Source organism: Amblyomma americanum, chromosome 6 (assembly GCF_052857255.1).
Source record: "Amblyomma americanum isolate KBUSLIRL-KWMA chromosome 6, ASM5285725v1, whole genome shotgun sequence".
In the NCBI taxonomy this organism is placed as follows: domain Eukaryota; kingdom Metazoa; phylum Arthropoda; class Arachnida; order Ixodida; family Ixodidae; genus Amblyomma; species Amblyomma americanum.
This window is the reverse complement of record NC_135502.1, coordinates 54,776,350-54,891,306: the sequence shown is the minus strand read 5'-3', so window position 1 is coordinate 54,891,306 and position 114,957 is coordinate 54,776,350. Positions and strand designations below refer to the sequence as shown.

The following is a 114,957-nucleotide window of genomic DNA, read 5'->3' as shown; positions in this document are numbered from 1 at the left end:
ATCTGCTTTGCGCGTCTTTACATTGAAAGGACCGATGAATAAGGTGCACAACAAAAAAATTCTGAGACAGGATGATCTTTTCCGAAAAGTGTACAAATTTCAATTCAGCTTTGCGGCTAGGCTGATGCTTCGCAGTATAGAACTTGCAAGCTTCTCGCTTTTGTCAAACTTCTCGTGCTTTTTTTTAATACTTGTACTTTTTGTGCTTCATTGTGCAGGGAAGTGCTCCCTCATATGAACAAATCTCCAGGCTGCCCTACCTAGACAGTATTGTAAACGAAGAGCTGCGATTGATGCCGTCAGGAACAAGGGAACATTAAATACATGTTCAACCACATCGTGATAGCAAGGAAAATTCTGACGGCACGAGCTGTAATTATAATTTTTATTTAATAATCCTTGCACCCTATCTTTTTGAACAGGTTAGAAAGGGCTCCGACCGAAGAATATGTTCTTGGAGACACGAGAATCAAGGTTCCTCGCGACTGCAGCATTGTGATACCAATCTATGCAATGCATCACGATCCGGATTTTTTCCCAGAGCCAGATGTTTTTAACCCTGACAGGTTAGTTGTGTCTGTCTCCCTCTGTACTTAAGTGTCCTCATGAATATCACCACGAAAGAGTCACACCGGAATATTAAAATATTCTGGGACACCGATTAGTTTATTGCTCTAGCGTCTAGAGGCAGCCGAAATTGTACTCTTTATGCGAACTCGACAGCCAACTGAAGCAAACTCCATTAAAATTCATCCCGACAGAAACTACCGTTTCTATGGGATTAGATTCCAGCTTACGGAGTTACAAAATTTACGTTTGATGGGTATTATTGGTCTGGTCGCAAAACGACTTGCGACATGTGCGCTGCCAGAGACTCACCTGACACAAAACACCAACGGACGATGCCGCGTGTTCGAAAACGTCTGTTCTGGCTGATATACATTCGTCTCCGCCTAGAAACGTATTTTAGCTTTGCATCAGACAGTATAGACCACAGACATAGGAAGTTGTGTGGTACGCACAGTTTTTCTCTACCTCATACGCTACTTCTTGCAACATATTCTTTTCGTGCTCCATGACACCCAGCACCAAATCTCTATTCTACTAGTTAAGCACTGTGCTAGTGAGTCAGGGTTTTTATACTGAACAGGAACTTCTCCTGCTAAGGCCATTAACATGCGCTTGCTTGCCCATGTCTCGCGCCCAACTGCATTTCTGAGCCCTTTAGTTGTCAACGGCCTTTTTCCCAAAGTGATATTGCTATTACTTCTTTGTACTGGACGAAACGAGGCTGTTCTTTCTGCATGCGAACCACTGAAGAAAATTAAGAAGTTTTAATTCTTAAATAGTGCCCATCACTTCATTGTTATCGGCTCCTTCACTAATTCTCGAGCGTCATTAGTTTCTTTTTTTAATCTGCGGCATACTGCTATACTGTTGAACCTGCAGCTGAGATGTTTCGCGACGGGCAAAAGATGAATTTCCTTAGAGGCAATACTCTTCTGGAGAGTCATTAAACATGACAGGGAAGTTATTCGTATCAGACGGCAAAAATGCTGAGAATTCTAGACCGAAAGCAATCTACAGAAAGAATTAGCTTCAACCAGAGGAGATTCCAAGCATATGTTTCGCAATAAAACACTTGCATTAAACACCATTCCATTACAATACGGGATTTATTAGCGTTTGGTGAACGAAATTTAGAAATACAGAGGCCAGCAGCTCGTGGAAGCCAGCACACTTTCCGTTGGAATGGTTCGAAACGGGTCGGCTTGATTACCGGCCGCGGTGGCTCAGCGGTTAAGGCGCTCGGCTAATGAGCCGGTGTACCCAGGGTCGAACCCGACCGCGGCGGTCGCGTTTCGATGGAGGCGAAACGCAAAAAGGCGCCCGTGTGCTGTGCGATGTCAGTGCAGGTTAAAGATCCCCAGGTGTTCGAAATTATTCCGGAGCCCTCCACTACGGCACCTCTTCCTTCCTTTCTTCCCTCCTTTATCCCTTCCCATACGGCGCGGTTCGGGTGTCCACCGAGATATGTGAGACAGTTACTGCATCATTTCCTTTCCTAAAAAAAACAATTTTCAGTTGTTCAGCTTGATTAGCCCTCCACGCCTCCCCCCACCAACGTCCTTCTCTTCTGCACGTAGAAGTGTTTACTCCGTTTTGGTTGAAGTACGGGAATGTCATCAGCTCTTCTATGTTGTAACACGTGTAGTCACCAAGCTTATAAAACCAAAATTTAGTAAATACTTATGAAGTGTAACAAAACAAAATTACAGTATTATTGAGGTTGAGCCAGCACTGCAGGCAAGCAGTCAGACAAAGGAACTTGCTTCCTAGAGGAACTACTTCTTAAAGCCCACTACAAAATTCTAGTCCTATCAAAAGCTTGACACCGACGAAAATGAAAATGATTAAAAGACATCATAAAAATTAATTACAAAAACTCAAGCGTCTAAAACAAAAAAGTTAAAAATTAACGTGCCAACTTCATCGACAAAATAACTTTGAAATTAGCGCAACGCAATGCAATGAACAGTGGCCTCTTCCAATAAAACCTCTTCACAGGCTAAGTGTGCTTTGATTTTGTGGGTGCTTCTGATATATCTGATATGCGCATATCACAGCTCTGAAATAAATCATACTCTTACCTTTTTTCCTTCTTCTGTGGTCCTACAAAGTTATGAAGCTGTATATATCCTTTGACCGATTTTTCTTTGTAACGCAGGATCAACAAGGAGAACGCTAGAGTCATTCGTCTCTATACTTACCTCCCATTCGGCGCCGAACCTTGGAATTGCATTGGAATGAGATTCGCCGTGCAGATAGTGAAGACGTGCCTCATTCACGCCGTCCACAACGTTCAATTCGCCCGTTGCCCCAAAACCAAGGTTAGCCTCTTTAAAAGCTCATTCAGTCGTGTGCATTGTCGTCGTGAAATCAGGACTTCATTTACAATACAGGGTACAAAAGTGAAGCGAACTTTGGCGGTAGTAATTGTAAGCAAGGATATATGAACGACTGAGAAGACACTGTGTGTTTCTAATCCGAGCATAAACACTGTCTTTATTTTCAACAGAAGTGGCTGTTCCAAGGAACGATTTCAACTAGAAAACGCTGTCCGCAGATAGACACTTCTTAAATACAGGACAGTATATGAATAAAGGCAATAATGTTCTATAGGAGTGACAAAAGGCACCGGTAGCTAGCGTTGTCGGAGTTAAAGTCGCTTGCATAAGGCGCTCTTTAGAAATTTAAAATTAAATGGGTTAGCTACTTTCATAGCTAACACCTAGCTGGTACTACCAATATGCTCATTGCAGGAGCATTAGCAAGAATCGAACGCTTGTTGAAACCTGCCGAACAGAGAGGAATTGAGGCATAGTCTCGATAAACCAGTGGTACAAGAGGTGCATTGTTCAGTGCTATGTTGTTGCGCGATGCGTTTTTTTTTTTTTTACAATGAGCTCCCATCGTAGCGGCGTGAGTGTTAGAGCTTGTGGATAAGCTATTTGGACATCCATAATGCCACTAACGTACTCGAACGAAGAACAGAATGAACATTACACGAGCGCTAGGTTTACGAAGCACACTGGCAACGCTCCTTGCAAAGATTCAGAGGATTCGGACATGGGGTAAAAAATTTTAAATGGCAGCTAGTACGAAAGCATGCACATATTTATCCTGTGGAATTAATATCAGGCGGCTGATCACGAGGCCGCGCTCCAACAGAGTTGTTCTTGTGCAGATATTTGTGCAAATATTTGCGGGTGGTTCTCCCTGAGGCTGTTTCGTGGTGTTCTAATAATAACAGAACAAGGATCGCCGGTTAGTTCATGCATAGCTGTACAGTCGCGAGTAAAAAATATTAGCACAGTGACGTCACAGTAGCGAAATTCGTACCGCGCGGCTGACCCGGCGCCGATCTTTACGAACACATCTGGCACTTTTGTTATCGAAGTGTTCTTAAGCGCAGCGCCGAGCGCTGATATCTGCCGCTCCTGTGGCACGTCACTAGTGCTAATCTTTTTGCTCGTGACTGTAGTTTTTCTGTTTGGGGGACGTAGACTCTGTCCTGCTTCTCGCGGCGTCCTGGCATTTTAGTGCGATAACACTACCTCACGGGGTGAAACCCAATGAAGAATCCAATTTCGGGCATGCGTACGCACGCCCCTGAAACCTGCTTTATGGCAGGCGGTCTACCTACCCAATGGGTTATGGGCAACCTGCCACGTGTGTACAACTGGCAGGCCGGTGAAGGGTACACCTGGATGAAGCTCTTCAAGGTAAATGCCTTCAGGGTAAAAGCCCCCGGGTCCAATGTCTTTGTGGTAAAGACCATTAGGTTTAATACATTTGTCAAAGGCCTTTCAGGCAAAGAGCTGTGACATTCCTTGTGTGTGCTACGAGGTTCCACGTTCGACGGCGAGGTGTAGACGGAGACCCAGATGACAGGCATCATCAATTACCCAGCCATGCTCGTTGAGAGTGACAACCAGAACGAAGGGGTTTAAGCCCAACCGGACCCAACCGGACCCTCCGCCGCCGCCGCGGGGAAACGGGCTTTATCCTCCCCAATTGGCGTGGCGGTTCCAGGGGCGGCCCTCCCGAGCACATTCCAGGACAAGGGAACTGTCAGCGGGCCAGAGCGCGCCTTACCTTGAGGAGCGAGTGTCAGTTGATGGATGGAGAATGGAGGCCGGTGACCCGCGGGAACTGTCAGCGGGCCAGAGCGCGCCTTACCACAGCCGACGCTATGCGCTACCTCGAAGACAACCTTCTTTCCCTCGGACTCAACACGTGAGGGGGGCGAGACCATAAGTACTGTGGTATGCTAGTGCGCCCAAGTGAAAGCCCTAGCCCCCCCTCCTTCCCCTCCGGCGTGGGCGTCCTCACCCTAGGGAGTGTGGAGAAGAGGATATAAAAATCGACAAGCAGTACGGAAGAGGACGCTCAGGACGACATCGTTCGCCAAGAGGGCCTTGAGCGCCGAAGCCCGACGGCGTGCAGCTTCTGCCAGCAACCGCTCGAGCCCAACTCCGGAGCCACTCCATCGCCACCATGAAGTCGTCGGCACGTAAGCTCGGACGCCCCAGCCTCTGAATCTTAATCATGTATAATTATTGAATATATCTGTTTGTTTAAACTGAGCCATACGGCGTCTCTTTGCCTCTCCGTCCCGTGTGGACCTGCGCATTATGGGGGTCATCACAGAGCTCTAGGTAGAAGGCCCTTGGGTCAAAGGCTTTTATGGTAAAGGCTTTTAGGTCAAATATCTTTAGCACGTAAGGACCTTAAGTGCCCACCGTAACTAGTGGTACTGAACGATTCCGCGCTTAGCATGCTAATCCGTCTGCTAATTTTTTGTCGTTGTACTTGCTGCGAAGCATTGCTATTTCTATCGCTTTCTCATCTCGCTGCCCAGCAAGCAACCTTTAAGGGTGTGTCGTACCCGTTTTATGAGCGACTTCATTATTTTGGGGTCAACAGCATGAACGCATGCACACCGCGAATTTATTCCAGACACCGCAGAAACACTCGTGGTCAGGAATATGTGCAAATACGCAACATACATACTCTCTTTTATACAACATGTACAACAAGCCCGCCTGAAAATTTTAAAGCGAGTGACGAGGAATTCAGTAGAAAGGGTACGTCCACTGGCAGGATATCCTGCCAGTAGTGCACGGGCTTTCGAGAATGATCCTAAAGCTGCACTCAACCACATGGCTCGAACTATGCAGGAGCTCTCGATCTCTTCCGTATGCCCACAGTAGCCCCAGAGATCCGCAGAGATCCAAGCCCTTGCTTTATCTCCAAAGGAACCTGGAAGACATTGAAGTGTTATTAGATCTGTGTACACTGTCATTGGATCTGCAGAGGATATTTTATCTCAGTGCGCAAAAATATTTTTTGTTCTTTCTTACGATATTGCTTCTAACACTTGAGTTTGGTCGCCTTCTCAAGTGAAAAAGATTTCACCGCGTTTCCCATATTCAGCTTTGGTCTCTGATACGAACAGTCACGTTTCGTAACATGTATAAGTCTACCTGTTGATGTAAATTTATTAGACACATAAGAACACAAAAACACATTATATTAGTTTCAATTATATTTAGCCAGCGCTAAGCAGCGTTTCACATTAATGTTCTTGCAGGTTTTCTCCTGCGGGTAGTTTATATATAACCTGTCTGTATTTCTGTACTCCAATTCATTGTATTGATCATTAATAAACCCTGGACTCGCTATACAAACGTATGGGCCTTTGAACCTCACATGCATTATTTCTGAAGACCTTGCTATTTTCTATTAAAAACGTACTAGCCTCTTCTCCGACCCTATGACATCTGTACGCGATAACAGTATGCAAGAACAAACACTGGGATGATCTATTGACACTTCTGTGGGCGTGACTATAACGAAAGTACCAAATGTAATGCCCTTACGGAGGACTTTTAATGTAATAAACTGAACTGAATTGAACTGAAAGGGCCTTTCAATTCACTCGCGTTTAGAACGAAAGGTTATTTACGATTACAAAAAAAAAACTTCCCTGAGGTGCGGTGATATCAGAGAAACGCCGATTTAATAATAATAATTGGTTTTGGGGGAAATGAAATGGCGCAGTATCTGTCTCGTATATCTTTGGACACCTGAACCGCGCCGTAAGGGAAGGGTAAAGGAGGGAGTGAAAGAAGAAAGGAAGAGAGAGGTGCGGTAGTGGAGGGCTCCGGAATAATTTCGACCACCTGGGGATCTTTAACGTGCACCGACATCGCACAGCACACGGGCGCCTTAGCGTTTCTCCTCCATAAAAACGCAGCCGCCGCGGTCGGGTTCGAACCCGGGAACTCCGGATCAGTAGTCGAGTGCCCTAACCACTGAGCCACCGCGGCGGGGCATTTTTCCAATCAGATTAATTGAATAGCGCTCCCAATTATCGCTTTTGTTCGTTTGAAAATGACATGAGGTCCGTACCTTCGTCTCCGCTGTGCGCACAAACTGGACCCTGTGTACAGAGTGAAGCAAACACAGCTTGACCGACTGCAGCGCCAGGCGCATCCCGATGCAGTTCCTCGGTCCGGCACCGAAAGGAATGTACGTGTAGGGCCGGATCGAATCGATGTTCTCGTCGCAGAACCTGCAAGTAAATGTCGCACTAAGTGTTCACTGAGTTGGGCATCCGGCAAGTCACTCAAACCGTACCAAGCACCTCTTTACTCGCGTGGCCCTTAGCGACAAACGCTGGTGCATATGAATCGCTGACATAGGTACTAAGTGCAAAGCCTTCTGTTACAGCGTCCCTTCACGGTCATGCATATGGTAGTCGCCACGTAGCAGCACTGTGTTGCAACATCTGAGTGCGTGATTCTGCTGCTAATGCAGCTCCAGCTACGGGTGCACTTTCACAGTGCCTGGGCTTTTTACAGTGTACGGCCATTCTATGTATGCGTAGTGCCCACAGATGATGCTAACGAGCAGCAAAACCACGGACTAATGCGCAACACAATCTTTGAAATATGATATACCAGCTTTCCTCAAATTCTTTAGGTCATAATGTTGATATCATTATTCTTGATATGACATCTGAAACAAGTTTTCCTTTCTCCGTGATAGACGACACTTGCCTACTCTACTTTTGTTTCAGTAACTGTTTCCGAAACATTACGGTAATGCATATGGTTGTCTATAATTTTTCGCTGTTCACATTCTCAAGGATGAACATCTTAAACGGCTTCGTGCTTTTGATAACCTGGTATGCTTGTCGTTTTATGTACATTTTTGCTACCCGCCGCGAAATATTATCCAGTTCATGCTCCTTATCGTAGTTCAGTTATCTTGCATGTGCAGACACCAGTGTATGTGCTCCTTTTTGTCTACTTCTTGGCTAGAGTGATACTTTGCTTTTTTAAATGTGTGCTTTTACATGCTTGAACAACTTATATTTCAAAGCTGATAGTTCATGTTTTTTTTACACTGTATTTCTATGTCAGCTGTTCCTGGTGAGTGTTCTGCGTGACTGCTGTTTGTATTTGGGGAGGGGTAAGGCTTGTCGGGGGACATCCGCTGGTATTTGTGGAGGTCAAGCTGATTTAGCAGTTTTTTGCTCTATTTTCTCCATCATTTTGATGGAGAAGGCCAATAGATGGCCCTGTTAAAATAAATGATTTTACCGGTTGGTTGCCTGTACTGTTATGCTCAGCATAAGGGCTCGTATTGATGGAGTTGGAAGGAATGCTAGTGCTGAGAGAAGTTCATCGACATATTCCTCGTGCAACTAAATTCTTAGTATGCTTCATTTTGCGAATAAAACGCGCCTGCAAATTTGCTAGAATACCACTCTGGAGCCGAGCGCTAAGTTTGTGAATTTGTAATCTTTAGCACTAATCACTCAAAATAAAATACTTAAATTATTTTCTGTTCTCGACTTCAGCACTCAATGCATTAAAGGAATTAAAAGGTATTGGGGCAGGTGACGGCTAAAATGCAGGCAAAACGTCTTCCTTGCACTAATTTAGCACCTCATATTAGTTTGACGATAAGGTGCGCGCTCATATGATTTTACATCAGCCGTTTCGCAAAACAATTTTTTTTTTTGCAATCAAACCAAATTTGCCCTCACGAATATTTTGGTGCTTGGCTCCTTGCATGAAGAGATATATTCTGCCGTTGCTTAAGAACACTGACCAGTAAAACTTAAAGGGCAGGGTGAAATCATCACAAGGGTGCATTCTTTTCCCAATATCAGTAGGAAATTACTTCTCCCGAGTATTCGTCGAATTTGTTTCATAACACGTAAGCCTATAGTTCTTGTTTTTGAGAACATGCCAGTTTGTAGTTTATGACGTCGGCGCAGCCTCTTACCTGTCTGGATCGAAGCGCTCGGGATCGTGAAATACTTCCGGATCGTGGTGCATCCCGTAGATTGGTATGACCACGGTCGACTTCTTAGGAAGCTTGATCCCTGTGTCACCTAAGACATATTCCTCGGCGGCGATCCGCTGAGTCCTAAAGCGGGGCACAAGGCGGAAAACGTGATGGTTTTGCACACCAATTCTCCGCAAGTAGTATTTAAATTCACACCACGGCACACAATAATGATCATTGAATTGTTGTTAGCATGCTGATAACGTCACCTTGGCACGGCGGGGAGCAGACGCAGCGTTTCGGACACTACGCAGTGCAGATACTTCAACTTGGAGACAACATCGAGGCTAGGTTCCGGGCCCTGTGGGGAAAAAGAATGCGAAATAATAATATCGAAATGAAGGTTGCAACTTCATGTCTATGGCGCCCACAACGCTAAAAAATGAAAAGGAGAACAATTCACTCCATCTGAAAGAGCCAGTTTTTCTTCTACTAAGAAAATTAAGACTTGAGAAACATTGCTTGTTGAGGTTTGCACATTTTGTATGTAGTCGTTATTTACATCAAAGTTATTTTCATACTGTGTAGACTTTCGGGACGTGTACAACCTTTAGCTTACTGTGGGACTGCTTAGCTCTCAAGCCTACAAGGATCCGGCACCTGAAAGTAGCGGATCTTTCACCGAGAAACCCTGCGTCATATATTGCCTGGATGCAGAGACCACACCATCGCTCGCTACTGGACTTCACAAAATCAGTTAACCTTTTCCCTTACTTTAATTATTACTCCATCCTTCATCACAACTTCGCCCATTGAGATGCCCTAAAGCAATAAATATCGTTCAAAAAAAAAACGGCCGTGGCTTAGCTTGGTTAAGAGTGGTGATTGCGAAGCTGTTTTCTTCGCTTTTCGTTTTCCTTCTCTCAAAACGCACGTTTCTTCTCGAGCCGCTGCTGCCGCTGTTCCGGGGTTTCTTGGACACGCCTCTGCCGTTTAGTCGCGTTCCAGCGTTCTGAACTAGTATAAGGAAACTCACTGTCGGGCAAACTCATAATTTCTTCCTTTGCTTCTGCTGTTTCCACAGAGGAGGTTGCACGTTGTCGCCGAGCTGCATACTGGGCACGCCGCTTAGAAAGTCGTCCTTCTTCCGTCTCCGTAGCTCGCTGATGCTTCCTCTTTGCATTCTGCCGAGCTGCCTTGTTCGTAGGCACCATCGTAACATCTGGCTGTATGACTGCCTTGGCGAGAGGAGCGGAGCTGTTTTATACAGCTGGTGTGACGTCACTCTGACCGTAGCGCCCCTGGTGAGAGGAGCGGGAGTCAGGCCGCCGTTGGTGGCTACCGCCTCGCCTCGCGACGGCGTGAGATGGGGCCCCGTTTTTACACAGCTGGTGTGACGTCAGACCGACCGTAGCGCCCCTGGTGAGAGGAGCGGGAGTTAGGCCGCCGTTGGTGGCTACCGCCTCGCCTCGCGACGGCGTGAGATGGGGCCCCGTTTTTACACAGCTAGTGTGACGTCACTCTAGGTCACGTGGTGTGGCGTCACGCAGCGAGGTCACGCTAAAGGTCAATGGTGCCTACCACCGCCTCGCCACGGAACGGGCTGAAGTGCGACCTAAAGTAGTATTGCTTCGCTATAAAATTTAGCCAAGTGGTGGAGCCATAAAAATGAAGGACGGTAGATAAGGGACGAAATGCATGCGGATATTGGAACGATGGACTCCAACCTCCTCAGGCGTTCTTGCACGTGAAAGCAAGGAACAATTCTGCACATATATGAATCATTACGACGACGACATAGTTACTAGCGAACGCAAATTTGAAGTTCAGTAATCACATCTCCGCAACTTCACTCTTTGCTTCGTTAAAAGAAAAACAAGCGAATATACGTGACAGAAAGAGCAAAATTAGTTGCAGTGGCCACTTCTCATGGACATTTTGGAATGCAGTTTGAACATAATATAAAAATAAAAAACCTGGAGGGGACACTTAAACCACGGTATGACGCGATAGCGTTAGTGCGTTACTGCCTATATATACCGAGTTGGCCATTCTTTAATTTACATTCATAGATCGCTGGGAGTACTTATCTGACCCGCATGATCTCTCATCTCAGACTATCTTCTGCTCCAAAAGGAATAAATCAGTCTGACTGATCAATTCTGCAATTTAGTATGTCAGCAAATTATTTGCCCAGTTGTATATTTAGTTTCTATTATTCGCTCGGGACTCTCATTTCCACGTCTTTCTGTGGCCACGAGGGAATATCACCACCTCCTACGCTGAAGTTCGGTGTTGCGAGTCCTCCAAGCATGCAGAACATGAGTGTTGGCGCATAGCGGTGCAGATTCACTCACAGTATAGGATCCCAGAAGGAATAGTTTTGAAAAACAAACATATTTTCTACGTTTGGCGCACAAAGAAGCTCACGTGAGTATTGAAGCATTCGTCAGCTTCCTCCCTGAGCCGCTCCTGGGCATCGGGGTTGAGTGCCAGGTAGTAGACGGCGCCGGCCAGCGTTGAAGAGCTCGTGTCTTGTCCGGCGAGAAAAAACACCAAGCACTGCGCCAGGGCTTCGTCCTCTGTGAGTGCTGCGCAGGTGTTGAGACGTACACTGTGTTATCCGCCTCTTCCTTCTGGTCGTGCTCCGCGATTAATGCATGCGTGCAGAGTTTGTCGACAGCATGTTACAAGAATCGCAAATTGAGAGGCCAACAGAAGCTCACGCATTCAATGAAAGGGCAATTTCGCAAATTATTATCGGCTAATTTTCGATGCAATGTTCAGACCCAAGAAAGAGCATCACGTTATATGTGTATTAAGTAAAGACCACTGATTCGAATTTAAAAGTGTCAGGTGCTAAAAAGCAGCAGGATAACCTTGTAAGTTAACAGAACATAAATAAATGGTCGTTACTAATAAAACTGAGACATGAAGACTGAGCGTCTACGAGTTTGGAAGGTAATTTTTTACGGCGGCAGCCGTTACTGGAGCCCGCTATGCGTGGTTATGTAATGAAGCTCGTTGTAGTGGTTACAGAAATTCACACTCCAAGCCAACAGGGACAAAAAAACTGCAAGCCAACGCAAGCCACGCCAAGAAAGAGAAGACGAAGAGAGAAGAGAGAGATGCCAAGCCAAAAGAGAGAAAAATCCGCAATCTATGGCAAGGCAAGCCAAAAGAAAGAAGAGCCGAAGAATATGACAGAAGTTAACCCAAGGAAAGAATAAATGAAGAAGAGAACGTGAGGAAGTGGACGGACATCATGGCCCTCGCCGAATGTTTTAACACTTTAGCTAAGTAGACGAACTTAACAAGTTAATTAAGAATGTTTTAAATAAACCTAGTTTAGCCAGACCTTTTCTTGGGAAAAATGCGTGGTATAAACTACTTACTTCTACCCGCTTCAGATACAGGGTAAAGAAAGCTTACATAATCATATTAACCATCCACGGTCTACTAAAAATTGAAAATTAAAAAAACTGAATGAGGACATACAGAAGTACGCCGCAAAATTCCTTAGCAATAATTCAGTCAAGGGTGTTATCAATTTAGATTTAAAAAATACAGGGGTTGAATGCTCTAGGTCCATGTTTATTAACTTAATGCTGCACTATTTTGAAACTTACCTTTCGACAGAGTCTTCGCTTCTGGCTTAGCTTCAGATCCCATGTCGAACAGCTTGCTTTCGGCGTCGGCGGAGTTCGTCGCGGGTGTTGCAAAGTGCCCTTCTTTAGCTTCTATCATGAGCTGCAGAAAGTCTTCTATGCGCTGGAAGAGGTTTATAGCAGTCGGTGTCACAGATGTGACCACGCAAACCAAGGCGCCCAGTGTTTTCTCCCCTGCAACCCAAACGTCTATCCAAAATGCAGGTATTCTGAGAGGTAACCGGATCAGGAAATCAAGGTAAATGAAGTGTACATGAGAAGTCTGTGCAGGAATACTGACATTCAATCACTCCTTGACAAGAATAAAACTTTACTTGACAGTGCACACATTTTGAGAGACCTAATGTTTTGATGCTTTGTTCCGTAGTGTTTGGTCTCGATGCAGCTGTAATGCTTTCGTTACATATTTGGACTAAAATTAGGTGCTCTGTCTGAGTTAAGGCTTTAAATGTTAAAAAAACTTTCTCTCATTTTGGCGGTTGAGTCTATTCGCTCAGGACAATATAACAAGATACATGAGGAGGAAGTAAGCTCAGTGCAAAATTTACATAGAGGATGGTTCTGCAGGGAACCATGCAATGTAAAGCGTCTGTGTGTCAGGCTATAGTTTGTGCTTGTCGTAACAGTGATCGTACAGGCCACCTTCAAGCGTAGGGTAAGCGTAGCAGGGGGCGTCGGAGGGTCAGGTTGGCAGATGAGAGTAGGAAGATTGCGGAGGTAAGGTGGCCGCAGCTAGCAAAGGAGAGGGTTAATTGAAAGGCTATGGGAGAGACCTTTGACCTGCAGTGAGCGTAGTTGGGCAGCTGATGATGATGGCGGTGATGAGGCAGTCTTCTCGAAGATTTGTTGAAGTACAACAGAATCCGCATAAAATTTTTGAAATACACTAGCGTTGTGCGGAATGTACTCTTCCCTATTTACATAAAATACCAAATCGCATCTGCCTTAAAGGGATCCCCAATGAGTGAAACCTAAAGCTGCATCTCCAAGATTTTAACCACCCAAGAGGGTAAGAGTCATTAATTAGACGGCAATATTTCAGCGCCACGCACAAGCCCCATCCTATATGGTTCGTATACTGCCTCGTGAGGTAAATTTAAAGTGGTATCTCTAAGACTCTGACACTAAAAGGTGAACGTGGTTGGTCCATGGCTTTTCCCACATGCAACCAAGCAAGCTTCAGCACGATTAGATGAAATTATTCATTTGTTCTAGTTATTCCATGTTGTAAGTCTAGTGAGTGCGGGAATTTGAAAAGAGTAACCTACTCAGCGTGCAGCTTCGTTGGCGTAAAAAGCACTTACCTCATTCTTCTCCTTTCTTTCGGTCATTATCCGCTGGAACAGCTCTCTGAAATACGTGTACTGGTAGGCAGTCTTCACTGTTATCCCTAGGGTCTTCGTTAGACCGGGGAACAGCACTGGAAGAAAGCATGCAGTCGTGAGAACTGACGCACTCAGGTGAAACTGACGCGTTAGTCAGTTAAGCTTCTCTTTCACTGCTGAGACAAGACCACTGCCGCAAAACTGTCAGTAACGACCACTTCATTATGTAATTGTTACCAGGGGAATCAACCACGCTTCAGCCAAAGTCTGGCACTTCCCGCATAATTAGGTCAAGTTCGCCCACTGGTCACCAAGTAATGAATAAAATAATATGAGGCCCTGGTTGACGCAGATGTCCAGCTGTCATTCTCTCATCGCCCAGAGCGGCGCTGTGTCGGTTAAACAAAGCACGTTAAAGTTATGATGATGATGATGGTGGTGGTGGTGGTGGCGGTAGACTTTTAAGGCGCCAGGGCATCTGTTGCCAAAGAACGCCATGACCCAAGGTTATTTTCGTGAACTCAAGGTGGGGTCAACGACCAATTTCCAAAGCATTTCCCCCTCAATTAGCAGAGCACCAGACCAGAGGAAAGCTTGTACCCATTGTATCACCAGTGGGTACCCAGCGACACTGGGGATCGAAACAAGCACCTCCCGCATGCGAGGCGGATGCTCAGACCACTAGGCCACTGCTGCGGTCGTGCATGTTGAAGTGGAAGAAAGAAAATTAAAATGTACAGACTTCACCGTCAGAATAAAGCCGATAATGAGAGCAATAAGCACGCAGTGGAGAGTGATTACAAGTCCATAACGCCTCACATCTACTTCACGTATCGCTCATCGCGTGTCACTTCAACGCTGCTCTGCAGCAACGGCATAATCTAGGCTGTTTTTCCATCTTCTTGAATGGCAGTCTTACGTGAGAGCAACTGCGAAGGGGTTAATTTCGATGCGAACGCCTTTTGCGATTCCTTCACAAATTGGTGTGTCGTGTCAGCTTGAGAGTCCAACCTGGTACCAAAGGCGCATCTGGCAATGACGTCCACTGTGTAGTGCGAGTAGAACCTGCAGAAAATACGAATGATCGCACAAAAAAAAAAAATCGCGAGGCCAGCGCCACTAATACGTGACAGCATCTGGGGCGTAGACGACCACCTCTGATTTCTAGAGGTGGACACCAACAGCAAGCCGTACTTCGCTCTAATACTATGACATTCATGCGCCACTAAGCGAATTCCCCTTTTTCAGGTAACTTGAGGGAACAAAATGTTGCGAAAAAAGAGTTTTTACGGAGTTCCATTGTATATAAAGAAGCGAAGTTCTCTCAATTTTCCAAATTGACGGAGCTTTCAAGCGGCTGCAAAAAAAAAAAAACGGTTCCAGATGACGGTTTTTTTTTTTACTAATTGACGGAGTCTTTGGTGACGGCGTGAAACACCAATCTCTTATGAGAAAATGCAGAAGCGTAACGCCACACTGGATGGTCCCCGAGTCCTTGCGGAGACTGCATCGAGATGCTGGCAAATGTATTCGAAGTGCCAGTGAGTAAATTACAAGCAGAAATAACAACATAAGGTTAGGTTAGCTTACGGTAGGTTAACAACATATTTTTACGTGCCAAATGTATGCCTTCCTCAGAGGCGCGTCATAGCAGAGCGCACTGTATTACTTCCTACAGGCCTCCATGCCGCGCAGCACATGAGTGGGTTTGCACTTCGCCTGGTCAAAATGCTGGCCCCGAAGCTGGATCGAACCCGTGACTTCGCGCTCCGTAAATCCTACACAGAAGTAAATTTCGGGGAATTATCTGTGGTGCAGCAATTAGGGTATTTTGCATCTAGACCGTCCCAAGAAAAACCTGTATTGGGCCAGTGCACGCAGCAGCGGTGACACGCGAGCACCCACTATTGTCGGCGGCGTCCCGCTAGAGCCTCCCACGCTGCGCAAGCGATGCCATGCACCGCCACCGATTACCAATAACAAGGGTGGGGATTGGTGATGCCACTTAGGTGCTTACGTTTTCATGTCCATGTTTTTCTCGTTGTCTGCAGCTGTGTCCAGATGGGCGCTGGTTATTCTTACACACTCTTGGATTAAATGGTGCATCTAGAAAAAATAAGTTTCGCGACCCGTGGTTAAGATTCCAGCCACCGCGATCACTGTACGCACCACACGAAGCCTCTCCGAGCTGACAAAATCCGTGCCGCTGAAACGCTCATCTGTTGAGTTGCTTAAACATGGAGTACGAAAAGAGGCGCATTAATACCAGGGTGATCCGAACCACTCAGATGTTATTGCCTACTGTTTTGATAGTTCAGTTCTCGTGCTCACTAATGATCGTATTGAGTATAAGTGAATCAATCGTCCAACTCCTGTGTATCACATTCATTATATACATAAAAGTGTACGAAAACATAGTGGTTATTCATTTTTCGCGTTGGGCACAGTAATTGAAGCTGTCGTAGTACGGCACTCAGCATAGCGTCAAATATGTAACCAAAAGCATTCGAGCCTTGCCAAGGCTTCTGTGACCGGTGTGCTCCAAAGGTAACGGCCTTACTCATCGCTATCGAGGAGAAAACTTTTTTCTTGCCTGCGATTACGTCACTTCGTCAAGATAGGTTGTCCTCTATTTCTACGAAGATTCACAGGAGACAGATGCCAGGAATCCCTCGCAGCTTACTTTGGCACCCTTTCAAGGAACACCATCCAGCTTGTTTTCACATTTTTGGCATTCCTCTCTTTCTGCTTTTCGTTCTTCTATTCCACTATCCCGTGCCCAGCGAGCTATAACGAGGAACGAAACGCACCTTTCGCAGCTTTCCAGTAGTAAACGATGGACTAGCTGCCGGCCGTATTTTCCTCCAGCGTTCTACGCGGGAAAATACCATCATATTGTTGACAATGGGGTCGCCGAAGTCCATTTCCTGCGAAAAGGCGCTCAGTGAGAACAAGTCTGCCGATTGCCAACCTGTTCCGCTGGCTAATATTTCTCGCTATCATGTCATCATCATTCTTGGCAGCATACTTTCGCCGGATCCATCAGTAAGGCGTCCGTTAAAGCTGATTTGTTTTTGAGCAACGCTACCAGTACTTGGCGAGGGAACACTTAGCGACAGGTAATAGCGCTCGTGCATTCTGTCCTCACCAGACAAGATTGTTTCACACCTAATATGGCACACCAGCGCAAGAGCCCGACCTCAGGTTTGGTGGGGCGTTAGGTGCGTGAGCTCGACTCTCTGGCAGAAAGGAGCTTCAGTTTTTAATGCGAAAGCATTATATGGCTCATCAGCAGCGAAGCCCGCCGTTGTCGTCATTGACCGCAAGAGTGGTCCCAAAAATCCCAGATGAGGTCATCGTGAGAAATAAAATTTCTTCCGAAGGTGCGGGGCATTGAACCCAGGACTTGTCAGGTTGCGAGGCGAGCACGCAACCCGTAGGCGGCCACAAAACCGTGTTGCTTCTTGGCAAACACAGGTGCACCTATAGTGTATGCGTTGCCTTAGGACTGTATACTAATGACTAGGTGTGTCATTATAAAGGAAGAGAAAAATAATTGAAAAATAAAGATATAAAAAACGGTGCTTTCGAATTCAAGGCACCTAAGCAGTCGAAGTGTCCTCCATAATTTTCGGTTGATGGTTGCCGCGTCTCTCGCTATCCGTTGCTAGCCCACATCTGGCCGAGGTCGACACGCCTATAGGAAACAGGGGTTTTTTTCGCTCGTATATTTTTCCAGTTGCATATTTGACCACGAAACGAATGTTCACCAGCCGTAGAAGACGCACCGTCTCAAACAGAACACTATGAATGACGCCTCGCAAGTGACTCTTCAGACGCGTTATCGAACGAACATTAATATTTGATATTTATTCAGGCAAACTCCGCTTATATGCTTGCGTTTAAAGGCAGTATTCCTTTATATTTCCGTTACGTACGGCGAAGTAATAGATGGAACGCAGAAGCGTGGGCGACATTATTTTGTACGTGACTGCACGTATAGGGGTGGTCTGTAAGGTACACATAGCGAGTACTTGGTGGCAGAGGATCGATGTCAGTTTGCTGCTAAACACACACACACACACACACACACACACACACACACACACACACACACACACACACACACACACACACACACACGCACACGCACACGCACACGCACACGCACACGCACACACACACACACACACACGCACACACGCACGCACGCACGCACGCGCGTATTGACAAAATAAAGTACTTAAATGTGCTCAACCTGTACACGAGTTCTCAGCCGCATGTTCTGCCGCTGCAACACTAAACAATCAATAAGCGTGGTTCAGCGAATATATAGCTTCCCAAAATGGGCATCACTCACCAGTCTGTTTGGCAGCAAGCTGAAGTCTTTGACAAGCACCTGCTTCACCAATTCCGGCTCCGCAACCATCAAAGCTGGCTTGGTTCCTTCGAAGAACCTAGATGAGAAAACTGCCTGAGTGCCGGTTCTCGTTATACCAGACGCCACCGCATTGGGCAGTGGCGACATGAAGTATTCGTTGTGCTCCCAGCATTACTAGTAGCTGCGCTATTGATTTTTTTTAATTGTTTTTTGGGGAACAGAAATGGCGCAGTATCTGTCTCATATATCATTGGACACCTGAACCACGCCGTAAGGGAAGGGATAAAGGAGGGAGTGAAAGAAGAGAGGAAGAAAGAGGGGCCGTATTGGAGGCCTCCGGAATAATTTCGACCACCTGGGGATCTTTAACGTGCACTGACATCGCACAGCACACGGGCGCCTTAGCGTTTTCCCTCCATAAAAACGCAGCCGCCGCGGTCGGGTTCGAACCCGGGAGCTCCGGATAAGCAGTCGAGCGCCCTAACCACTGAGCCACCACGGCGGGTCTGCGCTATTAAAAGAAAGGATATGGTTCCTTTCTGTATCCTGCAAAGGAATAGCGGCGACAGCCCAGATAACGCACGCTAAGTGTGCAGAGTCGCACTGTAACACAAACTCCCTCCAGGACTGTGCAAAACTTATTACCGCACTTAAGAAGTGTACCACTAAATTTAGACAGGCAACACTACATAGGTCGCTTCCAAATGTCTAACCAAACACTGAGCGATTGACTGCAGTTCGTTTTGTATCAGCGTTATGCATGTACACCGCAGGTTCGCTACCGCCCTAACAGCGTCTTCTAGGGCAATCAGTTGCCGAGGCCCAGGACGCGGGATGAAGCTCGGCTTTCCATCTTCTGCAGCGTTCGCGTGCTGACCGTTAAGATATCGTGTGCATTCGCAGCCGCGGTGGACACGTGTTTCGATGAAAGCGAAATGCAAAACACGCCCCTGTCAATGCAGAATAAAGGAATCCAGGTGGTCAAGGTCATTAGCAGCCCACCCTTTAACTCAGAGCCAGTTCTCTTCCCTCTTCAGGCCTCTCCTCTTCACAAATCATGAATGATGTAAAAAAAAAGATACGTCCGCTGGGTATCCAAGACAGTAAAGGACTCCACCTTGAGCGCCAACTCCAAGGGCCCTTCCTGGGCGTACGCGCTCAGCGTCGGCGCTCTTGGCGTACGCCAAAACCGGTCTGCGCATGAGCACTGCAGGAGACGCCAGCGAGCCTCGTTGAGGCACCGATATCTGTCCGTGCTAGATATCGGCGTCAGCGCACGGGCCCTCGTGTACGCGTCGGAAGAGGGGTCCGGTTTATAACAATGGGAAGATCGCCGGTCTCTCGGTGACTTTTCTTCGTGGCTTGAAGCGCTTCCAGGTTCCCCGAACTTTTCTTCGCGGTTTAAGTTGTCCTTTCATCGCCCCCCAACCCCTTCTCTTCACGGCTTGAAATTCTCTCCCTGGGCTCGAGAGGGGAAGCGAGCCAGCACCAGGAACATGGAGATGCATGCCCCTTTTCGACGCCCGTTCCGGCGTACGCCAAGAGCGCTGACGCTGAGCGCGTACGCGCAGGAAGAGCCCTTGGAGTTGGCGCTTTAAAGATAGCGCTCCAGTGCAGCGGAAGGCAAGGTATGGGAAGTAACAAGAAAAACGCTTCGCTAAAGCATGTTACTGCTCGCGTTCGTTCTGCGCCTGTGAACGTTCCATGCCGTTCTTCTGTCTCTATGGTGCTAATATTTTTCTAATTATGTAAAAAGAGAAAAGCCAAATAGAGAATTTACGTTAGCGACGGTTTCATGAGGTGGTGGTACTCTACTCTCTGCCTTTGGAACTAAAGAGAGCGGAACAGTATTTTTTTGTTGCCTGGGTAGCTAAATCTTGATCTAGCTAGAGATATCCCAAAACGTACAAACACAATCACTCCTGTCTTGAGCGCTGCTGCGGAGCTGCGTAGCAAATAAAGTGAAATCTTATCACAGCTACTTCGCTGTGGGTAAGGCACTGGTACCTGTGCGGTTCTCTTGTCTATCCGGCTGAGGACGAGTGCGAGTGTTATCAGTAGAACTCAATAACTAATTTAGAATTTCCCTTTATGTGCCCTGCATAGCACCACTCGAGCGCTCTAGAGACAAGTCTGATCGGGTCCGTGCATGCCCCGAAGTACATTGCTCTGCAGAACGGCGAGCTGCTTTCAAATATGAGATAAGAAAGCACTTACTTCGTTCTTGCTCCTTATCTGACACACATTTGACAGATACACTGGCTGTTTGTTCTTTTAGATGACACGACAATGCCCAACACTGTGAGACCGAAGCTTCGTGTTGAGCATAATCCGTTTTGTCACGACTGTGCGCCATAGTAATATTAACTTAAAAAAAAATTGAAATACGATCATACAGTGTGGCGCGCCAAACAAGCGGCTCCACTGAGTTTTAAATTCCAGTGTTCCATTTTGGCTTGGGCTTTCGGCGCAGCTGTGGCCGAAGCCGTTACTGTTCCGCTCGCTGAGCGCAGCGGCCGGGAGCTGCAGCGGTGTGTTCGCCAATGCGAAACGAGGTGGAAGGAACGGGAGTCGACATTACGCATGTCTGAACACATCGAAAGCAGGAGGAGAACTTACCTGACGTGACCCAAAAGGCGAATTCGTTTCTTGATATTCCGTTTTAACCGAAAAGGGTCAACCTCCTTGACGTGCACGACACAGCTGGCTGGCTCTTGAGTACGATTTACAATCAGTCACAAGAGAGAATTAACAGACATGAAAGTTAGAGACTCCGCAATCATTTGATTAGTATGATAATAATTGGTTTTTGGGGAAAGGAAATGGCGCAATATCTGTCTCATATATCGTTGGACACCTGAACCGCGTCGTAAGGGAAGGGATAAAGGAGGGAGTGAAAGAAGAAAGGAAGAAAGAGGTGCCGTAGTGGAGGGCTCCGGAATAATTTCGACCACCTGGGGACCTTTAACGTGCACTGACATCGCACAGCACACGGGTGCCTTAGCATTTTGCCTCCATAAAAACGCTGCCGCCGCGGTCGGGTTCGAACCAGGGAACTCCGGATCAGTAGTCGAGCGCCCTAACCACTGAGCCACCGCGGCGGGTTTTGATTAGTATGCAATTTTGCGTTTCCAGGCATTCCTCCGGTACACTTTAGACACAGAACGGCCGCAAACCGAAAGTGTGCACCAATTCATCAAGCTTAGTCTAATAGCATAGCGCCTTCTGCTAAAAGACTGTCGGCACCTTATTATACCCGCTATTTCATTAAGGTATGAATGTAATCTGAGACTTTGTTCGCGAGAAGCGTTTGCTGCCTTCAAAGTTCTTTTCACGAGTTAAGGAGTGAGCAGCGTGTCGTAAGTCTGAAAAACACTTGCACTCATCCTAACCAGGTAAAGTTATTCCGACATGAAGGCGACTAGAGAGAGGGGCGACTGTATTTGTCTGTTGTTCGCGGGCTGCTTGCGCTTGTTTATTTTTCTTGTTTATTCGGTTATTGAGCACCCTAATCATGTCGTGCGGCCTAATCACTTTAACCCTACATGCTGTTACTTTATCTTACGGCGAAAGGATTCCATTCTGAAAACATCGCTCTAAAACCGACCATCTCCGCGTTAGTTATTGGTACACCAACTACTCTTGTTGGCAAAGAAGCTAAGACAAATTACATGTTATTTTTACCGTACGGGTCCACCTATCATACCAAAAAACAAAGAATGACGATTTTCTCATGGGAAAGCGAATTAACCGAAAAAAAAAAACGAAAATGGCGTTCTCAAATAAACACCAATAAACTCCGCCGAATTTTGAAAAACAAAAACCGCAGAGCACAACCCTTGTCTATGACGCATGCGGTGAATGTGCTATCTTGGCGTGATCAGGAGAAGCTATAAGGGCGCAACACGCAAGCACCACGCGCTTTCCCGCGGTGACGTCACGGAGCGCGTCAGCCGGAGATAGCCAGAGCTTCTGCTTTGAGACTGCCGCACTTGCCGCTAGGTGCGCTGGGGAGCTTCTTTGGCGAAGGGAGGAAATAATGCTGCCGCATCAAATGAAAGTGCGGCATTTGTACGCTATGGCGTGATATGTGTCCTATGGGTATGTCACCTCAGAGTGGGCCTTGTTGAATGGTCGTGAAGTGAACGTGAGCTAAAACCGCAATCCTTCGGTGGGTACCACGGTGTAATGATTTGTGTTCTCATATTACGTGTTTTACTATTACTAATACTATTTGATCTGCAGACAGGTGTTCATTCATAATTACTTTGTGACTGTAGCCAATAGATGAGCTGAAATGTGTGTATCTCATGGTGTTTCTTTCCCCGTGTTGTTTTTTAGCTAGCGCAAGGCTTCAAGATTTGTGGCGTGCCCGTCAGATATCCAAACAATCCACCGTCGCCGGTGAAAGTGCCGACACGAGGGCAAGGGTGTCCTGACGTCACTTCGTCGGACACTCCAAGCTTAAGGTATCTCTTTAGTGCTGTCGCTAGAGAAGTGCGTTGTGATGTTAAGAGGTGGAACAGCTCTTTGCAAAAGGTTACTGCGCATGGGTTCGACGTCTCTTGACATATTATACACTCATTAACAGCACGCTTATTTCCTGAAATCGGAAATCTACCGTTAGCATCAAGTAGCACCACTCACCCGAATAGCCGCCCATACTTCTGGCACTTCTCTTGGTCCGCTATGCATATTGGCTGCGCATGGAAGGAAAGTAATTTTTTTACTTAATAAATTAACACATTGAATAAGCGATATCACAACAGCCTGAGCAGAATGAAAACAAAATGCTTGCTTCTGTAGGCTGTCCGTGGTTGCAGCTTCTCAAGTTGGAATCTTACGAACGCGCAAATCATTGCGAAAGTAAAATTATTGTGTAGTCATTCTTGTACATTTTTATTCCTTGTGAAAAACTAATTTTAAAGGTCGAAGTCTGCCCATCAATAAGATCGTTATTTTATTTTTAAAATTTGCGTTGACGGCAGTTAAAGACTTCAAAGCTGATGTTTCCTGATATCGCCAACACGGATGTCAGCACAAACACGAAGTTTGCTTTTCGTGACATACATACCTAGGGGCAGCGTTCATATCGGTGCGCAATCACAAATAGCCGTAATAAATACGAGATCCTCACAGATAGAGTAGATATTTGGGTTTGTTGGCACATGATATGAAGAAATGCGTAGTGCTACCAAGACACGGACAGATGGGCACACACACAAAACGCAAACTTCCAACAATGCTTTGCTGCGCAAAGATGGTTTTATGCTAAAGAATCCCAGTCTGACCAGCAGCGCAGGAAATTAGTAACAAATATCACTTAGATTCACCAGTTCATTTGATAGCAGTTCCACATAAGGGTTCCTTAGACATTATTTTCCCAAATTGCGATCCATTCGGCCTCGGTGATTTCACCTGTTAACCGGTTTTTGTGAGTTTTTACAATACTATTTTTAGCAGTGGTATAATGAACTTATTCTTCACGCCACGCTCATATTCTCGAAGCGTGTCATTCAGACACCTGCCTCGTATAAAAGGTACATACCGATACCTTAATGTAGAATTCCATACGTAGGTCAAACAGGCGGACGTCTGAACTATAGGCTTCGTGAACACCAGCGTAACGTGCAGCATAAGTTGCGGTAAAGGTTTGTCTGTCCACTGCTGAGAGTGTTAAACTACACCGCTGTAAAAAAAACGTTTTTAAAAAATTCGCCAAAACCAGCTGGCAAGTGAAATCATTTAGGCCGAATGGATCGCAGTTTTGGGAAAAGAATGTGTAAGCAACCCGACTGTGGCATGGCTATAAAAGGTACGTATCTAGGTAACATATCTTACTAGGTTGTCTTGTCCCGCGCTAATGGTCACTCTTTGATTATTTGGCATAAAACCCACATTTATTTTGCGCGATATATCACAGTTCGAAGTTAGCGCTGTCTGTTTGCGTCCTATCTGCCCGTGTCTTGCTCCCAGTTTTCAGAGTTTTCAAGAATAATAAACGATCACGGTTGACTACACCTTTAAAAAAATTAGGTGTGCGAACTTGGTGCAAGTTGCATGGATAGATCAGTGCGATCCAACTTTATCATCTGTACCTTGCACGAGCTAATAAAACAGTATTGCCTTTGAGCACATATATATTACCTGATGCCGACCACTCCAGGAAATGGTTTATAGGGTTTAACGTCCCAAAGCATCTCGGGCCATGAGTGACGCCGTGGTTAAGGGCTCCTATTAATTTCGACCGCATTCGGTTCGTTAACGCGGGCTGACACCGTACAGTACATGAGCCTCTAGCATTTCCATCGAGATGTGACCGCCACTGCAGGGACCGAGATCGCGTATTTCGGGTCAGCAGCCGAGCACCAAAACCACTGAGCCGCTGCGGTGGCGTACAAGAAACTGCCACAAAATCCTATTTTCTCATTCTGCAAATCGCCTGAAAACACTCCACAACACTTTAGTATTTTCGGGTATCCCTCATAGCCTGAGTCGCTCTGAAATGTCAGCAGTCCTACAACCAAACCTTTAGTAATTTTATTACAATTCGTTCAGTTTCGTCCTAACTACGCTCATTCACCTTCGTCAGTAGCCTGTACAAGGGACGAATGAGAGACAGCTTCTCGTACTTCACATTCTGTTTCTTCCAGTAGTTGCTGTTTTTTGTCGCGTATCTGTAAAGAATGGTGAAAAGCAGGAACTGAGAATGAGCTGCAGTAGTACGTTTTATTTTATGTATAACATGGATCAGCTTGTACTGCCTAATTGCAGTGCGCTCACTTATCTTGTACAGAGGGCAAAACGCATGTGCAGACAGATAAGAACAGAGGGGGAAAGACAGGGATGTTAACCAGCAAGGCTTTTGGTTGGCTACCCTGCACTGTGGAAGGGAATAAGGGGGAGTTCTGTGCAGAACGCACAAACTGCGTGCCGCGAACGGCTAAGGGCTACGCGCACAATATCTAGCGATAACGCCTGGTTCGAGGCGGACAGCGTGGGGGCATACGCTGATATACTGATAGCACTGCCCGCATTTCCGTGGCTTGTCGGCCGCCGTGGCTTCGCCGCCTCCTTTCAACGTCGTCATGTCTGCGGTGCCGGCTGCGAACGAAATCTGAGCTACCGGGAGCACGATGCTTGGCTTTTTTTTTTTTTTCATGTGCAGTAGCTCTGGTGCGCAATTCACAGAAGCGCGGCTCTTCCATTGCACTGCAAACAAATCTGAGGGTGGTGCACGACTTATCGGCCAGTATTGAAAATGGCCGGTTTCACTCTGGCCCTTTGTAGGACCGGTCTTTGCTAACACATTTCCAATATTGGGCCGATTAAGTCGGCTGCTGGGGGATAATCGTTTAGTGGGCTGACGGTACCATGACGCCATGAAACGTTGCGCGCTCAAGCTCCCGCGGACGAACAAAAAAAGGTCAAGCAGCATGCGCACAGTCTATTTCGTTTCGCAGCCGGCACCGCAGACAACGCTTGTGACAGCCAAAGGGAGGAGGCGAAGTTACGGTAGTAAGCGAGCTGCGAAAAGGCGGGCAATGCTACCATACCAGTCTGGCTACTCATGCTCACCTGCCTCCAGCCAGGCGTTATCGCTAGATGCCGCGCTTATATTAGGGAGCGGCTACGAGCACGCAGCTCGGGCGTTCTAGACAAGCGCTTTGTCCTCTTTACGCCCAGTAGTTCATTAGTTGTTTCTCTATAATCAGCCTGAAACCTTTTGCATACAAAGGTGTGTGTACCTTTTTGAGCATCTGGTGTAATATTTGTGGCTCAAAAATGCTCGCCATTTTCAAGCAGTGTTAAATTTCTTTTTTAAGCATGACTGAACATACTACGCTCTAATTGAGTTCTTTTATTTCTTGCAGTATCCGCCGAATTTTTCTGCGGACATCGATAGCAGCCACTACAAGGCAGTTCACGCACGCGTATCTTGTGAACTGACACGTGCTGCCCACAAACGTCAACGCGTACTTAGGAACGTGTACATCAGAGCGGGAGGCTTCAACACCGGGTGCAGTTCACCCTAGTGAAGCCTGTGGGTGCGCTGTTGGTTATCCAGAAGACAGCGCAGCTTAAATAATCTAAAGAAGCGTCACTTGAGATAAATTTACACGCGCTACTTACTGGCGATAAGTAGAATGCGGAGGAGATTGTCTTGCGAGTTTTCTTTCATGCTGTTACAGAGAGCCTCATGTTTAGAAAACAGCCCGGACACATGATTTAAGAAGGTGCTGACCACATGAACGCTGTGTTGCAGGCATGGGCAATATCGAAAGTACATCTCTCTTCGATACTACCTTTCGATACATTTTGTGCGTCGGTATTAGGTATCGCAGGCCAAAAATGAAAGTATCGGAGTATAGGTATCTAAAAAAAAACATTTTTATTGTGCCGGGTATGCTAACAATACTAGATATTCTAAAAAGTAAGATGTGCAACAAATTCTGAGCCTGCTGTGAGTCAGACATAGGACCGTCGGCATCAGCTCAATCGGTAGCGCACTGAGGAAAGGGATAAAGTTCAATTAGAATAAGACGACGCCAATGCTGTTGGCCCGGTCAGTCTTATTTCCTCCTTTGTATAGCATATAGACGACACATACTATGCGCTTCTGCACACTCGGTGACACAAGGTACAAGGTACAAGGAGACAGGCTAACCGTCGTGGCAGAAACCCCCCTTCACCCTAATGTCATGTTGCGGTGATTGCCGACAGAAATCGACGACTTCCTCCGTTCATGCTCAGGAGTTTACAGAACACTGTCTCTTTACTTTGTCAGCAGGATAAATGTCGCGCACTGTTCCACACGTGGGTGAATGGGGTCGACAGCGCAGGCAGCGTCAAATCCGTCAGCTGGTGCGTTCTTTTCGGTCGTAGAAGCAAGCAGTGCAACAAGCCGTAGTTTGGAATAGGCGCTAGTGAAACTTGAGTTAACTGTACTGCCACGATCCTCGAGTCGACGTGACCATACGATTCACTCATATCCATTGTTAAAATGCACCTTCGTAAAATAAAACATGACAGCGTGCTCTACTCCTATGCAGAGGCCTTTTTTTTTTCATTTGCTTCGTAAATAACATGGCAGCATCGCGGGCTGTTCCGGACCGGCGGATTTGAGCAGATGTCACTGAACTCCATAGCATCTAAATAATCCAGATTCGCAATATATATTCTGCTAAATAAAATTTCTGTCCTTATAGTTTTCATTCTTTTCCCTTCAGCTTTTAAGCAGAATGTTCATTCAAACATCTGTCAAACACAGTGCTGTAGAAATAACTGTTTTTCGGTTTTCCCAAGCACACCGGAGCTTGCTCCTTTTAGCACAGTGCAACGGCAGAAGAAAATAGTTAAATACTGCAGTACAAACGAAAAGCATGATAAAAAGCTTTTAGTTTATTCTATTGTAGTCAAGTGCTCAACAGAGCGGTTCGCATGAACAATGTCCTTAAAAAAAGATTTAGCTAGGCTGTTTACGGATGTGATCATTTCAACATCGTCATGACTTCAGTCCATAGTTCCTAAGAAACCAGCAGCATCAACAGTGGAGCTTAAACAAATCTGTGCTCATATACTGCTCATGCGCAGCTCAGTCCGACACGCACGCGCGGTCAACCTGTAAACAGTGAAAATGCATATAAAGGACAAAGTTCGCACTCACAGGTAGAGCAGCACAAACGCTGTCACAGCGAGGACGACCCAGTCCGCTACGAAGGGAAATAGCGCCATTCCGATGGACACAGTCTTCGTCTGATGCGAGGATCCACGGCGGCGAGGCAACGAGCAAATATCACGAAAACGACTCCCTCGATGGCGGCGTTCTTGGTGTAACGCTCAGGCAGTAGAGGCGCACGTGTTATCCATTCTGTTGTTGTCGTTCTGAGACCCACGTATCTAGTGAAGGATGCACTTCGTTTGCTCACGCGAACCGACTCCTATCCTGCCGCTTGGGGGGCTGGACGGCCGAGAAAATGCGGCGAGAGTGATCGCTCCCCCTTCCTTTTCCTGTAATGCGCAGCGGGGCGTACCATTCGCGCCAAGGTTGCGCCGCTACGAGCTGCGCTGTCGTCGGTTCCCGTCAACCGCGAGGTCGTGACGCAATCGAAAGACTCGTCACCACTGTTGCGCGCGCGTGCTGGCGTGCTGCCGCTGCTGGTTTCAGCGCTTGCCGATTGGCGTGTAGTTTCCACGCCTGCGCTAAACTCTGGCGATGGTTCGTGGTCTCTCTTTGGAACGCTTGTTACTTAGGCGACGTAACGTATGAAGTACAGAGACACGCAACATTTAAAACTCGTTCCACAAGTATCTTCGCAATTACTAAATAGTGGCAGGCAAGTGAGTAGGGATACGTAATGGATGAGAAGTCAATCTCTCATGCTAAATACAAGTCTCGGCGCCTAAGAGAACTGAAAATCTAATGGTGCATTACTAAATCGTATTGGATGTCAGTAAAGAAACTAAGACAAAAATGAAGATAAACTTACAAAGCAAAGGCTTAAGAGCATAATGCTTCTTTGTTGCTGATGTCAGTCCGACATAAAGCTGTAAAGCTACTTGAGACCACTGCCCAACGCCATTAAACCTGCGCTTTCAGTCCGCTATGATGACAATACTGTTACTGCGTCACTGATTGTAGTTCGCCAAGGCTGGGTCTGTCTTTACTGTAGATACCTAATTTGAGCTTTTAGCAGCCTTGACACTGTAGGTTCTCAGCTTGTCAGCTTGAGGGCAGTAAGCAGGAGAGCACAACCTGAACGTCATTCTCTCTGATTACGAAGACGTATTCGGGTCAGAGCTAGGGTTCTTCAAGGTTCCGCCCGCGCACATGTACGTGAAAAAGAGAGCGGTTCCAAAGTTGTTTCAAGTCTTGACCTCTTTCTTGTAAGCGATTAGAGACAATGTCGCAGATAAGTTGGATATGCTTGTGAAGACTATTGCGTTATTACCGGTAGCGCGTTCACATTGGGCAACTCCGATTGTCCCAGTTACGATTTGAGGCGATTACAAGCTAACGGTTCATTTTCGCTCTCAGCGCAACACGAACGGGACACAAGACCTAGGAATAGCACAAACAGGCGCTGACTATCAACTAACACGCGATGTAATGGAGGCTTCTTATATTCACCACAACGGCACAAAATGTATCAGCAGCCCTTCCATAACGTTATCCGAGAAGGAATTGAGCTATCTGACCTCCCACGTGCCTTCCAGATAACATTTGTTGATTGATAAGTAGTTCACTGTTTGTATTTATACGCTTTTCGTTCTTCATAAAAACCAGTTGATAGTCAGCGCCTGTTTGTGCTAGTCCTTCGTCTTGTGTCCTGTTCGTGTTGCGCTGAGAGCGAAAATGAACACTTACCAACTCGCCCAAATTTCCGCCTTGCTCAACAAGCTAACGGTCAACGGAGCGTGCGTAACGGAACAGCATCCGCTAGCTATTTATGATCGATGACCTTTTTTCTGCGCTGCACAGGGGAGAAGTGTCTGTCACTCTAGTCCTTCTTGGTGCATACAGCCAGATTCCCTTGGACGAAGAATCCCCCCAAAAAAACTGGCATTCGTTAGCATCTAACGGGCGCTGTTTCGCTGCAACTGTCTACTTTTCGGAGTTTCATCAGCAACAGCTTATCTTTGTCAGCTGTTTACTAGGCGTGCAGGCGTACCTGGACGATGTTCTTGTTGCAGAGAAGGAATATAGAGGCGACAACCTCAAGGCGCCGAGGGGTCACGGTAAGGAAGGACAGGTGCCGTTTCCTTACGCCAGTATTCTCTTACTAAGATCAGCCGTGACGAACCGCAACCACTTGAGAAAAGCACAGATGCTGCAATAAAAGCTCCGAGTCGTAATAAAATAAAGCAGTCACGTTTCTACGTGGGTCTTTTGACATGGTACAGCAAGTTCCTTCCAAACATGGCTACTTTGCTCGCTCTATTGCATGACCTTTTAGGTAAAGATCGACGAGGGGCATGGGGCCCGGAGCAGCTAAAGTCATTTGAAAGATCCCCCTCTCAGCGACTTCTGGGATACCACATTCGTTCCAGCGAGACACTTGTCTGCTACAACTTGCTCGTTTTCCATTCCGTTCGCAGAAGAAACAGACGGCAATCTCTGGTTTGGTGATTTCATTTGGGGAGCAAAATATCGGTGAGGGGGCGAGGTGACTTTCAGAAAACGTGAAAGAAACGAAGGGTTCACAGATGCTATAATTAAGACGCCAGCTCGAGGAATGCAACGACACGATGATCAACTTCAACTAGTGAAGCTCCTGGAATGCCGGCAAGAACACAAACAGGAAAAAAAATTGGAGGGAACGCACAAGTTCAACCTTAACGGTATGACGCGACAGCGTTAACGGGTTTATCCCCATATATGTGAAATTGGTTTTTCTCTACTTTACGTTGATAGATCCCTGGAAATCGTCATAATACTCCTGGCACACTTGCGGTGCGGCTAAGCAGTGCGCCACTGCTCTGCGATCCAGCGTAACCTGGTGTCCCAGGCAATAGAAACAGCCATGGTCATTGGAGTATTGAAATAGGGACACCACCCACAGCAGAAGAGTTCGTCTGCATTTTGAATCATCAATAAATGTTTGTAGTCTGGCATGTGCTCCCGCCGGTGGGGCTTGTGCGACCCAGGTGAGAAGAGCAACCTCTCGCGACCAATAATTAATTTGGTCAAATGTTTAGGGGAACCGCAAGGTGTAGTAGATTTGTAATAAGAGAGTAATTACTCATTGGCGTCCACCCAGGCGCAGCCATACAGCTTCCACAGAAACTTCGCAGGTAAAACAAAAACTGCGAAGCTGAGAAAGCTGTACAGGTTTCCTTTGTAGGCGTATGGCTGCGCCTGGGTGGATGCCAATGAGTAATTACTCCTCATTAAAAATCATTAATTTAACTGCCACCAGCAGGCATAGTTGGCAGCTTTCTCACTATTCGGTGGGGCAGGTTGTGATGACGCCACAAGGTCACATGACCTGGGTTACCCATCTGCAACCCGGGTGGACCTAGGTTGCTTAAGAATTTTTTTGTGTGGACTTTTCACTCACGGGAAACAACAGCGGCGTTTTTGCTACAGGGGTTTTTTTGCTTTTAACGCTGTCGCGTTAAAAGAACAGCTGACCCGCCACCTGAAAACAATGCTCGTGCGCAAAGCGTCCTGTTGCCAACACTGTTCCGGAACTTCTACGTCCGACTTAACCGCTGCAACGTTAATCCCCTTAAGGAGGGACGAATCTGGCGGCGTAAGCCAACTAGACGAGTGCGGCCTCAACGACGCAGAATGTGCACGTGGTGTTGTGCGCGCCGATGCGACATTCGATCCGTAGCGAGCGTACGCCACAGCGTGTTGTGTTTATGTGGAAGCGCCCGCTCCGACGCGAAAGGTCATGTGAAGTGCGCCGTTACCGTGTCACGACTTGCCGTCTTTTGTATAGGCGTCTTTGGGTACACGTTCTGTACACGCAGTCTTGTACGTTGCTTGAGAATAAACTTTATAGACTGTTTGCTGAGGGTCACCTGTGCCCGCCGCTAGTAGCGGCATAGCACATTCCAAGAAGCTTAACTTCTGCGGTTAATACTATGTTGGGACTAAGAAAAAGACTAAACAGTATAAGTGTCCTGGCCCTTGCCACTATGCATAACGGGCTTAATCCAACACCAAGTAGGGAAATAGCAAATAACAAAATAATTTTTCATAGGAGAAAAGAAAAAAAAAAGGAAAGACGTATTGGTGCTGTTGGAGCCAAAGCCATAGGAACCGGTGCTAACAAGGTGAGTTATTGTATGAGGAAGGTAAATAAAGACGTACTTGTTGGGAAGTCTTAGCTAATGAAAACTTAGCGGTATAATAAGCATGATCAGAATGCCGGACTTCGGTATGTTCGCTCCCGGTGGGCAGATGAGAAAGAATTTCAAAAAGATGGAGGGAAAATGATGGTAGATCTTCAGTGTTGTTTTCGTGTCTTGCGACTTTGTGGGGATGATTGCAGGTTGGTGCGAAAAAGTAAATCTAACAAGATAAAAAGTGCGTCCTCTTCTTCCTTTATGTAGTGATGAGCGCTATGAACAATAGATTTTGGCTGGAAACTATCTAGTTGTGAACTTCGGGTGAGTGTTGCTCGCCTTATTGTTTATATGCGTCCCCTGTAGTTTTGAGAATGGCTTGAACCTACGGTTGTAGTATAGATGAATTATCCCAAGGTGATCTGAGTTTGGACATAGTTTATTTTGGTAAATGTGGTAATGGTACAGTGTTGTGCGTGGTCCGAAAAGGAGTGTATTTAGTTGGTTTTATTGTGGACTACGGTGTCAGGTAGTTGTGCTGATTGTCATTTGTTCGACGGCATGAGATGTATGGTGTCTAAATTTAAGAATCAAAGTTGAGTCAGGACAAAAGTGCAATTCATAGTGGACTTAGAAACAATTCGACAGGTCAGGCTAGGTAATTAAATCAATGTGTTGGGAAATTCTTAGTTATAGGAGCTAATTCTGTTACTGCTGACATCAGGAATGGGCCTTGTTTATGGGTAGGCCGCTTTCAGGCACACACACACAGACACGCATTTTCAGGAGGATAGGGTGGGGATCAGCCACTGTTCCTCCGAAGCGCTTCGGAAGGTTACTCTTGAATGCCATTGGCGTCCATTAGTTTCTCTTGTCTTAAAAGACTAGTCAAAGAAGCACCATGAGATGACTGTTCTGGCCGAATGGTTTTATGGGGATGGTACCCCAAACGGTGGAGGTGAGCCATGATGGGCTCACCTCATGTACTGTTGAGGCTAGGTGATGATCCTATGGTCCGGGGTTAATCTTTTGACTGTGCCTCTCTGTTCTGTGCCAGTGTCCTCGGGGTTAATGCTGACTGGCAGCTCGACCGTGAGCCCAATGGATGGCACGCTAACGCATTTGCCATTCAAGGTTGCAGCTTCGCACTAACGAAACTACATAATACAATTGTTAGGTGAGGACAGTGAAAGCCGAACACAAAATTGGGTCAGCTGGTGCTGGATCTCCCAGACGAGTCTCTTTTAACGCACTATAACAAAGATATTTTTTTTTCCGAGCTGCAGTTGGGTGATGGAATGCGAACTGTTTGTTATTATCGTGTAAAATCGAAAACTGCCTCAAGGCGCTGGTTTAAGAGACTTTTATCTCAAATAAAAGAAGAGTGGCAGTGTCCAACCGACTGCCACAAATTTAAGCACAATATTGTTCGTGAATATTCTGAATTGCGCGCAATTTACTCCAGCAAAAGAAATAGGAAACATTATAAGACCCCGCGCAGAACAAGCAGCCCAAATTCGATACTCAAGCAGGTTGCTGTTGTCCTCAAGTGGGAAATGGCACATACACCCTATTGTGGTTTGCGGGGTCACGGTGGGCGCTGCTGGCAAAGGACAGGGTTAATTGGAGAGACATCGGAGACGCTTTTGCCCTACAGTGGGCGCAGTCAGGCTGATGATGACGACGACGTCGATGATGATGATGACCTACTTTGAGGGATTAGCCAAGACTCATTCGGCGTCGTCCTGATGCTGAAAATATTTTGCAATGAAGCAGTTATAAGCCCAAGATTAGCGTATTATATTAAACAACGAACGGAAATCCTCGACACAGGTAACTACGTGGACGATGTAACGGGTCTTCAAAAAAGGTTGCGGGGGGGGGGGGGGGGGGGGGGGGGGGGGCTTGCAATCATTTTCATTCTCTTTCTTGTAGCCAATCTTACACTTGCGAGCTTCCTACTTTCTTTTTAGTTTTTGTAGCTGACTGTTTTCGTGCCCTCAAAGTGCAGTGCATGACAAGCTGCTCAACTTTTATTTCAAACAAGACACTCCGCGCATCGCAAATTATGTCAGCTGCGTCAGAGAAATAGCTGTGCCTCCGCTGAATGCAATCATCGTCACTGTGGCCCTCGAGCAGCGTCCTACGCGAGCTCTGAAGAAAAAGTAGAAGAAGAAGAAGAACGACCCGCTGAGCACGTTCGCCATTTCGTAGGTGCGCTCTCACGTCGGCTGGCTCCTGCGCCCCCCCCCCCCCCAAGTCTCTTCGCCTTTTGCCTGCCTGGCTGCGAGCGTTCTACCGGACAGCTGTCCTGTTTTCTCGCGGCCAGACACCGAGTCCACCACCGACCATCTTTACTGCAGGTCCTTCGCGAGGCCTACCCTACACTTCGGCCGGACACAATGGAACAGTGTGAGACGCAACGCGCTCTTGATAGCACTTTTCGGTCCACTTTCAGCGCTTCCCATAATGCGGAACGATTTGCTGACTGTTGTGCTGATGGTCTTCTTTCTACGTTTGCAGCTGTCATGGAGTCCCAGATGTCGGTGATGGGTAAGGAATCGATTTTCTTCAATGCATGGCTGATACTGCCTGCAGGATAATGGTAACTCATGAAAGGTAGAAGGGCACATGAACAAATGTAATACGTAAAAGGCTCCTTCATTTTTCCCCTCTATTTTGAAAACCCTTCACCTAGAAAAGACGATCCTGAGGTTTAGATAATCAGAATAGACTGGCCCCAGGAACGCAGCGAGTTCAACAGCGAGAGGAAAAGCTAAGTCAACGTGAATTGCTGTCAGACTAACGGTCGTCTTGTTCGCCGCTAATTCCTGCTTATTAATACTATAATTTCACCGCAGTCTAAGTGATGCTAATGATTTCTAGAAACTTGCTGGTTCTGAAAATTCCAAATGCTCAGATGAAAATGTGCGCTTATACGCTGCAATGTTTCAAGCCCTAGAGTGCTGGCAGTAACTTATTTGATACCATATATCTCTGTAATGTGTGCTAGATATTCAAGCTACATGGTGAAATCTTGATTAAATTAACTGGGAGTGCTCAGCCATGTTTTTATTAAGCGCATCTTTTTCTTCAAGCATGCTCAGATACCAGTTCGTATCGGTGTCAAGCACTATTGCTCCGTTTCGTAAGATCAGATTATTCACAGATTAGATCTAGATTAAGTTATGGACACAGCCCAACTAAATGTTGCAGTCATGACGGTCAGTGGCCGAGAGCCAGATCTAAACACAGCGCGCGTAGCAGTGCCATCGCATCGAAGAGAACGCTGAGTGTTTGTCAGCATTAAAGGGGAGCATCTGGGGCATAATTATGCGCCTGATATCTATGATCTCGCTCCAGAGGCGTCGACGATGGAGCAGTCGTCAATGTCCACAATTCAGGGTAAGAACCAAGATTCTTATATTCGCTTGCACTGTTAAGGAAAGTCAGATATATGAAGTTATCGTTCTGGCTGCTACTGAGTTTTCAGTCACACTAAACAGTAATGCTTAAACGGTCTCTAACTTAAATCGGATACATCAATAGTATAATGGCAAGGCATGGCAAATATTATGAGAATCGAGCCTTTTGACGGAGGTTAAGAGCTTGTGAACAAAAAGAAGCGATAAACTTGTTACAGTACAGCTGCACCCTTCTCAACAAGAGCGGTTTCGGGACCTTTACCATAGCCTAAGGATCTGAAATAACATTCAGAGATCATATTAGTGTGGAAGTTAGGCAAGGATGCGACAGTGAATGTCCAACGTTCTAGGACAGAAATTTTGAAAATTTAAAAATTGTAAGACACTGTTATGGAAATATTGAACGTAACGGTTCATCCGCTGATATGTAGCACAATCTTTCTTTTAAAATGTTTTCATCGATAGCATCAAACAGTTAAGACTGCCATAGAAAACCAATGGAAACGCTTTTGACGATAGCAAAAACCTGAATAGCAAATAAATACAAAACTGACGTCGGGTGATCTACGGATATATTGATTGATATAGTGAAATCCTCCATTATATCAAATAATTGTGTTCATAAACGGTTTCTCTCTAAAAAATGCTTTTTCCAGAATTTTAGGGTATACAGTGCCTGTTCGGGCAAGTTTTTTCGTCATGACGAAAACTTGTAGCGCTTGAAGACACGCCCGTGTTGTCTGCTTCGTCTGTCTGTGTTTTAAACGCCACAAGTTTCTCGATAACCGAACGCGCCTACGTGCTATTCTTAGTTTATTTTTGCGTCTTGAACATGCTTCTGTCATCTACGCCTCGATAATTTTTATTTCGCATATTTTGAGGGTACTACTTCAAGCGTGCGCTTTGTTCGGGGCAAAAGACTGCCAGTTTTAGTTTTCCAGCACCTTGGACAGCCACGTGAATTAGCCATCTTTTTAATGGGTTCCGGAAAAAAAGTCCCCGGAAGAAACAACCCCATTTTCTAAGTAAGAGAAAATGCCTCCAAGCGAGCGGCACCGAATGTGTCGTAAACCGCTTAATTTGAGCGTACGCCTCGCATGCTGGGGGGGGGGGGGGGGGGGGGGGGGGGGGGGGGGCGGTTCGATTTCCAGTGCTGCTGGGTGCCCACCGGTTTTATGCAGTGCGCTTTAAACTGGATACTTGCTGGTACTGTGCTAAACGTAATGACTGCAGAGGCGCTTTAATTGTGGACCGTAGCCCGAGAGGCTAATGCTAAGAGCTACGTACCGAGAAATACTAGACTGCTTTCAGACACCGTATGTTTCCGGTACCTAGAGGCGAGAGCTAGAAGACAGTAACTATCTGGCAAACACGCCCCACGTATCCCCCTGTGATATTTAGGGTCCTCTCGGCCACTTTTGTTAGAGGATACAGGATCAAATCATGCAACATTGTACGCTACAGCGGTTTCAGGCATCGTCATTGAAGTGACTAAAACACGAACAGATTCCGGTTTTTCATCCGCCCGGTTGGTGCTGTGCAAAAGTAATGGCTGTCGTCGTGTACCGTGAGATTTCTCGAACTGAGCGGCGATCAGTGTCACAGTCACTAAACTGGACTTATGGAACAGGGTAGAGACACAATCGCTTAAGTCAGTGAGCCATTCGAAGTAACTCTCGATAGACCATTGTACGTCTAATCCTGCCTTTACATTCACTCCACCGCCACCCACCTACCACAGGGCGTCCATAAAAATAAATTTACGGTGGAAGAAAAGAAGTGACCGAGGGCAAGTGCAACCAAGGGTCGAAGGGATTTGTCATGTGGCTTTTCTTGGCGTGACCTGCAATAAATGATCAAAGTGCGATCTGGTGCTACAAAATACTTCACGCTTTCATCTATTCTCAAAATAAACGAAGAGTCCAATAAAGAGGGCATTTTTTTGTCTAGTTGGTTCCAGAATAATTTTTTCTTCCAGTGTGTGCTTCTTCAAGGAAATTTTTTTCGGTCGTTTTTCCCGGGGACATTTTTTCCGGGGACATTCTTGTCGGGGACATTTTTCCCGCGGACGTTTTTTTTTCCTACACCCCTTTTTAATATGTCTTGTCTAAAAGGGTGCGTAAGCATAGACGATGTGCCAGCGGCCAAAAATAATCCATTACCGTCATTATCAGTAGCTCTCTAGTTGTGATTCTAAGAATAGACACGGAATGCGTACAAACGAATAAAAAGGCAGGTGATGTCCTTCCCTTTAGTTGCATTGACTCGGTGCTGAGCCTTCTACCTGCCAGCGAGAACAACACTAACAAAAGCTTAACTTACTCTTTCCCATGATGCACTACGTACTCATTTGTCTTGGATCTTTCCTCAGGTGGAGGTGGAGAGTAAGTACTGGGGCTGCAAATGCCCGTCATCTGCATACGTTTCTGTATTACAATCCAGCCTCTGAACTAATTTCATGCTCTCAGTGGCTGCGTTTCAGTGATTGCTAGACGCAATGTACTGATAGCAACAGTAGCATCAAAAGGTGCCGTCCACCCTACGATTTTTTCTCGTTGTTACGCACGTTTGAAAGTGACCACGGTTTTCGCAGTAAAATATGAGCCGCCAGATCAGTCGTACTATAATTGAGCATCAGCAAAAAGAATCATACCGCGGCGATCAAAACAGGCCCCTTTAGCCGTACCAGCGTACAGTTAACTATTAAAAGCTACTTTTTCTACTCTTTACGCGAACCAGGGTTAGGCAAAGCACCGTTCGGGTGTGGTACTGATGGCCCGTTGCGAGCGCCCTTCTAAACACAGCGCCTACTGCCGCGATGGCAGTTGCGGCTATACAATGATAAGTGAAAAAGCGCGTTGCGATAAGTTTGGCGCGACCGGTAGCAGCACTATCCATACTGCGTGCTCCCGGCTGGCTGAAACACTTTCAAAAAGACCATGCGAGCTTACAGCAAACCTAGACAATGACGTCTGATATTCCAGCCCTAATAAAAAACTTTATGCGCTACTATGTGCTCGTGAAAGTGATTCTCATTATGTATTTAAATCACAGAATTCCATAGTCCGGCGGGAACGTTAGTAATCACAAACACGTTTTAATTTAATGGGCATCTTGAGTAGATGGCTCAGCTGAAGTGACCTCAATGTTCTTATCAGATTTAGATATTCTGAGCAAATCGATGAAAGATCTGAGGAGGTGACGTACAGCCTTCTCGCAATAAAAAGTTGGAAGGTCTTCCTCCCTTGACTGGCACAAGATTCGCGTATTACTTCTAATTGTCTATTTATCAGATCCTTATTTTCATATTTCTACAATTCTTGCCTCCAATTTCTTGCTGATAGACTAAATTTTTTTGTTGTGTTTTGATTTATTTGGAGAATGTAGTTAACGACGCCTGCTTTGTGCAAGCAAACTTCGACTTCTCATTCAAGTCTGCAAGCGTTGCGCTCACTTACTTCACCTAGGCTCTCAGCAATGAACATTAAACAAACCTTTAGCGTTGCACTAACCACCTCTTTAATTCAATTCCTTCCCACTGTTTGTTTAGTCTAAGTTAAAATGTGTGTTCTCAGTGATAGAGCCCGTAATAGAGATAGATGAAAAGCGTTGAAAAGCTATATTTTATTTACGACGTAACAAGTCTTCAGCACATTCCTAACACCTATGTGACAGCCAACGACAAAGTTTGTTCCGGTCATCGTGGAGGCTGCCAAAGGGGTTTTGTAATTTACACCCCTGGCAGAAAAGCCAGTAGCTACTTCTCTAATTCGTGTGACTGTGGCGAACTGTTTCTTTCTCAGAGAGGGCGACCGCAACTACCCGACCATATTCGGTGGCTTATGCTTCATGTGCCTGGCCCTCCTGCTGGTGCTGTTCGTCACCGGAGCTTTAAGTAAGCTACTAGTTGCGTGCAGTCAGCGTGCTAGTAGAAGTGCATCAGCAACGTGTCGTTATCGCTGTTAGAAAAGGAAAGGGAACTGCCGAGGTCATATATATATATATATATATATATATATATATATATATATATATATATATATATATATATATATATATATATATATATATATATATATATATATATATATATATATATATATATATATGCGGATCTGCTTGTGACAATTCTGGCATAAATAGTTCTTTCTTCACGAGGTGACGCTTGTGTAGCCTGGTATAAAAATAAAACCTGCGTCACCCATTAAAGGGGCTGTGAAACACCTTGCGAGGAAAGCACATCAACTCGCTTAATCGCTGCATTGTGTTGTCACGAAAACATGGGCCAAATAATACACTTCTACACGCAGCAGAAGACCCACAACCACGCGCGAAAGTTGATGAGCCCTTCCCGGCGACTTTTTTATGATCGCACCCTCCTCCGTCGCTCGCATCTACGTATACATGTTGAGAGGCGGCTACTGGTTCGATTCTTTCAGACGTCAGGCAGCTGCCAAGGCCGCGGCCAATTAGGCGCGTAGCTCCGGCGGGTCAGGAAGCTTCGCCCCCGGAGGCGGGGCCGGCGGAGGAGCGCCGACCTTCCAGCGTGCAAAAAGTGACGAGAGGAGAGGGAAAAGCGCGAAGACGCTGAAATTCAAATTTTGACTGCGGATAACTGAGCTTCTACAAAGCGAATTAGAAAATGTCTTGCTGGACAGTATTCGTGAAGAGAAGTGCTTTAACATCCCAGGCATACTGCAACTCTATTAGAGCCCCTTTCAGAGCCCCTTTAAAATCAGTTGTCACTTCGCGCTCTTTGTGTTGCGTCTTCGTTTCGTTTTGTGCGTGAGACGTTTAGCACGTTGCTACCATCACCAACGTGCTAGTAGTCTGCGGGTTACTGTCGCTAGACCGACATGTATACGGTTTTATCGAGGCTCTATAAAATACAGGCCTGATATCAAGATGGCGCTACGCTCATAACATGGCTGCCAGCTACACATTTCAGAATTACTAACGCTGGCGTATAAAGACTACTGTATATGCTGGAATTGCGCGGAATCATGCTAATCAGGTTATGCTAATTTGTTAATGGGTTAGCTATTGTAACGTGGACTCTATTTGTTTACACGTCCCCGCCATTGTGCAGTGGCCAAAGCGTTCGGCTGCTGAGCGCCAGGTTTCTGGATCTAACGTCGGCGGCATTTCGATAGTGGCTTAATACCGAAACGCTCGTGCGCTGTGCGGTCAGGCTTAAGTAACCCCAGGAGATCGAGACTGGTCCGCAGCCATCCAGTACGCCGTTTCTCACAGACTACAGTATTTTCCACTCAATATAATCCAAACGCCAGAATATTTAATCCGAGTGCCATTCAATTTAATCCAGGTGCCACAGAAATTAATCGAAGCGCCAAAGCATTTAATCCAAACACCAGCCTATTTAATCCACATGCATTCTTACACTAGCCCGCTCAAACTTAAAACGCGGTCTACAAATCCCAGACGGGGTTTCGATGAGTTGTCACTGACGAAGCATTAGACACCCAATGAGCAAGTAATAATAACTTTTTTAGTCATAACAAACAAGGGCCGGGTATTTATACCACCCACCACATCAACCGAAGTGCAGGGTGAGCGCGAAGCATTTATTTGTTATGTTGGCCCTTATTTGTTATGATTAAAAATGTTGTTCTTAATACTTCCTCATTGGGTGTCTAATGCTTCGTCACTAACAACTCATCGATAACGCGTCTGGAATTTGTAGACCGCGTTTTAAGTTTGTGCGGTCTAGTGTGCGAATGCATGAGGACTAAATGCGCTGGCGTTTGGATTAAATGCTTTGGCGCTTGGATTAATTTCTGCGGCACCTGGATTAAATTCAGTGACACTCGGATTAAATATTACGGCGTTTGGATTAAATTGAGCGGGAAATACTGTAGGTGTAATCTCGGGACGTTTCTGTTTGCAGACGGATGTCACTCACCGGCGGAAGGGCCTCATCGGCTTGAAAATACGTCTCTGACTGCGTTTGCGTATAAGCTTTTCAACTTTCAACAAAATATTACGAGATTCCTATTTAAAAGAGTTTTGGCACTCAGCTATACTTGGCAAGCCCAGTCGTAGGGCTGAAAACGAGCGGAGATGCGTTGCCTTTCACGACTGAGGCGCATAATAAAAACACGCGAAAAATCAATGCGATTCTTGCGGCTGAGTATGCTTAGAATTGGCGTTTCCCCGTTGACGGTGGTGTGTGGCGTGATTCAGCCCATCTATCACCGTGTGACCTGCCGCGTACCCCGTCTCCACTCGCATTCCAGCAAGCAATGTGCCACACCGTACCCCTCCGCTACTCACTCCCTCCCCTTGTACTCTGATTGGTGATCAGCCTTTTCTTCTCGCCACCTGTAGCCTCCCACCGACTTGTCCTGACTACCTCTCCCGACTTCCTCCTGCTCTCCCTCCCCGTCCCTCCTTTTTCCTACCGTCCCTATCTCTCTCCATTTCTCTTTTTCAATTTTCATCCTGCCTTCCAGGCTTCATACGCCGCTGCCAACGATGGACGCTTCTTCCGCTAATGGGGGGTTCTAATGCTAACGCATTACAAATAAAACGTAAATTACAGAGCAGACGCAGGACTACTAACTCAGAGTCGAATGTCCGCAAGCACCTATGTCTCAGAATATATATATGGTCAACATCGTTTCAGGGTCTCTTGAACCGTCTTACGTAGCGTAGCACAGTTTGCGTGGAAGTGAAGATCATGTCCGGTTCACTACTCGATATGTGAAGCCTTGCCGCATCGGTTTACTGAAACTGCCCATTTTGCTTTTATCTGCCCCGTTATCTCGAACTAGGACTGAACGAGAGAACGGATGGAAAAGATTGCTTCGCAAATGTGACTCTGCTCGACCTAGCGCGCATTTTATGCATGAGAAAACCCGCTGTTATAACAAAACAAGCGGCCGACATAAAGTCAGCTTCAGCACCCACAACAATACATCTGTGTTTCATGGGAGATACTGCCTTTTCTTTTTGTACGAAGTCTTTCCCTGTCTATACTGTGGTATTGTAGTTCACAGAACATGCCTATACCCACTTTTAACTGTCCTGAAGCTCTTCGATAAGCAAGCTTGATAACGGCCTATTCAATACACCTGGATTGTTAGGACGAGATATTCGATAAGTGGAAATCCGAGAACTTCGATTCGCTGGCATTTATGTTTCGCTTGTCTGTGTCCTTTCCTTTCAGGTGCCTCGGGTGACCCGCAGGGTAAGTGAAGCTTAAACGCATGGACATCGAAGCTATCGAAGCTTGCTGTGGGCGATTCGGTGTGACACTGCTTCAAAAATATAGCGCAACTCAGGAGGACGACAGTAGAGAAAGCCAGCAGAACACTATTTTTCAACGTTTTCCATTATCAACCGCGGAGCGCAATAAAAAAAAAGCATGCCATTCCCTATTGCTGAGAGTTGGAGCTCATGCGTCTCCTGTCTTTACCTGCTGACAATGTCTTTATTTGCGAGATCTGTTCGAAGTTATAGCCATGCAGCGTGCTCCGCAAATTTTCTTCAGGTGGGTGCTGCAATAAGACAGCAGCCCAAACGGGCGCTCTAGTCCCGAGTTGTTTCGTGGAGCACAGGTTATCGTGGTTCGCTGGAATATATTAGCTGTTACGAACTAGGAGCAGGGGGGGGGAGGGGGGGGGGGGGTGGCACACGAGCATTGACACACACTGTGCTCCCATCGGCAAAAGTTTACGGAATCCCATACTCATGAAAAAAAATGTTAGGCTATTCACCTCCTGAGCGCATCGCTTGAGGTTTAATGGCTCACTGTGCATTTGCTCACATATAAATAGGCTGCGTGAAAATACGGCGGTCAAGCAAAGGTTTCTCTCTGATATTTCTTTGCACAAGTAACCAGGCTACATGGTTTGTTTCTAATTCGAAAAACAGGCCCTTGCGGCTTCCCTAAAGATCAAAAAGTTCTCGGAAGGTGAGGACAAGGGTTCTCCTCACCATACAGAGAATTCGAGCTTGAGGGCTGGCATAATAGCTTCAATATACGACTGAGAAGCAAACCGTCTAGGCTGGTTACTTTTGGCAAAGACTGATACAATTGGTATACTAGTTTTGTCCTGGCTTGGTGCTTGTCTTCCTTGGGATGAATTGCTGGGAAAGTTAGTTTTTGACCCCACTTTTTGTAGACAAGAAGACCTTGGGCCATGGTGTTCTTTTTGCCAAAGCTGCCTTGCGCCAGTAAAATTCATTATCATCATCGTAAGAATCACCTTGTACTACTGGCGAGTGTATGTGCGGTGAAAAGGTGAGAGAAGGAAGGAAAAACAAGGCATACAGTGGACACCTCACCAACGTTTCGTCAAGCGAATGAAACACTTATTTTCTGATACAGCCCAAGCACGAAGCGGTTTTTCCCCGTCAAAGGACACCCTTCCAGCCAATGGCGTCGGCCAATTCTCATGACCCTGCTAATGTGACAAAGCAAGGAGTGGTAGATGAAAGGTTAGATAACACGTTTGCTCTATAGACGGGGATAGACCCCTCTCTCCACTGTGGCCCCACTCCCTGCATTGTTACGCTATCAGGGTCATGAGATTCGGCCGACGCCATTGGCTGGAAGAGGCCCTTTAACAGGGAAAAGCCGTTGCGCGCTCTTGAGTTGTATCCCATTATAGCTCCTGTTAGCAACACACCTCTTATTTAGCGCTAAGCCAGTTTCACTGCAGCATTTGGTGCCTCCATATAGATGGCAGAACAGGCAATTTTTTTATGTAGGTAATACACATCCAGTCCGTTATTTTATTTCTACGTATGTTGACATCGTCACCGTAAGACATACACCACACGCACATGCTAGGCGTTTTCACGCGCAATGCGTACTTCGTCTCTGTCCGACTAAGGTCAGACCTTTCCAACCAGGACGTCGCCACATTGCTCACTGGACTGCTTTTTGCTCCTGGCGCTACCCATCTGCCGCGCCTCCGGCATGTGCGCGCAGCCACTTCGTGAACAATAGGGCGACGCCCAGTGAGCGGTTGGCAGCACAAAGTGCAAAAAACAGTGCGGCGAACAATACGGCAATGATCACGTCAGGAAGGTTTCTAGGACGATGTGAACAGTAAAAAACGGTCTTGACAGTTCGGGACAAAGGTGTACGGCGCTCTAGTTGTATTCCCCACTGTTTACATTTTTCACGTCGTAATTAATTGGTTTTACAGAGATAGCTGTTAGGCGCCCATCCCTGGCTTGCGCGTCTCCGTCGGTGTTGTCGCCGTCGGCGTAACCGGTGGGTGCGTTAGCATGGTTACCATGGTTTCCATCCGTGGTTACCATGGTCACTCGGGTATGGTTGTCATCCCGTATGACACCACATAGGATGTTTTAAGGCCTTTATTAATGATGTGCATCTGTTTGCGTCTCGTCGCCTGATTTACCTTATGTCACGGCCAACCTGGGTCGCATAAGCGTACGGGTTTGGAACAGCCACCTGCCAAAAGTAAATGCCTACACAGCTATAGCTGAATCTCACGTTACATAGTCTTAACCGTCTTGTGAATTTTTTAAAGCACCATCGTAAACATAATCGAATGTGTCATTAAGTAACGTGCGAGCGTCAAACGGCAAGGGCTCCTCAAAGCGTTTTCGATTAGCGAATCGATAATGTCGGTGTGAGTACGTGCAAACGAAGACCACTTGGCCGAATTGAGCACTAGCAGCATATCCCCTAGGTGGAATCGACATTTGAGCTAGTTGGTATAGCATCATGGAAAAAATATAAAGCGCACTCAGGACAACGGCCAAGGAAGACCAAACACAAGCACTTGCTCGCAACTGTGTGTTTGTTGCTTGCTAAGCACTGTTCGAAATGCAGTGGTTGCGAGCCTTTGCTTGATCAAACCAAAATCTTGTTTCGACATCCTAATCGGCTAACTAGAGAGATTACTAGAGGGGCCAATCACATCCGTAAGAATGAACACACGTGTGTTGCCGACCCCATGGTGGTTCTGCATGAAAAGGAGTTTTCTTATCTTGACGCGCCTGCATGAATACTGATCCTCATGCGCCTGCGTGAAGGCCTTTATTTTCTTTGTGTTTTTTTCTTTTTGTGCGTTTTTTGGATAAATGCCCACTTACAAGTAAGCGCTTGTGTTGTTTCGTCCTCCTTGTCCGTTGTCCTGAGTGCGCTTTATATTTTTTCCATGGTATCCCCTAAGTACGCATAAGGACCAAATGGCACCCAAGTCACACATATCGGCATAAACGCAAAAACTGATACTGTCGAAATAAAAGAGATGACAACCGCCTCTACACCGTGGCTGGCAGAATACTACACTCAACGCGGGCTGGTCGTGGTTTCATTCCTATCAATTCCATTCTGTGAAAACTGACAGCTGATAGAGCTCCGCTCCGATTCAGTCGACAGTATTCTGTTGTGCACGGTTTTCATGAGAAGTGTTCACTTCAACCTAACGAGCGCAAGGCCTAATTGAACTTGCGAGGCAGACATCATTGAGGTACCGAACACGTATTGCAGACTCGAGAGTGCTGTCTTTCCGAGGTTCTTGGTGATAGTTTTATTGGTGCCATGTCGCCCAAAGGCACCTGCAGTATTCACATTTTCTGTGCCATGGACCCATGGGGCCCGAACGTGTCTTGATTAAGCCCACCCAAGTCGGGTTTGTCTTGTACGCTGCCTGTGCACGGCCGTGCTGGATGTTGTTTGGACTGTTTCCCTTCGGAGAAGTCAGTCTTGCTCACCTGCTTCCTCGACAGTTCGTGCCAGCCTTGTCGCTGGGGAGCGAAATTTTGGGCTGACATTTTCCTTTGTCATGCACACAAGGAGTGGCAGGCTAATGGAGATCCCGCACAGCTGTGGCGCGTTTCGGGTTGTGAAGCTGTTTACTGTGCATGGAGCATTAGCTTCTAACCAAACGGTACGCCAACTGCATCCACTGCAATATCAGCCCTGCCACTTTGGAGAGTGCTACAGTAGCCTAAAACACAGTAGCCCGAGTCAAGAACTGTGACTATGGTGTTGCACTATGGGGACTATGGCTCATGCGATCGTCTTGAGAGCTGCATGTATCGAAATAGTTACCATGAACTGGGCGAATATCATATGCCACTGACACTTGGCGCCAGTATACTTTGCGATTCCTGTGCACTGAATCCTTGATATCTTGTGCGGTTCTGTGCAGATAATAGTGACGACTCCAATGGTGATGGTGGCGGTTCGTCAGGCCCACCTGCGTACAAGTCTCCCGGTAAGGATACTTCATGAAGTGTTGGTTTGTAGAATCAGTTTAAATGTGTATCCACGCTTTTACACACTGTATTTGGTTTTCACTTATTCTGCCTAAAATCGTGAACTATCGCAATGCGAACAGAGGTGACCTGTTTCAAGAGAGCAATGCAGCTTTCCTGGTATTTTATTAAGATAAAGCAGAGAGTGGATTATAAAAAAGCAGAAGCTGTAAGGGTCCACATTGGGCACTTTTGCGCTGTTAGGGAGAGAATACTGGATGCAGGTTTGTAATCGTAACACGCTTGTGCTGACCACAAGTTTCTCTGCTTGAAGGAGCCTTCTTGCCCGAAAATATCCAGAAAAAATATAAACTATCCAGCATTATTCTGTGAATGTCTAGCCATTAAATTCTTCAAGTGTGAAGTATAGGTGGCGTGCGGGCACATGCTTTTGCAGTTTTCAATATGTGACTGTGTATGTAAGTACACGGAGGTGCCCACAGAAGGTTACTGGACACGGAAGTTACGAAAAAGAGTAGTTTCTCATTACCTGGAGGTGCAGCCTGATAATTAGCAGTGCATGACGCATGTCACGCCTGGAAGTCTAGAGCACAACAATTAGTTCATGGTTGTAGGCTGGGACTTCCCAGAAAAATGAGGTGTTATCAGCCGTCTTCGTGTTACCGTAACATACATATGCATGCATTCGCCCGAGATCCGTTACATTGGTTTGTGGTAGAGGACGTTCGGTCTAAAAACATTTCACTGCCTCGTTTTTCGGTATCCGCTTTCGTAAGGGAAGGCGGGAAGCGGTCCATTTTTGCGCCAATTATTAACGCTTGGCTGAGGAACACGTGTATTGTATCTATCGACAGAGTTAGAGCATGGAGAGGTGCTCGAGAGCGTAAAAGCAACGTACGCAAAATTGGTCGTGGCTTCAGATCCCACCGCCTGCATGTAGTTGCTTTCTCTTCTACGTTCTAATTCCTTACCTTACAATTCATAAAGTAATTATGCTTTTCGTTTACCATTGATCTACACCAAACGTTATAAAAAACAATGGACAGATTCCCGTTTGCTCTCCTTGTTTTCGGTGATTGTTGGCTTTGTTCATGCAGTCACGGTGAAACAGTGCGAACATCCGTGGCGATATCTTGAAAGGAGGGCTCTTGAAACTACTTACCCTACAAATTTAGAGCGGTGCCTGGTGCCCTGAACGACCACCCCCGTAAATCCACATATTTCCCTCACGCTACATCCGCGGTACTACTTCTTTTGTACTCATTTGAACCGCAGGACACACATTACAGGGTATTTCGTGTAGCACCTGGCAGATACATTCCTTGAGAGAAGCAACCCTTACACCGTAACGTTGCTGTTTTTATGTATAGCTTCTGAACGGTCACGCTTTGCATCCTCGGATATTTCATTACAGGCGAAATGGGTTCCCGCGGTGTGCGCCTAGTTAAGAAGCACACAGTGACTAGTTCCACTCCCGCATTGCCTGACGAAGGCAGGGCCTTTGCTCAAGCGTTGTTTCTGTTTGTGTATCCTCTTCCTCAAACATGAACTAGTATGGAATGAAAAGTTATGTCTGCCACATAAAAACATCAACTTTTCTTTCTTGAAGGAGGCTCACCACCCAGCAAGGCTGAGACCTCTACAACCGAACCACCACCTGATACGCCGAAGCCGACGGCAAAGGCGACTACAACGACGCAAGCGACAACATCAACAACGAAGAGCAAAACTATTATCCCGGTAACGAAGCCTTCGACGACTACTACGGCAAAGGATACTACAACGAAGACTACTACCAAGACTACAACCACGACGAAGAAGCCTACGACGACGACGACTAAAAAGACTACGACGACTAAAAAGACTACGACGACCAAAAAAACTACGACCACTAAAATGACTACTACGACGAAGCCCACGACGACGACCAAAACGACTACGACGACGAAGCCCACGACGACGACCAAAACGACTACGACGACGAAGACCACGACGACGACCAAAACGACTACTACAACGAAGCCCACGACGACGACCAAAACGACTACTACAACGAAGCCCACGACGACGACCAAAACGACTACGACGACGAAGACCACGACGACAACGAAGCCCACGACTACGACTAAGACGACTACGACGACCAAAAAGACCACGACGACGAAGAAGACTACGACGACGAAGAAGACTACGACTACGAAGAAGACTACGACCACGAAGAAACCTAGCGGCATACTGTTCTGCGCGGTCGGCATGAGGTTTTTCAGCCCGGCGGCCATTGAGACTGGTTTCTGCGACTACGCCGTCTTCCGCGACATCGTTATCAACAAAGCGGGATTAAGCAGCTTGTACGGCGCCAGACAGTGGAATGTTTTCATTGAAGTGAGTTTCTACCTTTGAATTTCAATATCCCGCTCTTTTCTTTTAACACTGGATGTTGGAAGCATGACACTGAAAAGACAAACTATTAGATGCCAATAACACTTCTGTTGCGCCTAGTTGGTGCATGATAATACTACAGATGGTCGAGCTAAAGGTCCAAAAACTGTAAACCAGACCAGTTTTTGGACCTTCAGCTTTAGACCTTCAACGCCATGTATGCTGGGAATATCACCCACGACCAAAGAAGGAGCTCTTGCCTTTTAAGTCGGCACATTCATAGTGAAAAGGGGCATAGGATTTTCATGCATGGAATCGGCCCTCAGAAAATCGCGCGTGCATAAATTGCAAGCTAGGTTTGACAATCAGGTGCACCTGCTTATGGCAGCAGGTTACCCTCTGTCGCTTTTGACAGCTGCAGCTGAGGCCTTGATTCAGAAGCAAAAACCAGAACGCCAAGCAAGAAGGTGGCAGCCGAATGTACAGGCAATGATGGTGCCTTACCTACATAAGGTCTCACACTACCTCAACAGAGTGACAAGCAGGCATGGTGGCCCTTCTGGCATTTTCTGCGCCTAAAAATCTTTGCAAGCTGTGCTCCCGCACGTGCGATGATGGAAGGAATGGATGCCAAATCAGGCATGGGACAACATTCGTCCCTTGCGCCACCGGAGTTGTGTATGCATTCCCATTCTCACGTGGAAACACATCGGGCAAACAGGGCGTTGCATAAATGAGCGACTCGGGCAGCGTGTGCTAAATGTAAGGACTAAAGTGGACAAAGGTGCACATCTTGTGTAGCACATTAGCGACAGCAGCAGTTGTGCACCACGATTCGAAGAGACGGCGTATCTGGGCAGAAGCAGAAATGAACACGCGCGGCTGGCTCTCGAAGCATTTCATATTAAGAAAAAAGCTGAAGGACGCATCAGCGATACTTTCCTATCTCTGTGCTAAGCCGATTTTAGGTTTCTGCGCTCGCGTCATAGCCACTAATCTCAGATGACTTGAGATTTTTTTTTCTTTCGCTCGCACAGGTCTGGCAAAATGTTATATGCGTTGGTTTAAGAAGGTTAAAGTAATTGTTAGTGTTGGCGCCTGTCCATGTGTTTCCCTCATGTACGTGTATTGTCTAATGTTTTGCGCACATCGATCACCTGTAGCATTATAAGATGCCAGTGCGACGAACTCCAAGGGATCTAGAGAAACGTTCCCTCAAGCGGCAGTCCACGCACATTAAATGAGCAAGTAGCAGCTTATTCTTACGAAATTAAGTAAATTGTAAGCATCCAAATGGTTTCTAAGAAATCTGTTTCACAATATTCAAAACTCTGGGAACGTATCGTGGGCTTCGTCCTTTCGATCAAATGCAGTAATATTCTGCTGAACCTTAGCACATAAATTCGCATTGAAAGAAACGGCTCATGGCTGCTGCAGAAAGAGACTGCTAACTAGCTGCAACTATGACTACTAATAAACCAAGTATGGCAACTTCTTAGGCTAGCAACCATTTGCGTAGCTGCAGCAAGCAAAAGCAGACGTTACCCCAAGTGGTCGAAATTACTCCGGAGTCCTCCGCTATAGGGCCTCTAATAACCAACGCGCAACTTCAGGACATTGTTCTTCGTTGCATTTGCTTTTCCTTGCCTTCGCGGTTGAAGGAGGAGAGACAACAGATGTAGCTTTTTAACAAAAAATTTGAAAGTTACGACATCGTTTTCTTGGTTCTAGAAAAAATCTCAAAACCAAATTTGTGACTGGTTAGGCAAGAGGAACACTGTGTGCTAAAAGAGAATGTGGCGCCCAAAGAAATACGCGTATGAGAACAAGGTATCGTGCATGCGCTGAAATGTAGAATGTTTCGTGCGTGCAAAAACGCTGCAAGGCTCTTCGGATTGCTTTGGAGGACGTACTGCCCCGGAGTTTGAGCTAATGGCTGGCACCTGACAATGCTACATGGCACGGTTTTGCATTGAACAAAAAAATTGAATGGTGATTACACAAATGGCAAAACGGAAAATCAGCGCTAGCTGGCATGCAATGGTAGGCTTCGAAAGCACCGCCGAGCGGCGCTAGTGCTTCGGACGGGGAGCGCCATCTTTTGCTGAAAAATAGAAACGTGGGATACCCACTATGCTGCTTTTTCCTTACACCTGCGCATCATCATCATCATCATCTGCACTTGTGTGTGTTTATGCTCTCCTGCTGTCCTGTCACTTGATCTGCGCCATTATTCCGTTAAGCACGTCTGACCAACTTGTTCAATCCTTTACGCTTCTTAATCACATTTCTAGTACATCGGGCTCTTTCAATCTTGAATGTTCAAACCCGTGTTTCCTCGTTTACTTGACTGCCAACGCTGAATGTTCGCGCTTGTGTGTGTTCGTGCTCTCCTGCTGTCCTGTCACTTGATCTGCGCCATTATTCCGTTAAGCATGTCTGACCAACTTGCCCAATCCTTTACGCATCATTACCAGTAACTTTACTTCTGCACTGCAGGTTTACACCTCTGCTGTAGACGGCAGCCAGGATCCCGTAGGCGCTGGCGGTTTCTTCGGTCAGTTGGATGATCTTTGCTCGAGTCTTCGGGTCGGAGCTGTGTAGCTAGGTCTCCCACTGGTCCTTGGACTTCATTGATAGTACCCCAGGTGGGGTCTGAGGACATTTCTATATTATATGGTCGAGCGAGGCCCTAGCGTTGCACCTTTTACAATTTTCTAAAAATTGTTCTGGGTATATGAAGCCCCAGATAGCCGGACTGGAGAATGTGTAGGCGACGCCAATTGAAGGCCTGGCTTTTACTGAGTGAATTGGGGACCGGCGGGTACCTGGCTCGGCCCAGTCTGTAGTGTTGGGGGATATCTCTGTACGACCGCAGGCAGTCACGCTCTGTGTAGGCTCACAACCAGCCAACCCGCTCGGAATGTGAGTCCCCCGAGCTACTTCGTGGGCCGCTTCGTTTCCGCATAGGGAGGCGCTTCCGGTTAGAGAACTTGAATATGCCTGCTTGCTCTCATTGTCTGCAGGATTCGTCTCGCTTCGAGAGAGATCCTCCCTCTGGCGGGGCTCGTCACTGCCGACACTGAGTCGCTAGCTATGGTCGTGGCGGTTGTGCTTGCTGAGATGGCAGTTGCTTCTGCAATCTCTGTGTTGTCTGTGAGGACAGCGGCACTCCATGGCAATTAATGTAGCTTCTGCGTCAACTGTGGCAAGTCATCCTGCCGTTGCCTCCGTCAGCAGCGCCAACGTGGACCACGTCCTTCGAATTTCGGAGACGCTTCTCTAGGGCCTGGGCTCTCTTTTCCCGGCATTCTTTATGATGCGCGGGGCGCATGTTCTTTGGCAATAGTGGGATCATTAGTTTATTCCACACTTCTCGCGGCATGTCGATTTTTCGTCCCCGCTGTCTGTCATATGAGATGGCTAGCCTGTCTAAGATATTTCTGCCGGATTTTTCATTGCGGGATCCTGACTCTTAATATTTCTCCTCTGGTGTTGTGAACTTCTAGATTCAAGAGTCTTTGTGTACGGGCTCTGCCGGGGAGTCTTGGCGCTCTGCGTATGATGGCCTCTATCTTTTGCTTCTGGTGGCATGTGAAATATATATAGTGGGCAACCTAAGTTATCCTACTTATGATGAAGGCCTGGACTAGCCTAATCAGACTTTCATTCCTTATGCCAGAGCGCCTATTGGCTATTCTGCGGATGAGTCTCATGGTCTTTACGGTGGCGCCCTCTATGCTCTTTGTCGCCTCGAGATTGGATCTGTTCGCTTGTATGAACAGACTTAGGACTCTGATTTTGTCAACTTTTGGAATCGGGAGTGCACCCGCCTCGAGTTAGATGTCCGGGGGGTTTTGCTGCACTTGGCGCGACAGAGGAGGACTTCTGACTTTCGCGGCGAGCATTTAAGGCCCGGGGCTCTACGTATTTCTCAACTATTTGCATGGCCCTTTGCAAGGTCTCCTCGATCTGGGCATCGCTGCCTTTACCTATCCACAGCGTGATATCGCCTGCATATAGGCTGTGATCATGGTCCCGTATAGCTGCAAGCTCCACGCGGAGCTTGATCATGGCGACGTGTAAGAGAAATGATGAGAGCACTGAGCTCTGTGGTGTACCCCTGCTACCCAGCTTAATTTCGTCGAATTTGCTTTCTCCGACTTTTATTTTGGCCTCTCTACCCGAACGTACGAGGTGGTCTTCGTTCCTAAATACCGTCTTGTTGCCTGATCACATCACCAGGTTGCTGCGTATACGGAGCGCGAATCTCTGATATCGGCGCCAGCGATGTGTCTTGCAGACTGTTCCATCCCAGCGCGTTCGCCTTCTTTTTGCAGGCATTTCAGAAGAAGGGGCCAACCCGGCCTGGTGTGAGCTTTGCAATAGATCAAGCAACGAGGGAAGGAAGCACCGTTCAGGAGATTCCCAAGCAAGAGAGCTTGATAAAAACACTCGTGGACCGAGCTCCGAACGCAATCGCTTTGGGATTTCTTGACCTATTCTTCGCCACAATTAGAATGAGCACGTACTACGCACCGATGAAGGTGAGTTTGGTTCTAAGCCCCTCGTTGGGAAAATGCAATACCGTGGCCGTATATTGCAACCATTCGTCTTTTTTGTTATTTTATTGACTTTTCTACCGTTGGTGGCTGATCCAGCTAAGATAGGCCGCGGGCACAGTCACGCTGGTCGTGGCCAGAAAACGCCTGTGATGCCACTTGCATAACGCGCACCGCGCTCATGCCGCCATATAGACGTACGAATATAGACTCAAGAACGAAGCGTTTTTTCCCCAATAAAGGGCCGTCATCAAGGATTGGATAGCCGTCGTGCGCACTCATTTACAGCGGCCCGTATCGGCCCTACTAGTTAAAAAACAATCTCAAATAATATCAATAAATACGGGATGCGAATTCGCTTAAAAACATTGATTCATTTCACCTCTCTATGAAGTCAACTGTTGTTTCTGCGGATAGTGCACACAAATTCCCTCATGCACCTATGCTTTTCATGTATCTGCTTTGCATGGCCGTGTTTTCCTTTTATCTCGAAACCAGTACCCGGTAATTTTTTTTTCATATCTGTGCGTATGTTTGGCCACGTGGGGGGGGGGGGGGGGGGGAATGGCAGCTGGCGTACGAGAGCTCAAAAAAGGTCGCATACCGCAGTGACGAGCCAATAGCTATAACGAACAAATCGCCAGGACCACTTTTCTCTCTTTTATAACGTTGTTTATTGCCTCGGGGCACAAAGGGGGTTGTAGAGGTAAAAAATAAAGGGTGGGGGAGGTGGGAGTGTTAAATGAATAAGGAAAGGCTGCCAGACTTGATGAAAGCGAGGAGGGAGCGGTGATGTGGCCCCTGCCTCAAAGCAATGTATGAGGACGGGTCGTCCGGTGGGAGACCCGCTGCTGCCAGGTGGCGAATTCTTGCCTTCAGCGCCGGACAGACCCACAAGTGGTGAATATCTGCCTCAGTATTTTGGGAGTTGCAGACAGGACACCCTGGTCGGGATATAAGTGTCGAAATTGAGGCCACGTCCGAGAGAAGGACCGAGTAGCGTTCGATAATTCGAACCACAATGCCGATTAAGAAAATCTAAAAACTAGGCTCACATTTGGTTTCGACGACCTTGAATTTCGCAATATCATCTTGTCCCCTGAAATAAAAAATAAAGAAATCGATCAGTTAAATTTAGTTAACTGATCGTTCAATTACAGAACTATATCAGGTACATGATGTCCGCCATTCTGTAGAATCCACCTGCATAAACTGTATTGTCGTATTTCTCGAGCCTTTCAAAAGAAAATCTGTATTTAATAATTTCAAACACCCGGTGCATCTCTGTTATCAAAGCGTACCCAAAAAACTTAGCGGTATATAAAGCATACGCATTCTTCAAATAACTGCCAACTGCGCATTGATCATGGCATTTCCTCACCACAAACAAAATTAACAGCGATGCTGTATTTCACTAAGTACAGTCAACATAAAAAACCAACATCCAGTCCCGCTGCAGGTGCCAGGAATTCACAACGGGAAGTGCGCTTTCATACAAACTACCATGCGATCATTCGAAAGTAACATCTGACACATCCCACGCAGACGTTCTGAGACACCTTTCTGGCTGGTATAGTCACTCAGTAAAAACTGCATACCACGGTACCAAAGCGACTGTAACACCCTACTATTGCAATGTGATGCCAGCGAAGTTCTCGCTTTGACTCTTTTCTAAGGAGCACCAGTTCTTTGCAGGCAATGCGCTCTTCGTCTCGAACCACACCTTCTTTCCGAAGGCAGCGCAGTCAGAACCGTACGACTGAAAATGTGCCTGCTATGACAAAAAAAACAGGCGCGCACGAGTAGCTGACAAGCACGTAGTAAGAGGAGAAAAATAACCAAGCACATAAAATTAACGCTAATAAAAGGCCTACAGCCACACACAACCAAGTCACGAGATGACTATATACGCCAGCCAAGGTCTCCAGTAGCCGGCAGCTAACGGAAAGCAAGCAGAATAGTCAAGTTTGATGACAAGAGCCGCTGCCGCTGCTCTGAGAGGACGCGGAAATAATTTTTTTATGAAAGAGGATCGTAATTTCCAACGAAATGTAAACAATTAAATTTTTTCAACCAGTAACTATAGCGGTGTCTTAAATTATAAAAAGGCCACAAATATAGAACCAATTATTTTTCTTTTATTTGCACCGTCCTCATCAGAAATTTTTGCGCTTCAGTTTCATTCCCAAATTGATATCGCTGGCACTTGTTTCCAGACAGCTGTCGAGCCCCGCCTTCGCATACAGCTTTCGAAGGAAACTGAACTAGTCCCTCGAATGAATTTGAACTGAAGAGAGCAGAAAATTTTCATATAAGAAGCGTCGAGCGTTGGCAGTCATCATTTCGAACCCCATGGAAACAGTTGCACACAGCTTCAATCGTTTCTGAGGAGTGCGGCTCCCTCTCTCCTGCCAGAGCGCAAAGGCCGCGCGCCGCCTGCGATTAAGAAAGAACATAACCAAAGAATAAAGAAAACTCCCCTTAGAAAGCAATATTCTTTTGAGGATACGTATCGCGGCTAACACATACCTCTTAACGTAGCGGCACATGCATTGTCACGCTCCGGGTCACGCCTCGTTAGCTGATGCTCGTTTGCAGGTCCTTCAAATATGAAAGGGAGCAAAGCTCAATTAGACTATCAATTAATGATTTCTCAGTGATCATGTGTCGGAAATTCGTAGGCGTGAAATCATGCATTTAGTCCACTTCATTCCTTAATCTGTTGATACTGACAACCTCGTCAGGATACTAGAGGAGAGCCATACAAGATATCAGCAACAGATACGTGCATTCACGGCATGGCACTATTAAGTTCGCGATATTGCAGCGAAAATTTGCAGTGTTTGTTCATTCTTCAAATCTGCCGCCACACAACTTTATCGCTTTGTTTGCGGCGCAAGACGCGACTAGATTTATCTCGATTGATCACAGCCTGGCAGCGCTGATTCTACGTTGTTCCGAAATGTTCTAGTAACTTTGCACGCTTTATCTCGAAAGTTCACTATCAGCTTTAAAATTGAGCACGGCCGACAGCGGCGGCCATTCTGTTCGACGACCGCCGAGCACGCTTGTCGCTTCGCCGTCGCCGAGTGATTCAGTCCATTTAGGGTGCAAATCAGCGCAATAAACAGTTTTCTTTAAAAGACGCTTTCGTCCGTCTTCATCGCTGCTTCGACTGCAGTCACCATTACGTGACAATATGTAACTGAGCAGAGATGGGTTTTCGGGCAGGATCTCCCCATAGGCCTTGAGGCCTAATCTGCAGAAGAACTTTGGAGATTTAAGTACCCATTGGTCTTTTTACGTGCATCGAAATTGAGTACACAGGAGTTCTTTCATTTTGTTTCTATCTGCATGAGCCCTACGCGGTCGAGATTTTTTTCTGAGTAACTGAACGTCATAGCCACCACATCCCTTCGGCGGGTGACCTGCAACCATTTTTAACAATAAGCGAAGAAAGTGTTCACAGTGGTCTTAATTCCTCTCGCAGACTTTGAACAAGGTCCTGTCTGGCAAGCCCGAAGGTGTGCTCTTCATCGGTGGAATGGTAACCACCACACGCACATCCGGCAGGATCGCCGGGGACATGCAAAACATCACGTAAGTTTTGAGGCTGAGGCTTAAGCGGTATACGCACGGGTCATGCGGACGATGAGAGATGCGCATGACGTCATTGATTGGCGGAAGTCCCCCGAGAGCGGAGGTGAACATATCTCGGCAGAAAAACAGCTGCCTAAAACAGAGGAAGCCGCCGTGAGCATTCCGAAGAGCCAGAGCTGTGAGCTTGCCACACACGCGAAGAACAAAAATCGCCGCGAAAACTCCCCCTCTTAAAAAGGGTGGGCAGAGAGTATCGATTATGTGAGCGATTCACCGCTCTCCGCCACCGAAGTTCACGTCACCGCACCGCCTCTAGAAGGTGCCGAGCTTCCAAGGTTCCCGGAATCATTCTTCTTTCGTTATTTCCAATATTTCGTTATAAGCCTTTCGTAATAAAGAGGTTCGACAGTATAACGCTTCTGTCAAGTTATGTGCGGTCGTCCTCGTCTGAAGAGGGTTGCATCGCCTGTGGGAATACCGCTTAACGCTGTTATAAATACAATGCCATCGATGATCAGGGATCATACGTACGGAAGCACACGTTTGCCGCAATGCTTGCTAAGATGGAACCCTCTGTCTCGAGCTTCGTGTGTGTGTGTGTGTGTGTGTTGTGTGTTGTGTGTTGTGTGTTGTGTGTGTGTGTGTGTGTGTGTGTGTGTGTGTGTGTGTGTGTGTGTGTGTGTGTGTGTGTGTGTGTGTGTGTGTGTGTGTGTGTGTGTGTGTGTGTGTGTGTTGTGTGTTGTGTGTTGTGTGTGTGTGTGTGTGTTGTGTGTTGTGTGTGTGTGTGTGTGTGTTGTGTGTGTGTTGTGTGTTGTGTGTTGTGTGTGTGTTGTGTGTTGTGTGTGTGTGTGTGTTGTGTGTGTGTGTGTGTTGTGTGTGTGTTGTGTGTTGTGTTTTGTGTGTGTTGTGTGTTGTGTGTGTGTGTGTGTTGTGTGTGTGTGTATTGTGTGTGTTGTGTGTGTTGTGTGTGTTGTGTGTGTGTGTTGTGTGTTTGTGTGTGTGTTGTGTGTGTGTGTGTGTGTGTGTGTGTGTGTTGTGTGTGTGTGTTGTGTGTGTTGTGTGTGTGTGTGTGTTGTGTGTTTGTGTGTGTGTTGTGTGTTTGTGTGTGTGTTGTGTGTGTGTGTTGTGTGTGTGTGTGTGTGTGTGTGTGTGTGTGTGTGTGTGTGTGTGTGTGTGTGTGTGTGTGTGTGTGTGTGTGTGTGTGTGTGTGTGTGTGTGTGTGTGTGTGTGTGTGTGTGTGTGTGTGTGTGTGTGTGTGTGTGTGTGTGTGTGTGTGTGTGTGTGTGTGTGTGTGTGTGTGTGTGTGTGTGTGTGTGTGTGTGTGTGTGTGTGTGTGTGTGTGTGTGTGTGTGTGTGTGTGTGTGTGTGTGTGTGTGTGTGTGTGTGTGTGTGTGTGTGTGTGTGTGTGTGTGTGTGTGTGTGTGTGTGTGTGTGTGTGTGTGTGTGTGTGTGTGTGTGTGTGTGTGTGTGTGTGTGTGTGTGTGTGTGTGTGTGTGTGTGTGTGTGTGTGTGTGTGTGTGTGTGTGTGTGTGTGTGTGTGTGTGTGTGTGTGTGTGTGTGTGTGTGTGTGTGTGTGTGTGTGTGTGTGTGTGACCGCCTTCCTTATTTCTTTCGATTCTTTGCAACGCCTGCTATTGCGTCTTTGCGGGCAAAACATGTGCCTTATCTGGCGGGAGCGCCAGCTCTGATCTCCATGATAAAACCTTCAACACATCCTACAGCCGCTGCTAATCCACCCCACCCTAGGTCGGGCCACGTAGGCAGAGAAGGCTTCAGAAATAAAATTCTCTCTTGAGGTGATGGAGCCACGAGAGCTGTGTAAGTAAACCAGATTCCAAACTGCGCTGATTTCTCGAGATTTCTTGCAATTATGCGCAGAAACAGGTTTTCGTGGCGTTGGTCGGTTTCGCCACGGACTTGGACCACATGGCGGGAGTGGGAAAACGCTTGCAATGGCCGGGAATGTATTATCAACAGTTAGGCGCAAGAGTGTGTCTGCTCCGACTATTCGTGACTGTTTGCCACCCGGTTTACCGGTTAATCGAAAGGGCAGTTCAAAAATTATCTGCTGTACCTGACAATAAAGGACTTCTTAACTGCAACCAGCTTGGTGGATGCGATATTAATGTTAGGTAGAATATTTTGGACTGTTTGAACCGATTGTTCGTGCAACCTATTTAATTTACCGTAAAGGTATCGTGAGACCGATACCTGAATCTAATACTTTACCGTACCTAATGGTGCAGAACGGTGTTTAGTGCTTACACTTCGCACATTCGTGTTGCGTTAGGACACCATCACGCATAATAAAACATTTCATAACAAACCGGAGTATATTTGTGAAGAAAAGCCCACAATTGGGTCGCATCGCATTTTCCGTATATGTTCACATTATAAGGCAACAATAAAGAACTTGGTGGGCACAGAACGTAGACCTAGCGTCGTCATTTCGCCCAAGAGGAAAGAGAAGAGTGCGAGAACTAGAACTTATCCCAACGTCGACGCACTGGAATACGGAACCGGTGCGAGGATGATGTGTAGCCAAGGAGAACCATCATTGCTTCGTTATAGACAATTGTTTCGTTAAAACGCGGTTCGACTGTATAACGTTTCTGTCAGCTGATGTGCGGTCGTCCTCGTAAAAACTTTAGACTTCGGCGTCGCCAGCGCGTCTCATTCAGTAGCTCGGCTTGAATCCATGCGAATTCTATAGCTCGCCATACCTCTAGGCATTCCGCACCATGCTCGGGTGTTAGCACGCGGGCGACCTTGTGCATTTTTCGTCGTATATTTCTTGACAGCCGTAAGTGTCGAGATAGTCCATAGTAAATATCATCCCGAGAGAGAAATGTGGGACATGGGGAATCGCTGTCTTCACTTTTTTTTTTCACCTGAAAGAACACCGCTGCTGATCGTATCAGTAGGAGCATAAGGGCGCTAATTGGGGCGAGTTCGTCGGCATCCGTTGTGCTGGAGCACCAAGACGAGAAAACACACAAACAGGAAGAAGTGTACTTTGTCCAGTCCTTCCTGTTTTCTGTGTGTTTCGTCGTCGTAGTGCAGCAACATAAAGAGTACAAAGCGGGCATGTTGACATGGGTAGAAACATGGCTTGAATTGTACGTAGTTGCAAATCTGTAAGATTAATGAAAACACAAATTATTAGAGAAGAATCAAATGTCGATCGGCTAATTGCCCTGCGCAACAATAATATAGCAGTATACTACTGCACTGCGAGATTCCACTCCGGGAGGCATGGTGGGGCAATGGCACTGTCACTGTATACCTGATGAAATCACGGCGGTAGCGCTAAAAACATTGCTAAGTGCCACTCAGCCTTGCACAGCCCGCAATGCGACAGGCGTCGGGGTGCATGTGTCAAAGCGCACACGCGGTCTTGTGTGTTATCTCCCTGCCCACAAGAGGTCATGTGTAGTGCGCAAGCTGGGGCCCTTACAAAAACTGTCTATAGATAGTCTGTAGACTTCTTAAGAAGTGTACTGCCTTCCTATAGAAAATATTTTGTGTATTCATAGCATATACACTTTCTATAGACAAAAGTCTACTAAAAGTGTAAGGCCATAAATCTATAGATTGTCTATAGACTGTCTTTAGGATTTGTCTTGCCTATAAACTTTTCTCCAGGGTTTCTCTGTAGAGAGTCTATAGAATTTACAGAGAGAAATCTATGGACATTCCATGACTGTCTAAAGAAATATTTGTTAATGGGGGGGGGGGGGTGGGGGGGGGCTTCTTTCCGGTGCTGTGAACGCTGTTTCTTTCGGTTCCCACTGTATACCTTTATCATTTTATGAACCTGATAAATTGAGCGGAACATGGCGCTCCCTAGGAAACATGCCGGCGACTTTTCTCCTTGCTGCCACGTTGTTTTAGATTACTTCTTCTTCTGGCAGTAGTTAGGGTGGCTGGCAGGCAGCGAAGACACATCGGTTAATGCCTGCTTCTCGCTACGCTTTCAAATATACCTTTTCAGCGGATTGAAGATCGTGATCCTACAGACGCATGTCACTCCAGGCATCAGGCTTCGTGGGGTCAGATGCATATCCCACCTGGCTTCATACAAAGAAGGGAGTCGTGTAAAAGAAGTGCCCACTTTCGTGAGTTGCACCACGTGATCTTAATATTGCAGCTACATGCAAGCAACGTTCAACACTGTGACGATTATTTTATTAAGACTAAGAAGTTTAGCAGGTGACAGATTTCCCAACTATTGAAATCTGCAATTTTCTTATCGTGTCTCATATGCAAAGAGCATTCATGTGCATTATGTGGGGCCTGACCCTGTATGGTGCGTGTGTCGACATTGAGCTCTGCGCGGCGTACTCTGCAGCCACTGAAGTGCATGCGTCTGCCGATGTAATGTTTATATGTCACTCGAATACATCGCAGCCTGTGCCATCGGGGCACATAATGGGCAGACTCATGCCAGAACGAAGCAATATCAAGGGTAACGAAGCCTCCAAATCCATGCTTTTCGGCAAAAAAAAAATGCCGGAGATTCTCAAAACACACAGGCGACTGCCGAATGCTGCGGTGCACGGCCCTATATGCGCAGTGTGAAAAGAGTTTTGTTCAAAACATCCAATGTAATCTGGATGTGAATAATTATTTTAGGTGCAAGGGCATCTGTGGCCAAATAGCGCTATGGCACAAGATTGTTTTCGTCTACTCAAAGTGGAGTCGTAGATATATTTTCAGAGCTTTTCAACCTAAACAAGCCGAGCACCAGGCCAAGTAAAAGCTTAGGCACAATGCATCCCCACTGGCATACTCGGTGGCACGGGGGATGGAACCCTGTACCTCCCGCAGGCAAGGCGGGTGCGCTGCGTTTGGACGGTAGTAATTAAAACGGATTAATGAGCCAGGTAGTGACACGTATTTTAATGACAAAAAGACGCTAATGAAGATAACACACTGGGAACCAAGAAAAGACAGGCTTTGCACCTGCGAGTGCTACACTAGTCACGGCAAGGGCACTCTCTCTTGATTCACCAGCAAATAAGAAGCGAATTTGTATCTCGCCATTGATGGCGATTAGTTTAGTCGTTCAAATACTTTCAAAAATTTCGTTTTTGGCCATAGCTCTCGGCCGCGTCCTGTAATGCCAGGGTAGGTGAGGAGAACAAACTGCGATGCTCTTATCAACGCTACGCTGCGTACTAGAAATGAAGTTTTCGGGGTCTACCTGCGACATCTCGCTGGCCACCTTCACATGAGCATTTTTGTTGGAGATGAAATTTTTCGCCTAGCACCCCATCTTAAGCATCGCCGGTAATTTGAAGACAGTGCTTAGAACGCCGCAAGAATCCCTAACACCGTAGAAGCTGTCACGCGAGATCACGACACTTCTAGATCAAACTGGTTGCAGCTAGTAATCTCGTCGGCAGTAACTTGCTTCCCGTGACAAAAATGATAAGACCGCGTCCAGTTGGCACTTAAAAGGAAAAACTGGCGATGACAAATTTCCGCAGCAGTTTTATATTGAGGTAGTAAAACTGAAGTGATTTCTTTTTTTCTAAACTGTGCGCAGATCCCTATCGTGCTTTAAAAATCCACATCCTAAATTGATGCTTCACGTAATGCAATAAATCTTGCAAAGGCATTAACAGAAGGGACGCTCACACCTCAACTTTTACGTTAAAAGACCCGTTCGCCAGAAAAATACCCGGTGCTGGCGTCGTCGGCATCGGCGTCGGTGTAGTCAGCGTCGGCGCTGTAAGCGAGAAATCGCGAGTGTAGCTTGCGGAGTCATCACAACCTGCCAACCGGTTAGTGAGAAAACCACCCACCGTGAGAACTGGCAGTTAAATTAATGATTGGTTGCGCGTGGAGAGCAACCTAGGCCACACAAGGCCCACCGCTGTGAGCGTCTGCCATCGCAGGGCCGAGGCGCATCGCTTAACCACTGCACCAGGAGGGGTATGAGGACTCCCAGGGACCTATGCATGTGAAGTAGAGAATGACCTTCTGCTTATATGGGAATCAATTCAATACATTATCGCGTCATACCCTTAAGGCTGACCTTACGTGTCCCCTCTAATTTGTTTTGTTGATCAAACTGTTTCCAACACAGTAATCTGCAGACATATTTTCAGTAAGGCGAAGAACCAGTAAAAAAAATAGGCGAGAGACAAGGAGGAGTGCACACAACTACGACTGGACTAGCAACTGTGCTTTATTGACTACGTACCAATTATGTACCAACTGGCCCGGATCTCAATTCTTCTGCACAAACAATTATTTTTAGAGTGGTTATTTTCCTACGGCGTTCCTTCTCCGAAAACCTGGGATTCTCTCACACGGTTCTGCATAAAATTTTTTCCCCCTTTGCATGCCGCACTAAGGGTGCATAAAAAGTCAGGTTCATAGTTTACTGCCAACTACAGCATGCTTCTAGCGCCCATACTTCTCAAATTCAGCCAAATGTCAACCAGAATCGGGTGAATTTGACGTCGAAATCAATGCTAAATAACACGCAAATTGACATCAGAAATATATTCACAGACAAAAAAATCATTCCAAAGCACTTCGGGCTAGATTTAAAGAACCGCCTTTGCGGAGCAAGTAGTTCATTTGCCTGAGAGCTTAGGGCACTATTCCGCCTCTTGCCACAGTCCTGCGCTCAGCGTTTATAATACTTGCAAACGTAAACAGCCCTCATAAGAGATGCACTGTTTACCTTAAGCACTCGTTCATTAACAACCTGAAGTTGTACCTAGGTTATAAAACACGCATTTGTGGATGGCTTCGTAATAATTCAGAGCACGTCGAATTCCTCAACATGCACTAACATGACAAAGCATGCGCATGTTTTTTTCATTTCGCTATTTTTATTAGCCTCAACATTTTCTATGGAAACCATATTTCGTACTATTTAAGAAGTCTAATTCATTTTCTTCCCGTGCCATTCTTGCAGAAACTGGCGAATATTACGTTGACCAACTTTAGAGGTCGTCCCGCCAAGTTACAGATACTTTTCTCCTCGACCATGGGCGCCATGCTGTATGTGGCCAACTTGAGTGAAACAGTAAACAAGCATAATCAGATCTGCGGGCACTCTGGCATCAACTACCACGACACAATGTGCTCGGCTGTCCTCTCCAATCTGCCGCTCAAAATGGAAGAGAGTGAATGGGGACGTTACGCCGTATGGAAACAACACGGTCGCGACCACTATATGTCCTGGGAAGACCAGTACTCAATGGACTACAAGGTGGGGAATCTTATGCAGCTTCTTTGCTTTCAGCTCTCTCAGAACGCTAGAAGGCGTCATGCGCAAAGGCTGCTGCTTTTGCCGTCATTGTGCTGCCATCTTACGTCTTTAAAGATTCCGCATCGCATGGTCACGCTACCAGTATGACGCAGAGCTTATTTCTTCTTCGTCAATAGAAACCAGCTGTGAAAGGGTTCCGCAATTACACATTAGGGTGGAGGGGAAAATGTGGCATCGGTTTAAACGCGTCTACACCCAAAGGTCGAGCGATAGCTGTGGCCTGGCTAGACAATTTTGCATGGTTAAAACTATTTATTGCACAAGGCTTGCTAACGATGTCACTGACTGCAAGCATACAATCAGAGTCAAAGGTCAAAGCTCAAGGCTTATGGTCAAATGTCAAGAGGCAAAGGTCAGTGGCCAAGGGGCATAGGTCATTTCACCGTGGTTAATCGTGGGGGCCATAGAATAGCCCCTGTCATGCGTAGTTTGACATAAAGTGATTCTGTTGCTATTCTGGCCCATCAGGGTCGGTAAAGGTCAAGGATGACACCGACACGGGGATCAACATTTGCATCTAGTAGAGCTATCACTCTAACAGGAAATGAAGGGTACATTAACTGTCTCACTTTCGGAGGGCACCTGAACCGCGCCGTGAGGGAAAAGAGGAAGGCGGGAATGAAAGAAGATGATGTAGCGGAGTGCTCCGGAATAATATCAGCGACCTCTTTAGCGTGCTCTTACATCGCACAGCACACGGGCGCCTTTTACGAGGTAGCGTAAGGAGCTCGCGCTATCGAAAACCAGGCGTCGCCTGTCGTCTGGCGTCAGTCGGAAAAAATCCCGAAATTCCTGAAATTAGAAGATAGAAAAAGCCGGAATGTTCTTTCGAACCAGGGCTCTCTGCGTGCCAGGCAGGCATGCAACGCATAGACCACGAAGGGTCGTTGCTTCAAGCGTGTTAGAGGTGCACCTAATCAACGCGTTAAGATGTGTATGACTTGGAACAGTGTGTTTGGCATGCGTAATGATCTTACAGTAATCTTGCACTGGCGATGCGGCTGCCCATCTTCCTATTTACAATGTGTATACAACAATGCTCATTAGGCGTGAGAAATTGAGCGGAATGGAAGGACAGTGGTATAGTGCTGCATTGTACGGATACCAATGGTGCGTATGTTTGAGTATGTAGTGGCGTAGTATGTCGTGCAGCGTAACCTAGACAGCGATTTTTAATCGGTAATGTGATCGGTAATTGTTGTAATTGATGGCCGTAATCGGTAAAGTAATTGTGGAATAGCAATCGGTGAAAAATGACAAATAAAAATAGAGGGAAGAGGAGAAGGCGGCGCTATCACATCTGCTCTTAAGGCGAAGCTTAAGCGTCCTCCTAAGTTTTTCGTTCAGCCTCCATCGAAACGCGGCCGCCACGGTCGGGTTCGATTCCGGGCAGTCCGGCGCAATAGCTGATCGCGTGAACTATTGAACCCTCGTGGCAGGTGGGATGGAGGGGGAAAATGTGTTTGAAAATATGTCGCTTAGGAAGCTGAAAGACTGCTACACTTAATTATCAACCCTTATTAGCTGTATTAGCACTTTTATGGGCAAAATTTCACCTGTTTGTTCAATGAGCTCTGAACTTAGGCAACTATATAAAGCGCATAAAGAACTGAAATGTGGGGTCAGAAAGTAAAAATTAGTTTTATTTGCAACTGCACAAAGAAGAGTTGATCCTTAGGAGTTTCTCATCTTTCTCATTGATATCACATTCAAAAGCTAATGATAGGGTATATGGATGCAGTGTTCACCTTCTTTGTTCCGCTTTGAAGGGACTAGACATAAGCCTTGTAGCTGAAAAATATCTTCCTGACATGCTAACAATCACTCATCCCTCACATTTGTCGTCAGCTTGCTACGGCCACTCAACCGGCTTCGTTCGATGCCTCCTTTTTACAAGCAGCGAGAGCAGCCGTCTGCTTCTTCTTTTCTCTGGGTCAACGTCAACGCACCTTGTCTCAAAACAGATGGCAATAGGATGAATACAGGAAGCCTATATGCGAGTTAAACTTCCTCCTGAGCAACGCTGGGCATTAAAGGGTGATTTTGGAGGCTGTCAAATTGGATATAAGACGTCGAAAATTATGCATATGCGATTTTCCCTGTTACCTGAAGAATTTTTAGTGCGAAACCATTACGTAACACGATCCGAACCAAGAATCATGACTGGACCTCGGAGTAGCTCGGGTAAGCTCGGTTTAGTTCGGAGTAGCGCCGCGCTATTAAGCCACAGTCAATGAGAGAAAGATCGGGTACATTCGGAGGAGCGTCGCGCCAGCTGTAGCCAACGGGAGGGTGACCTTGAGGGTGACGTTGGAAAAACCTAGCATAGCAGCAGCCCATGCAGAAATAAAATATTGCAGCGTCATTGTTTCGAATCCGTGGTAGTGCGAACAGATCAGCTTCGCCACTTCACGAGAGCACTAGGTTATCACCGCAGCTGATAACGCCTCGTGTTAAACTGCAGCGCACGCTTGCGCTGTGCATTGCACATCGGAGTCTTCTTCAACTCCTATCCAGTTCCAACCAGTGCTTTAGCCAACCAGGCTAAACACACGCTTTCGCACGTCTACTGGGTCCAACTACATTAAAACCCGATCACTTTTTTCGCTTCTTTCTCTCCGTAGGCTTGTCCTGAATGTCACGCCCCTTTGTATAAATACACATTTTGTCCGTCGCGCTTAATGCGCTTAAGGATTGCTCACATTCCCGGCGGTCTCTGCCAACTATTCGCAAAGCATTCTCCAATAAACGTCACTTGACCGCAATACATTAGGGGTAGGAGAATATGTGGCTACTAGTGCGAAGTAGGGATATTTATAAGCAAACTATGCTTTTTATACGCAACACCGAGAGAGGCTGTCTGGCTTCTATGCTTCTCGCTTGCGGTTTGTTTTGTGAGTGCTCGCCGTAATTTTCGAATGCAAGAATGAGCTTATGTGTCTGTGCAAATCAAGACGACTTATGTCCTACAAATCGCCCCACTACGGCACTTAAACACTACACGATGTGTTACACTGATGCCACAACATTTTTGCTTTTACTTCGCTGTTTCTCTAAGGTGATGTCGCTAGGAAAGCAAATGTGGACGCTGGGTTTAAAGGAGGGAAATTAAATGGAGAGAGGGAAAGAGCCGCCATAGTTGAGCAATACGGGTCATATTTTACATCCTTGCTGGGATTACTAAACGTTTAAAACCGAAATGCCGAGTGTCCAGAAAGGGCACTTATTTTGGTTCATACCGGCCGCTGTAGGTGCGCTAAAGTTTATTCGCCTCGTAATTCGCCACGTAAATAACAGGTGGAGATTATTGCGCCGTTTTTTATCGTTTGAGCGGCAAAAGAAGACTTACGCCTAATACCTTTCAGATAAGTGGCTGACTATGACGTTTGTCTGTGATTTTTCATATTTTCCTAATGCCGTCTACATCGAGCCACTTTTACACTTTTCTACCACAGATGAAAGCCTTCATATCGAAAGTGGTCAACGGTTGGGCCGTGTTCAACATCGAGCTGGACGAGCACAAAGTTTGTGACACGGGCAAGAGCTTCGAGATGCTGAAATTAATCTCCACAAAGGCCAGGAGCCGCATACCATGACGCTGGGTGCACCGTCGACTGCGGTGCCCCTGTCGATACCTGCGTCATTGATTTTCCAGTGTCCTGTATTGCACACTGTTCCTTGGTACCGGCCGCCGTGTTCCGACGAACTTTTTACACAACACGGCCCCTCAATTTTTGCACGCGGACAGCTTGTGTCAGATTTCTTGTGTTTTGATTTAGGTCTTGCCTCAAATATTGGCGCGCCTTCTCCGTGTGTGTACAATCGCCCAATTTTTTAACCTGAACGCGCGAGCATCGACCGGCCAGTCGATAAGCGCCGTATAACGGAGCACAGCGGCGAAGTGTGCGAGAATACGCGCGTGCGCGCAATGCACAGTCCAATGCAGCTTCCCTCTGCCAGGCTGTTCCGGCAACCGGACCCCACCCCACCTGCTTTTTTGTCCGTTATCGCCTTTCCTTCTGTTTTCTGCACGCCACTGACAAAGGATTAGAAAAGGCAACGTGGTACCGCCTTCTTTTCTGTAGGAGAGGGAAGTGTGAATTGATAAGTGAAATAATCCGATCAGATGTCATTGCTATCGCGCTTCACAGTATATAAGGCCTTGCATCCGCTTTCTGGAGTGTTTGCTTCACGCAGCATCAACAATGCCTCCTCGGGTGCCAGAGGAAAAGAGAGTAGCTGCAGTACGCATGTCTTTGAGCGGCACATCCCAAAGACAGATCGCGATGGCTTTGGATTTAAATGTAGCGACAGTGAACAGGATAATTTGCGCGTTTAGAGACGAAGGGCGCATAGGTGATGCAGCAAGGAACTGCGTTCGGAAGACGACAGCAGAAGAGGATGCCGCCTTGGTTCTCGCCGCCGAGACTAATCCCTTCATGACGGCTGGCCAGGTTAGAGATGCGGTTGGCCTCGATGTCAGCGAAGAATTGGTGAGAAAACGGCTTTTGGAAGAAGGCCTGAAGAATCGAAGTGCTGCCCAAAAGCCGCTTCTTTCCGACACAGCGAAAGCAAAAAGACTGGATTTTGCACAGGCCCATCTGCACTGGACAGCAGATGACTGGCACAATGTCGTCTTTACCGACGAGTCCACATTCTGCACGCAGTGGGACCAAAAACGCCAAGTATACAGACCAGACCTAACGAGGTTCGTTTCTTCCTATTACGAATATTTAGTTAGTTTGTGCCTGTTTCTATTTTCACAAATTTATTCCTGTGAGCCTTTTCTTGTTATTGTTAATTTAAGATACGTTTGTGGTGTAAATTGCCGCAATTTTAAATTGACTTATTGTTCTCCTCTCTTGTAGGTATGACCCCCGATACGTCCACCAAGTGAGAGCCAGTGGACGCAAAAGCATCAACGTTTGGGGGATTGTAACCAAAGAGGGCCTTGGACCACTATACAGAATACAGGGCCGATTTTGTACCGCCTCCTACATTAATATCGTCGAACAGGTGCTCCTGCCTCATGTGCTCGACGGTCCTTTCAATGACGGCTGCTTCATCCTACAGCAGGACTTGTCCCCCGTGCACACGTCTCGCGCTGCCAAAGGCCGCCTGGAAGAACTCGGAATCATGACGATTGACTGGCCGCCACAAGGAGCGGACATGAATGTAATTGAAAACGTGTGGGGCCTAATGAAAAAGAACTTATCAAAAATGGGTCTTCACAACGTGAGCTGCGATGAACTGTAGCGCAAAGTTGAAGCCGAATGGGAGCTGTTGAAAATCGACCACGACCTCGTACCAGCGCTGTACGACTCTCTTCCGCGACGCATCGCAACGGTTGTTCAGTCTGGTGGTGCCTTCTCCAAATACTGAAGGGCAACAAGCGAGTTGCGACACCCGGGACCCCACAATTTCTCAAGCAGCTGGAATTACCAAAATCTCTAATACCCCTTGGTAACCAGTGCGAGCAAAGGTATCCTTATTGAGGCGTTGTTTTTCTTCTGGTTTCGCTCTCGAGAAAAGCAATAAATTTATTTCTGGTCAGACATAGGCAAGGCACGCTATTCTTTGCAACATCGAAGTTTCTAATCAGCAGGACTTCCAGCGGCAGATATCTTTTTGCCGCAGGAAATTGCCGCGTGAGCCGTAGGGAAAATAAAAATAAAAAGTGCTGATTCTCACGTAGTGCAATCAGCCGGTGTATGTCGCATTCCATCGAGCCCAAGCGGTGCCACTTGACCCTTTATTTATAGCGTGATGGCAGCGTTCAGAAAAGAAAAGACGAAGACGATAACGGTGCTCGAAAGGGGGTGGGGTCCGGTTCCCGGAACAGCCTGGCAGAGGGCAGCTGCACTGGACTGGGCATTGTGCGCACGCGCGTATTCTCGCACACTTCGCCGCTATGCTCCGTTGTACGGCGCTTATCGACTGGCCGGTCGACGCTCGCGCGTTCAGGTTAAAAAATTGGGCGATTGTACATAAATAACTACCATAAACATTCAGTAGCGACCGCTCGGAATATTGCGCCTTTTCCTAGTGTGGCTTTTGAGAGCGCAGCTCTTAAAACAATCGTCTCATGCTTTTGAGGCGGCGTCGGATCGTTGTAGTAACCAGGGGGCAGGGTTATTCCCGTGAAAACAACCCTACGGCCACCTTCGCCATGGGAACCATTACGAGATAGGTTCCCATTGCGTACGATGGCCGGATGGTGGCCAGCCACGGGTTGCGGTGGCATAAGGGTGGCGGTTATATAAGCGCACCGCAAAACCGCGGCACAATACATCAGGCCCGTTTTAATGCGATGAATGAGGCATACGGTGGACACCTCTACCGCGCCGAGCAGAAGCTCAGCGACGGCGACATGAGGATCCAGCTGTACGCGAGACCTAAACAGGAGCGGGTATAAAAAAAGCGCGACGCAAAAGGTGGTCGCGGTGACGACGCGTGTGCCGCCGCTGACTCATGCGGTGCCAGAACTAAAGGAGTTTCGCGTTATGGCACATGTCGAACGGATCAACTAGAAAACCGACTTGCGATTGTACATATAACTGCGACGCAGAAGAGCAGCACAATACGTCCGGCTAGTTCTATTACGATGAGTGAGGCAGATGCAGCTGCTAAAAGCCCCGCTAAACGCGTAGCCAGAAGAGCTTCCACTATAAACATCGTGGTTTTTGGAGTGTAAATAAAGGCTCTTCACTGGTGTCGTCAGATGTGTCTCATCAAGTTAAAGCGGAGAAATCTCGCGATAGACCGATGCTGGACGTTGGATGCTGGACCACGACTAATCCAAGCATGCAAAGTTTGTCAAAAGCGTGTCATAGGAATCCCAGTTAACAAAAACGGACGCATTAAATACAGACATTTTGCAAATTTTGCTGTCTAATTTTCAATCCAAAGGTACGATATCTCTGTAGCTGCTCGAACGTATAAGTGCGGGGTATAAAAGTACCAGGGAAACCTGGTTAGTCAAGAAAATATGTTAACATGCATAGCCAGCTTTAGAATTATTAGTTATGGAAACTTCACAGAGTCGTAATAAATAGGAGAGATGCGGACAAGAAGTCTTTGGCAAAAACCATAAATGGGTAAGGGACTTGGCGCCAAAAAGCTACAAGTCCGCCTTGGTGGAAGTTGCACAGATCGACCTATTCTTATTTACAGCTCTAGTGTGCAACTGCGAACTCCTAGTGTTTTGTCATTACGCAAATCTTTAAAAGTCACCTCGGAAACCTTTCTTGGTTTGTTTTCAATCTGCATAGCTGTGCCTCTATTACTCTCATTGGACTTGTTCATTAGTTTGTACTACGGACGAATCATGAAAGAACCTCTTGTGCTTCACATTCTGTTCTTTCGAGTAGTTACTGTTTTCCGTCGTGCACCTGTAAAAAATGCTGAAATAGGCTAATCGGGAATGGCTCGTTCATTGCACTTCTATTACCTTGTTAACCTATTTTGTGTTACGCGCTTTGCAAAATATTATTGTTCTGAATTCTCAATTATGAGGATAGAGACTATTCCTTTATCTTTCTCAAATTTATGTAAAGCTATCAAGATAAGGAAAACCAAATTTGGTTGTTCGTGTTTTACTCAGTACTTAATCAGTCATACATTCGTCAGCTCTGTGTGCAAAAGTGCGCAAGTTGTGATTCTTCGCGCTGTGTAGTGTAGAGTTAGAGCCCAGGGCCCGAACCTCTGGATAAGAGTAACGGAAGGGAACGTAAAAGAGGTTCACTGCTCGAGTGGCAGCAATGAACAATCGTTATTTGAAGAGGGCATCGATATATCTACAACATTAACCCGCGTGACACTTAAAGCCAGTTAACAAGTACACAAACAAGGCCAAGAGAGTCCAATAAACCGATACCAGATAAAAGCCAACATTACAGCGTGTACTCTGTCACTTGTACAAAAGAAACGATACAAATGAAAAAAAGACCAGCATACAACAGTTAACATGGGATCTGCATGAAATTCAAAATCGACACAACAAATGTGTAAAATCACACATTAAATTGAAAACTGAATGCAGTAAGATGAAAATTCAAAATTGAACACATTAACAGGAAGAGAATTTCACGCAGGCACTTCACCCTTCCCCAGGATAGCCCCTGTAGATGCAGTTGCTGGGCGTCCCAAAACAGCTGCGGGCTTCTTAGTGAGCCCTATGTCCAAGCGGGCGTCCAATCTTTGGTCTTCCCAGACGTCAATGTAAAAAACACACTGGACCTGAAGAACGCTCTTCTGCAAGAAAAAAAAATCCCACATGGATGAGCATACCTTTGAGCGGTTTAAAAAAAATAGCTTACGGTGAACCCTTACAGAATATTGTATTTGCACTATAGAGGAGGACGTCTCGGCCTTATTGACTTTCTGGGGCCGGTTCACGTCGGGGTGCCTTACTAGATGCGGATTGAACTCGTCTCATCCGGACAGTAGAAGGGCTTTCTACTGGTTGAGCTCTTCTGGAATTGTAATTAGAAGATGTCCTTGGTCACATTCCTGGACTTCACAGTGAAATGATTGTCGTTCTCATCCCACATAGCAGAGCACTGTACGCCATTCACACTGCACGAATTACGGTAAGGAGGCTGTCCCCACTGATAATCGCTCACAACTCTGAAAAACGGTTTTGAGGGTGACTTGAAGAAAGACGAACGGCTTGTGCCACAGCATTGAATCTCATGCGTCTGCTGCTGTTTGTTCATGTTGCGTTGAGATGCGTACAGCTGTACAAAGTCAGTGAGGATCCTTCCAGTAACAGCCTTTCTCGAAGGTGCTGGTATGCAACGCCAGTTACAAACTGGTCGCGTAACATTTCTTCGGATGCAAGATATAAATCACAAGGGTAGAAACTTGGGCGAGTCGGTAACGGTGACCACGTTATGTTAGTGCAGTGCAAAACGGGACAAGGGACAAAGGAGGAAGCACCTGTGTTGCGTCCGTCTTTCTTTATCCTTGTCCCGTTTTGCGCTACACTCGCGTACATGGATGCGAGATAGTTGCGAAAGTTCACTAAGGCCCGGAAAGCTGTAATATTTTCGCAGACTGTTTCTCCCAGTTCCTGTCGCCTATGATGAAAGCGCTGCCTTTCTACGATGACACTTAATGACGAAGTTGAGAATTCTTCATTCAGGATGGTTAACTACTGTAGCGCGATACTCGCCCAAATCACCGTCGCCCGTTACGTTGGTCAATGACGTTGGGGCTGGCTGAGCAGCTTTCCTCGCATATTAAATGCAACTTCCTTCGTCACCTAACTGATAAATGAGAAGCGAATTTTTTTTTCGCCAGCGAACAAATGTGTTCTCCCTTGTACAAGCAGGCATGTTTTGAACTTTTTGTAGTGATAGCTACATTACGGTAGCATTCCGAGCCTTCGGCGTGTGGCGGCGCTGCAACCCTGTGGCTGCGCCGCCACGCTGTCACGTGGTTAGTCATTTGATACGGAGCAGCTGCCGGCGGCGCGGCGCCGTGGCTGATCACGTGGTTGGTCAAGTGACCAAGTCCCACTCGGTCAGCTGTAGCTAGCGCGTCACTCCAGGTTTAACAGAGCTAAACCACCGCCAATTTTTTGCCACCATTTCGGCCATGGAACCTCGGATCGGCTTGGCCTTGACCAAAACGGCGGGGGTGACTGAACGTTGCACAACGGCGCCACCTCGTTGGACATTTGCGGGAATATTGGAAGTTATCTTGCGATGAAAAATGAAATCCTCGCTTTTCCTTGAATAGAATGAAGTTCTGAGCCTCTTACGCAGCTTCACAAAGGCTGAGTTCTGTTAAGCCTCGTGGTTGGCCGTTGTTAGTCAGGCCAGCACATGTCCAGCTTTCTTGGACAAATATTTTGAATATTGGTAAATTATAAACTGCTATGGAAATATTGAAGGTAATGGTTCGTTCTTAAAATGCGTTGCAAAATCTCTCTTTTAAAATGTTTCTATCGATCGCATCGAACATTTAAAGCTGCTTTAGACAACCAATGGGGAACACTTTGGACGGTAGCAAAAACGTTAAAAAAAAAAAATCAAGACTGTCATCGGGATTTCTTTTGGATATATTGATTGTTATATTGATATCTTACATTATATGAAAAAATTGCGTTGATAAATCGTTTCCCGCTCAAAAATGCTTTTGTCCAGAATTGCTGAGTATATGCTTACCCATCGTCGACATCTGGGACTCCATGCCAGCTGCAAATGCACCAAATAGGACCATCGGCACAACAGTAAACTAAATGCGTTCATAAATGGTTTCCCGCTCAAAAATGCTTTTGTCCAGAATTGCTGGGTATGGTGAAGCCGACGAACCGTGAGACGCCGTTTTGTGCGCCGTGAAAACGGGGAAGCTACTGGTGCCAGCTACTTGAATGATGCTACCTTTCTCTCTTGTCTTCATGTAAATCAATCCCTGTTAAGTTTTTTTCTATTCCTCGACCCGTCTCTGCTTCGGCTACAACCGCCCGATGTCAGAGTGCCTGCAGCCCGTAGTCTGACTCAGCCCCTCACTGCCTTTGGGTCCGCTACCGGAGGAGACGCAACGCATTTAAACCAAGAATATTCTCTGCAAGAAGCTTAACTTATTGGGCTGTTGCCCCAACGGATGGTGCGCTCACGCATGCATATTTCATGGCTCAAATACCACATTAGCTAACCTGTATTTGAGTCTGCATCTGAGGCAATCTGAGTTAACGGCAAATGTGAAAATGACACGGCTGGTGATGGAACTGTCAGCTGTGTCTCACTCAGTGCAGGTTAACAATGATAATTTTCATTTCAAGGAGCAGTTAGAGGAAGGTATACAAATTGTTTGTTATTACCGTGTAACTTGTACAAGTAAGACACTCATATAGTAAAAAAAGGAGAGAGGGGTTCGCGGCTTGTACCATCCTGACTGCTGCATTGTTAAGCACAACGTGCCGAGTGAATCTTGAGAGTTGCGCGCACTTAGTCAGGCAAATGAAATGGACAACATTCTATGATCACGCACTTTATAGTCCAGAAGCCACATTCAAGTTTCAGAGGGGTTGATGTTTTCTTGGGATGCGAAATGGCACATGTTTACTCCTGTAGATTGGCCGACACTCGTAATGTGAAGTCTAGATGGTGAAATGTTTTAAAATAAAGTAAATGAAAGCCGAAGACTCGCTTATTAGAGTAAACAATGTTTTAAACTCGCATAGAGCTGGGCATATTGTTGAACGAGAGAAGAAGACTTCACAAAATGATTTGCAGTCATCGTCATTCTTTTTCTTGCACCAAATTTGTTAGCTTTCGACTTTCATCTTTCTTTTTGTAGCTGACTGTCTTCGTGCCTTCAGAGTACAGTGCATGACTAGATGCTCAACTTTTATTTCAAACAAGACACTCATCGCATCGCAAATTATGACAGCTGCATCAGCGAAATAGCTGTGTCTGCGCTGAATGCAATCATCGCCACTGCGCCCCTCGAGCTGCATCCTGCGCGAGCTTTGAAGAAGAACGACCGCTCTGCGCCATTTTGTCGGTGTGCTCTCACATCCATTGGCTACTGCGCCAGCCTTATGTACCACGTCTCTTCGCACCTCGCCTGTCTGGCTCCGAGCTTTTTACCGGACAGCTGTCCTGTTTCTTTTTGGCGGGCAGGCACCGTGACCACCACCGATCACCTTTGCTGCAGTTCCTTCAATAGGCCTAACCGAGGCTCCGACCAGACAAGATGGAACAGTGTAAGGCGCGGTCTTGATTGTATTTTAGAGCCCAACCCTTAGGCGCTCGTTCGTGGATTCCGCGCCGTAGTCGTCGCCGGCGTCACATGTAGCCTGACAGGTGTGACAGGTAGTACCGGAGCGAAGCTCCACCTGCCACGGACAACCGGCAGTTGGCTGGCAGCATAACACGCCGCCTGCCAGCCCTGCAGAGCTGCGCTCAAATTTCGTATTGCCGACTACCGCAATCGTCTGTCACTTATTTCGGTCCGCTTTCTGCGCTTCCCACAACGAGGAGTTATTTGTTGACTGTTGTGCTGATGGTCTTCTTTTGTGCGTTTGCAGCTGTCATGGAGTCCCAGATGTCGACTATGGGTAAGACACCAATTTTTCTGCACTGCATTGCTGATCCGGCGGGAGACAGGCAACTCATGAAAGGTGGAAGGGTACATCACCAGATGGAATACGTGAACAAGGCTCCTCTATTTTCTCCGTGTAATTTCAAACCCTTCACTTAGAAAATACCATCCTCAGATTGGTATTGTGAGAATATAGACAGCCCTGAGCAACACAGCGAGGTAAACTGAAACGCGCGTATGATGGACGTCTTGTTAGATTGATGATCGTCTTGTTCGCCTCTGGTTCCTGCTACATAAAACTACTTTACTTCAGTGTCGTTTCACATTCTAACAGATGCTAATTATTTCTGGAGACTTCCTCTTCGGCAAGAGTACCTGCTTGCTGATGTTGAAATATCTGAACACTTCATAAAAAGTCAGCGCTTATACAGTGTGATCATAAAAAGTCAGCGCTTATACAGTGTGATATTTCGAAGGATTCCCATTTTATCTTGCCCTGTGGGGCTTGAAGCAGCGTATTTAATGTCGCAGATCTCTCCAAAGTGTGTCAAGTGCTCAAAACAATGTTGAGAAACCATAATGAAATGTTTTGGAAGCGCGCAACGTCTGTCTTGCAACGTGATCGGCTTGTGATTAAGAGCTTTTCTTTTTTTTTTACCTCGTGCACAGATGCCTCCCCATTTCTTTAACAAATGCTGCGAATCAGTTTTATCAGATAAGATTATAGACATAATCTCGAGACTCGATTACAGACACAAAACAACTAAACGTGGCTGTCATGACCAACGGTCAAATGCGAGCCTTAGAGTATAGTACGCTTAGCAGTGGCATTGCACTGAAGCTATTGCCTAGAGTTTATTAGTTTAAACGGTGAGCCCCTGTGGCATAATTGTGTTTTGAATTTGTGGTCTCACTTCAGAAGGGTCGACGATGGAGCAATCGTCAATGTCTATGGCGGGTAAGAATTCTATTTATTTTTGCTTGCACTCTTTATGTAATCGGCATATATATGAAGGAATCATTCTGGCTCGAATTTTTAATCATGCTCTAATACAGTGATCCAACGGTCTCTAGCTTGCATGACATACATTAAAGTATTACGGCCATCTGTTGCGAACAGTACGGGAATCGAACGCTTTAGACGGAGGCTCAGAACTTGTAAACCGAAGGAAAGATGTCTATGAGTTCTGTATAGCTATACTCTTCGTAACAGATGCGCCTTCCAGGATGCGCCTTCCGATGCCATCTGCGTCTCAGTAATTTGTTTCGCAGCTTTTGATGGTACTACTGTTCGCGTGGCCTTTTAACAGTGCAAAGGACTGCCTCTTTTAGTTTTTCACCATTTTTAAGGGGTCTGCACATTCATTTTATTTAGCCATCTTTTTATAAATACGTCTTATCTAAAATGGTCTGTAAACTTAGACGATGTGTCGATAACCTGGCGCCATAATATGCAACGGCTGTTTCGTTGAGATTCCAAGGACATTTTCGTAATGTGTGTAGACAAAGAAAAGGAAAGGCAGACGCTATCCCTCTCCTTATATGTAATTAACTTAGAGTTGAGTGTTCTATTTCTCAACAAAGCGGCACGAATGTATGCTTAACTGGCTCTCTTGACGATCGCTCACGACGTACGATTTTGTCTTACAATTCTCCCTAGATGGAAGAGAGTAAGTATAGTAGATGCATTCTGCATAAGCCCGTCATCTGCATGTGTTTTACAGTTCGACCACGGGGTACTCCATAATACCGGGGGCCGTGTTTGTCATTTCAAAACGCAATCCTCTCACAGCTAATCCTCTGAGAGGGTTATTTGCTTAGCGAATGATTAGCCGCCAAGACGGCTAAACGCATAACTGAGGCTGATGAGCAGGCTCGTCAAACAGAGAAAGAAACGCTGGACGCTGAGCGCGCTGCCCATCACAGAAAGCGTTAGTGGCTGAACAAGGCGGCACTTAAAGCACTAAAAGCCGCGGCGAAGAAAATCAAGCTCACTGTGCAGTCAAGCGGCTGATGACGGAGGCTGCTCAAGCTGCGAAAGAAACCTGGGAGACTACGCGCACTGCCTCGCTCGAAGAACAGGATTAGGTGAAGATGAGGTGATCGCCAGCCAAAGGGGGTCGTGTCATATACCGGTGTATGGCTGCTATCATTTATGAGCCGCCGTACAGTAAGGTGAGGCTTCCCTGCAGTGCATTTCATGCTGACACCTACTCTAGACGAAGAAACAGAATTTTTGAAGCGAAAAGCTTCACTGCGCTAGTCAACACCGCGCTTCGCGCGAGCCAACGTATGACGGAGCGCGAGTGACATCACGTACGGTGCAGGTAGCCACTGCCGCGCACTATGCGTCATCATTTGACGTTAGCCGCAAGCGCGTGTTTATCGCGGAGGCCGACTATATAACCGCTTGCTCCGCGGCCGCTCGCCTTGGCAGAAGACGCTGGTGGTAGGTTAAGACGCTTGGCGAGACGTTCTTCACCTACACCTCGGGTGTCTCCGACACGCGCTTAGCTCTCCGCTCTCCATTCTTACGTAGACGGGCAGCCTCACGCCAGGGAGTTACTTCGGGGTCGGTAGCAGCAGCTTCCTGTAGGCTCTGAAGATGCCGCTTGCTACACACGCGGCCACCAGCGGCGTCGTCGTCTTCCATTGCGCCTTCTGCCGAGGCGAGCGGCCGCGCCGAGGCTTATACCCTGCGCCGCGGGGCAGCCGCTAAGAGCATAGCGCATGCACCCTTCCTTTCCTCAAAATTATCGGCGTCTAGAACGTTGTCAACGCCAATGGACACAATGAACGCCGACAGCTTTCGCTTTGTATATCCTGGATAAACTGAGCTAATCCACATTCATTTTTTTGCTCACTCTGTTCCTTGTAATACGGAGTGAAATGACGAACACCTCTAGCTGAAGCCACGTTATTATGAGCTGCTGATGGCCACTTTCTGCCCCCTTTCTCTATACCAACGCCTTCTGTTGCGAGACAGTTACGGCTGCACAACGATAGGAAAAATTACGAGGTGCGCTTAACTCTCCTTACGTGCGGAAATGCGAAAGCTGTGTGCGTTCCGCCACCTGAGCCATCTGCTGGGCCAGCGCTGCACATTGGAGGGAGAGTTTTCAGTTGGTGTCGCATGATGGCGCTATGACTGCACGCCAACCACGGAGGAAATTTACCGGAAACGGAGGAAATTTGGTACTCACTTGATTGCAACAAATATAATTAACATGCTCATATTTACCCACAGGCCTCAGTACATATTTCGTAGATTGCGTTTTTAAAAACTGTGCATTCGCTAGACGCGCCTTTAATCAGCTTCAAACGTCGAAGTGTCGTGTCGTTTTTCTGCATTTTCGATATCGCATTAGCGCCCCAGTTTTAATGAACCTCTTTATCGGATTACTCTGCTGCAGTAATGTTAGGTGAGTACAGCTAGGCCAGCAAACAACCTTAGTTTCAAAACGCAGTGGAATATGAAATGCAATTTTTTTACTTCGTCATTTCGGTTCCTCGGCTGAGCTTCCTGCTTTCCAGGTGGCGCTTAACGTCAAACATGTCTTTTGCAGGGAATTATAACAGAGGAGTGCTTTTTTTATTTTCTTCGAAACCCAATGAGAGCATTATTTACATGAGTTAGAGGCATTGCTACCTCCCCTTATATAATTCTCTTCACGAACTTGTCGGTTGAATTCGCCTTAGGAAGTCACGTTAGGAAGTGACCTACTGCCTCTCCATAAAACGAAGCTGGAAGGCATTTCATCCCCTGTCCAGCCCAAGATTTGCTTATTGTTGTTTTTGTTCTTTTATCTATATGATACCTCCTTGTGTTTATTTCTGTTTCTTTACCTCTAGTTCATCTTTGAAAGCCGTAATATTTTGGGCGTGTTTTCATAGTTTGTACATGAGGGTACATTACGACGCGTGCAACCCCACTTCGACATCTCATTCAAGCATGCAATCGTTGCACTAACGGGTTTCTTCACCCGCAAAGAACAGCTAACAAAGCTACAGCTTTGCACAAGCGACCACCTCAAATTTTAAATCTTTACGACCGTTTGTTTGATCGAACCGAAAAAATGTGCCTTCTCAATTATCCAAAAAGTGATGACAACTTTCTTGAAAGTACAAAAGCTACTTATATATTTGCTCAGTGTAACCAGTCGTAGGCACAATCTATAATGTACTGAGATATTCGACGAGGACAATTGCTCCAGTCAGTTTTCATTGATACAGTATAGAGAAGGCGATCGTTGCTTTACTAACACATTTGACTGTGGTGTTAGTGAAGTCCAGTAGAGCATTACTAAAGCGTTAATAAACTATTTCTGACGCAGCGAGGGCAATCGCAACAACTCGCTGATATTGGGGGCTCTGTGCCTCTTCTGCCTGGGCCTCCTGCTGACGCTGTTTGTGTCCGGAACTATAAGTGAGTTGCCACAACTGCTTACTGAGAATTTCAGCTGTGTAGAGCTTGCTGCAACTAGACCGACGAGAATGGTTCTTTCGCCTGATTGCGAACTTCCATTTCACGCCGGCCAAAAATGCTGGTGTTCATCTGGTGGCGGTAGTGCGTTGGCTTCAGAATACCCGCTTGTTCCTTAGATTAATATTATCACGTGTTGATGGAGGCAGACGGGCTGGCTAGAAGACAGCAGAATGATTCCAACGGAAGCTGTTTATCGGACAAATTTTCGCCATCAAATATTAGGACAACTCATCGGCGGCAATAATAGCAAGGACGCTTGGCGGTCCTTCGCTTCTGGCCGCTCTGAATTTTAAGGTGACTATGAACCTTCAAGATTTTGGGGTTGACTCTGGGGAGATTTAAATGCGTTCTCCCCGCTTAACCGCGGCTGACCTAGTACAAAGCCGCCCGGACCCCACACCGTGATCGCGTACGCTACCGGCGCACGCCACCCACGGCAGGCGTTGCTCTGACGGAACAAAGGAACGACACATTGGCTGACGCAAACAGGCATTTATTGTTACAGCAACAATAATGACACCTAGCCACAAAACACGCTAAGGAATCGAGGTCGTCCGTCTCATCAGCAATGTTACGAGCGAATCTTCGCCCACTCTAGGGCAAAGGATACTCCGAAGCCAGGACGGGACGAGATACGGGAGCCAGTCTTCCCGCCGCTTCCTCACCCCGCTGGCGAAGAGTGGAGCCGCGTGCGAAACGTTTGCTCACGCCGACAATCCCAGCCGAAAACGCCTGCTGCCCTCTCCCGCACGCGAGCCCAAGCCGTCTCTCGCGCTGCAATGCTCGCGCCCTCTCTTGTTAGTTAACTAACAAGGGAATGTGACCCTCCTCGAGGCGTGGCTGCACGGTGCATCGCGGGTAAGCAAACAAGGGGAGGCTGCGGGGCAGTCCCCACATCCTCCCAACTTTAAATAGACCCTCGCGCCAGAAAGTACATGCTATGGAGGAGTCTCCTGGTCTTCATGCAGTTGAGGCAGGTCTTGCAGTGGAGGTCACGCCGTCAGCATCCACGTAGACTTCCGCAGTGTTCCGAAGGCGGCGTTAAGGTATCCGCTATAATGACTTGCATGGCCCGCGGACGCCTTGTCCGCAGGCCCGCGAAAAGAAGGTCGGTTGAAAACTGCAAGCCAGGATTCTGCAATAGCCGCCAGGGCAACAGCAGCCGGAGGTGACTGCTGACTGGTATCGCACAGCTGCCTCGGGTGGACGCGGCGAACAGGATACAGGCCGCTCCGTCGCAGCAGGTGGCAGTTAGACGATGTGCACCGCACAACAAGCCTGGGTGGCTCCACCGGATCTGCAAAATTGCCGAAACGCTCTCGGCGTGCCTTTAACGTAGGTCACGGGAGATGAAACAGCATCCGCAAGGACCTCGTGGTACAATGCCTAACTCGCTAGCAAAACGTGTCGGGCGGCTGTGCAAACGCGAAGTTCGCATGAAAAAAGCCCTTTCTTGAGTTGAACGAGACTGCTCAGTTCGTGCGAGGTTACAAAAAAAAACTGGCGGGCAGCAAAGTGCGCCCCCTCTCAACACCACGGTCCGGTGGTCGTGTCTCTTCTGACGTGGTGCAGGCAGTTCCGAAAAATCTCAGGCCTAACTACAACTCCGACAACGACCGTGAACACAACAAAGACCCGAAACGGGTTATGTGCGCGCAGCCGCGAGGAGACATCAGCTTTGTGGGGTGGTCCTACCCGCTCACTGCACGAAGCAGGTTCTGAGCAGTCGGCGCCGGCCGTATCGGGCGGTGTCGGAGCGCCCGGTGCCGAGCTGCAATACCAGCGAGCTAGTAGCGGCACCCGTGGCCCCAGTCCTACCGGCTCCTGGAGCCGCGACTACCATAGACGAAAAAGAGACACCAGAGAAAAAGATATACAGAAAACTCGGACCACCCACGCGGCTTCCGTACTCACTCGCTTCGGGCTCGGCAACTCTGCGGGCGCTAGCCCTCACGTCCCCTCGATGGGGACCAAATGCTTCTCGTGAAAAATTTCCAGGGAAAACTTGACGAAAATGTGCTGAGCATGTCGAAAAGTTGAAACATACTGTAGCGCAATGCACCTCGCACTCAAGAAAACATGCCGCAGCTCCTATTGATCAACGTTCACTCTAGGCCTAGCACTTGTCAAGTCTGTACAAAGAGAGTTCCTTGAACCGAACCTACAATCGTCTAATGTTTCAAGAGCAGGCCCCACGTTGGGCGTCAGATGTAGGGTTGATTCTGGCGAGAGATAAATACGTTCTCTCCACTTAAGCGCGGCTTACATAGTTCAAAGCCGCCCGGACCCCACCCCGTGATCGCGTACGCTACCGAGCGCACGCCAACCACGGCGGGCCTTGCTCTGACGGGACAAAGGAACGACACATTGGCTGACACAAACAGGCATTTATTGCTACAGTAACAATAATGCCAGCTAGCAACAAAACGCGCTAAGGAATCGAGGTCGTCCGACTCACCAGCAAGGTTACCAGCGAATGTTCGCCCACGCTAGGGCGAGGGATACTCCGAGGCCTGGACGGGACGAGATACGGGAGCCAGTCTTCTCGCCGCTTCCTCGCCCCGCTGGCGGAGAGTGGAACCGCGTGCGAAATGTCCGCTCGCGCCGACGACCCCTGCCGAAAACGACTGCTGCCCTCTCCCGCACGCGAGATGCAAGCCGTCTCTAGCGCTGCGACGCTGGCGCCGTTTTCTTAGTTAATGTAACTAACAAGGAAATGTGCCCCTCCTCGAGGCGAGGCTGCACGGTGCATCGCGGGAAAGCAAACAAGGGGAGGCTGCGGGGCAGCCCCGCCAGATTAGGCCCCTACAACACCGCCGACAATTTCGAACACCATAGAAATGGCTGCGTGCGGCCTCCATAATTCCAGAGATGAATTGATTCCGAAAATGATAAGGAGTGGTACAGATGGGTACACGTCCATGAACATAAAAAAGAATCGTTACATAGTTTCGGGGCAAAATATTTCCCCGAAGTTGCTGCAAAGTAACACGACACGGCTATTAAATCCGATTTGGTACTAGGCCATATACCTCAAAAATAACGTCATACTGCCGTAAGTTCGGCAAACCCAATGGCAGGGCTCGATCAGGGGACGTCAGTACCCACATGACGTCGGAGCTGTTTGATGACACCAGTGTCGAAACTGCCCTTCGAAGACCGAGTATTTTCTGTTGCCATTTCGCGAAGTTTAGACGATGGAACCTCCAGTTGGGAACGGGAAGAAGAAACTGCCACTATTCGTCATTATTCGCTTCAGAAACGTTAAAATGTATCGAAATTCTAGCTTTTAAGTATCTGACTATCGTTGCATTTTTAACAGCCTCTGTTTCGCTGGTTTCGTTTCCAAGTACCTTCGCGTCTCTGCGCCGTATGTTAGAGTAGACTTTCCTCAGATTTTTGGTCTAGAAAGACCGAAGTATCTGATATTTTTCCTATGGGTAACTTAGCTTCGAAGCTGGTACGTTAAAGAGCGAAGACGACGTTGCTGAATCGATAGGTGGAAACTTGCTGCATCAATGTACCCAAACTGCTCATTGTTCTTATCTTACTCATTATCTCGTGCGACTGAAAGAGAGAGCGGCTGAAAAAGTCTCTCCGCAAACGTAACTTCGCGCTGCCGAGTGCGTATTCTATAAATAAGAAAAGCCACTAAGTACGGGCCCAGCTCACATTTGTCACACTTTCTAAAAAACTACCGATATAAGGGCAACCTTAACCCCAGAAACGGCTTGTTCCGTGGGGGATATTATGATTTTCTGGTTTGTAGCCTTTCCATGTCTGTAATCCAGAATTGCAGCTCTGCATGCTTCCCTTATAAAATGGTCTATAGACAGTCTATAGAGTTCTTATAGACTCTAATTGCTTTCATATAGGTGTTTCTTTTTGTGTAATCATAGCCTATACACTGCCTATCGAAAAAATCTGCTAAAAGTGTATGTCCATAAATCTATAGTATTTGTACTGCCTATAGACTGTAGTCTAGGGTTTGTCTATAAAAAGTCTATAGACTTTATAGACAGAAGTATAGGGACAGTCTATAGACTGTCTAAAAAAATTTGTAAGGGCTGGTCCCGCTTTTGGCAGCCTCGGGACTCCTAGATGAGCAAGCTTGATGAGAACCGCTTCAATACACCTGCAGTCTTAAGACAAGGTATCCGAAAAGCGGAAGTCCGAGTCTTTTCGATCCACTGATTTTTCACCTTTCTCTTCTTTTCTCGCAGGTTCCCCGGATGCAACGGAGGGTAAGTGAAGCATAAACGCACTGGCATCGAAGCTATAGCCTCGCAGCCTCCCCGACAAATTCTTTGCTCGAGGCCCTTGTTCTTTCGTAAAGCACAGGTTGCATTTGGCTCGGGGATAGTCAAGCGCTAACGGACAAGGGAAAGACGAGAGAGGAGAGGTGGTACACTCCAGGACACGCACTGTACAACCATGGTCATAAGGTTACGAAACACGACATTAGTGCAAAAAATTTACTTTCTTTGCATCCAGTGTGCTCTACTTGGATTTAATGGTCCACTGTGTAATTCGTGCGCGTATAATTTGCCTGTGATATATATATATATATATATATATATATATATATATATATATATATATATATATATATATATATATATATATATATATATATATATATATATATATATATATATATATATATTGGAGGCTGCGCGTGCCCTGCAACGATGTATAAAGTTTTCTATTATTGCGTTCCATAAACGTTTGACTGAGGAAGTACAGTCGATGACAAAAGTCTCTGGACCACGTGTTCCTAAAACGAATTCAATAGCCCTGGTATTAGCCGACGGCTGGAATCCACACTTGTGGAGGTGAAAGAACAAATATTTTGTTTTCACCTCCACAAGTGTGGTCTCCAGCCGCCGGCTAATAGCAAAGCTATCGGCTTCGTTTGAGGAACATGTGGTCCAGAGACTATTGTCCCCGACTGTACGTGCCTCGTCTCGCAATAATCGGCACATACTAATGGCCAGTGCGTGCGCAACAATGCTCCGTTAAAAAGAGGAGGTCGGAGCTGAACATAGGCCGCTACCGCTTCTCGTTTTCACGTGAATATTTGTTTTGTATGGATATTCTCGCAAGTAGCGAATAAGCATACGAATATTCGATTCGCATTCGATCTGGTTCTTCAACTATTCGATTTGTTTTTTAAACACACAGTTCGTATTCGATGCGGTACCGAAGCTAGACTATACGTGTTCGGCTCACTGTCTAAAAAGTAATACTTGCACAACCCCGGTGCATTTGTCTTCTTCCTCAACAGCTCAGTTCACAGGCTTGTCGCCGGAAGGTTAAAATGTGGCTAGAAATTTTTTCTTCACTTGCACATGCCCATTCCCACCCACTTGCGTCCTATTAAAGACCTACACAGCCATTGCACGTTTTGGGGTGCACAGTTGTTTAGTGCGCCTTGGAATATTATGACTTTTGGATTGAACAGTACGCCAACTGCAACCACTGTAATTTCAGCACTGCCGTTGCACTGCCACTTCGGGGGAGCGCCACTGCGGCCCGAATCATACGCTGTGCCTATGGTGTTACACTGTGTGGGAGTTTGGCTCATATGATCGTCTTGAGAGCTGCACGCATTGAAAGTTCCACCAAGAATTGGGCAAAAATATTGTGCCACTGACACTGGGCGCCAGCACAATGCGATTCGTGTGCACTGAATCTTTGATATCTTGTGCGGTTCTGTACAGGTAATGATGGCGAATCCGACGGCGGCGGCGATTCATCAGGCCCACCTGCCTACAAGGCTCCTGGTAAGAATTCATTTCGAATGCAGCCATATGAAGCATTAAAAGACAGTATTCTGTACAGGCAAGGTCCCCGCCGCGGTGGCTCAGTGGCTAGGGCGCTCGACTACTGATCCAGAGCTCCCGGGTTCGAACCCAACCGCGGCGGCTGCGTTTTTATGGAGGAAAAACGCTAAGGCGCCCGTGTGCTGTGCGATGTCAGTGCACGTTAAAGATCCCCAGGTGGTCGAAATTATTCCGGAGCCCTCCACTACGGCACCTCTCTCTTCCTTTCTTCTTTCACTCCCTCCTTTATCCCTTCCCTTACGGCGCGGTTCAGGTGTCCAACGATATATGAGACAGATACTGCGTCATTTCCTTTCCCCAAAAAAAACCAATTATTGTACAGGCAAGGATAAGCGTTTTAAATTCTCCGAAGCACTTCAACCCCATTGAAAACTACTAGCTTCCCATTAGAAGTCGCCGCAAATTATTGACTCACAAACCAAGCAAACCATTACAATAGGTCGCAAGTTGTTCCTGCAGACGAACACGCTGCGAAGCTATTATATATTTAACCTCAGAATTTTTAAAATTCCATGCCCAATTTAAACGGCACCCTTAGTAAGCACGATAGCATTCTTATGCAGAGTACTCGCCTCAAACGCACCTCCCTGAACGCCCTTGCGTAGCACACGGGTGATCACGAAACTTGCACGACACTGCAGCCTCATGCAAAAGAGCGACTGCTATTCCCACTAGCTACCCTCCTACTCAGAATTCCAGTTGTAAGGTGCACGCTTGTGATACCGCTGCCCAAACGATTAAGATCCGTGCATAAGACTTGCATAAGAATGGCAGTGAGGACTGTAGTGCGGCCTGACCCCGGCGACCATAGCAACAAACCCTCTCACCATAAAATTTTATCCCGGAGTAGTACTTGGCTCCAGCTTATATATGAGCAAACTAAACTCCCAGCGCTCCGTCCCAAGCGGCGGCGGTGCAACTGACCAAGGCGGCGGTGAGACCTGTGACGCAGCGGAAGGTGCTACGAATTTCTGACTCTGTACAGGCCGGCGTTTGGAACTGAACCTGACAACGTGTAACGCTAGAACCTTATCTGGTGAGCCTAGTCTGGCTGTGCTGGCCGAGGAACTAGATTGGAGAAGTTTGGACGACATTTGAAAATTCATCATCATCAGCAGCCTGACTACGCCTACTGCAGGGCAAAGGCGTCTCCCCTATCTCTCCAACTGACACCGTCCTGTGCCAGCAACGGAAACTATGCCCGTATCCTATCCCCGGAACCTTCTAAAATTCATCTGGCCATACAGCTTTCTGCCACCCCTGCTACACTTGCCTTCTCTTGGAATCCAGTCCGTTCCCATCAAAGAGCATTGATCATCTTGCCTTAGCATTACGTGCCTTGCCCAAGTCCAATTCTTCCTCTAGATTTCTACTAGGTTATCATTTAGCCACGTTTGTTCCCTCACCCACTCTGCCCTCTTCTTGTCTCTTACCATTGCACCTATCATCTTCCTTTCGATTGCTTGCTGCGTTGTCCTTGACTAAAGTTGAACCCTTTTCGTTACCCCCCACGTTTCTGCCTCAAAGGTGAGCACCGGTAAGGTATAGCTGTTATATGCTTATCTCTTGAATGGTATTGGTAAACTGTCATTCATGATCTCAGAGAGCCTCCCAAACGCGCTCCACCCCATTCTTATCCTTCTAGTTATTTCACTCTTGTGATCCGGATCAGCAGTCACCATCTTCCCTAAGTAGACGTATTCCCGTACCTCTTCCTGTACCTCTCTACCAACTGCAAACTCCTGTTCTCTTCCGAGACTGTTGCATATTATTTTGGTTTTCTGCATATTAATTTTTAGACCCACCGTTCTCTTTTGCATGTCTAAATCATTAAGTGCGCTTTGCAGTTCGTCCCCTGAGTTACGTAGCAAGGCAATGTCAGCATTGAATCGCCGACTACTAAGGTATTCTCCACTAACACTTATCTCCAGCTGCCCCCAATTCAGGCTTCTGAATTCCTCTTTTAAACCGGCAGTGCGGAGCTTTGGCGAGATTGTGTCCCCCTACCTGACACTCTTGGAATTTTATTGCTGACTTTCTGGGGGACTATAGTGGCTGTGCAGGCGTTATAGATATCTGCTAGTATTTTTACTGAAAGCTCTTATACACCACGATTCGACTACGCCTACATGACTGCTGAGATCTCGAATGCCTCGTAATCAATGAAGGCGATATACGGGGTTGGTTATATTCTGCGCATTTCTGGGTCACTTGAGTGATAGTGTCAATATGGTCTATTGTCAAGTAGCATTTACGAAAGCGTGCCTGATCGTTTCGTTAGTCTAATGTTGTCCTGACTTTTTCAGCGATTACCTTAGTAAATACCTTATAGGCAACGGACAGCAAGCTGATCGGTCTGTAAATTTTCATCTCAATGACGTCTGCTTCCTTCTGGATTAAGTTTAAGATACTTATGGATTAAGACCGCAGTAATTGAGGGGCGGTTAAATTACCCTTTTCGGCTCTGGTGGCGTCAGTTCACACCACAAAAAAAAACTGCGCTCGCGCTTCAGTAACCGACAAAAAGACTTCAGTTTAAAAGAACAGCTCCTCCGGGATCCCTGTTGCTATCGGCATCGCTGCTCATGCATTTCCATTAAGTAGAAATGTCTAAGGAAGAAGCAGCAGCAGCATGGTAAGCATGGGATGAAGGAGCGGAGGTATAGCCAATTTGTAGATTTATATCTCCCTAACCATTCTTTCTTTTCCGCTCACATTTTTAAATGCTTTTGTGAAACGCCTATACGAGCTCACTTCCACATCAAAAATACTATTGAATGCGTAGCGGTTCCTCTCCTACACGTTTTTGGCATGTGCAATTTTGATACCACCAGGGGTCAACGGTTGCCAGCGGTGGCCATTGAGTGATAATAGGTAACATTTCGAGAGGAAGTTCTGCTGGTCTTTTTTGTGGTTGAACTTGTACTGCTGAGTTGGTAGACTGCTGACATGAATATTCCTCGCGGCCAGTAGACGAAATCTTAAAAAATAACTTTTCGAAAATGAAAATTCGTTTTTTGGGAAAAGAAGTCACGCAGTATCTGTCTCACATCTCGGCGGACACCTGAACCGCGCCGTAAGGGAAGGGAGAAAGGAGGGAGTGAATAATAATAATTGGTTTTTTGGGGAAAGGAAATGCGCAGAATCTTTCTCATATATCGTTGGACACCTGAATCGCGCCGTAAGAGAAGGGATAAAGGAGGGAGTGAAAGAGGAAAGGAAGAAGAGGTGCCGTAGTGGAGGGCTCCGGAATCATTTCGACCACCTGGGGATTTTTAACGTGCACTGACATCGCACAGCACACGGGCGCCTTAGCGTTTTTCCTCCATAAAAACGCAGCCGTCGCGGTCGGGTTCGAACCCGGGAACTCCGGATCAGTAGTTGAGCGCCCTAACCACTGAGCCACCGCGGCGGATGAGGGAGTAAAAGAAAGGAAGAAAGAGGGAGTGAAAGAAGAAAGGAAGAAAGAGGTGCCGTAGTGGAAGGCTCCGGATAATTTTAACCACCTGGGGATCTTCGTGAACTGACATCGCACAGCACACGGGCGCCTTTGCGTTTCGCCTCCATCGAAACGTGGCCGCAGCGGTCGGAGTTGAGCTTTTTGATGAATGGCAATTTTTGCTATCATAGAAGGTGGCGATGTTGGGATCGAGCCTGGAAATGACAATGCGGACGTCGGCAAACCGCAACCGGAGCAAAGGAAGAGCGAGAATACACGAAGGCCTTACCTTGCGCTTTTATTTATTTTTTCTAACGCACCCCCCCCCCCTTTCTGCGAGCATCGGCAGTGAGCTGCAAGAAGCGACCGGGGCATTCACACCTCTGCAGCACGTGTAGCGCACCCCTGAGGCTGGGAGCAATGTAGCGTGGTTGGCTACTTTTTCTTAAGAACGCGTATTCGATGTGCTCATAAACAACTTTTGCTTTCTGCCCGGCCGAGAGATATCCGCGCCGCATTCGGATTGATATAAAACATCTTTATTTACTGCCGCATTCAGAGAAACATCCAGCGGATAGAGCGCCATTTGGGTGTACATCCGTTTTCACAACATACATTTATCGTGGCTTTTTTAAAAGGTAGCTTCGAAATGACGAGTCACGCTTTGTCATACACTTCTTCAAAGCACTCGAACCAACTTCTAACGAACGGCCGCCTTCTTGCGTGCTCTGTCAAATGAGAAATGTAGTCTGGCAAGTTTTGCTTACATGTGTTTCTAAGGGCCGCACCCCTGTTTCAAACTCCCAGCCGGGAGTCACTCCCAAGCGTATGTGTTATAAAAATGCATCTCCTCCGAAATTACGCTTTACACCTTCAGAGCAACATTCGCCTCCATGTTTTCCTATGGGCGCTAAGCTTATTTTGCACCCCCCCCCCCCCCCCCCCAAGTTTTACCCCAGTCGTCCAAGCCGGCGACAGCAGCGCCACCTCATCTTGCTTACGTCACAGATCGCTGTTGGTCTGTACAACGCCAATTGTTACGTGGTAATATACTGTGCTTGGGGCGGGCACATGCTATGCTATTGCGGTTTAGCCGGCCAGCGAGAGCTAGCTGTTGGATGAATAATGATACAGCTGGCAACGTAGAGGAATTCTAGAGGATTAACAAGATGGCGGCATTTATCGTAATTAAGCTCAATAAGAGGCAAAATTCGAAGGTTGTACAGGCCCATGCACCAACATCCAGTCATTATAACGGGCGAAAAGTTTGGCGAAGACATAGAATTGGCAATAAAGTGAAAACGCAGTATATTGCACTGACGGGCGATTTCAATGCCGAAGTATAGGCGAGAAGCATGAATGATAATCTGACAAATAACTTCACGGAGTGCTCAATAAAAGTAGGGCATATATTAGCTAGACAAGATATACGCGCGAGCTCTCGCAGAAGACGAAAGACTTGATAAACGCCAAAGCATGAAAGCTTATAATCCACATAGCGTGAATTTGCATGCTTGTAATAAAGTTACGTCTGCCCCACAAAAATGTGAACATCTTTCTTTTAGCACCACCTGCTACGCCGAAGACAACAGAGGCGACAACAGCAGCATCTGCCACGACGACGGAAGCTGTTACGGCGGCATCCAAGCCGACGGACGCTACTACTACGATGGCTACCACAGCAATGACTACTACAAGAACGACTACCACAACGAAAACGACTACTACGACGAAAAAAACCACTACGACGACTACGACGAAGAAGACCACTACGACGAAGAAGACCACTACGACGAAGAAGACCACTACGACGAAGAAGACCACTACGACGAAGAAGACCACGACTACGAAGAAGACGACGACCACGCCGAAGAAAAGCGGCATATTGTTCTGCGCGGTCGGCATGAGATTTTCCAGCACGGCGGCCATTGAGACCGGTTTCTGCGACTACGCCGTATTCCGCGACATTGTTCTCAAGGTGGAAATGTACAGCTTGTACGGCGACACCCAGTGGACAGTTTTCGTTCAAGTGAGTTTCTACTTTTGCAATCACCCGCTTTTCCTTTAAAACGGCACTGCACGTTTGAAGCATGTCTGCAGGCGACACATGCACTGTGATACTCCGCTGTAGCGATCTCCGGGGGACATTAGAAACGTGCTCTCAGAATACTCAAAACTTGGGGAAATGTATCGCGCACTTCGTACTTCTCATCAAGTGCAGTAATTGTCTGCTGAACCTGAGGCGCAGCGATGTGGAAAGGGCATAGTCTAGCGAGAGGGAGAGCAAGCGCCAACCACTAGTGCAGCCACGGCCGGTCTCGAGGAGATCGCGCGCCCTTTCGTACGGCCTCCGCACTGAGCGCGCAGACAATGGGGGCTCTTCAATGCGAGTCCCGCTCTCCGCGCGATGCAAGCGGACATCCCCCCTCCCCACATCCCCTTTCCCCATCCCCGCTCCAAGCTGTGCCCCCGCGACATGGGTGGCAGAAATCGAGCACATTCCCCCCACGTAGCCACAAGAAGAAGAGGAGCCGCTAGGGGCGCGGTGACCCTACCGTTCGCGGGCCGCTCGCATCTGAGGCAGCTGGTGGTGCGCGCCTGGCTTCGCGCTTCCGAGCGCTGATTAACCAAAATCGGTGCCTCGGAAAAAAAAAAAACCAATCAGAGGAACAACACGGGCATGTACGTTATGGAGATAGAACTACAGAGGATAATTTTTCAAATAGCAAAGGCTGTTCAAAAATACAAGTCACCCTCCCATTTCCGGAATATAAACAGGAATATAGGGCAGTTATTGCGGAGATCAATGCACGATTTATATTGTTCCAGCCAAAGTAAGCAAGCTCTGGAAGTACGCACGCAAGAATATAGGTGGTTGTTTGCTCAAATCGGTAGAAATGTTGGGCTCTTAGTGAATCATATACGTATATCACTTTTCCAAAACAGTATGTAGCATCGATACCCTCAAATATTACCGACAGATGCCTAAACAAAGCACTAATTTCGTTACATAACGTATTTCGTGCAGCACATCGGCCCGTAAATAATTTCTTAAAGCGGGTGAGTTCCATAGGCTGATAATGTCAAGCCAGTGATGTCACATTCAAGTTTCAGAAAAGAAAACTTGCACAGTGTAGATATTGCAGGGGTGAATTGGCTAAACCCACGATTCGAACTTTGCTAAATTTATCTCTCATGGTTATCGCTTGTCGCGCATTCTCTATGAAAGGGTACTGCAGATGGTGGATGGTTCATGGCAGAGTGGATGTAAGCACGCGATAATTGGTGGATGGGCACTCACCATGGCTAAATTTTAGGCTCCTCTCGAGCGGAATCACATGTACGACCTTTCTCTTCTATGAAGCTTATAGCCTTGCGATTAGGAAACGCCAGGCAGCTTCGCTGTTAAAGTCAGCGGTCGTGACGCTGTCAGTGAAGCTACGCTAATTTTTATTTCAAAATGTTGACGCATTATCAGCTCTTCACCGATAATTTCGGCTCTTATCAGGTCTTCGCCGATAACTCCATATTGACAGGAGGCGCTTACAGGCCCATCTCCTGATGCTTAAAAAGAAACCGTGTTCTTAAATAAAAGAGTACCAATTTTGTTTTGCGCAGGCCTCATCATTTACGACCCGCGCTTGCCTAGCTTTGGTTCCACCGCGCTCGTTGTCTGCTCCCGTAGTTGCGCCCAAGAGCTGATTTTTATTTTTATTGGCGCTTTGCTTGGTTTTTATTTGCTCGATGCACCTACAACGCGCCGAGTCCGATTCATAGAACGAAAGCTCATCTTTGGAGGAGGGACTGCAGGCAACCAGCTCCGACTCCGAACCCGACACATCCGACAGACCGCAGAGGCAGGCGCGAAGCGACGACGTTAAATCAAACTGGAATACCATATTCCGAAAAAAAAAATGTCATTTTTGCACCTAATATATTCTTTCTTTTTCTTCATCCTTTAGCACCATGAAAAATAGATTAGATTGGCCATAGGGCCACGTTTCCGGCTGGCGGGTTTGCGCATCACGTGCTCTCGCATACTCCCAATGCGCGTGCTCGGCAGGCATGCTTTAATCCGGTATTTGTCTACGTTAGTAAGTCTCCTTTGTGCCAGAGCTCTAATAATACTGTCGCGCTGCTGCAAATCGATTCGATTGCCTAGCATCGTTCGAGAAAAGCAATCAGTAGTTCTTATACTGTCTTGGGAGAAGAACGCAGTGGATAAAGTATTGCAATATTTCTCGTGGTAAGGCGTGGAAATTGCATGAAATGCTTTGCATTACCGGCGTGGCACTAAGATGGTTTATAGGTGAAGCTAATCGCATTCTCAAAATGGGCCTCGTCCAACTAATGCCCCTTCACAACACGCCATAGAAGCGCAGAACAAGACAGAGACGCAAGCGTTCAGGCCTCCACGAGTCAAAGTCCCAGGGCTGTGGAGAAATACAACCATCACATTCGCGCCGCCGCAGAGGTTCGAGAGCGCGCGCCCCGGTCCATCCTCTGCCGCCGCCTTCACTAGACACCTTTAGCATACCGTGTACCGTGTTACCGGTACCGAAGTATCGGGAGCCTGCGCACTGCCAATGCGCATGCGCAAATCGCCTTGACAGCGCCAGATGGCGCCAGGTACCCGGTAGCTGCGCGCGCGCCTGCAGCGTCGGGACCAATCAGCACGCGCTCAGCGGCTGTGGGCGGGCTCCGCTGCCGTGATCCGCTTCCGCGAGGCGACACTGCGCGTGTGCAGAACGCGCCATGAGGGCGCCAGATGGCGCTACGTTCCCGTCAACTGCGTGCGCGCCTTCTGCGTCGGGACCAATCAGCGTGTACGCAATGGTGCCCCGCGGAAGCGGATCACGGTAGCCTATCGTGTATCACGCTGTGCTATAACTCTCTAATAACATGGTGCACGGTATGCTAAAGTTGTCTAATGAGTTTTGCGCGAAAGCGTAAAGGCCCCGTGTCGCAGAAAATCCGGGAAAGAGGAAACATGTCTCTGTGTCCAGGTGGCAAAAGGAACTTCTGTCGCATCTAGCCTTAGAGGCGGAGCTTAAGTGTCCACCAGTTTTTAAAGGACGACAAGCGTCTTATCGCTAGGCTGCGATGAATCAAGCTGCGACAACGGAGATAAAATCATCCTAGCAAACGCAGTGTAGCAGCTACACAGCAGACAGCCTAATCTACGCCACGTTATTAAAGTCTTTGAAAACTCACACCGCACCTTTTCTTTCCCGGTCCGTCTGTTTGCGTCCGCCAAGCTGACAACAGTTCGGACGGAAAGTTCGCTTCATCATGTTTTCCCTCCGGTTCCTGGGTGATGTTCACACGACTTTACCGAGAACGGGAGCTTAAAGGGTTTCGTGTTTAACGCGTGCCACTTACTCAGTCAGGCTGTTGGAATCCTTCCACTCACCCCTCGGTTATTGTTGGAGCGACTTTATTCTGGATGCTAATATGGATCTCGTACTACGCGCCTTAAACATTGGCTGAAAGACAACAGGGATTCATGAATCGGCTGAAGTCCAGAAGGAGTTCCATCAGCACTAAATTCAGCGGAAACATTTGCGTGGCTGAGGGAACACTGTGGCCTCTGTTTTAGCATGGAACGATCACTGGCGGGCAGTTCTGAGGCTTGCCAATTTTCGCAGTTCGGTGGTGGCTAGTTCTAAAGGGTTGGAAGCCGAAAGAGAGTTTTGTATGAACTAGTATTCGTTCGTATACATAGCGTCATGCAGCCTGATCATCACATCGCCAGGCTTGAACGTATCGAGCTCGAAACTTTGATGTCAGCGCCAGCGAGGTGTCTCGGCGACTGTGCCATCCCCGCGCGTTCGCCCTCGATTTGCAGGCATTTCAGAAGAAGGGGCGAACCCGACCTGGTGTGAGCTTTGCAATAGATCAAGCAACGAGGGAAGGAAGCACCGTTAAGGAGATTCCGAAGGAAGAGGATTTCATTAAATTACTTGTCACCGAAAAGCCGTACATTGTTGCTATGGGATTTCTCGACATATTCTTCGCCACAGCTAGCATGAGCACGTACTACCCACCGATGAAGGTAAGTTTTGATTTTGTACCCTCTTCTTTGAAGAAATGGAAATGCTGCGCATTTTGAATCAATCCATTTTGTTTTCATTTCATTGCCTTCTATCCATTGTTCACTAATTCCGCTAATATAGGCTGCGGGGGCCGTGACGCTGGTCGTGCTAAAAAACATGCCTATTATGCGACTTGCGAAACGTGCCCCACGCCCGTGCCTCACTAGTAGACCGTGTCGCCTATGCCGTCGAATACGGAGCACGAAGACTCGTTCGACACGCCCAACGAACTTTGTCGGCGCTCGTCTCGCTAGAGAAACTTAACGATGGCTCTTGAATAACTTGCGTATCATGGTCGTGGCTGTGAATAGACTGTGGTGGTTGCAGGAAGGGGTTAGTGGCTGTTCCTGCATGTTGTCGGTCGTTTGCTTCCCCGCCCCCTGTTTCGTCACGACTGACATCAACGTGAAATGAAATTAAAACAAAATGAAGCATTACGTAAAACCGTTCCAGCATAACTACGGATTCTTTCTAGCTGGTAGCATTCCACGCTTATTCAATGGCCTGAACATGTGCATCTGTAGGCAGTCGAACAATTTCGATTCAATCAGTTGAAGTCAGCTGTCGCCAAAGCCGTGAACGAATTAAGCCCTGTGACGACAGGAAGATCGGGAGCTACCCAATGCAAGCGATAACATTTATGATTGTCAAAAGGAAAAAAAAAGTCAGAAGAGACCATTAAATTGGCAGTGAAGCCGTCGTTCATTCCATTTATGAAGCACAGAACAGTTACGCGTTGAAAAGGAAAGAGCTGCCCTGATCCCGCTCTCCCCAGATTCAAAAAAAGCCGTCTATAGGTAGGTCTATATCTAAATGTCTATAGGCAAAGTGGTCGTTGAAGTTTTCGAGACACGATGTTCGAGGGTCCTTATACTCAATGTTTTTTTTACTTGCTTCCTTCATGCTGAACCAGTACAACTTCATGACGCTTCACGCAGTGGCGGGTCTGGGAATATTCTGCATTTAGAGCTGTGTAATATTCCAAATGTTTTATCAAATGTTCAGCTTCAGCCGAGAATAGGTGATGACCATGAAGAGAAACGTACCTATCAGGAAAAAAATCTGTGAGAAGAGTCAATATACACACGTATAGCAAAGGCAATTATGGCGCCATCAACACGGGCATCGAAACCATATTTTCCTCTTTTCGATATTCCAGATGAACTTCGTTATGGAACCGTGGTCATAGAAAAAAATTCTAGAGCTTGAAGACAGGTTTATACTAGTGCGACGATTACCTTTTAGTAAATAAAGTAAATAAAGCCAATCTATCTAAAGCTTAGAAAAACTATTCCCCTTAAAATCTAGCGGAGTCAGGAATGCAGAAGCTTGATTTAAGAGTAACCGCCCGAAATTTCAATTTTACACTTGAAAGCAGGTTGGTCAAGGATGAAAAACACTCCTGGAAACATGTCCGCCGTCGTGTTACGGATCTAGTTCAATACCGAGAGTAAAAAGTAGCAATAGCTATGTTTATGATGACGCATTCAAGGCTCACGCTTCTGGTAGATGTTTCTTGTCTTTAATTCCTGTATTGCGCACGCGAGTTATTCATAATCCTTTAGTTGATGCTGCAGGACAAGGTTAGTTGGAGAGACATAGGAGAGCCCTTTGCCCTGCAGTGGATGTAGTCGACCTGATGATGATGATGATGATGGTGATGATGATAATGATGATGATGATGATGATCCGATGCTCGATGATTTTTAGTACAACAGGTATCCGTAACTTGATGCTAAAAAATATGAAGCAGTCATTTTACAAGCGCTCCAGATGACCTACCTGCAGCGGTTATTAAAACATGTTTCCATACGCGGTCGCTGTACTGCACGCTTTTGTTTCAAAACACGCCATGGTGGTTCAGTGGCGTTGGATTTCGGCTGGTAATCCCAAAGTCATGAGATTGAGATAATCTTAGGTGGTCTAAGTTAATCTGGAACCCTTCAGTCCGGCATGCCTCATACCACACGTGTCGCTTTAGAAGGTTTATCCTCGTAAATTCCATTTACAAATTATTTGAAACTAATTTTCGTGACGGTATCCTGCCAGCAGACTGGAAATTAGCTCTCGTCATGCCCATCTCTAAAAATTGCCCGAGAAAAATATGTTGGAAAATTATAGACCTGTGTTCTTGACAAGTATACCTGCAGAACAATGGTGCACTTAAGTTATAGTTGCATCATATCACATCTATAATTATATGTAATTTACCTATATAAGCTTTCACAACAGGTATTTCGTCAAGGTGTGTCCTACTCTATGCGGTCGGTTGCATTTACGCACGGCCATGCAGCTTCAATCGGCACAAAACTTATCCACTGTATTTTTCTAGACGTCCAAAAAGCATTTGTTGTTGTTGCTCATTATCTTGTGCGTACAATTTGAATAAAAATGTCATACGACTTAATTTCCGAGTATCTGTCACAACGACTGCCGTGTATAGTTGTTGGTGGCCGTTGCTCGCAGCATGCTTTTTTCACTTCTGGCGTTCGGCAGTGTTCTGTGATGCATGTACGAACGCTTCAATTCCTGGGGTAATTTGTCTTCCTCTTGTACATATATGAGAACAATGCTGGTGTTACTTCTTCTTTAAGAATGTTGGAAGGCAACTGCGTAATTGAGTTTTAGTCAGTCCAGATAACATCCAAAGCCTGTAAATTGATATAGATGAGCTAGGAACCTGGTGTGCTAATTGGAACACTCCTTGAAATACTAAACATGTGCGGAACAGGACATTTTCAATGAAGTGCTCTTTCCCTTCTTAAATTTATACGGGTAGTATCAACCACGTAGCCTTAAATGCAGGGTAAAATTTTAAGTACTTAGGCGTTTACTTTGCGGCTGACCCGAGGTGGCCAAAGCACTTCAACACATTGTGAAAAAGGAAGCTCGTGTGTTGGGATTCGTAAGTAGAACTCAAAAAACTTTTATTTTACTCATGCCCGCAAGATACTTGAGTATGCATCCGGCTATAGTCACCCACATACGAAAGAACATGCGTTAAAACTGTAAAATACACGGAATAGGGCCATCCGTTTTGTTCTGGGAAATTATGACAAGACCTTTAGCAAAAGGAGATTTCAGTAGGTAGACGTTTAAAATAGAATAATAAATGTGAGATTGAAATTTTTCCACAGTATCACTCTAAAAACTGGCACACCCTACTGAAACGTTCCACATGATCCGCTCGTATAGAATTATGGGAATATAGAGTCCATAAGATATAGAGAAATATATGCTAGTACATATCTTGTCTGCACGAAGTCCATAAGCATTCCACATAACTTCCATACGACTTCCACAAACTGTACATAACATCATATGGGGTCCATAAGTTTTCCCTATGTACTTTCTTATAGTCCATAACGACTCCATATGCTCAATACTGACTCGATAAAATTTCTTATGAAAACGTATGAAGTTATGGAACTCGCCATGTGGAATTTTTCAGTAGGGTAGAGAATAAAGCTACCATCTTAGATCGAAGTGAAGGGTTTTAAAACATTACACGCCTTCTTTTAAAAGTTGCTGACACACACTGTTAACCCTGTACGCGTCAAGGGAATGTTTTCTTGTTTTATGCTCAAGAAACTCCTCCTGCTGCATAGCGTATGTTGGCGATGCAGGTATCAAATAAATAACTAATATAACTTGAAAGTATTTGTGAGGCGCACAGCCTTTTCACTTCGATCTTGGAGCGTTAATTCAACGTAGACTGCGCTTATTGATGTGCAGTAATAAATATCCAGCCCGTGATACCGTGGTGACGCCAGTCGGGATGGTAAGAAGACAGCCTAGAGCTTTCAAAGGGAACTGCTTGTTGAGAGAACACGTGCCCTCAATGTACAGGGTCGTCCGATATAAAAAAGAACACGCACATATGGTGGTTCGGCGTGTATTAGGCGTCACACTGGTACTCTTCCACTCTTCCACTTCGCGCGTTCGATGGTTGGGTTGTGGTCGTGGCGTGTCGTATCAGAAGCCTCGGAGGCCTAGTCGTTGGTGGTGCCGAAGAATGTGACCGGCTTCACCGCAGTGAAAAAAGAACGAATGTTTGTCAAACGTCCTACAGGCGTCGTACGCTGGCAGCGCGGAGACTGCAGGGGTGGAGTTCTAGCACAGGTGGTTTGCGTCGAAAAGAGCCTCTCAGGACATTCACAGTGGCCCGCGTGTGTCTAAATATAGCGGAACATGCACTGTACAGTAGAAGCCTCATTTCTGAGCAGGTCACGCCTCAGTAGCTGGTGCTCGTGTACTCGTACGCTTCTGTTACAACTGGGAATTTCAAGGTATAATGTTAACGCGGCTGCTTTCCAATGCCTCCTGCGATGCTCCCTTTTTGGGCTAGTGCAGGAGAGAACAAACTATAAGATGCGTGTTTGTGGAGCACGATCGCACTGTGAAGTATATTGGATATATGGAGAAGAACTTGACCTCCAGGGGCCTTACAACGCGCATCAAAACTGAGCACACCGGTGTTCTTGCATTTCGCTTCGAAGTGTGACCTACACGGCCGGGATAGTTTTTGCCAAGCAGCCACCACGCCCCTTCCGCGGGTGACCCGTAACAACTTTTCTCAAGAATAAACAAGGAAAGCATTCGCAGCGGTCTTGGCTCGTACTTTCATCTTGAAAAAACGCAGCACCACGAAAAAACGGCGACGAAAGAGACACACATACGACAGGGCGAATGCTGCACTTCCAACTGATTTTTATTGGGAACTGATTTTATCTGATTTCATCTCGCAGACTTTGAACAACGTCCTCCGAGGCAAACCTGAAGCCGCACTCTTCCTCGGTGGGTACATCACCAGCTCACGCACAGCCGGCAGGATCGCCTCGCAAGTGCAAAACATAACGTAAGTTTTCAGGGGAAGGCTTAAGGGGTATTCACGCGGGGGGGGGGGGGGGGGGGGGGGGGGGGGGGGTGCGGGAGATGACCTCGCCACCTGGAGAAACTCCCCCCGACGTAGTTTCTCACTGTAAACTAGAGGGAAAGCTGCAGCTGCCTTGCGCTTTATCCAACGTGGACATGCGAGGCATGTCGGGACGATAGCGCCTTTGGATTGACATCTGGTGGCTTGTTGACCATGCTACGGATTGATTTTTTTGTCGCTCGGTTTCGTTTTCACTGATGATTCGTGCGCTTTGTCGTGGCGTAGTTATTCAACGACGCACGCAGTTATTTAAGATCCGAAGCATCCGAAGGCTCTCGAAGTGAGCTGAGCCCAACGTCTGGTGCCTGCTAGGCCTGAAGTCCATTTGCCACATCGCTTGGAGCCATTTGCGCAGCAAGCTGGCTTTGTGCAGCAGAATCTTGTGCTACCTGTGCATTGAGGGGTGAAAGAAGGTGCGAAGTTTTTGTGAACTTAAAACTCAACCGTCTGCTGTCATCACTCTGTACATTTCTCTTAGGAGTTTTGTAGACATCTTTTAAAAGCGCAAAGTACTTCTGCAAGTGCAGCTATATGTTAACCATACTCACCGAGCATTGCGTTCGCTTCATATCAAAGACTGGCTCTTGCCGCGCATTGCATGCAGGAGCGACTTCCACTTCATGAATTAATTGACGCAAATACCCGCATGTTGCACTCGTCAGCATGAACACGGCCGTCATTTACTTGCGGTAGAATAGGTTTGCGCTTCCTGATTCAGGGTTTTCTTGGCAAAATCTATGCGCAAGGGCACAGTGAGAGCCGGCGCTTAGCACATGCAAACTAGTTTCTCTCAGAAAAGCGAGGGTTCGGGGAAGTTTCTTATGGCACGAACCATAATAGCCTGTACACGTACATGGGGCGCGAACCCACAATAACAGACGACACCAATCAAGCTTCTATAAAGTACTATTTTAAGCGTTAAATATTTTTTCAAGGAATGTTTTGCTCTAAAAATGCGCATTAAAGGAAAAAAAAATATTTTTCACTGTCAGCTATATTAGGAGTCACGAAGAGAAAGCCCTCTCTCATCATACAAAAATTTGGTGCTCGTTCTCGCGTATCTGCTTTTCTGCTCACTTACTGCGGTGTACACTACGCATACTTTATTACAGGACTTGTAAAGCAATGCTTCCTTGCAATATATGTTTTGTGAAATTTTGTATTTCACAGTCGTAGTTATGTTTTAGGGTAGACACTAGCCAAGCCAAGTACGTTACCGCTGTCTTCCCGGCATTCCCACCGTGAATGAAATGCCCTTCAAGAACTCGCATAGATGGTGGCGCCAGCTTTCCTTTTGCATATATGAGAATTAACCCATTACTTTATCGCGTGATACCCTCAAGGCGCAGCATAAATGTCCCCTCCAATTTTTGATGAAGAATGACTTTTAAGGCTCTTACCTCGCATATTTGTGTTAAATTCGTAAACCTTCACGCAGAGTAAAGCTAGTTATAACAAAGCGGGCTGTGTTAAATAGCGCCCACTAGCCGAAAGGTCTCATTAAATGCTTGAAATTGGCGAAAGTGTTCTCAGCCCACGTTATAAATGCGGCAGTTAAGGCCCATTGTTTTTTTTCTGTTTTTTTTTTTGCTGCATCTAATGAGCTGCGCGGTGACCTGTTCTTTTTGAGCCTCACACCACGGCAGTAACAAAGAACGCTATGAGTACAGAACATACCATCGTGATTTCACGAAACGGAACCTATATTAGTGTGGGCAGAGAAAAAGAAAGAAAAATATTGTCGCCCATGTCGCGCCGCCTAAGGCACAACGGGCTACCGAAAGAGAACATATATTAGTGTGGGCAGAGCAAAAAGAAATAAAAACCGAAAGGGAACAGGAGGAACACGGGAAAAAGAAGCGCGACATGTCTGAAACGAAGTTCCTCCAACAGCTGAGGGAACCAGTGTAAAGAAGATGCGTAGCCATACTTGGACTTCGGTCTCGATTGCACATCTCATTCAGTACTCGGTTCAAGCCCTGCCGGACTTGGTAGTGCACCACGCCTTTATGCATCCTGCAGTAGGTTTGGCTGCTAGCACTGGAGTGACCCTGTCAACGTTTTGCCTGTTGTTCTTGAGGACTATCAGCTTTGAAATAGTTCTGTGTAGTTAAAGATTGCCCGGGGAATCACATGAATAGCAGCATAAATCGAGCATGCAGACACGGGTAAAAACGAATGGAAATATGCGTCCTTCTAAATTTGTTGTATTAATAAAAGCATTCAAGAACATTTTTCGTCGATCTGTTAATAGCACTGCAAAACTAAGGTAATGTCAAAGCATGTGATTTTAACACTAAACTGCACTACATGATTCGACTCTGCGGAGTGTAGTGGAGCCATTACAATTTCTACTCGATAAAACAATGGTTGCAGCGCCAAAAACACTGCTAAGCAGCACTCAGACTCGCGCAGCGTACAACGCGACACATGTCTTCCTCTGTTATCACCCTGTTATCACGGCATGCGTCCTTCTCTCTTGTCACAAGAGACCATCTCGCAGCGCACATTTGGGGTCCTCCTTTCCTTTACGCTGAACACCGTTTCTCACTGTTCCTATCGAGCTTTTTATTTCACTAACTTGCGAAATTGAAAGGAACACCAAGCTCCCCAGGAAACATGGCTGCCACTTGGCTCGCTTCTGCCATTTTGAGCTGGTTTTTGCATTACTTCTTGTCCTGAGAGTGGTCAGGGTGGCTGGCAGAGAAGGCAGTTCGGCTAACATCTGTTTACAACTGTGCTTTCAAATATACCTTTTCAGCGGATTGAAGATCATGATCCTGCAGACGCATGTGACTCCCGGCATCAGGATTCGTGGACTCAGATGCACATCCCACCTGGTTTCGTACAAAGACGGGCTGGGTGTAAAAGAAGTGCCCACTTTCGTGAGTTGCACCACGTGATCTTTTAATATTGCAAGTGCATGCAAGCAACGTTCAACACCGTGACGATTACTTTATTAGGAATAAGAATGTTAGTGGATGAGAGAGTTCCCAACTATTGAAATCTGCAAGTTTGTCGTCTTGTCTCATAAGTAAGGTGCATTCATGCACATTGCGCATGAATGCACCACGAACTCTACACGGCGTTCTCTGCGGCCACTGAAGTGTATGTGCCCGTCAAAGCGATGATTATGGGAAACTCGAAAACATCGTAGTCACATTATCAACGCAACGGTGCCTAAAAATCCGTGCTTCTCAGCATAAAAAGTGCCGCAAATTCTCAAATTCACATGCGGCTGCCAGGTGCAGCTGTGTACACCATAATAGGTGCAGTAGAAAACGAGGTTTTATTCAATACGTCCAACAGATGACCTGCAAGTGAATACTTAAGAGGGATTAAGGGCTCAGGCAGTCGCAAGTATTTTCATGATGAAAAAGGCGCTAATTCAGGCAACAAACGAAAGACTAACACAGGGCAAGCGCTGCACCTGGCACCATAGACAGGAAGGCACTCGTTCGCTACCCGCCGCAGTGGCTCACTGGTCAAAACTAATGTTAAATAACACGCAAATTCCCATTACAAATATCTTCAGAGGCAAAAGTTATTCCAAAGTACTTCCGTCTGAATTAAAACCCCCGCCTTCGCGCAACTGGTCGTTCGTTTGTCTGAGAGCTTAGCGCACCGTTCCGCCTTTTGCCATAATCCTGTGTACAGTGCTTATAACAGTCACCTTTATACTAAACAGCCCTCATCAGGGAAACACTGTTTAGCCTCAGTGTCAGTTGCTTATAAAACACGCCTTTTGAGGACAGCTGCTGATTAATTCCTGGCACCTCGTATTCCTTAAAGGGACACTGAGGAGAACTCTATCATTTTTTTTTGTTAGCAACATCTGATACTTCGACATTTCATGGCTTTGTTGCCGCTTGTCCGGGCGCGAAAGATGCATTTATTTCAAAGAAATTTGGATTCGAAGTTGAGAAAGTTTTTCCCGCCGCTCTGATTCAAACTCGAGAACTCTTATGACGACACGGAGAACTCTTATGACGTCACAGAACGGAGTGACGTGATACGTGACGTAAACGCAGACTCCGTGATTTCTGACGGCTAGCGGTGCGATGCGCAACCTTCCTTTGCCAGCCCCAGAGATTCGTGGCTTCCAGGAAGTAAGGAAATTTTCTCCAAGGTGGCGCCTCTTGTCCTAGGAAGTCATCACGCTTGTACTTGCGAGATTGGCCTGTGGTGGCGACACCTGTATTTTGGTTCTTGCTATTTTCTACATTACAAGAGCTTTGTTTTCAGTAAGAGTGGCGTTTTTGTGATCAGGAGCTGCTATTCTATCGATACAAGCTAACTTCAATTTCTCCTCAGTGTCCCTTTAACATGCACTGACGTGGCATAGCACGCGGGCGTTCTCGCATACTGCTATTTCTATTCGAGCTACCCTTTTTCTGGGGGGACCACTTTTCCTCCTCTGCAACAAATCTAATTCATTTTTTCCCGTGTCGCACGTGCAGAAACTGGCGAATCACACGGCAAGCACCTTTGAAAGTCATTCCAGAAAGTTTAAGATACTTTTCTCCTCGACCATGGGTGTCATGCTGTATGTGGCCAACAAGAGCGAACCATTAAACAAGCATAACCAGATTTGCGCCCACTCCGGCCTCAACTACCGCGACACAATGTGCTCGGCTGTCCTCTCCCATCTGCCGTTTCAAACGGAACAGAGTGAATGGGGACGCTACGCAGTCTGGAAACAGCACGATCGTGACCACTACATATCCTGGGAAGACCAGTACTCAATGGACTACAAGGTGGGCAATCTTATGCAGCATCGATCATTTAACGGGACCGCGTTAAGGTTCCCATTGTGCAGAAAATCTGGCGTCGTCCCCGGTGTCGCCGTTGATGGCGATGGCGGAGTTGTGAGGGAAAATAATTGGCTAACCGTTACGCTTCTCGGTAATGCGGCTTTTGAGCGCAGCTGCTGCGGTATTTCAACCATAGGCGACCGCACACGAAACGCGCAGTGCCTAACGGAGGCGGACATGGATTTAGGCTTCGGCTGCGCGCGCAGCGATCCGCCGCCGCTGAGCTTATAGCTGAGCCTCTCAACGGGGAATCCTAACTGGAAACACTTGCAAATGACATTACACGCGAGACAACCACGCAAGTAAGGATGTCAACGAAGGCTAATGTCATTCGTCGGAAACGTTAAATTCGCCGCCTGACAGGGGGCTTTTTCAGATGCTTGCAATTCAGTGGGTTTTGTAGCGCGATTCAGTGCCTTTTCACCGTCTCCCCTCTCCTACTCCAATACCTTAAATTTCGAGGGAATCATCATGAATCATTACGTAACGAGCTTTGCAAAGGGAAACGATAGGTGTAATATTAAATGACAGGAAGAGAGCAGAGTGGGTAAGAGGACAAACGCCGCTTAATGCGTTCTAACCGAAATCCAGAATGAGAAATGGGCATGGGCGGGGCACATAATGCGAAGGCTAGATTAGCCATCGTCGTTAAGGGTAACAGACTGAATTCTAACAGAAAGCAAGCGTAGCAGGGGGGGGGGGGGGGGGGGGCAGACAGGTAGGTGGGCGGATGAGATTAAGAAGTTTACTGGGATCAGGCGGGCTCTGCTGACACAGGGCAAGGTTAATTAAAGACATGTTGGAAAGGTCTTTGTATTGCAGTCAGCGTATTCGAGATGATGATGATGGTTTTGATCCCGCGAATCGTACTGAACATGTAGATGTAGGCACGCTGGTAGGGTTACGCTGTTGTCTTTTTGACGTAAACATTCGATATGCGCTCCTTTTTAATGCGATATCATTAGAAGCCTTACCGTGAAGAAAGTGGCTGACCTCCATTGCCATACGTTATGTAGACTTGCTACCTGCTCTTTGGCAGGCGCTAAGAGCGACCATCATACTGGCCAGCCTCATAAAGTTGGTTTCGATTCTTGTAACACCAAATATTTTTCTCGGTCCATCTTGCCGCGTACCTCACGCGACTGGAATCACCTTCCCACAGATATGGCCAACATTAATAATTACGAGATGTTCCGCGAAGCCATAGCTTGCATTGTATACTCAGGTGTTATTTAAATTTGTCTCTCTGCTGTATCTTTCTAATTTCATTCTTGTGTTCTCGCCACTCCCCGTCTGTAATGCATCTGGCCCTGAGGGGTACGATAAATAGATTAATAAATACCCCTTTTTGCCATCTGCCATGGTTAGTACACGGAAGAGCCCACCTGCCAGCTGCCACCATCCAGTATAGAAGAGAAACAACAAGTAAAAGCAAGAAGACCACTTGTTGCTAACTCATTGTCATCGCATAATAATGCTACAGCTGTTTTTTTTCCCTTTTCTACCACAGATGAAAGCCTACATATCGAACGTCGTAGACGGGTGGGCCGTGTTCAATATCGAGCTGGACGAGCACAAAGTTTGTGACCAGGGCAAGAGCTTCGAGCTGCTGAAATTAATCTCCACCAAGGCCAGGAACCGCGAACCTTGACGCTGGACGGCTTCACCTTCGGCTGACGGTGACTTTTGTCAACCCCAGGTTAAGAGCTTCAACTGTGTGCGGTCTCTTGGCAGCAGTGGCCATGCTCCGACGAATTCTTTTGCATAATGGGGAACGCTGCGGCAGCAGGACAACTTGTCACATCTCTTGTGTTTCGTTTTCTGTCTTCTCACAAATGGTCGCGTGCGTTTTTTGTTTTGTTTTTTCTTTCTCTGTGCGTGTGTATGTCTGTCTGTCATCCATCTCTCCTTTATATCTATATAGCCGTATCAGCCATAAGTGTGAAAGCTCCCTATTCGCCCGTATAGATGTGTTGACTTCATCATTGCAAACCACGCAGACTGTGTCTCATGCGCTATAAAGTTTAAAGCCACCGCGCCTTAGGTGGCGGTGAGGTTGCGGGAAAATATTTATTTCGGAGCTTTCACGTCAGCCTAACTGCTGAAATATTTACGCAGCGTTGCAGCGGAGTAATGGGTTTTTATTCCGCTTTGGACGCAGTAAACGACCGGTCGAATTCCCTTGTTGTTCGAAATAGGCATCCAGTTTATGCTTTTCCCTTTTGCTATTGTGCAGTACCAGGCTCTGGCCACGTTTAAGGCTGCTGAACTCTCAGCCTTCACTGAAGTTCCACATGTCGTCTTCTGTTTCAAACTTCAAGGTTTCATGGTTCAAGGTGTTTTAAATGTTCAAGGTGTCACCTTCGTGTGGGCCATCTTGAAATCAGACATTTCAGATGCTTAATTGTGAGCCTACGTCACCGCACAAACCAGTGAAGAAAGTATTCGCTAGCATATGTACTTGACACATGCTTGGTTGTTATGGTTATTTGCCTTTGATAGAACGTAATTACGCTGTGAACGCACCACCGAAAAGACACTGCTCCATCTCCCAATTGTATCACGATTCAAGATAATGTGGTCTCCATGCTGTCCACGAGTACGACCGTATACGGTGCGATCTTGTTTCATGTGCTGCCGCGAGGCGGCGCCGGTCAGCGCGCGGAGCATAGAGTGCTGCGATGTGTTGGGGAGGCGGCCTCGAGGCGCCCTACGTGGGCGTGCAGGCTCTGAGACGAGACGTGCAAGACGTAGTGTTTTTGATAAAGGGGGAAATTTTCAAAGCAAGGATCACCCTGGATGATGATGGTTGTGCCACACTGTGAACCAAAACATTCTGCACGTCACCCAGAGTTGCAAATCAAGAAAAGCTCGTCACCTAAGCGCCTTGTGGAGAAATGCACTAGTATGAGAAAAATTATCTGCCTGTGCTTGAGTTACGGAAATGTCAGAGGTACTGAAACATGCGTCATTCGATTTTTGGGTATCTTATTGTTTCTAAGCAGCTGCGTTTAGCAAGTGTCGTGTGGGCCCTGAACTGAGTTCCCCTCCTGGACGTAGCAAACTTGTGATTAACCCAATAAATCCTTCAACGCAACATCGCTTCTGCCCCTTTTCTTTCTACTGTAGAAAGTTTACATACGACACATTCAGAAGTTGGGCAAATTGTTTAACAAAAAGCGAACGCAATTACTTAGATTGCCCTGCCTCTTGCAGCCAGTCAGGTTTCAAACCGTGCCGAGAACTGGCACTGTGCAGCACCGCATATTCCACGGTTCTGTCGGCGTGTATACAAGCATACCCACGCAGAGATACAGTATTGTGCGTTTTTATCGTGAAGACTTTCAAAAGTTTCCCCGCCTCAACCGCTGGCTCATTTGCGATGAAACTGCACACAGAGCTTGCGTATTACGGTAACTTTTGTATCTTAGGAAGTTTGACAACGGTACTTAGTTGAGCCGTGCATGATGCGAAAACAATCGTCTACGTAGAGATCGGCAACCAAAACCCGCAGACGACGCTTTTTCGCTGAAGGGCGGCAGTGGCGCCATCTGTTTGCGGTAGCGCAAAGCGTCAGGACAAGGCCGTCGAGGAGAGCGTTGCAAGGAGCGCGGGCCGTTTGAATATGCCGTTCCTGTCGTTTCGTCTGCTTCTACTGAAGCGCTTACAACATTTTCGACTAATTAAGCGGAAAAATATCAGAACAAATGATTTAACGAGGCTTTACCTTTTAAAGAACATTGTTTGCAATGCTCGCCTCGGCGGCCTTGACGTGACGGTTTCCACTGCCCAAAACAGATGGCGCCACTGCCGCCATTCAGCGAAAAAGCGTCTTCTGCGGGTTTTGGTTGCCGATTTCTACGTAGACGATTACGTTTTCGCATTATGCACGGCTCAGCTAAGTAAGCGCCGTTGTGAAACTTGCTACGATACAAAAGTTACCATAATACGCATGCTCTGTGTGCAGTTTCACGGCAAATGAGCCAGCGGTTGAGGCGGGGAATTTTTTTAAAGTGTTCACGATAAAAACGCATAACACTGTACATAAAGAGGAGAATAATGTGCGCTTTCTTTCTTTTCGAAAACAGCGCCGGACAGTTCGTTTTTAGTGCGGTAGCACTATTAGGCGCATTTTCTGCTTTCTGACATATGTACGTGTTTAAAGCTTACTGTTTAGCAGGTGGCCCATCTGCTCATCGGGTTGTGGGCAACCTGTCAGATGTGTACGCCTGGCAGGCCTTCACCTGGATGGAGGGTACACCTGAGTGAAGGCCTTCATGGTAAATACTTTCAGGGTAAAGGCCTTTAGGTTAAAGGTATTCGTGGTAAAGGCCTTTTGGTCAACTCTGTTTAGCTGAAGCACATTTAGGGTAAAGCACTTTACGGTGAAGTCCTTCATGGTAAATTCCTTCCGAGTAAAGGCCTTTAGATAGACCTTTAGGCCAAATGTCATTATGGTAAAGGCCTTAATGTTGCTGCACGATATGCCTCGCTTAGCCATGCTAAACCGTCTGCTATTTTTTTTTTTCTATTGAAGCAGGAATGACTACGCCCCAAAAAAGCCCGAGTGAATGAAATGAGTTGGTCGGGAAGATTACTTCGTCAGGCTACCAAGAGTATAGAACCTTCTTCCAATAATAACTTGTATCAAGAAGCAAAAGTTCTGTAGGCCGCTGTCTTGCCAAGCTAGTCGTTCGGGCCGGAGAAGTTCTTCACATAATGGCAAGATGTTGCCTGTAATTGTGGAAGATAATTTTTTGGAAAAGTTTCATTGAAAGTTTCATTTCACCGAGAAATCTACAGGTCAGTCACTTACCATAATCCAATTAAATAAAGGCCTAAAATTGATGTAAAGCAGCATAAAGTGCGGCACAATATTTCTTTTCAAATTTCTGAAGCGGCAAAACATAACTCCGGTGCAGCAGCATGGCGCTGAACTGAAAGCTATTTATGTGAATAAGCAGATTAGGTGTCCAATGAAACAGTGAATGAAAATCAGTCGCGAAAGAAAGCCAAATACTGAGAATTTTTACATGATATAAAAGTATTCTAGAAAACCGAGAGTGAGTGGCAGTCTGTTTAAGAGAACGGGCACCACAAGGAACAATAAAATGGTATGTTTTATTTTTTTTCTGAAGTGCAACCTGATTCTGGACACGGTTATTTAAGAACATACAAAACGAGGATCACTGGTACAAACTGCGCCACTCTACTCAGTAATTTACTCTCTTTGTAAACTCGGCCACCGAGTACCAATACTCGAAGCTACGCAGCAAACACAGGACCTCCTTTGACATGTTACAGATGTACCCACGGAATAAACCACTGCCACGACTGCAGCCGAACACAGATGAATTTTGGTGAGCACTTTCAAGAGATCGTTGCAAACGGTAAATCAGACACCAAGACATTACGTCATGGTTTCCCGGGGTTCGAGAGGCAGGCCCTCTCAGACTAAATCCTTAGCGACCACAGTATCATACAGCACACCGCAAAACTCCAAAGGCATCACCCATAATCTAAAACATCTCAGTGGGAATGGGATAAATTCCAGCAGCCAGAGCAGCAGAAACCAATCCGCTGCCATAAACGCAATAGGGAAAGGACATACGAAACCCCACAGAGCGGATACCGAAGACAACTATATATAGTGCAAGCTCCCATTGACACTCACGACCTTCATTTTACCAGACTATTTAAACGCAGGCAGTGCACACTGATGCACACTGATTTGCGGTTTCTAGGCATTCATTTATACTCGAAATATCTGAGACAATATATCCTCCACCATTCGTACATGCCAAACTTCAGCCCAAATAATGAGACGAATTGTCAGAAGACATGCTGGGCTGGCTGCGTGAAGGCTATAGGCGCGACAGCGAATCCATGCGCTGCTGCTGAACAAAATTATACCTTTTCATAGCTTCACAGATCAACGGTGAAAATATCGACTGAAAGCTGCACACAACACCTGGTATAAAGCCATCCTCCACTTCTTCATCCAAACCTCCAAGTGCCGTCTGCACTGCACAGGCATCTTTCTGACACTCACGGCACTCCACCAACACAGAGATCAGCAAATGGCACGATTGCTTAGCTCGAAACAAAGCAGATGGGTACTCCAGCAATCCGGAAACACTCCCATAGACCTCTGCTCTATCGCACGCTATCTCGATCCTTCTTAATTCAAATCTTCACAGAGCCCTCTTATCCCCTTATCATGTAACGTGGACCGCACAGACAGGAAGGCCAACGTAAGGCACAAGCTTCTCATTAACCAGCCTCGTGCCAAACTCTCATTACACAGATGCTGCATACACTATCACGGGTGCACCAGCCAATGTAACCGTTACCCTCTCCAAACTATCTTCACACAGACTTTGACCCATTCTCCTCCGCTCCCTCCCCCCCTCAACCCCCGCCAACATTCACACTACAGATCATCCCGATAGTGGTTGGCCTGCAAGATTCCGTGAGGTACAACGCATGCTCCGACTCTCAACCAGCTATCAGAGCCATTCAAACAGGCAGTCATCCATCTCACCTTCGCAAAGAGCTGCTGGACGCACTTACTGAACTCTCCCCGACCCCAGTTTAGGTTAGATGAGCTCCTGACCATGCCGAGATTGCAGGTAACTAACTGACTGATCAGCTTGCGCGTGAAACTTTACACCGGGCACCTGTGCACGGTCCCCTGGCTATTTCCACCGCCCTTCACTATCGGAAGGAAATCAACATACACTACGACAACCTTCGAGAAAATAAACAGACCATTCCATCGCGTTACCCAGCACTCTCCACTCATCTATTCGTATACTACGCAAAAGTTATATTAAAGGCAACTCCAGGAGTTTTTTTAAAGTTTTGAGTTTATACATCACATTCCTTAGTCTGTTTGCTCCGGTACAAGAAAGGTTTTTTTTTCAAAATACAAAATAAAAGTATTTAAAAATAGTAAAAGCAGGAGGAAATAGAAACCGTACCCGTCCTTTGAGGTTGCGGACACTGTCACAAGTCCTGTGTGCACGTTCATTGGCCGAACTGGCTACTGTAAGCCTGAGCTTGGGTCATAAATTTGTCTGAAATGACCAAAAACCAGCTCTGCATTTTGTCCTTCGGCAAACGCAGAGCGAATATCGATGGTTGTGCGTCCGGTGACGTCACACACGCAAGGTTGCCCGCATAAATCTGCAATTGAGGTCAGGGGAAGTTTTAAAATTCAATTGCGTTGCAACAAAACACCGCCCCGCTACGAAACTTGGCACAAAGGACCAAAAAACTGCGGAGAACGTAAGGTGAAAGTTTCAGTAAAATCAGAAGTAGACAAAACGCCGCAGTTGCCACGTGATTAAAAAGTTGTGTCGACACTAGTTAATGATCGTAACCAAGCTGAACGACTAAGCTTATCACGCTGGCTAACATATGGAAGATTTTTTATTACGTGTGATAGCAAATTGTTTTTGTATGTCTTCAACCACTGGCCGAGCTGATGCTCAGATTTTCTAAGGAATCAGGTGAGCACTATCGTTACAGGAATCCAAAACCTTTGTCTCGGGTCAATGTGTTATGATCGCGCGATGCAGCTAGGCTTCAGTTCTGCGCCGTAAAAGCTTCCCGAATTATAATTCTGGCGCCAAATTTACGCCTTTTCCGACAGATCAAATGAACTACTGAAGCTTTTATTCATTCAAGCTTTCTAAAGAGAAAACACGGGCGAAATCTTGCGAGAACTCTTACATGAAAAAAAAAAAGCCACCATGCATGAACTCAGTTGGAGGTGTCCATGAATAAATACAGCTAACTCTCTCAGCGTAAGTTTGAAGACTCCGACAGGGATTTTCTCGGGGTATAAACGTTGAATTATAGGGTTTGCGACGTCGACGAAGAGCGATACAAATTGATTTCGCAGTACAGTTGAATCCCGGCACAACGAATGCCGCTTCAACGAAATTTTCGCCACAACGAAGTGTTTTTCATTCCCCGCGAAATCTCCATAGGAGTTAATGTATTAAAATTTCCTCGAAAACGAATTACTTTGTGAGCACGCATTCGCTTCTGCGAATTTTTCGCGAGCCTTCACCAGTCAGTGCCCCGCCTTACCTCAAAAGTTGGGTGCTGTACGAGGTTATTCCCTGCTAAAGCAGTGGCTTGGAGCAGCTAAATAATGCACAGAATGCATGTTTATTACATTTTTATGTATTCTTTATTAAAAAATTTGGTTGGGAGTCGTTTAGTCGTCATAGGGAAGCAGCGAGGGGATTTGTAGGCGCCGTGCGAAGGCCGCCGGCCGTACGAGGGCCAAAGACGAATCCAAATCCAGTCGCCAGCCTCCCCTCCCCGCCTTCTCCGCAGCCCTTGCCGCCACTTTCTCGTGTGTCAGCGTGTGTTGATCGTCCATCTCTCGCTGCAGTCTGATCTCGTCGATCGTCTCTGCCATGTCTCCGCCAACGAAGAGGCGCAAGTTTATTTCTCTAGAAGAAAATGATAGAATTATCACCGAAGCGGAAAGCGGGAAGAAGAAGGCAATTATTGCCGCAGATTTTGGCATTGCGCCGAGTTCGCTATCGACGATTTTGAAGAATAAGGACAGCATTAGGAAGGCACTTTCATCGGGCACTTCAACGCAGCACAAGAAAGTGACGCAACCAACGTATGAAGAGCTCGAAAAGGCAGTCTATGCTTGGTTCGTCAATACGCGAGCAACACAAACATGCCCCTGAGCGGTAAAGTTGTACAGCAGAAGGTCCTAACTTATGCTTGTT

At 46.8% G+C, this 114,957-nt stretch overlaps 3 protein-coding genes and 1 long non-coding RNA gene across 4 annotated transcripts; 3 read left to right on the top strand and 1 right to left on the bottom strand.

Annotated features, from left to right (window-relative positions):
- Positions 1–2,930: 2,930 nt before the first annotated feature.
- LOC144093487 (cytochrome P450 3A24-like) lies at positions 2,931–28,233 on the bottom strand. Its single transcript, XM_077626924.1, has 14 exons — positions 27,910–28,233; positions 24,826–24,919; positions 22,890–22,942; positions 18,222–18,318; positions 16,672–16,788; positions 15,879–15,967; positions 14,781–14,926; positions 13,841–13,956; positions 12,498–12,639; positions 11,299–11,459; positions 9,138–9,229; positions 8,866–9,009; positions 6,979–7,141; positions 2,931–5,826 (listed from the first exon to the last, which is right to left on the bottom strand). Exons 1-14 carry the CDS (start codon positions 27,975–27,977, stop codon positions 5,737–5,739), a joined length of 1,572 nt encoding a protein of 523 aa, XP_077483050.1. The 5' UTR covers positions 27,978–28,233; the 3' UTR covers positions 2,931–5,736.
- A 6,061-nt stretch (positions 28,234–34,294) lies between these two features.
- On the top strand, positions 34,295–35,446 carry LOC144094715 (uncharacterized). The gene is made up of 3 exons (XR_013306548.1): positions 34,295–34,451; positions 34,563–34,592; positions 35,403–35,446. It is a non-coding gene; the product is annotated as an uncharacterized LOC144094715 (long non-coding RNA).
- Positions 35,447–39,273: 3,827 nt separating this feature from the next.
- On the top strand, positions 39,274–68,340 carry LOC144094714 (uncharacterized). Its single transcript, XM_077628629.1, has 9 exons — positions 39,274–39,359; positions 42,654–42,674; positions 46,624–46,689; positions 48,300–49,072; positions 53,410–53,616; positions 57,122–57,231; positions 61,226–61,349; positions 64,169–64,465; positions 67,981–68,340. Exons 1-9 carry the CDS (start codon positions 39,314–39,316, stop codon positions 68,119–68,121), a joined length of 1,785 nt encoding a protein of 594 aa, XP_077484755.1. The 5' UTR covers positions 39,274–39,313; the 3' UTR covers positions 68,122–68,340.
- Positions 68,341–70,835: 2,495 nt separating this feature from the next.
- Positions 70,836–108,950, top strand: LOC144095266 (uncharacterized). Its single transcript, XM_077629044.1, has 12 exons — positions 70,836–70,909; positions 76,566–76,595; positions 77,499–77,537; positions 80,914–81,005; positions 85,289–85,309; positions 86,789–86,851; positions 91,916–92,379; positions 96,199–96,405; positions 101,194–101,303; positions 104,143–104,266; positions 105,842–106,138; positions 107,706–108,950. Exons 1-12 carry the CDS (start codon positions 70,836–70,838, stop codon positions 107,844–107,846), a joined length of 1,662 nt encoding a protein of 553 aa, XP_077485170.1. The 3' UTR covers positions 107,847–108,950.
- Positions 108,951–114,957: the final 6,007 nt, after the last annotated feature.

Coding starts and splice junctions, on each gene's coding strand:
- LOC144095266 (XM_077629044.1), top strand. CDS start 70,836: ATGAATGAGGCATACGGTGGACACCTCTACCGCGCCGAGCAGAAGCTC. Junction 104,267..105,841: donor TAAAAGAAGTGCCCACTTTC/GTGAGTTGCACC, acceptor TCGCACGTGCAG/AAACTGGCGAATCACACGGC. Junction 106,139..107,705: donor AGTACTCAATGGACTACAAG/GTGGGCAATCTT, acceptor TTTCTACCACAG/ATGAAAGCCTACATATCGAA.
- LOC144093487 (XM_077626924.1), bottom strand. CDS start 27,977: ATGGCGCTATTTCCCTTCGTAGCGGACTGGGTCGTCCTCGCTGTGACA. Junction 16,789..18,221: donor GCTTGCTGCCAAACAGACTG/GTGAGTGATGCC, acceptor GCCTTTTCGCAG/GAAATGGACTTCGGCGACCC. Junction 9,010..9,137: donor CTGCTCCCCGCCGTGCCAAG/GTGACGTTATCA, acceptor GCCCCGCTTTAG/GACTCAGCGGATCGCCGCCG.
- LOC144094714 (XM_077628629.1), top strand. CDS start 39,314: ATGTGCCTGGCCCTCCTGCTGGTGCTGTTCGTCACCGGAGCTTTAA. Junction 46,690..48,299: donor ACCTGCGTACAAGTCTCCCG/GTAAGGATACTT, acceptor TCTTTCTTGAAG/GAGGCTCACCACCCAGCAAG. Junction 57,232..61,225: donor GGGGACATGCAAAACATCAC/GTAAGTTTTGAG, acceptor ATACCTTTTCAG/CGGATTGAAGATCGTGATCC.